General features: G+C 38.3%; 2 long non-coding RNA genes across 3 annotated transcripts in view; both read left to right on the forward strand.

Annotated features, from left to right (window-relative positions):
- The first annotated feature begins 26,417 nt into the window (after positions 1-26,417).
- LOC131506460 (uncharacterized) lies at positions 26,418-104,414 on the forward strand. Of its 2 annotated transcripts, XR_009258952.1 has the most exons (3): positions 26,418-26,510; positions 29,896-30,080; positions 104,266-104,414. It is a non-coding gene; the product is annotated as an uncharacterized LOC131506460 (long non-coding RNA). The 2 variants fall into 2 exon arrangements; XR_009258953.1 differs by lacking the exons at positions 26,418-26,510; positions 29,896-30,080 and adding an exon at positions 87,823-88,169.
- Positions 104,415-126,630: 22,216 nt separating this feature from the next.
- LOC131506060 (uncharacterized) overlaps positions 126,631-144,179 on the forward strand; it is an 18,339-nt gene continuing 790 nt past the window's right edge. Inside the window, exons 1-2 of the long non-coding RNA XR_009258708.1 lie at positions 126,631-126,738; positions 143,413-143,497. This is a non-coding gene — a long non-coding RNA (uncharacterized LOC131506060). The remainder of the gene's footprint in view (positions 126,739-143,412; positions 143,498-144,179) is intronic.

A 144,179-nucleotide genomic window follows, 5' to 3' on the forward strand; every position in this document is an offset into this window, starting at 1 on the left:
GTTGTACATCCTCATAAATGCTTGATAAGAATAGTCTTTTTAGTTTTAGAAATGCTAGTGATGTAGAAGTATCTCATATAGTTTTAATTTGCATATAGTATGCACTTTTATTTAATTGAATTCCCTACAGACTAATAATGTTAAACATATTTTCATGAGCTTATTTGCTATCTGTATATCTTTTTTGTAGAGCATCAGTTCAGATATTTTGCTTACATCTATTGGGTTATTTATCTTATTATTATTGATTTGTAAAAGTTCTTTATATATTCTAGGTATAAATCCTTTAAAAATTTTTTAATGTTTATTTATTTTTGAGAGAGAGAGAGAGAGAGAGAGAGAGAGACAGAGGCAGACTGTGAGCAGAAGAGGGGCAGAGAGAGAGGGAGACACAGAATCTGAAGCAGGCTCCAGGCTCTGAGCCATCAGCACAGAGCCCGACGCGGGGCTTGCACTCATGACTGCGAGATCATGACCTGAGCTAAAATCAGATGCTCAACTGACTGAGCCATCCAGGTGCCCTGGTATAAATCCTTTTTAAATGCGTATTTTGCAAATATTTTCTCCCATTCTATGGTTTATTTTTTCTTTGATTAACAGGGTCTTTTGACGTACAAAACTTTTAAATTTTAATGGAGTCCAATTTATGAACTTTGTTTATGCTATTTCTTCTGTATCTAAGAAATCTTTGCCAAATCCAAAGCTACTAAGAGTTACTCCTATGCTTATAATTTTAACTTACCTGTTTGCATCTCTGATCCATTTTGAGGTTACTCTTACCTGTGAAAGTTTTAGAATTTTAAAATATATATGAGATAACTTTTCTATACATATCAGCTAAAGATATTTGAGAATTTATTAACATGCCATTTCAATTATCAGAGAGCTACAAGTACAAGCCGAAGAGAAGTTAAAAATACATACTTATAAGTGTATACTTATAGATTCATAAGAATGTCTTGAAATACTAATATACTTTGGAGCCTCCTATGGCTCACTCTGTCCTGAGACTCATTTAGAAAACATAACCCAGGTTGGTTTCTCCGGACTCTGAGATGAAGCTTAGAGAATAAATGTCTCCAGGGCAGTGCCCATGGGATTAATAATTGTGGAAGAAGAGCAAGCCAATGGCATTGGGCAGAAGTTGAGCAGTGATGCAGAAGTGATGTTGGATTTGGCCACCCTGTGCTTTGGAGCCACAATGTTCCTAACTCACTGGGACAAGTGGGCTCAAAGTTTTTCCTCAAGCTCGAGTCATTTGCTGATTGGGGGCCACTGCAGGAAGTGGGGATCTCTAAGCTGAGGCAATTCATAAAGGGCCTGACAGCACCTAGGCAATCGGGGCAATAAATGCTTCTTTGTAGAGACACGTGGACAATGAATCTCCATGTCTGTACAGTCTACCCGTTGTTGCTCAGATCCACATTTTCATGAATGTGCTATGACCGGTGTATCCCTTTGTCACGTGCTCACTCTCATTCCTACTCTGCTGTATGTGGGGTCCCGTGCAGGCAGAGCAAACCCTTGGATAGTGCTTCTGGCCGAGACACTGTGGACAGAAAAGGCAGTCTGCACCCAGAAGGTCTATTCCTATCTGACTCGATCAAAGGCCTTTTCAAGATAGAAGGGGTCAAGTACAGATAATTTGCCATCAAATGAAAGATGGTCTCCTTGAGGAATGGTGCCATAACACAAGCTCGGGATTGGTCTTTGTTGCTGGCAGGTACTGGACATCTAGAGGCAGCTGTAGCTAGATTCATTATGGGAAGTAGGAGCCCATGCTGCTGGGTTGGTGCCTAACTTCTATCTATGTCACCATTGCCACTTTTTAATATGTCCATTGTTCCAGCATTGGGCTGGCCGGTAACAACTGTCTGCCATCAACTGGTTGCGTCACTCTATCTACGTCGTTGTTTAGTGCTTCTTCCATGGAGGGAGCTCTTAGATTGGTGTTAACTCTGAATACAAAGATCATCACGCTTTATACCCATTCTCATTTATTCATATACATTCCTTTCCGCCAGACCTCTTTGTCTCTGATCTTCCAATCTTTGTTCTTCTAGGATTTTCACCAGCTAGCCAGACTATGTGTGAATCCTTACATGTCCTAATTTCAGGTCACTTCTTTTATCACACAAAGTAGATGATCAGATTTACTATCTCAAACACTGCCAACCGGGAGGATTTTCCATGGGTTAGCTTCTGCAGTGGCTGGCATCCACATACTGAGCTGATTCATCTACAAACCAGGCTTAGGCATTTCCATCTTCCACCAGATAGTCCTTAGAGATGCCACCTCTAGTGAATGGAAGTGAACAGGTGCTGGTACAACTGTGGTGGATGATAAGAGTCTGGCTATCTGAGTTGGTGGGTCAGGCAGGGTGTAGTTCATAATGGGAAATTCTAGCCATACAGTCACTTAGCATCCCATATTCAGGCTTTCAATTTGTACCTTAGTTTAGTATCATGCCGAGAGTTGCGTTTTAAAAGATATATGTTCTCTGTTGCAAATTGTGTGACCCAGGACCTGTGTTGTGGTTTTCTCTTTGGCTTTCCCATACATTTCACAAAGTATCTTTGCCCACACAAAGGCACAAAGGGGTCTGTTGGCTCAAGTGCCAGGGTACAGCTTGAACTTGGCCATAGACAGTCCTGAAATCTCTTGCTTGCTTATGAGCATCTTTGATTAAATTTTATTTTTAACTCTATTACTTCTTAGCACTCTTTGCAAGGGCTGTGAACAAGGATCTGACCAAAATGCCTGTACAGTGCAGGAGCTCTAGCTGAACTGTCAGGGGAGATATCTAAAATGGATTCTAGGAAGGGTCGTTTTTATTCTGTGGTTCCTGAGGCTGCTGTGTATTGCCCTTGACAGATTAGAAATGGTTATATCCATAATGGACATCCTGCTGTGTGTGTGTGTGTGTGTGTGTGTGTTCAATAGAATTGGGGCAGAGAGGGGAATATAGAAGGAGAGAGTGGAGAGGTGGCAGAAAATCCTACAAGTAGCTGTTTGTTCAAGCTAGGTAGTGTTAATGAATTACTCTTTTGTATTTCCACTTCTCAGAGAGGCAACACTGAGCCCCAGTCTTCTAGTATACGAGTTCAATGTAGTATACATTATTAAATATGAAGTAAGCATATAGACATGGTAAAACACAGATACTAGTACCTTTCTTCGTGAGAAGAAAATAAGCACTATGTATTTAGTCTAAGAGCTAAAGAACTAGAAATCTTAGGGCTTGAAGATATTTTAACTATTATCTAGCTCAATCTCTCCATTTTACAAATGAGGAAAATCTTTTATCTTATTGACTCTGTTCAGTAAAATCATGAAACCTTTTGTTGTTTACAAGTTAGTAAATGTATCTTTACACTTTTATAAGTTTCTTTTATGATTTTGGCCAGCAAAGATAAAATTAGTATGTTTTGATCTTTGAGCAAGTTGCTTAGAAGGAACTTAAAAGAAGTATTTAGGAAAATCCAAGTGCTGAAACATTTAAGAAATGCTTTGTGGTCTCAAATTTGTGTGATTGTCAGCCAGGAAGTTTTCTGATTAAGATGGCTTGCCAGTTCCCTGCCAAATGCATTATTTATTACACAAATGGGGATTTCCTATTTGAGATGTTAAAGACAAAATGTTACTAATATTATTTCCTTTAAATCAATTAGTACATTCTAATGAATTAACATCAAGAATAGAACAGAGATCCATAAAGACATATAGGTATTTTATTGGCATAGATTTATTGAAATAAGTTGAACTTCACCGGATTAGACATTTCTCATTCATTACTGATAGTGAAACTTGAAGCTGGATGTTACTGAATTTATATTTCCTTTTTTGGATTTAATGTTTTGTAAGAATGAAATAACTTTTAGCAAGAACTAAATTTTGTTGAGTTAAAGTGGCAGTTAAAATCCCATAGTTATGTGCCCAAATTTTAGAATTTAATAATCTCCTCAAAGTTGTAAAGAAACTTCTGCATACTTATGTGTGTGTATGTGTGTGTGTTTGTGTGTATGTTTTCTTATAGTAGTAAGAAAAGAGAGATATGTCCCAAGCATATAATAAAGACTATATACATGTAGGTAAATAAATACTCTAAATTATACCTAATTTTAACCAAAGAAGAAAGTGTGAAACAAATTTTAATAATTTCACCTTTTTAATTTGTTTGTAAAATTAAAATAAAATTTAAAAGTACAGATAGTGCTAAGTACTATGGAAGAAAAGGACAAGGTGCTATAAGAAAGGCATTATGATGAGACAATCATAAATAGGTGTTATGGAGGGAAAATAATTAGGCAGACAAAGAATTTCTGCAGTTTGTGTATGGAAGGCAGGATGTGTATGGATGGCAATCCAGATGATCCAGGGAACAGGATGAAAAAAGCTTTGCAGTTGGGAAAGAGTGTAACATGTTCAAGAAACTAGGAAGGAAGGCCAAGATGGCCACAGTACATTTTGTGAGGGCAAGCACAGCACAAGATGAGAATGAGGAGGCTAGCATACATTTGCCACAGCATGTAGGGCCTCAGAGAGCATACTGAGTTGTTGGAGTCCTATTTTTGTGAAACGAAAGGATTTCAAGTAGGAGAGTGACACCACTTCATCTTTATCTTTAAAGGAACACACTGGGGGCGCCTGGGTGGCTTGGTCGGTTAAGCGTCTGACTTCGGCTCAGGTCATGATCTCACGGTCCGTGAGTTCGAGCCCCGCGTCGGGCTCTGTGCTGACAGCTCAGAGCCTGGAGCCTGCTTCCGATTCTGTGTCTCCCTCTCTCTCTGACCCTCCCCCATTCATGCTCTGTCTCTCTCTGTCTCAAAAATAAATAAACGTTAAAGGAACACACTGGCTGCCATATGGACATCGGGTTGAATTGGGGTAAGAGTGGAAGAAGATGGACTTTTTTTAGGAGACAATGGCATTAGTCAAGGTGAGAGTTGAACTAGCTTGGACTGTGATGTTGCTGGTGAAAATGGAGACTAATGGATGGATTCAGAGTATTTTGAGGATATGTTCAGTGAGTCTTAGTAATATATTGAATGTGGGAGTTAAGGAGAGCTATGTCAAGATGTGCCCAGATTTTTCACTTGAGCAAATGGGTGGGTAAGGGTGTGTGTGATAGTATCATTATTGAAATAATGTAAGTCTGGAGGAAAAACCCTCTTGGTAGAAAATCAAAACCTCGGTTGTGGAAATGTTAATTTTGTAACGCCAGTAAGATGATAAAGTGAATAGGTCAGCAAGCCATGGAACATATAGGTCTGGAAGTATATGCTAGAGATATAATTTAGGAGTTATTGGCATACAGTTGTAGGGAGAGAAAAATGAAATTTCTGAGTCACAGGCCATGTAGAAGAAGAGGGTTGTCTAAGGACGGAGAGGGAGATGCTAGATAAGACAATCATGAAAATTTTGCATCACATAGAGCCAGTAAAGAGCCTTTCTCGAAGGAGGGAGCAATCGACTAACTGTGTTGTATGCTCCTGAGAGGTCAAACAAGATGAGAACTAAACAAATGTTGATTAAGTTGGGGAATATTGGAGTCAATGGCCATTTCAGGAGGTGATTTTCAGAATGAGAGGGACACGTGTCAGATTAGAGTGGATTGAAGACTGAGAGGGAGATGAGGAAGTGGAGAAAAGTTGTGGAGATAACTGTGATAGACACCACTGATTGGTTACCCAACAGCTGTTTCCCCAATGCTAATAGAATCCCAGGGCTTTCAGTGGTATCTCAGCAGTCAAGTCCCTTAAGGCAGTGAATTAATATTGTTCAAATCAGTCATGGTGGTCTCATTCAGCTTGCCTTATAGTTGGGTCTGCCATGAGCATTTTCCACTTTCTGGACAACCTCTACCTTCCAATCTTAACTTAGTGTAACACTAACATTTTATTTAAAAAAATTTTTTTACCTTTATTTATTTTTGAGAGACAGAGAGACAGAGTGTGAGCAGGGCAGAGAGAGAGGGAGACATGGAATTCGAAGCAGGCCCCAGGCTCTGAGCTGCGAGCACAGAGCCCAACATGGGGCTCGAACCCACGAGCCGTGAGATCATGACCTGAGCCGAAGTCAGACACTTAACCGACTGAGCCACCCAACAATAATATTTTAAATAAAATATCACAGTTAACAGCATAACTTTGAGTCAGAAGTGTTATTTTGATACTCTCATAGTAATTATGAGCAATTGCTCTATTTAGCCTAAAAATCTTTTACTATTTAACGTAACAAGAATTATAATTATTACAGTTTATTGCTCACTTGCTATATGCCAGATGTCGTGCAATGTGGTTTTGTATAATAGTTTATTTAAATTCCCAACAACATTGTGAGGCATATTTACTCTTGTTTTTCAGACAAGTTATTCAAGACTTAGAGAAATTGAATAAAATGTCCAAGGTCACAATCAGATAAGTGAGAAAAGCCATCAGTGACTTATTCAATCTATTGAAATTGTTCATTGCCTACAGAACAGAGTGCACTTCTACTGCATCTGTGGAAAGGGTTTCCTACCCTTGTACTCGTCTACACTTGCCAGTTTTCTTCCTTGCTCAGACCTGCCCTTTTGATTCCATTGGCTTTTAGCCAACTATTACACATAAAGATTAAAGATGTTGATTTTACTAGGCCAACCATAGTGGAAAGATAAGCTTTCCTTAAATATATTGGGGAATGGAGACACAGTATTTAAGGGATGACCATAACAGAAAATTAATTAAAGATTGTATTACCATACAACTCTACATTAGACTGAAGGACAGGAATTCACTGTACATTTATAACACGGAATCAAAGAAATATTACATAAAAGTATATAGCACTGACAGAGAGCCTGATCTTGGTAGATGTTTAAATTTTCATTTTCAAAATACGCAAATATGTAGTGTTTTTGAAGAGAGGAGGAGTTAATGATGGCATAGGGTAACTGGCTAGGAATCAGATAAAAACACTTTTAAAGGCTGGTACTCTGTGACCCTAGCAGGGCTCATACCTTGTAAAAATCTGTTTCTTCATCGATAAAGTAGACATAAAGCTGCCTTGTTTTCGAGATTGAAATTCAAATGAAATAAAACCAAGTTTTCCGATCATAGCAGAGCATTTATACAACACACAGTAATTTTGTGGCTGCTGTGTTTAGGGACTGTGGTCACCTATAGTTACCATAGGTAGTGGAACAAGTGGTTAACTACGTCGATATACTGTAAATAGATGATAAACGCTGCACTAAAAACATGTGCAAAACCCTACAGGGGTATTGAAAGGTGGATGCAATGAGAAATGAGGTTGAAATAGAAAGTTAGGTAGAGAGCAGAAGGGCTGGAATCCAAAGATGTACTAAATGGTTCGATTGTTACAGCAATGTGCTTACTGAGAGTTTCTAAGTATAGGAAAAACATGATAATATGTCAATGTAATAAAGATGATGGTCTTGGATAAATTGTAAGAAGAAATACAGGAGTTAGGGAGATGGGTTCAAATGCTGCTTCCAAAATCCAGTGAAGACTTCAGGTAGGGCCATCAGCACAGAGAGAAAGGCACGGTGTTTCAGTGAACTCTTGTCTCCTAACAGGTTGCCTTAAGCTGAGTGGCTGCAGCAAAGGATGATTTCTTTCTCACTGGTATATGGATTAGCTAGGTGATTCCACTGTTGGTTTTGCTGGAGCACGCTCTTGTGGTTGCAATCATATTACTGCTGGAAATCCCGCACGGTTCAATATGATGGACTCACTAATACGGGTATCAGCGCTAACAGTGGGCTCAGCCATCTCTCCATTCTTCCATGTGGCCTCTTATCCTTGAAACAAGGCCATTATTTAAAAATTTTACAGTTGATTCATTTTTGAGAGACAGAGAGAGACAGAGCGTGAGTGGAGGAGGAGCAGAGAGAGAAGGAGACACAGAATCTGAAGCAGGCTCCAGACTCTCGAGTGTCAGCACAGAGCCCCACAGGGGACTCAAACTCATGGACCGCGAGATCATGACCCGAGCTGAAGTCAGACGCTTAACTGACTGAGCCACCCAGGTGCTCCTGGTCATTATTAATCTATCACAAATGTTTTGAAGGATTTTGGAGGCAAAGTTGATGGTATTTGGAGGAAAATGAGATGTGGGAAATAGGAAGAGGAAAGATCAAGGATAACTTAAGTGAGGAGTAGGTAAGGATGCATTAATTGAAGAAATGAATGCAACAAGATTTGTTGGAAGGTGGCCATGGCGATTGGATTCGAGTATTCTGGGGAGAGGTTGAAACGGGTGTCTATGGGATAAGTACAGCAGGAATGTGGAAATAAATATCGGAACAGAGAAGAACTTTCTAGGAAAGGGAGAGAAATTTGGGAATCATTAGCTTATAAGTCTGTAATAACATAAAAAAGGATTAAATTTCCTAGTGATAAAAGACAAAATAAAAAAGAAAAGTGGACCAAAGTTGGAATTCAGAGAAATACTAATATTTAAGAGGTTAGGGGCAGAAACAGCTAGCAAAAGAAATTGAAGAAAAAAGGTCAGAGAATAAGAAAGATATTCAGTGAAAGAGAATCATGATGAGAAATAAATCTGTAGAAATATAAGGTAATTATATATAAAAAAAAAGCCCAGTGTATGCTATGCAATACATTATACTTACCTATGAAGAGATTTACAGTTGCGGCTAAATCTGGTCCTCACGTTTTCCTTTGTGTAAAGGATTTGTATTAACTTGAAGACTTTCTTTCTTTCTTTCTTTCTTTCTTTCTTTCTTTCTTTCTTTCTTTCTTTCTTTCTTTCTTACTAAAAGAAGAAATCTAAAGTGATGGATACATTTTCAGGTAGAAATTTATAACTGCGCATTTCATACAGACATGGAAAGTTAAAAGCGGCTGAGACACCAGGAAAGGTCACTTGGAAACTAACGGTGACCTGCCCGAGAAGGTGAGTGTGTGAGTCACTCTCTGAACTGTATTCAGCCACAATATAGAACTGCTCCTGAATCTGACTGAACAGTGTTGGTAGAAAATTCAAGAGTGGATGTCACTACGTAGTTGTCGAGTGGAGGATGGAAAACTGCTTAAATTAAAAAAAAAAAAGTGCATTGTTTAGAAATGTCTGTCATTTCAATCTTTAACCTTTAAAATGTATCCTTTGAAAAGTATGAATCGTAGTAACGTGAATGAGATGATGCTACCCACCATATACTTCCAAGGGTACACTGTGGACTGAAACATGGGGACCCCCTCAGCACACAGGACTCAGGAAGCTGAGTTAAACCTCGCTTAAGACAACTCAGTTCTTAAGTCATATTATGTTGACTGCGTGAGGGAGGGATTATGGGGTCTGGGGGTTGTTTTAAGTCTCCAATTATTATTGTTGAATGATCTATTTCTCCCTTCAATTCTGCCCATTTTGTGGCTTTGCTATAGGTTAATGTTTACATGTTTATAATTATTATGTCTTCCTGATGGGTTGATCCTTTTGTCAATATGAAATGTCCTTCTCTGTCTCAAATGATAGTTATTGTCTTAAAATCTATTATGTCTGATATTAATATAGCTACTACAGCTCTCTTAGTTACTTTTTGAAAGGTAAGCCTTCTTCCATCTTTTTACTTTCAACCTGTTTGTGTCTTTAAATCTAAGATGTGTCTATTGTAGACAGCTTGTAGTTGGGTCAATTTAAAAAATCCACTCTGCCAACATATGCGTTTTTATCGAAGTGTTTTATCCATTTAACTCCAATGAAATTACTCATAATATTCATTCTTGCTATTTTGCTCATTTTGATGTCTGATGTCTTTTTTGTTCCTCTATGCCTTGATTACTGCTTTCTTCTGTTGTAAATCGATATTTTCTAGGGTACCATGCTGATTCCCTGTTTCTTCCTGTACTACATTTTCTGACTTATATATCATATTTTAAACTAGCATTTACAAAGTATGATACTTCATAAAGATCATTTAAACTGCTTGCTATGCATGAAAATTACTTGGCTTCGTACTAGATTTACTGCATCAAAATCAGGGACTTTTGCCTAGAAATTTGTCTTTTTCACAAAGTCCCCATGATGCGTATGCACCTTAATTTGAGAAATTTAGGGGAAACTCTTCTCTCATCTTCAATATTAGAAAAGAAAGAGGAAACTAAGGCTAATTAAAGTTTCAAGTTTGAATTCTGGTACTAATCCACATGAGAAAAATGAGAGGCAGCCTAAGCCTTAAAATTCAACCATGCTCTATAAGAATTAAAATACTTGTGGTTTCACTTCTATTTCTTTTAGTTATTTAGAAGTGATCTTTCATAGTCTCTCTCTCTATTTTTATTGATAATTTAATCTAACAAATATGTGAGTGCCTTTTCAATGGTACATGGTAACATTTGTGAGTGCTTACTACATGCCAAGCATTAGATTAGGTTAACTGCATGCACTTTTAGATATTTAATAATAATACTACCAAGGAGGCAGCCCATCTTACAAATGAGAAAACAGCGACACAGAAATATTAAGCAATATAACCATGGCTGTCTTCAGCGCTTCTGTTCTCAGGCACTAAGCTCTCTGTGCTTTGTTTCTACTCTAACCATCTCATGCTAAACAGTCTTTGATAACAATAGCCTTTGAAACCTTTGCATGTTTCCTACTTTCTTTAAATGGGAACTCAAAACAGTCTCTAAAAATCTAGGCCTACTGTCTTCTCAAGGTCTCCAAACTAAGAAATCTGTGATTAAAATGGAGTTTTATTATTTTTTACAGTTTTTATTGATTTATTTATTTTGAGAGAGAGATTTATTTATTCTGAGAGAGATAAAAATTGTGTTTTATTTGTTTGTTTGTTTGTTTGTTTATTTATTTATTTATTTTTTTTTTACAGTTTTTATTATTTTGAAAAATAGAGAGAGAACTTGACACAGGGCTCAATCCCATGAACTGTGAGATCATGATCTGAACTGAAATCAAGAGTCAGACACTTAACTGACTGAGCCACCCAGGTACCCCTAAAATTGAGTTTTAAAGGTACATTTCCCATGAAGTTAATAATACACTTTCTGTACCTCCCCAAACCAGACACTGGGTAAGGTGTTCTGTAATCTGTGTGCTCCTATGAATTATAGGAAGGAGGATATAAGAAAGGGTATAGATTTGGGGGTGAGAAAATGTGAGTCTAAGTACTGATTCTTCCAGTTTTTAGCTGTATGATCTTTAGCAAATAAACTTAGCCTTATTTTTCTCATTGTAGAAGGGAGTTAGGAACAATCTCCCTCCCTTTTTTTTTAAAGACTTGATATGAGGATAAGGGGTGCCTGAATGGCTCAGTCGGTTAAGCCTCCGACTTCCGCTCAGGTCATGATCTCCCTGTTCGTGAGCTCGAGCCCCACGTCGGGCTCTGTGCTGACAGCCAAGAGCCTGGAGCCTGTTTCAGATTCTGTGTCTCCCTCTCTCTCTGCTCCTCCCCGGCTTGCACTCTGTCTCTCTCAAAAATAAATAAACCTTAGAAAATAAAAAAAAAAGGACTTGATATCAGGATCAAATGTAATAATAAACATGTGAAATTCTTTTCCATCTATGAATTGAGTGCTGTCTATCACTTTTTAGGTATTTGAGCTTTATTCTTAGAATCACCTTTAACATAGGATTAATTATAATGGACTCTTCTGAAAGCGTAAAAGTCTGGAATTAATGACACTTAAAATTCATATAACTTACATACCTGCAAATAGTAATTTCAATCTTGGTATTGACATCATTTGTTACCAATAGCTGTGATGCATTTTCTGAATATTATAAAAATGTTACGCCATGCTTTAGTTTGCTCATTTTCAAAATGGGTATAAATCTGCTTTGTTAATTTATTGTGAATATTAAGTTAATAAAGCTTGAGAATGTATTTATGAACTGGAAAAACTATACAAGTGCTATTAGCTATATTACTCATGATTTGGAAAAATGCATTTTGATAAGCAATGAAATAAACAGTATTTTAACCTTTTGTATCATCTTCCTTTTTATTTCATAATTTTTTTTTAAACATCTGTTTTAGGTTCACAGCAAAATTGAGTGGAAGGCACACAGATTTACCATATATCCTGTGCCTCCACATATGTATAACCTCTCCCACTGTTGACATCCTACACCACAGTGGTTCATTTGTTACAGCCAATGAACCTATATTGAATAACATTATCATCCAAAGTCCGCAATTTACACGAGGGTCCGCTCTTGGTGGTGTATATTCTATGGAATTGTACAAGGCAACTGTGTGATGACATATGCCCAACATTGCAGTTTTATCCAGAATGATTTCATTGTCCTAAAAATCCTCTGCGTTCTGCCTGTTCTTCCTTTCTCTCCTCTGCCAACACTGTTTTCATAATTTTTCTTTTCCAGAATGTCAGGTAGTAGGAATCTAGAGTAAATAGCCTTTTGGAATTGACTTCCTTCGGTTCGTAATAGGCATTTAAGTTTTCTCCATGTCTTTTCATGCCTTGATAGCTCGTTTCTTTTTAGTGCTGAATAATATTCCATTGTCTGAATGTGCTAAGGTCCATCCATCCACCTTTTGAAGGACATGTTAGTTGCTTCCAAGTTTCGGCAATTAGGAATACCGCTGCTATAAACAACCACATGCAGATTTTTGCGTGTGTATGTTTTCAACTCCTTAGGGTAAATACCAAGGACCTGATTGTTGGCTCGAATGGTAAGAGTAAATTAGTTTGTAAGAAACTGCTCAACTGTCTTCCAAAGTGGCTGTACTCGTTTGCATTCCTACCAACAATGAATGAGAGTTCTTTTGCTCCGCATTACTGCTAGCATTTGGTGTCAATGTATCGGATTGTCGCCATTCTAATAGGTGGGTATGGCATGTCATTGTTTTGTTATTCCTTAATGACCTGAGATTTGGAGCATCTGTTCATATGCTTATTTGCCGTCTGTATATCTTTAATGAGGGATTGTAGGAGTGTCAAGGATTGATGCCACCGGCACAAGCTAGAAAGAGGCTGGGAAGGATGATCTCTTTCAGGTTTCAAAGGGAATGTGGCTCTACTGACATCCTGATTTGGGACTTCTGGTCTCCAGATCTGTAAGACAATAAAGTTCTGTTGTCTATTTTTTTTATTGTTTATTTATTTATTTTGGGAGACACAGAGACAGCGTGAGCGGGGAGGGGTAGAGAGAGAGAGAATCCCAAGCGGACTCCACACTGTCAGTGCAGAGCCTGATATGGGGTACAAACTCACAACCGTGATTTTATGACCTGAGCTGAAACCAAGAGTTGGACACTTAACGGATGGAGTCACCCAGGCGCCTTGAATTTCTGTTGTTTAAAGCCAACTGCTTTGTGGTGTTTTGTTTTGGCAGCCCTAAGAAACAGGTACATCACTTTGTGGCTTGTTTTGTTTTGAGGTTGTTTTATTTTGTCTGTAAATTTTCCAGACATAATCTGAATCTGGTGCCTGGTAAGCCTTAAACATGGCAGTTTTAGTAATTTTAACTTGTCATCGCACTGAATCATGATCATCTTTATACTTGTTTGTCTACTATGAAAGAGACTTCAGTTTGTCTATCATACTATTAATAAGATCCTAGATTTTATCAGACATATTACTCGTATTCTAGATGACCAACATTGATACAGTTAACCAATCGATATAGTCTCCTTATCCTTCATTTTATTTTACTTTGTTACTCACGTTTCCCTTAAGGAGTATGATTACTATCATCGTTTAAATGTTAAGTCACAAAAGAAAAGAAAAAGTCAAAGCTTCTTCAATAAAAGAAATCTTGGAAGAGCTGGTAGACTGCTTTTTAGCTGTATTTTTAAGCATGTATCTACATTGGTTTTACCAATATACATGCTATTCCATTCTCATGGGCACGTCAGTGATGCTCTTTAGGCATTCTGGTTCTCAAATCTAAAATTAATTTGGGCTGACATAAAAAAATTTCAGTGTTTCAAATCACAAAAGTTTTTGAAGATTCACTTTATATGTAAAAATCCAACTTCTTCTTGTATCTTTCATCAGAAACCCAGGAAACAAAGGAATTCATTCTGAGAAAACTTGAAGCTTAAAACAACAACACTTTATATGCATACTGATAGACCTCATGAGCTATTTTGCTATGTTAGATGTCCGTGTGAAGAAGAAATTCACCTGAGTATTGCTTTCACAAAATGTCTTTGGCTGGTAATGCAATCAGGTGATTACAGGTTGAATTATTGCCTTGTCAATTAGGAAACCATCAAAGCACAGAAATGTATCAACTGTTATCCTTCCATCACAACTTTCTCGTGGAGAAATCTGACTAGCAACTTGTTGGGTAGACCACCTTCGCTTTTTTCAAACACACACCTCTCACAAAGAAAACTTCTTGCAGGGAAGCTGAGGGGGTTCAGAGGGAAAACAAAATTGAAAGATGAGGACTTGAAACGAGGGTAGGGAAGGTAATCAAAAGGGGAGGAGTGTTCACCCTCTAAAGAAACTCTGTTGTTCTAACCCCAGAAAATCATAAATTCAGAGACTCAGCCTGTCACAAACCCAAAGGGTCAAGGAAATCCAAGTCTTTCTTGGGATACGAGATCCTGTGGGGCGACCTAAAATTACCAAGTAATGCAGAAGTAACCGAAAAATTTGACCAGCCACCCTTCAACACTAATAGGAGACTTACCATCTCCTGTTGCAACAAGGCAATTGAAAATGATGGTTCACTGCCTGGAAGTAACGTGAAGATGGTGAGGAGGAGTCAACTGGGCACCAACAACATTTTCCTCAAAGGAACATTCTCGTTCTCATGTGTGCTCCAAATGATTCATGGCCTGGTCAGTCTTTAACAAATTATTCGTATTCATGGGATTGTTAACTTTCAAAAAGTCTTTGAAGCTTTTTTTATGTATCAATCATAAGAAATTATTTGTTGATTATTGTATGTTATATATTGCACATATAATATATATTGTATATATTAGTTGCCTTGTGCTATTAACCAGGTGATAAATAAAAATCCCTGATAACCAGGGATAAATAAAAATCCCTGAGACCTCTAAAAAAAGGACTAATGTACAAAACAATAAGAATAGAGGAGCAAACATTTTCCTTTCTATGTATATATCTCAACACTGAGGCTGGAGATCACCAGTAGAGAGAACATGTACATCAAATAACAGGCCTGAATATGGTTTAGATATGACTCAAGGTGGGGAAAACTTTATTAAACAGTAAGTAGGCCTTTAGTTAGTGAGGGGACACATTTGGCCTGTAGGAGATGCGACATCGACCATTACATACGTTTGCAAACATCATAGCATTCATTTGTGAGGAGGCTATTTAAAATTGTCACTAACGTGGGGCTCCTGCGTGGCTCAGTCAGTTAAGCATTCAGCTTGGGCTCAGGTCACAATCTCACAGTCTGTGAGTTCGAGCCCCACGTCGGGCTCTGTGCTGACAGCTCAGCGCTTGGAACCTGCTTCACATTCTGTGTCTCTCTCTCTCTCTGCCCCTCCCCCGCCCACACTCTGTCTCTTTCTCTCTCAAAAATAAATAAACGTTAAAAAAATTTTTTTTAAAACTGTCGCTAATGATAAAGGGTACGAATGCAAACAAATTGCGACTTCAGTGTTTCCTCTTTCAATATATAGACTCTTGCAACACAGGAGCAAGACACTCAGTGGTTATGATAGCTTTGCCTGACTACAAACATTAGCACATCCTCATGGTCATGGATATGGATGTTGTTCCATACTCTGGGAGGTTTTGTCGGTGACCCTGCAGGAGTAGGCCCCAGTGCTGTGTGGAACAGGTGGGAATGGCTGCGGTAGGTGAAGTTTGTGTTCCGTGGTCGAGCCCTCTTCACTCATCTGCACCCCACTCTTGTGCTGACACCGTAGCTTTTTGATTTTTGTGTTTGCAGGCTTAGAAAATGAGGCAACTGGAAGGACCAAGAGTTGGTGCTCTACGCAGGCGAAAACGCCACCAGAAAAATGACTTCTGACTCTAGCTAAATCTGAATCTTGTTGCCTTTGTCTCATTACAGGACCTTCCATCTCTTACATATAGCAGTTAATTCATTAGCCTTTTAACCTTCAATCTCCTGTTGGCAATCCATTCATTCTCCAGATCATTTCTAGAGTGACATTTGTAAGAACAAATTTATATATGGCACCCAGATGATGCAGACTTGTTGACAATTCAACAAATGCCAATAACTCTAAGGGGAGGGATGCCTTCCCTCTATTCTTCAATAAGGTCATGCTTTAGGACTTAATTCTAGCATGACACTTCCAGGAAACCATTACTGGAATCTTCCTTTCTGGGTTAGAGGGCTCTTTCTCTTTCCTTATGCAACAATTTGTGCTTATCTGTACTATAACCCTTATCATCCTGTACTCTAGTCATCTCTTTGCTTCTTTGCTTCTTTCACCAGATTGTAAATTCTTTTTCCTGGTTTCATCATTTAATAGCATGCATCATCTTGGCCATGGGAACTTTGTTTCTGAGCCTCACCCAGTTCTTTAATATGCAAATGGGAATGATGACATCTATGTCACAGGAGTGTGGGTCAGACAAAACGAAGTAATTCGGGTACAACATTGAGCATGACGATGGCACAAAGCAGCCATATTTGGCGGGCAAAGAGATAAGCACTTCACATGGATTAGCTCACTTATTCTGTACAACAACCCGTGAGGTGACTATTATATCACTCTCTTTTCCAGACCAGGGAAACTCCGTCTCAAGGAGAATAAGCCTCTCAACTAAGATCACATAAGTAGTGAATAATGTAAGTGGGGCTCAAACACAGGGAGTCTTAGTCACTCAGTTTTCTCACTAAGCTATACTGTCTACTGTAATAAACCCGGAATGGCCACTTTTACCATAATTTCTCTTTTAGCTCCAGCACCGTTCAGTCAGAGCCAGGTAAATGTTCATTGAATGCACATTTTCTTTTTCTTTTTCTTAAATTTATATTTTTAATTTTAATTCCAGTAGAGGTAACAGTGTTATATCAGTTTCAGATGCACAATATAGTGAGTCAACAATTCCATACATTACCTGGCGCTCATCGGGACAAGTGCACTCCTTAATCCCCATCACCTGTTTCACCCCTCTCCCTACCACCTTCCCCATCAGTTTGTTCTCAATAGTTAAGAGTCCCTCTCTCTCTCTGTTTTTTTCTTTGATCATTTATTTTGTTTCTTAAATTCCACATATGAAGGAAATCGCATAGTATTTATATGTCTTTCTCTAAGTGATTTATCTCACTTAGCATTATACTCTCTTACTCCAACCACATCATTGCAAATGGCAAAATTTCATTGTTTTTTATGGCTGAATAATATTCCATGTATATATATACCCCATCTTCTTTATCCATTCATCTATCGATGCACACTTGGCCTGCTTCCATAATTTGGCTATTGTAAATAAAGCTGCTATAAACATAGGGGTGCATGTATCCCTTTGAATTAGTGTTTCTGTATTTTTTGGGTAAATACCCAATAGCACAATTACTGGATTGTAGGCTAGTTCTATTTTTAACTTTGAGGAAACTCCCTACTGTTTTCCAGAGTGGCTGCACCAGTTTACATTCCCACCGACAGTGCAAAAGGATTCCTTTTTCTCCACAACTCAGCACCACCTGTGGTTTCTTGTGTTTTTGATTTTAGGCATTCTGACAGGGGTAAGGTGATATCTCCTGTGGTTTTGATTTGCGTTTCCCTGATGATCAGAGATGTTGAGTTTCTTTTCATATGGGTGTTGGCCTTCTGGATGTCTTCTTTGGAGAAATGTGTGTTCATTTTTTAATTGGATTATTTGTCTTGGGGGGGTGTTGATTTATATAAGTTATTTATATATTTTGAACATTAGCCCTTTATTTATGAATATGTCATTTGCAAACATGTTCTCCTTGAATATCTCCTACGAAAAAAAAAAATCCCCCTGCTTTCCCCACACCCAAGACTCAGACATATAAAAATTATCTTGGTCTCCTAGAAAATCATTTTCTTTTAAAAATTCTTAGTGTATTTTTTTTTAACCTCTGCATGAAAAATCTCACTTTCCTTCCTTGCCAAATAAACTCAATTGTCAATTCTCTGCTGTTCTGTCTGTGAAGCATTTCCCGGATCCTTGATCCATCAACATTTTATTGATGCCTTAACGTTAGCACATATCTTCCTGTTCTGAAACAAGCTGTGTGTTTGTTTACATCACTAAACAATTAGCTCCTTAGGAGCATGAGTCATATTTCGTTTCATCTTTGTTTCCCTGTGCCTGATGCAGTGGGTGCCCAGTGGGCAAAGAAAAATTGTCGAGTGGCTGGATAAGAGTTGTGAGATGCTGAAATGAATTTCCAAGAGGTGTTGTGAGTTTCTCAGTATATTTTTAAAAAGGTTGATGTGTTACTTTTTTTTGACACTATTAAGTTTCTTTGTAATCCCTTCCAGAAGTGTTGGAATGGTATAGATAATTTCTATTTTTAATTCTGTTACTCTATTATGCATAGACATGTATGTGAAAGGTGTAATGCTTGTATGTATATACAGACAGGCAAGAATTTATTGAAATGGAATAACAAAATTTATTGGTCCTTATAAATCACATGAAATAGTAACAGACTGAATTATATCTGGCAAAATAAATGAGGTTTTGGACTTGGAAACAACAGTTCTATCCATGGACAATACTCTATCCTTCCAAATTAGCTTAGAGTAGTGTTATATGTAAGACAAAACCACAGACGCACATATTTAAGCAGTTTCTAGGAAATGCTGATGCTCTGTTCCAAAAATAACTAGAAAAGAGGAAAAGTAAAATATGGCTTCTTCAACAAGGAAAACTTCAGAAAGAATTGGGGTGAAGAGGAACCATACATATCTCCAAGCTCCAGTTAGATCTATGTGCATGAAACTCAGGTTGCACCCAGATGAAAATGTCAGCAACCATGAATATGTTAGGTCTTTTTAAAAATTAGATTATTTTATTTTTTAAAGGTTTTTTTGCTTATTTATTTATGTAGAGAGAGCATGAGGGAGGGGCAGAGAGAGAGAGAGAACCCCAAGGAGGCTCCACACTATCAGGGCAGAGCCTGACTCGGGGCTCGATCCCACAAACTGTGAGCCAAAATCAAAAGCCAAATGCTTACCCAACTGAGCCACCCAGGCATCCCTGAAATAGCTAGAATAGTCTCTGCCACTTAGTAGGCGCTCAATGCATATGTTTTGAATGAATGAACATAAACGTAATTTTGTGTGATGTAAGATCTGTTTTCAAACATTATATTTGAGTTTAGATGGATACATTCAAGGTACAGTAGAGAGAGCTCATGTAAATACTTGATTTTAGCTCATTCCATTCTCTTTTACAACATCTAAGGGAGATCCTATCCTTCACCAAAATGTTAAAGACTTTGGTTTTGGAATGTTGTGCTGCCATCTAATGAGGCAAGTACAAATTACATAAATTTCCTTTTCTTCTATTTGTTGCTATACCTTTTTCTTCAACAGCAACATCCGTTAATCTTCACAGAGTTGCCAAGACTGGAGAATGTTAACTAGTGAATCCGGATCCTTGAACGCGAGCAAGTCGAAGCGTGCAAACCGCTCTCTTGAAGTCTGAAAGCTCCCGATGTACAAAGCTGAGGCAGAGTAAGAGATTATATCAATTACAAATGTATTATCTTTACTTCAAATAACGTTTGCACTGGAAAATGAAACAAATCACTTTATGGGTCATGCTTTTATTTACAAAGTACACCTCTGGTTTGACCTTGTACTGACCTAAAACATGGGGAATTTCTTTAGCATAAAATAGAGCTTAAAGGGAAACTTTGCAAGAGGTTTGGGAAAGTGGAGAACCGGATTTTTTCTCTACACCTGGGGCTCAAAAACAGCTCACCTGGGGCTGAAATTTTAGAGGCAGTGGACCACAGTAGAATGGTTTTTGCATGAAATATCTCACAGGAATATATACATAGTTAAGATTTGAGGGTCTTGTAACAAATGAAGATGCTCAGGCACAGAAGCCTATCTGATGGTCTTGATTGGTTAGGTAGTAACATTTTGGGACAACCAATTGAAGACCCACTCACAACTTAAAATATCACATACAAATTTTTTGCTGTGGCTCCATTATCTGTTATTTTATAGATGCTACACATATGTAAGTTTTTCCCAATGACTAGAAAATTTTCCACACTATATCGGTCATCTGATCGACAACCTGTCTTCAGTTCATGGATTTTTTTCCCCCTCTTCCAAGAAGTTGTTTCTCTACCCTGTTCTTTGTGATTGCTAAGAAAATATATTTGCTTAAATTTATTTTTATTTTTACTTATTTAAAAATTTTTTTTTAATCTTTATTTTTGAGAGAGAGAGAGACACAGAGTATGAGTGGGGAGGGGCACAGAGAAAGGGAGACACAGAATCCGAAGCAGGCTCCAGGCTCTGAGCTATCAGCACAGAGCCCGACACGGGGCTCGAACTGACGAACTGTGAGATCATGACCTGAGCTGAAGTCGGATGCCCAACCAACTGAGCCACCCAGGTGCCCCTGGTTAAATTGTGTATGTTTAGAACATACATAATCTTGCATTTTCCCCTTTTTAAGAATTGACATCTTAAAAGGCCCCCAGTATTTATTAGACTACAAGCCACGTCGTTTTTTTATTTTTATTTTTTATTAGTGATTGACAATCTGCTGAAAGGCATCAAACACAAAATGGAAACCCAACATACTGGCTCAAATTCTATGCAAAACTTGTACTGAAATGGCTACTTAAATGCATTTTGAGAAACCCATTCTCTTCTGAATATTTTTTTCAATTACCTACAAATGAATTTACTAAGAAAAAAATCCGAATATAATTTCAAATCATTTGAGCTTTTTATTTGGTAACTCTCATAGTATGACAAACCCTTAAGAGCCTCTGGGTCACTATGTCAACTACAGAGCCATGAGGGTAAATCTATGTTCCTTCTTACTCCATAATTCATTTTGTCATAGAAATGCTTGAAGCCTGATTCTATTCCTATCCTTATTGCTCTTTTCCTGTCTCATGATCGGAATCTGAACTCAAGAATTATAATGACCTGCAGTTATCAGGTGAGTGGGGGAAACAGTGCTTTAAGTGATTCAAAACTTTGGACCATGTTTGTAGAAATTGAATTGTGTCTTATGCTGTTAGTCCTGACTTTATTTATGTTTGTTTGTTTAAATTTTAGTTAGTTAACAGTGCAGTATTGGTTTCAGGAGTAGAATTCAGTGATTCATCACTTACATACAACACCCAGTGCTCATCACTAGTGCCCTCCTTAATACCCCTCACCCATCTAGTGGACCCCCCACCCACCTTCCTCCATCAACCTTCAGTTTGTTCTCTATTGTTAAGAGTCTTTTGTGTTTTGTTTCCTTTTCTCCTCTTTTGTCCCCATTCCCATACGTTCATCTGTTTTGTTTCTTGATTTCAGAAGTGAAATCATATGATATTTGTCTTTCTCTGACTGACTTATTTCACTCAGCATAATATGTTCTAGCTCCATCCATGTTGTTGCAAATGGCAAGACTTCATTCTTATTGATGGCTGAGTAATATTCCAACACACACACACACACACACACACACACACACACACACTTCTTTATCCATTCATTACTCAATGGACATTTGGGCTCTCTCCATAGTTTAGCTATTGTAAATAATGCTGCTATAAGGATAGGGGTGCATGTATCCCTTTGAATTAGTATTTTTGTATTTTTAGGTAGATACTGAGTAGTAAAATTACTGGATTGTATGGTAGTTCCATTTTTATTTTTTTGAGGAACCTCCATACTATTTTCCAGTGTGGCTGCACCTGTTTGCATTTCCACCAACAGTGCAAGAGGGTTTCCCCTTTCTCCGAATCCTCCCCAACACCTGTTGCTTCTTGTGTTGTTAGTTTTAGCCATTCTGGCAGGTGTGAGGTGGTATCTCATCATGGTTTTGATTTGTGTTTCCCTGATGATGAGTAATGTTGAGCATCTTTTCATGTGTCTGTTAAGCATCTGGATGTCTTCTTTGGAAAAGTGTTTATTCATGTCTTCACTGGATTATTTGTTTTTCGGGGGTTCAGTTTGATAAGTTCTTTATAAATTTTGGAAACTAACTCTTTATCCAATATGTCATTTGGAAGTATCTTCTCCCATTCCGTAGGTTGCCTTTTATTTTTGCTGATTGTTTCCTTCACTGTGCAGAAGCTTTTCAGTTTGATGAAGTCCCAAGAGTTCATTTTTGCTTTTGTTTTCCTTGCCTCTGGTGTGTTAGTCCTGACTTTGTATTTAGAGTGAAGTACTAATTTATTTAAACCATGTTATGTATATAAAAAAATCCAAACTGGGGTACCTGGGTCGCTAAGTCAGTTAAGCGACTGACTCTTGATTTTGGCTCAGGTCACAATCTCACAGGATCGAGCCCCATGTCAGGTGCTGTGCTGGGTGTGGAGCCTGGTTGAGCTTCTCTCTCTCTCTCCTTCTCTCTGTCTCCTCTGCTCCCTGCTGGCATGCACATGCACTCTCTCTGTCTCAAAAAAAAAAAAAAAACCACAAAAACAAAAAAACAAACCCACAACTCTCTATTTTTATCTTCTTAGAAGCAATAGCAATCTATTGATAGCTTTTGGAGTCACATGGGTTGCCCTTTATGGTTGAAGAACTGTGAATCATGTGCTGTATTGTTTCCTTACTGTAATTAACATGCATGCCCAAGTGAAAACTGTTAAGTTATAAATGATTATTATCTACATAACTTTTGCTTTTAGAAACTTGTGTTTTCTTCAAATTATGTGAAATTCACATTTATTTCTATTTTATGTTTCATCACCTGTATATTGCAGAGGTTGTGATGGCTCTAAACAGGTAGAAGATAACTAAAGAGGTTGCCAAGTGTCCCTTTACTGTTCAACCCTGCTGTTCATTTCTCCTCAGATTGTTCATTTGTTCAGTGTTCAATCTTCCAGATAGATGAAAACTATCTCCCGTCAAGGGTATGAGTAAGTGCGAGCTCCTGCCAGAAACTTGAAAGCAGTGGCAAGAATGTAGCTAGAACTTCCGCTCATTTCAACAAATAATTAAAGAGAGTTAAGTACGTGAACCATTTCTGATCCAGAGCAGGGAAGAGGAACGTGGACACTGAAGAATTTGCTCATCCTTGTGGATGACAGTTGGTCTAGCCTTGCTAAGATGTGGTTTAAAAGGCAACATAGGGGGACGCCTGGGTGGCTCAGTCGGTTGAGCGTCCGACTTCGGCTCAGGTCACGATCTCACGGTCTGTGAGTTCGAGCCCCGCGTCAGGCTCTGGGCTGATGGCTCAGAGCCTGGAGCCTGCTTCCGATTCTGTGTCTCCCTCTCTCTCTGCCCCTCCCCCGTTCATGCTCTGTCTCTCTCTGTCTCAAAAAAAAAAAATAAATAAATAAAACATTAAAAAAAAAAAAGGCAACATAGGGGCTGTCTAAGTGAATGAATAACCATATATTTAATAAGAAAGTAGAGCACTACTTAATTGGTCACCAATAATTAGAATTACCTTTGTGCAGCACATTAACCGATGTAGAATAAGGGCATTGGCCAATCACCAAGGGGTAGGGAAAGCTTTATCCAAAAACAAAACACAGTCTCCTGAGCACAGTTCTGTAAATGTTCACGTCTTGTAAGTAAATGCCTGTTTTCCTTTAGTGCTTGACATAAAGTGTAACTTCCTGCCCAAAGCTAATCCCTAACTTCGTGATTTTTTTCACAGCACTTAGCACAATATAGATCTTTATGTATATCATTTGTGTGTGTGTGTGTGTGTGTGTGTGTGTGTTTGTGTATCTGCCTATCACAGTGTGTAGCCCATAGTAGGTATTCAGTAAATAGTTGTTGAATAAATGAAATTGGCAATTTATATTGTATATTTGTTCCAGAAAATGCTGCAGTGTACCCAGACATGTCTGAATTCCAGCGAGGAGTACAGCTTTATGTTCAAACCTAATCTCTCCCATGTCTTATCCCAAGTCAAAAAAAAAATAATACAGATACGAAGGAAGAAATGCTTGAACACATTCAAGGTAAATTAATGGGGGAGCTTCTTTACTCATAGCAACTTAGAATAATAGGGAGAATTCTAAACACAAGAATATTCCTAATCTGCTAGTGGCAGTGAAACTAGCAAGGTGTCATGGAGGTGATCAGGAGTTAAAGATTAAAGTTCCATGTATCCCATTAAATGGATACAATGACCTAGAACAAGCAACTTAGCTTCAACTGGCTTCTCTTCCTTCACCTGAAGGAACAGGGGGCTGGACTACATGATGTATAGTTTCTTCCCGCTTACAGATTATTGTTGTGCCACGTACCCTTTAATAACCACGGACACAGGGGTTTGAGATTTCTTCAGCAAGAACGGAAGACAGCAAGAGAGGATGGCTGTCCTGGAGAACTTGACCCTCAATTAAAAAATTAAAGTTAGGAAACATGAGAATTTAGGAAACTTGTGAAACCAAGCATAGATAAAGTGGGCAATCTAGAATCTTACTGCCAGGATGAAGCCTGAAACCCATGTAAATATGTTAGCTCATAACACAGCCAGTTAGCTGCTGGACTTTATACTCTGCTCTCCATGCTGTGAATAAACTTTGACTAGCTCTGTTTTTTTTTCGTTTTTCTCCCCCCATCACTCCCTAAAGATGCAAAGTCTCAGGAGTAGCCCCTTAGCCAAGGTCAGCTCTCTTGCTCATGTCCTGGCTAACCTGGACCGTCTCTTTTTCTTTCCATAGCAGGAGCCGAGGCCTTGCTTCCTTTCCTGTGTGGTGATCCGTTTCCGGGAAGGCAAAAACAGCAGACCTTGGCTGGATCCGGCTTGGGACAAAATGACAATCTGGCGAATTCTTTGCTCTTGTCAGTCTGAGGCTGATGGGTGAAGCTCCACAGCGTGGACTGAGACTCAGGAACTACGTCTTGGGCGGAACCAGACGATGAGGGGTTTACGTGCCAACGTTTGCTGCTGGGCGACACAGTGCACCCGCTGCTCCGAAGGCTGAGGCTCCAAGTTTTCCAGAGGGTCTGAGGAGCCTGTGGTTATGACACTAGTACCGGCAGCCGGGAAACCACGGTCCTGGGGAGCTACATTCGTGCTCTGCTCCTGGGCTTGCTCCATCTCCTAGCGCCCTGCTCCCGGAATGAAGATGCAGGCCAGCCAATGGGCGCCATGCCTGCTCTCGCACTATCTGGGAGCCTCAAGGGGGTACTTGGTTAGAAAGACAGATTATATATATATATTATATATATATATATTATATATATATACAGATTATATATACATATATACATATATGCATATATATATGCATATATATACATTATATATATATACTATAATTATATATACATAATTATATAATTATAGTATAATTATAATTATATATATATAATATATATATAATCTATGGCTCTGTATAAAGGTTTCAAACTGACTTGATCTTACTTAAAGAAATAATATGACATAGGGTGCCTGGGTGGCTTAGTTGGTTAAGTGTCTGACTTCGGCTCAGGTCATGATCTCATGGGTGGTGAGTTTGAGCCCCACGTCGGGCTCTGGGCTGACAGGTCAGAGCCTGGAGCCTGCTTTGGATTCTGTGTCTCCCTCTCTCTCTGTCCTTCTCCCGCTCGCACCCTATCTCCCTCTCTCTCTCTCTCTCTCTCTCTCACTCAAAAATAAATAAACATTTAAAAAAGAGGAGATAATGTGACATAATGTCAAGCATCGTTTTGTGTATGACTAATCCCACTCTATTATGCCGACTTCTTTAGTTCTGATCCCCAATGTTTCAATGATATCTTCTAGTGTTTGTTTTAAGCTTTGAAATTCCATGGATGTCCTTATAAAGTTATTATGAATACTTTATAGATAGTATCCATATAGTCATTTACTTATTTAACAAATAAGTAAGCACATGCAGGATTCTACGTGCTGAGTATACAATTAATGAACAAGACTTCATTCCCATTCTCAAGTAGCATACAATCTTGTGAGGCAAGTATATATGTAAAAAATGTAGTACAGTTTATGAGGCATGGTATATACATCTACACAGGGTGTCCTGGGGGCAGAGTAGATGGGCATCCAACTCTTCAGTGGGCAAAGGGAGAAAGTGTTGTCATTGGAAGTTTTTCAGACAGGTTGACAGTTGACCTGAAAACAAGCAGGGCACCTGGGTGACTCAGTCAGTTAAGCATCTGACTTCAGCTCAAGTCATGATCTCATAGTTCATGAGTTCAAGTTCCATATCGGGTGAGTACGAGCCCCACTTCTCTCTCTCTCTGCCCCTTGTGGGATTCTCTCTCTCTCTCTCTCTCTGCTCTTTGCTCACTTGTGCCCTTTCTCTCTCTCTCTCTCCAAAAAAAAAAAAAGAGAGAGAGGAAAGGAAATATTTTTTTAAATAAGAGAAGCATGAAAATGGCAACTTAGTATTTGGAAAAAATATGTGCAGAAGAATAGAGACCCAAGGGAGCCTGGTATAACTGGTAAGTGGAAGGTAATTTGCTTATGACTAGTATACAGTTAGTTTTGACTTTATCATTGGTGATGTAGAAGTTGTGGTATGGAAGCAAAATGACCAGATTTGAGCGTTAGGCAGATCACTTCGGTGGCAGTCACTGTGGAAGATGATTGAGAGAAAGTGGCACTTACGTATATGTAGGTGCATAGATGTGTGTGCATGTGTATGTGTGTGCATGTGTATATGTGTGTATAAACGGAAATGTCTAGGAAAAAGCTATACCCAGAAGGGAATCTGAGTAAGACTGGCTAGCTGAGAAGAGGGAGTAAATCTGTAAATGGACAGCTATACGTGAGTTCTAATTTTGAATTAGGTAAAAGGCTCATGTGCTTATACAAATTCACATGGCATGTGCATTTCCTCACTTAGGGCTCTGTTTGCAAGCTTAAAGCCTCTAGCATTTCTAATATGTGTACACAGATGCCACCTGGATAGAATGTTTGTTGGTTCACACACAAAAATACAGTGCTGATCTCAGAGCCATCTGTCATATGCTTGGCTAGATGGTGTTACAAAATTTGCAGATCTTTGAGGCAGCTCACAAGTGAGATGCTGAAATAATATAGAATCATATTTCAAGCTTGGGGAGGACTTAGAACTATTTGATTCTTCCAGTTAATGGAATTATTTATTTTTAAACCTTACTTGTTGAGTCCATGATCAAAGATACAGTATAAGAAAAGTAGGGAACTAGTCCTTCTGGCTTCCTTTCCTGCTTCCCTATATCTTTTTGTTGTATGTTTCTACCAGGCTCCGTGCTACATGATGGTGATGTCAGGAAGGCTAAGACCCGGATCCCAACCTCATGGAACTCAATTTCTCTGAGATAAAGTAGATAGGACAAGAAGTAGATATAATGCAATTTAATAATATGATAACAGCATGACAAAAAGTAAGTAGAATGGAATATAATAAGTACTATGATAATAGTATGAGCCAAGATTTGGGAGAACAGAGAAATGAACATTTAATTATTGTTGCCCAGCAGAATTGTGGGAGTCTTTATAGAGGATATGACACCTGACCAGGTTGTTGAAGGAGGAACAAGATTTTGCTTTGTTAGATCAGCAGGGAATTGCAAACCTGAGACAGACCACATTCCCTTGCCTTTCAATAAGAGCCTACTGAGTCTGTGTTCAATGTCTCAAGAACTTGAGGACATATGTTAATGCTGAAATAACAGACTAATTAAATTCTAAAATTGGATTAAAAACTTGGACTCAAGTCTGGGTATGATGATGATATGGGGAAGGAAAAGAGAAATAGTATTTGTTGATTGCTACTATTCTAAGTGCTTAATATTGCTGATCTCAATCTAACAATCAGTGAAGTAGGTATTAATACTTATTCATTTTTAAAGATAAGAAAAATGATCAAGGCTACTCAGCAGTAATTGCCAATATTTGGACTTGGATCGTTCTGACTGAAAAAGTCAACAAAGTTTTCTCTGCACCCTGTTCCCTCTATGCACCTTCCTTGAATATGTGCATACATATATACACAAATACATAACATTATAAACAAACAAAAATACATACATACGTAAGTCCACATCCATGTATATATTCTTTATGTTCTTTACCATAGTATGAATCTATGTTGCTGGGATACTTTTTTCCACTAACTCAAATGATTTGGAAATAAAATATAAATACTTTATTAGGGAATAACTTAGGGGTTGTATGTGAATGGACATTACCAAGCCTAATTCTGGTTTGAACCGTGCTCTTTTGTCTGATTTTGGTACAAAATATTAGTAGGACAGTCTGTACTTGTGGCAAGACTCAGCCTATCACCAACTCCTTTTATTGAGAGGCTTTCAACACATAGCTGCCTTACTGTTTACTAACGCTTACAAGTGTTAAAATCTTTCATGTCAACAGTTTGGGGATCTGGCTGTTGAGTCAATGGGGGCATTTTGTTGACTTCATAGGGTTTTTACAAAGGAGATCAAAGGGATGCATTATGTTTCAATACATAACTTTATAGGACAGATGGAATCCACCTTGAAAGACCTATGACACTTAAAGCCAGATTACCAAAAGTTTCAGACACTAAAACCTATTAGCTTCCTCGAAACTTATCCTCACAGTCGGCACATTTCAGCTTCATTTATAGGTAGTGGGCAATCCAGTTTGAGTTTTAACTACCGCCAAAGTTCAAGCACGGGTTAGGAGGATGGCCACGGAGGGGTGGTTTGTTCTGGAGACGTTCTGGTCTCCTACGTGCACTTGCTCTTTTGAATGGTAATTATACGTAAATGACTAAGTCACTTCATTTCAATAGAAACATTACCCAGTCACAACTGTTGGGAAGAATTCCAGAGCTTGATATTTGGCTAGGTGGTAGCTTCACAAATCTGTTCTGTCTCTCTTAAGAAAAGAGCACGAAAGAAAGTTGTTTGTTTTTCATCTTCCAGAAACTCCAAAGAGATTCTGCTCCTGTCCGCATCTGTCATCAGAAACGCACACAAACTTTTAGCTTCCCCCTTCTAGCCTTGAAACAAATTGCAGTGTTAGAAATGACGGTGGTGTACCTGAATATCCCTATTTTTTTATCGATGAAAAAAAAAAGAATTCTGTGCATCCAAATCATTATTAAAGCTCCTCAAAAATCTTGTTTTGTGAAATCCTTTTAGATGCATAGGGTAATTTGAAATAATTATTTTATAAATTAAAATGCTTTAAAGACGTCTTATTGTTTGGTGACGTAGACATTTAACCCAGTGTTTGAAAAACATTTTTAGATGTAATTAAGTACCAATTGCTTTAACATATACAAAGTCCTAATACTTTATTATCTTTTACACATACTGCTATTTTAAGTGGTATTACAAGTGAAGTCTTTCAGATTTTCTATAATGTGATACTTTCAGTTACACAATTATTAGAATTTTTATTTTTCTCTTACTTTAAGCAGCTTGGTTAAACATTTCCCAAACAGGTTCTGTACCTGTTCATTTCTTAGTGACTCATCCATTTATCACCTCAAGGTTTCAAAAGAGTAGATTAAAACAATTGTATACTATTTTTAAAATGATACGAATACACGCGACATTAAATTAAGTATGCAAATAAGTGTTTAAAGACTATAAACTACATACGTGTCTGGTATTCATAAGATAACTGTTTTTCAAAATTCTTTTTCCAGAAATATACATAGGCTGTATTTATGCTTGATACATTTTCTAGTAATAACGTAAAAATTAGCTACCATAACTGCTACTGAATGTCGTACATTTAGATTCCTTTAAATAATAATTTATCTTCCTTTGGTGTTTTTAGAAATTTGCCTTCCCCTCCCCCCATTTTTGTTTAGGAGCAAACTAAATTTTTTTTTTTTTCTATTAGTGTATAGTTTCCTTCCAAACATGTTGCCAGATAAACCCTATGACTCGGCACATAAACCTCGGAATACGCAGAAGTTTTGTTCGCCTGTTCTGCGCATCACCCTTTGAAGAGTGTGTTTTTCCACTTCTGTCCTGCGGGGACCCATCACGAGCAGAAGAGGTGAAAGGCATCCGCCCATCCGACAGGTGTGTAGGCCAAAGTCTCCGTCTCCCTTTGTTGGCGGCTCTGAAATGCAGGTGTTGAACACCAGTATCATCATTCCGTTTGATAGTTCGGCTTTTGTGTGTGTCAGGTGGGGACATTTACACTAAATCTGAAGGGGAAAACCTCTCATGACTTTGTTGTCTAGTCTGAGAAGCATAAAACAGATTTTTTTTTTTTTGACTGGTTTTAAAGCTGAAAAGATTGGTGTGGCTTTACCTGTCAAGCTTCTAGGTAGAAGTCTTGTTTTAACTTGACCATAAAACAGATCCAATTTATTCCTTATATAAAAAAAAAATAAACATTAAACGGTTCTAAGTGGAACACTAGATATTTCCAGGATTTAACCAAGAGATCTCGGGTGAAGTGAATGCTTTGCCGTGATTGGAAAATACACCACCTTTTAAGACACTTGTATTTGTCTAGATCCTTTGGGTTTAAATTATAATTGTACTTTGTTTTTTATCACACTATCTGTCGCCTTAAATTAAGATGTATGTAGCACCAGGTCAGAGGGACTCAAGAAAGTCTCCCTTTAAAATGCCAAAATTATCTCTAGTATCTCTTGGGCTCCCTGGATCCTATCCAGCTGTCACTTCTGCTCCATGATTCATTCTTATAACGTTAACCAGCTGTTGATTTAAAAATCTATTGTTGCTGGAGTTCACGGCAGGAGTTTTGGTTCTTTCTGAAATAGGGTGAACAATATAATAATGATTTTACACTCTTTCTACAAAAATATGTTATTGTCATTCTGATTCTTCAATCCTGGTGGAAAAGGACGTCTATTATGCTTTGAATTATTTTCATGTCGGAGCATGTCTAAGATGGAAAAATGATTACTGTGTTTGCATCTCATGGAAAAGTACCAGGGCTCCAGAGTATCAACATGTGACAACATGTATTTCCCTAAATATCTTAGTATCACATGTTCCTTTCTTTTTTTATCTGTTAACATTTCTCTTTCACCCAAGAGGCCACATCACTCAACAAACGTCAATAATTTGGTAAACTAGACAGCTTTTGTTCTTCCAATTAACTAAATTCATTTATCTTTTAAATCACGGAAATTGGTAGTAAAGTGAAGCCATTTTATTCAAGGACTTACAAATATCCTTTAAATATTATTAATGTTAAGCCTCGCTTATGATACAAGTTAAATATTTGAGTACTGTAATAAAAAATTTAATGTAAAGATTGAATAACTACGTAGATTATAATATTGATAAGAGCTATGATTTATTTTGGGTCCCACTCTGTGTCAAATGACCCCTTTAATCTTTCTACCAAGAATTATTCCAAGTAAGAAAGAGCTGAGAATAGGAAAATTTAAGTAACTTTTAGTCACTCAGCTAATTCAAACCCAGCCCCATCTGATTCTCAGCTTCTCTTATCAGGTGGTAGGTATTGCTTCTCGGTGAAGTAGGAAAATAACACTGTGAAAAAGAAGGAAATAGGGACACCTGGGTGGCTCAGTCGGTTCAGCGTCCAATTCTTGATTTCATCTCAGGTCATGATCTCACGGTTCATGAAACGTGACAGAATGGAGTCTGCTTGGGATTCTCTCTCTCCCTCTGCCCCTCCCCCACTCATTCTGTCTCTCTCTTACTCTCTCGGCTCCCTTCCCACTCACTTGTCTGTCTCTCTCTCAAAATAAATAAACATTAAAAAATAAATAAAAAGAAAGAATTATGTAATAGGGTGTTAGAACGAATTGCATTTGCAGGTTAGAGTACATTCATTAACAAAATCTGCATTAGATTGCCTTACCAAAAGATTTCTAATACACACACGCGCGCACGCACACACACACACACACACACACACACACACACACACACACACACTTGCTTTAAGAGTTTATATAGGAAAACTGAATTGGTGATAGTGTAGTGCCCACTTCCAATGTGCTTGACATGGATGGTTTCTTTCGATTGTCATAACAACCCTAAGAGGTAAATTATGATTCCCATGTTACACAGATGAATACAATGAAGGCTACTAATTTAACAAGCAAGTGGGAAAGCCGGGTTTTGAACTTAAGCCTCTTTTAACTCTACGAGCTAGAGCTAGGCTGTACTGCAAGCTAGTCTCACTCTGTAGATCAGCGTTTACTACACAAATGTGAATGTGAAAGATTCACAGCGTTTGAGCTTAAATTAGAAAAAAAAATTTAATGTTTATTTATTTTTGAGAGAGAGAATGCGAGTGGGGAAAGGGCAGAGAGAGAGGGAGACAGAATCTGAAGCAGTCTTCAGACTCCAAGCTGTCAGCACAGGGCCTGACATGGGTTCAAACTCAAGAACTGCGAGATCACGACCTGAGCCGAAGTCGGACGCTTAACCGACTGAGCCACCCAGGTGCCCCTGAGGTTATACTGAGTCCAAGGTATATTTACAAACGTTTTATGCATTTGTTTAATTAAATCTAGTATGAATGTGTGTGCGTATGGTTGTGTGATTTGACACTGTCCCCCCAAATTAATAGGGGAAAAATCCCAGCAGTTAATGAGGGATTCTAGTCCAGTTTTTGAAGTTTTACTGTATCTTGAACTTACCGCTGAAAGAAGAGAATACTGGGAAAAGAAGAGCCAGGAAGCCCGGCCCTTCCTTCTTAGACGCCCCTGCCGCCTGATCGTGCCCCTCGGCTTTGGTGAGAGTGCTTGCACAGATCTGCTCACAATTTGGACGACACACTGTTGTTCTTCATGTTCTCTGTGGTAATGTTGCTGCCTGCGGTGCTTACGAATTTTGTGGTTATTTTGTTTCTACTGTTCTTCTAAGCATTTTTCCTCGGCCTTTGTAGTGTATCAGAAGAATGCAGAGAAATGAAACCGATTTCCTGTGTTCAAATGAGTGAACAACCACAAACTGACGAGCCCCTCTGTGCTTACACACCGGAGGCTCAGCAGGTGTGTGGTTGCCACTTTTAATTCAATATTGCACTTCCTCCTCATCAGAACTTACTTTATATCCTGAATGATTTTTCCATTTGGTTTTTGTATTCTTCCCAGTATGATTAGCAGCTGTGTGATTAACATAAACGATACAGGGACTAGATTCACTCCAGGCAAGATGAAGGGTAACTTCTAAATCCAGGTCTGTTAAGCACTTCTTTCTAACCTTAAAAATTTTCTTTTGCAGACCCAGCTTATTATATGTAGCTAGGTTTCAATCTTTCTTATTATAGAGTTCATATTCAACCTCATATTAATGAATTTAATATGATTAAAATATAGTAGTAAGGCTCCAGTACATGCTGCTTGAATAATGGCTTAATTAAGCCTAATGTGCTTGTGTTTATAAACCCATAAACATGTTGCCCCACCTGAATCTGTAATATTTTTATATAATTAAAAACATATAATTTGTAGGCACCTGGGAGGCTTAGTCAGTTAAGTGGTAGACCTTTTTTTAATGCTCATTTATTTTTTTTTTTTATTTTTTTTTTTTATTTTTTTTTTTTATTTTTGGGACAGAGAGAGACAGAGCATGAACGGGGGAGGGGCAGAGAGAGAGAGAGAGACACAGAATCGGAAACAGGCTCCAGGCTCCGAGCCATCAGCCCAGAGCCTGACGCGGGGCTCGAACTCACGGACCGCGAGATCGTGACCTGGCTGAAGTCGGAGGCTTAACCGACTGCGCCACCCATGCGCCCCAAATGCTCATTTATTTTTGAGAGACAGAGAGAGAAAGAGAGAGAGAGAGAGAGAGATAGGCAGAGAGAGAGGGAGACATAAAATCCAAAGCCAGCTCCGGGCTCTGTGCTGACAGAGCCCGATGTGGGGCTCGAACTCACAGACCACAAGATCGTGACCTGAGCCAAAATTGGCTGCTCAACTGACTGAACTACCCAGGTAAAGTGGTTGATTTCTGGGTTTGGCTCAGGTCATGATTTCCTGGCTGGTGAGTTCGAGCCCTGCATCCAGCTCTGCACTCACAGCATGGAGCCTGCTTGGGATTCTGTCTCTTCTTCTCCTCTCTCTGTCCCTCCCATACTGGTGCTGTCTCTCTTTTTCTCAAAATAAGTAAAAATAAACTTAAAAAAAAATAATTTGTTTTTTTCACATGCAAGTAAACCTTAAGAAAATTATATACTGATAAGTTTCTGGAAATTAGTTCAATTTTTAAGATAATTTTCTTTTCTCTCTTATTCTTTTGGAAATACCATCGTTTGTTGTTTTCTCAGTTGTTCCAGGATACTTTGAAGTAAAGGCAACCTGTCAAACCAAAGTATGGTGTTTTATATTAAATAAGTTATTGTATAAGATTATATATAAAACAGAAATGCCTTTGGGTACTGTGTAACTGTTGTGAAAGAGTTGGGTAGATGTACCCAACAGATCATATTTTTAATATTTATAATTGCTTTATGTGACTCAAGATCCAGAAAGTTTATAATTTTTTTAATGTTTATTTATTTTTGAGAGAGAGAGAGAGAGAGAGAGAGAGAGAGAGAGAGAGAGAACGAGCAGGGGAGGGGCAGAGAGAGAGAGAGAGAGAGAGAGAGAATATCCCAAGCAGGCTCCATGCTGTTCACACAGAACCTGACGTGGGTCTCAAACTCATTAACTATGAGATCATGACCTGAGCCAAAATCAAGAGTTGGACGTGTAACTGACTGAGCCACTCACAAGCCCCAAGATCCAAATAAGTTTAAAACATTGTGATTAATAAAAGCTCTTGAGGATCTCCTAATCTCAGATTCCTCTTCCATTCTTTGCAATTTATTTTCTCTAGTTTTATTGAGATATTATTGACATAATACATTCCGTAAGATGCACAGTATGTTTTGATACACTTACATGTTGCAGAATGCTTGCTCTCGTAGCTTTGGCTGACACTTCCATCACCACACATTATTATCACGTCTCTTTTGTGGTGAGAACATTTGAGAGCTCTCGTAGCAACGACTAACTATTATCACCATGGTGTGCACATCACACCCCCAGAATTCACTGATCCTGTAACTGGAAGTTAGTGCTTTTTGGCCAATGGCTCCCCATTTCCAGGTCATATTAACTATCATATTTAACTAGGTAACCATCTTCTTTACTTCCACTGAGAAGTGAGGTCTAATTTTTCTTGAAATAAGCTGTTTTCATCCATCTATTATCTTTTCACTTTTGAAAGGGAAATTTGGATATGAGATATTTTATGTTTTGTTCTCCTTAATCTGTGACATAAAGCAAATAGCACAAGTCCCATGACGAAAGTCAGCTGACTTAATTTCACGGTAAGGAACGCCGAGGAACATGTGACTTCGTACTAGAGTATGACCTTGGCCATGCAGCTTCAGCTGATTGTTGCTATCCAGGCATATCCCCAACTCTTTTAATAAAAGCCAGAAATTTACATTTTTTAATGTGAAAACTTCTAATTTTAGAAGATTGACAATGAGTGAAAAAACACCATGTTTGCTAAAATGACTCGAACAAAGCTCACTGCCAACAGGCCTCCAGTTTGTGGAAACTAGTTTTCTCTTCATACAGCTCGCTCAGAGAAATGGTAGATTGCCAATCAACCCAAGATACGGTATTTCTTCCTCTCCAAATGTTCCCCTTTCTTAGCTTTACTAATGACATTTTTGTTGTTCTTTTAATATAAATATTAGTACCCAAGCATTCAGGTTAGCTATCGTGGAGGTCTGTGGTGGGCCAAAAACTTTAGAACTGATGTAGTCCACTTCCCTCATTTCACAAGTGAGAAAATGGGACAGGAGGGTTTTGTCTTTTTATCTCCTTTATTTTATGATTTGGCCAGTAACATTCTTTGCCGGGGATTTTCCCCACAAAGTCGATTTCAGTTTAGTTCACTGGACTTACACTGTGGTATTCTCAGAATATAGTTTCTGAAAAAAAAATAAATCTAGTTTACTTTCCAAGAGTTCCTGTTGCATTGTCCACTTTGTCCTTTAGTATCCCATTTGTGAGAAACCTCAGTAGAGAAACTTCGACTGAATCTCAGTGTAAGGATAAACATTGCTTCTTGGAGGCAATCAGGATGTCCAGTCTTATGATCGGTTTGGATACTGGAGTCTGTGTTTCCTCTGTATTTTGACCTCTGTTGACCCTTAGGGAAGTCAGGGCCGAATTAGCAATTGACGTTTAGTAACTGACTTTAGGACTTTAAGGCCTGCTTTTATGTGCTTACAATTTTTCACGGTCTTTTTACTGGGAGAGTCTCTTTCTCTCTGATTATATATATTTTATTATTTTGTATTATATATATTTTTATAAGTCCTATAAAATATTTTGTAGAAATGCTTGGAATATAAATAAATATGTAAACTTACATTTATAAATGCAGGCATATGCATATACACATTTGTACGAAGTCAAATATTCAGAGCAGGTGGTATGCTATTATGTTCTTTATGGACAGTCATCCACTAGCTTTAGTAATTATCACTTTTCAAAATTAATAACCCACAATAAGCACCCAATCTATTTTTTAATGAATTGATTTCTCTAACATGTGTATCATGCAAAGAGTGAATGATTAACCAAACAATTTCTCATTATTAAGGGCAGGATGCTATTTTTCAGGACGGCATAGGAAAGTGCCTCTAGAATGGCTATCCCCTTTGTATTTAGGTTTTTTAAATTCATCAGCTTTGCCAACCTTGGATTACAGGGTTTCTAGGGTAGGGACAATGTTGCTTTAGTATACATGATACATTGTGTAACACTGTTTCTTACAGATGCTTTCTAAAAGCCTTCAGTGACGGGAGCAGCTGGATAATTTTCTTTTTCTTTTTCACATTTATTTATTTTTGAGAGACAGCGAGACAGAGTGCAAGTGGGGGAGGGGCAGAGAGAAGGGATACAGAATCCGAAGCAGGCTCCAGGCTCTGGGATGTCAGCGCACAGCCCGACGCGGGGCTCAAACTCATGGACCGTGAGGTCATGACCTAAGCTGAAGTCTGACGCTTAACCGACTGAGCCACCCAGGCACCCCAGGATAATTATCATTTTTATGGGAGAGTGTTGTAGCTCTTATTTTCAAAAGGAATGGAAATAACTCAAAACATGATTCAAAACCTGCCTTGTTCCAGGTACTTGGTGTATTTTCTCACTGCATTTATCAATATTCTCACAAAATAGGTTATTACCCTCCTTCTGATTGGCTAGAAAACTAAATCTCTGACCTGCCTTAGGTCACGTAATAAGCAGCGACTTCCCAGCTGGCCATCAAATTCCATCCATCCACCTTTGTATGGCACTGGTTTTTGGGAAGAGTAATTTAGGGGATTTGTCTGACTCAGTTTTATGCTCACCTCTCAACTGCCCACCTGCGCAATGTGTCTTTAATGTTCAGATAAAGAAAAGATTTGGTAGGGATGGAAGTCAATGTTCACATAGGTCCAACGATAGTGTGATTAGAGGTGCTTATACATCTGTCTCAGCCGAACCCGTGTAACAAAAATATTTAATTTAGAATAAGCATGATTCAGAATAATTCTATCTTCCTTATAAGTGTTTAATTCAACTCCCAAGTGCCCCTGGTTTGATTAATAATCTTGAGTATGAAACATTTAAATTTCTAATTAGTTAAATATAAAAGTCAGAGGAGTTATCTTTGCCTTAATCATGCCCCAGGCTAGGCTCCCACCCTTTCTCCTAGGACTTGTGACTTACTAATAGTAAAAAGTCTTTACTATCTATTCTATATTTTTATCTCTTTATATACTTATAGCAGATAATTCTATTGGAATGATTAGGACTTAGCTTGGAGCTAAACATTCTTATCTAATTAGTTTAATATCTTAAATAATGCTAATGTAATTTTAGACCAATTGGATTGATTTTCTAATAGACTCCTGAGTGACAAATGGCTGACCCAGAGACATGGGCACATAGTTGTGCGTTATAAATTCCTGAAAGATGGGGACTTTGCTGGCTATCCATTTTTTTTCTATTGTGATTAATGCCATGATAAATAATTTCAGTTTCAACTAAATAATTTCATTAGCTAAAACAATATCAGAGGAAAAAATAATTTCAGTTCCCTTTTATTTCTTCTTCCTTTTTTTCTTTTTTCTTTTTTTGGATTGTGAAAATTTTCAATAGGCATGTGTTACTTAATCTATCAAGAAAAAACCGTGGAACTATTATCATTTTAAATAAGTAAAAAGGAAGCAGTGATACTGTAGGCTATGTGTTTGTGGATCAAGCAGTAGATTGAAATAATGCCTCAGGGAAAAAAAGCATTTTGTTGTTGTTGTTGTTGTTGTTGTTGTTGTTGTTGTTGTATAGATTAGAATGCATTTACAAAAAAGCAGCCTGAATACAGAATAAACAACATTTGGCACACTAAGAGTTGAGCTCGTACTAAGATTCGAGTTTTCATATTTTGCCTTTATAGGAGAACTATAGACTCAAATTCTAGTGACAATATTATTTATATTGTGTAGGGTGAAAAGATTTTGTGAGTTTTGGTTATCACCATTTGAAATTCTCTAAGTTAGTTGAGACAGAAAGTGCAAGAATAACTTTGGCTGTGGAATAAAAGCTGGACTCAATCCTAACAGGGGTGTTTTTGGTGTTTTCAACCTCAGGATTCAATACAAAGTGATTATATGATACGAATTTGAAATGAAGAAAATTTGGGCTCGTAACCTTTGGGCTTTATCTAAAAAACAAGCTAATAAAAAGCCCAACCCTGTCCCTTACCATCAATAGTTTTCAAAAACATATTTTGATATTTATTAGTTCACCTTCAAAATAGATACAGATGAATCTGGAGAAGAGAAACCCCATTCAAACAAGTAAGGACACACAGGGATTTAAGGTGATATCTCTAATGAAATACAGAGCTTCAGTACTGTGAGAAAATTAAGACTTGGGCCAAGAATCAAAGAGGAGCTGAAGAGTGTTCAGAAGGCGTTTTTATAGTCTGGGATCAAGGGGGTTTCATCTGCTGAAGTGTCGACGACCAGTAATGGTCTGTTAATCCATGAGGAGCTTTTATATTGTTTTCTTTGCAGTTGCTGAGACTGTTAAAGCTTAAGAGTAAGAGGTTGCAGGCTGGAAGTCAGATGAGCTCCAGAGGGAAGATGTCCCACCTTAATTCAGTGCCATTCGATGCAGGAGGGCACGGAATGCTTTTAGGGTTCCCTTCAAGGTTAAAGAGGTCATCTACTCTCAGTTGCTTCATTGACATTTGAGGGACAAAAAAAAATTAGAGAAAGAAAGAAAGAAAGAAAAAGATACAGAAGCATAGTGAGCTATTCAGGTTTCTGAATCAAGAGTAATGGTTGCATTTAATTTTTTTTTTTTTTTTTTTTTTGGATACATGGCATTTGATTCTTCCATGCTGAAGTGACCTACAGTGGCCAGTATAAATTTGGTATACGTTTGCATATCATTTACTTTGAATGTTTATGAAGAAACCTTAGGGTCTTCATAGTAAATATTGATGTTTTAATACTGGAATTTAGTCTTAATTAAAAAAAGAAAGTGATTAAAAGCTGCTTGTTTTTATTTTGAATACAGCAGTACCACATCTTACCGGGGGGCTAACTTCTCAAGTTAGAGCATGCAAAAATCACATGGAATCAAAATTATGCTTGAAAACTCCTTACCTCTTCCACAAAGTACAGCATATCTGGTTTTCTGTAAACAGCCTGTACAATAATTATGTACATACTAAAATATATAACAAAGAGCATATAAAGTATAATTTCACATTATATAAGATTTCTCCATTGCATCTTTATTGTTGTTATTATTTTTGCCAAACGCATTGTTTCTGCAAGCTAAGTATGCATCTGAAGAAACACCAATTACATATCTGGTTAAGTGAAAGGAAAAAGCTCTTTGGTTTTCAAATGTCGGTGTAGTAAGAATAACCAAAAGATAAATGTTGCCTTGGCATATTTAATCAATAGCGAGATTCTGTTTATCTATTAAATCATCACCATTGGTCTCAGTATGGGAGAAGGGAAATGCTGAGTTCTCTAAAACCCCATCCCAAATGGCTTTGAAAGATGATTTCAGCAATTAGATCTATGAAGTAATTTAATGAAACATCCTCAATTTTATCCTCTCCTTTCTGTTAAAAATTTAGAAAACACCAAGTAAATCTCCCAATAAATGAACTACTGAGAGTACTTAAAATTCTAGTTAAAGGCAAAGATACAAAATCTCTATACTTTTCCTACTTTTTTCCACCATTGACTTATCTGCAAACCTCTCCTACTTTAAAATGATCACCACTACCATAGGGGACATGATTTTTATTAGCTCAAAAAAAAAGTCCCCCACCCCATTTTATCTTTAGAGTACCTCATGGTAGGAAGACAGGCTAAATTAAACAGAAGTACTTAATACTTTAAGAAAAATATTTTCATATTTTAGCTATTCCATACTGAGTGTTATATGCTACCATGGCAACATCTTCCCCTCCATGGCTATTGTTTAGAAATCTAAATGATCGTGGCTGTTAGTTAAGAAAGTGGTGCTCAGATTTGACCAAGGTGAAAGGTGAAATCAGGCCAAGGTGAAGGCAGTGGTGGCCTTGGGTCTGAGTCTGGCCTCCACACACGACGTACAATGTGCATCTCTGGAACGTGGTTATAAGGGTTAAAAAAAAGTAATCTTTGGAAGTTCTTTATACACCTGAAAGCATTGAAATTCTATGATTTGAAGGCAGTATTGTATAGTGTAGAATAAGAGTGTTATTGCTGCAAAGTAAACCTTAAAACCCCAGCTCTTTAACAAATGGTGTTAGCTCTCCTGGCTTAGCTAATTTCATTAAACCCTAGATTGATAATCAGTAACAAGAACACACTAACAGTATCTACCGGGCAAAGATGTGAAGATTAAATAAAATAATGCACATAAAACTTACGGCTCCGTGCTTACCACATGGTATGTAGTCAATGCCTGTTTTTAAAATTATAATTTGTTAAAATTCTCAGGTTCTAAGGAAGTTTCATAGCACATGTAAACAAAAACATATTTTCTTAGTCTACAGAGTATCATAGTCTTTGAATAGTTTTACAAATAAAATGTAACACAATTTGAGAAACAATAATCGGGGCACCTGGGTGGCTCAGTTGGTTAAGCATCCAATTTCAGTTCAGGTCACGATTTCACGGTTTGTGAGGTCAAGCCCCACGTTGGGCTCTATGCTGACAGCGTGGAGCTGGCTTAGGATTCTCTTTCTCCCTGTTTCTCTGCCCCTACCAGGCTCGTGTGTGCACTCTCTCTCTCTCAAAATAAATAAATAAGATAAACTTAAAAAAAAAAAAACAACAATAATCAAATGGCATATCGTTCATTAATTGTACTCTGTCCTCTTGAATTTTCTACCATCATCAGGTTCATCAGTTTCCAAAGACTCAGCAGCTGGCTGAAGGGATCTTTTAGAGTTATCTGCTTTCAGCCTAAATCCTTTTCTATGAGGGGATCCTTTCTGAGAGGAATGGGGCAGGGGTTGACTTCTTTACTTTGTTAACGTGTGTGTGTGTGTGTGTGTGTAGTAGACAGACATCGAAGATAACCCACCTTAATGTGAGATGAGTTGTAATAGCTCATATCTTAGTGAAGCCATCTGCCAGAAAGTAATGGTAGCAGACTTTGGTACATGAAGCAGTCTCCTACAATTAATCAGCAAATTCACTAATTGCCTCTCATTTGCATATCTTGAAAAATAATAATTTCAAAATCTGAGTTCCTATTAAGATATGAAATCAGTATGAAATCGAAGCATATTAATGCAATTTAAATATAGTGTCATTTGTTAATTAGCCCAATAGTTTAACATGGATTAAGCAGTACAGATCAAATAAACCAATACTTAGATCTTTCTCTTTACACCTTTATTTTCCATCTCTCTAATCTCCTCATGAGTTTTACCAGTTAATCTTTGCTTAATATGTACATACTATACATTTCAGAATTCAAGGAAGTTTTGTTAGATACTGTAATAAATTTACCTATAAACATGTATGACTTCCAAGGCTTCTCCATGCTACTCAATTTTTATCTGGGTTTGTCCTTGGGTTTCTAGAATATATGTACTTGGCATTACCTAAGATTATGTAAGATTACAGACCTGTTTATTGCATCATAGGACCTAAAGGGAAACTTTCTCATGAGAAAGACTGAAGTGGATTATATTGACTACTCAAATATGTGGTCAGTTTTACTGTGATTATTATTGTTTCTTAAATGGTAGCTGGAAGAAAATAGGGGTGAGCCTATTGAGTTTCAACCCTTTGAGTTCTTTATTTTGTGTTTTTTTTCACTTTTACAATTGGATCAAGGAGTGAAATTGATATATTTAGTAATTAGTATTGATATAAATTAATATGTAGATCACAATTTTAAAATACATGACCTTTTTCTCCAAATACTAATATAAAATGTAATACTGCTTACCAAGTGATTGAAGGTGAAGTGCAACACATCAAATTATTCAATAATTTTCAGAACACTTGAATCCAATTACTTGAAATGGTTGACTCATCTTGGAAACTGTTGACGAAATCTCTTCGTGTTATTTGACCGTTCCTAGCTAAATGATGCCCCTGAATCATGATCTGTCATGGAAACTGTCATGCAACAAGACAAAATGGCTAAGTGGCCACACACTACCTCGCCTCAAGACTGGACTGTCTCCCAACAAGCTAGTTCCTTTCCTGGGAGGAGGGTCTACAAGTTAACTATTATTTGTCAGTAATCACATCCGTCTTCCATTTCTTCCCAGTTAAATTGGTATTCAGTTGACTTCCAGCTTCTGTAAGTAGAGAATTTCTTTAACATCAGTGATATGTTAATGATGCCAATTTTTTTCTCAGCTTCTGCTGAATTTGGGGGAATTGTTAAAATTATTTCTTTTTTGTTTTGTTTGTTTCAAGGTTTTAAAAATTTATTCATTTATTTTTGGGAGAGAGAGAGAGCGAACGCACACACAAGTGGGAGAGGGACAGAGTGAGAGGGAGAGAGAATCCTAAGCAGGCTCTGTCAGCATGGAGCCTAACTCGGGGCACGAACCCATGAGCTGTGAGATCATTAACTGAACCGAATCCAAGAGTCAGAGGCTTAACTGAATGAGCCACCTGGGTGCCCCTTGTTTTAAGTTTTTATTTAAATTCTAGTTAGTTAATGTACAGTGTAATAATAATTTCAGGAGTAGAACAAGTGATTCATCACTTACATATAACACCCAGTGCTCATCACAACAAGTGTCCTCCTTAGTACCCGTCACCTGTTGAACCCATCCTCCCCTCCAGCAACCCTCGGTTTGTTCTCTATAGTTAAGAGTCCGTTTCTTGGTTTGCCTCTTTCTCTTTTTTTCCTTTTGCTCATTTATTTTGTTTCTTAAATTCCACCTATGAGTGATATCATGTGGTGTTTGTTTCTCTCCGACTTATTTTGCTTAGCGTAATGCACTCTAGCTCCATCCACATCGTTTCAAACGGCAAGATTTCGTTTTTTATGGCTGAGTAATATTCCATTGTGTATATGTGTGATTGATATATATATTTCTATCTCACAGGTTCTTTATTCACTCACCAGTTGAGAATTTGGGCTCTTTCCATTAAAATGATTTCTAATCATTTTAATTCTTTCTACAACAGACAAATATTAACTATCTATCATATACTAACTAACATAAATTATATATTGGAAGTCATATTTGCTTAAGTGAAACAATCCTTCAGCTTAGAAGAGAGGTATTGTAAATGGTATCATTGAACATGGTCATTTGCAGGCTTCCTGAGATTTTTTTTTACCACAAAACCTCTGCCTCTATTTCCTCACCTGTAAAATACAAATGATGATATTAATCACAATCATCAAATGGGTTAATATATATTTAGAATGGTATTTTATAAAGATAGTTTTATTTTTACTAATCAAATCAAAGCTGTTATGCACACAAGGGATGGGCATTTAGTGAGTTTTTTTGTTTTGTTTTGTTTGTGTGTGTGTGTGGGTGGGTTTTTTTTTTTTTTGCTGGTGAAATGTTTAAATTTTATTCTGGTTGCAGTGGGAAGTCATCAGAGGTTTTTTTTTTTTTTTTTTTTTTTTTTAACTGATTGTACTTTTCAGAGCAGTTTTAGTTTAATAGCAAAATTGAGCAGAAGGCACAGAAATTTCTTCTATACCCCCTGTCCCATAAATATATAGCCCCCCTGTTATCAACATCCTCCATCAGAATCACATATTTGTTATAATTAATCAACTGAGAGTGGTACATCGTTATCACCCAGAGTGAGTTTATGTTAGGGTTCACTTTTGGTGTTCATTCTGTGGATTTGGAGAAATATGTAATGACATATACTCACTATTATACTATCGTACAGAGTAATTTCACTAAAAATCCTCTTCCTTGTTCCACCTATTCAACCCCCTTTTCCACCAGTCTTGGCAGCCAGTGATCTTTTAGTGTTTCCATAGTTCTGCCTTTCCCAGAATGTCATATAGTTGGAATCACACAGCATGAAGCCATCTCAGATTACCTTCTCACAACTTTGTAATATGCATGCACTTTGTAATATGCATTTAAGATTCCTCTGTGTCTTTCTATGGGCTGGTAGCTCATTTCTTTGTATCACTGTATAATATTCCATCGTATGGATGCATCACAATTTATTGTCATCCAAGAACATCTTGGTTGCCTCCAGATTTTGGCAATTATGACTAAAACTGCTATAAACATCTATGTGCAGGTTTTTGTGTGGACATGTTTTCACTTCCTTTCGGTAAATATGAAGGAGTGTGATTGCTGGATCATATGGTAAGAGTATGTTTAGTTTGATACAAAATGTCCACTTGTCTTCCAAAGTAGTTCTATCCTCTTGTACCTACCAGCAACGAGTGAGGTTTCCTGTTTTTGCACCCTTATCAGGATATGATGTCATTAGTATTGTGGATTTTGGCCTTTCTACTAGGTGTGCAGTCGTATCTCATTTTAATTTCCATTTTCCTGACGATATATGATATTGAACATTTTTTTTTTTTTTTATTAAAAAATTTTTTTTTTCAACGTTTTTTATTTATTTTTGGACAGAGAGAGACAGAGCATGAACGGGGGAGGGGCAGAGAGAGAGGGAGACACAGAATCGGAAACAGGCTCCAGGCTCGGAGCCATCAGCCCAGAGCCTGACGCGGGGCTCGAACTCACGGACCGCGAGATCGTGACCTGGCTGAAGTCGGACGCTTAACCGACTGCGCCACCCAGGCGCCCCGATATTGAACATTTTTAAAAAATGTTTATTTGCCACCCCTAACTCTTTGGTGAGGGGTCTGTTAAGGTGTCTTTTGTCCATTTTAAAATCAGGTTGTTTGTTTTCTTGTCTTTGGGTTTTAAGAATTCTTTGTATAATTTGGATGACAGTGCTTAGCTGTCTCTTTTGCAAATATTTTCTCCCGGTCTATGACTTGCCTTTCCATTCTCGTAACTGTGTCTTTCACAGAGCAGAATTTTTTAATTTTAATGAAGTCCAGTTTACCAACTATTTCTTGTATGGATTGTGCCTTGGTGTTGTATCTAAAAGTCATTGACATACCCAAGGTCATCTGGGTTTTCATCTATGTTGTCTTCAGTGTGTTTTATAGTTTTGTGTTTCACATTTAAGTCTGTGATAAACTTTGAGTTAATTTTTGCAAAGAGTGTGGGGTCTTTGTTTAGATTTACTATTTTTGTACATGGATGTCCTGCTGTTCCTGCATCATTTATTAAAGTGACTATCTTTGCTCTATTGCATTGCATATGCTCCTTTGTCAAAGATCAGTTGATTAATATTCATGTACTTCCCTCTCTCTGAGTTTTACTTTGTTTCTCGACATTCTAATATATGAACACAAGTAGCAAGCTCACTTCTACTGCCTCAGTTTGTGTTATCTGGTACCTGGCCTACTGCAATAACCTTTTCTTTTCCCTGATGATAGTAGAGTTTCCTTTTAGTTCTTCTATACCAGTGGCTTGCAAACTTTAAAAAAATGCAGCCAAATCTTCTAAAATCAAGCTAACTCTGAGGTGCATCCAAAAAAAAAAAAAAAACCCCATTATACCACACAGATAAAAGGAGAAGCCTCTGATGTCTTTGCAGTCAGAGGATTGGGCCTGGCCTCTCTTGTCTCCCTTGTCCATTTTCCTTACCTGCAACTGAGGTCCACTTGACACTTGGTAGAACTCTGTGAAAAGTAGCACTATTTGGTAGGGCTTCTTAGAGACCTGAAAACTACTTTGGTTTAAGTTCCATTTCTGAAGCCCAAATCTGATCATCCCATTCCTCTGCTTAAAAGTCTTTGTATATCCCAATAATTTCATATCTAAATATCTTAAACTATGTTTAACACCCTCTAAGATCTGCCCTCACCATCTCACTCTAGACTGTACCCAGGTCTTGATGGTTTCATTTCTACCTTTCCATGCCAACTTCCTAACTGCTGAAACTAAACCTTATAACTTCCCTGTCTCAGAAAGTACCAGTGATATTTTGCTACCTGAGCGTTTGCACATGGTGATATCTTTGGAATCCTCTTTCCCCTCTTGCCTATAACGAATTCCCGGTAATACCTCTTTCAAAGCTTAGGTCAAGCGCTCTCCGTAGAGACTCTCTAGAGTAGAGTCTTCGTAGAGACTTCTATGCTGCTGAACAGAGAGAGGGTCTCTTCTCCCTTAGTTAAGTACCTGTTTTCCCTAGTGGTCTGTGAACTCCTCAAGGACTAGGAACATGTCTGCACACCATATCTTCCCTTCTGTTCTATCAACCACAAACATTATGCTGTCTGACGCAAAGAAGGAGTCCATTACATATTTGCTGGATGAAGAAATGAATCAAATATTCTCATATAACAGAAAATACATGAAATAGATAAATAGACTTGCTTGGCTAAAAAGAGTTTGGAGCCAGATCTCCAGGTTCCTTAAAATGGTAAAAAAAAGAAAAAAAAAGAATTTTAAGAAATATCCTTGAGTATCTGTGAGCCTATTCTTCCTGACAAGATTAGACCCTTTAGAATAATACTCCTTAAAGTTAAAATTTTTGTGTAATGTTACTTACCATCAGAAATTTTCCTGTTTACCAAAGTAATGCACTTTTCTATTCCTGAGCATCCACCTAAGGTAGGAGAATGATCTTAGCCCAGCAAAGGATGAGCTTATTGAAAGATGTTGCTGCACATTCGCGTCGAAAAGAAATAGTGCTTCTTTAAGGGAGCTCCAATTCTGAATTTCTTTCCAGTCCTTAAAACTCAAGGAAAATTCTCCCTTAATCTTAGATTTTAGTACCATTTTTGAGTTTTAAATTCTGCTGCAATCTCTTGTCTGGAGTAATAATGTCTACCACTTGAAGGCACACTTAGCGTTATTATTATTTGACTCAAGAGGTTAATCCCTAACTGTAGGTTTGTGGTTGAGGGCTGTCTTAGAAAAGCTGAATTTTGGCAGGAACTTTAACCACAAATATTTAGGGGGTTTCTTTTCAGTTCAATTTTTATGTTACTAAAAGCTGGTGCCGCCTAAAATGCCTTTCATTTCCTCTTTGAGCCTGTAAGTATAAAGAACATGCTGACCAACTATTAATACTACACTTATTCTTTAAACACAATAAACAACTATGGACTACAGGAGCTTAATAAATCTTTGGTGATTGAGGGACTCGCTCTCATGGTAGTGAACAGTTGTTGCCACTTGTGTGATCTGTGAATAAATATCATCTCTTAATATACATCTTCCTCTTCTGGTATTTCTCTTGACTTTAGACACATGTATATTTTCATAGGTCATAGAAAAACACGATGGCAGAAAAGAAAGAAGATAGGATTAGGTCTTGCATTATAGCTCTGGAAAGGATTCTATAAAATGAGTCCAACATGTGAAATTTATAGATGAAAATAGTGATAGTCTAAGACACCACGGGATATGCTCCAGGTCACAGTTAGCTAATTGCAAAAATATTACTGGAAAACCTAGTCCATTCACCAGGCTCCCAGGTTCTCTTTTTATTGTTCCAACCTTTTGAATATTTTTAAGTTGGGTCAAGTCATGACCCACTGGCATTCTTATTTCAGCATTGGATATAGCAAAGTTATCCAGGATCTAGCTTAGCCTCTTCAGGGTGGCTGCCTTAAGTTATGTAGGCAATCCTTGCATGAAGTGTTAGATGACCTGAATCACTTTCAGTGTCAGTGTCTTTGACATAATCTTAATTTGGGCCAGCTCACAGCCTATGGGACCTCTGTGTAGGGCATTTATCTCAGACCCTCTTTGGTTTTTTGTTTTTTTTTTTTTTTTTTTTTTTTTTTTTTACAACTTTAGTGAGCTATCATAGAAATATAAATATTTAAAGTGTGCATTTTTGATAAATCTTAACACACGTATACACCTACAAAACCGCCACCATAATCAAGATAATGAGCATATCCATCACAACCAAAAGCTTCTGCATGCCTCTTTGTAATCTCTCCTTCCCCTTAACCTCTCTCCCACCCCTTTCCCAGGCAACCACTATTCTTACCTTTTGTTCCATTGATTAGTTTTATTTTATAGAACTTTAAATAAATAGAATCATACAATAGGTACTCATTTTTATGTGGCTTATTTTACTTAGCACAATTATTTTGAAGTTCGCCCATGTTGTATTGAGTGTTGATGGTTTATTCCCTTTTATTTGTAAGTACTATTCCATTGGCAAATACAATGAATTGAGTTTTAAATTCCGCTGCAATCTCTTGTCTGGAGTAATAATGTCTACCACTTGAAGGCACACTTAGCGTTATTATTATTTGACTCAAGAGGTTAATCCCTATACTTTATTTATTCATCTGTTGATGGTCATTGGGTTATTTCCAGTTTTGGACTATTACTAATAAAGCCACTGTGAACACTCATGTATAAATGTTTTTATAGACATAAGCTTTCATTACTTTTGGGTAGATACCTAGGAGTGAAATGAATGGATCACAGGGTAGGTGTAAGTTTACCTTTTTATGATCTTGCCAAACTATTTTTTTCATAGTTCTTATCTCCTATTCCCACCAGTGGCGCATGGGTATTCCAGTTGTTCCGCATCCTTGTCTACACTTGCTATGCTCAGCCTTTTACATTTTAACCATTCTAATAGGTGTGTATCACATTGAGGGCTTAATTTGCATTTACCTAATGACTAATGATGTTGAACACGCTTAAGTTTATTTGCCACCAGTTGAACAGATGAAGTTATCTTTTCAGAACTTTTTGTCCTTTAAAACATTGTATTATTCATTTTCTCACTATTGTGCTTTGAGGGTGGTTTTTGTATTTTGGATACAAGTCCTTTATCAGATACATGACTCCAAAATAGTTTCTTTTAGTGTAGCTTGTGTTTTAATTTTTTTAACAGTGTCTTTTGAAGAACAACGGCTTTTATTCTGAAGAAGCTCAGTTTGTAATTTTTAAAAAAATTGATTTAGTTAAAGGGGTCTAAGTAATCTTTGCCTAACTAGGGTCACAAAGATTTTTTTCTTACATATTTTGAAAAGTTTTACAGTTTTAGGTTTTACATTGACATCCATAATCTATTTGGAGTGGATTTTTTATACTTTTGTGTGTTTTTTTTTCATATGGTTATCCAGTGGTTGAACATTATTTATTTTAAAGATTATTATTTTACCACTGATTTGCTTTTGAAGCTTTGTTGATTATCAATTCTTCATATATGCGTGGGTCTATTTCTGGACTTTCTATTTTGTTTCCCTGATGTATTTGTCTATCTTTATGCCAATACCACACTCTCTTGATTGTTGTAGCTTTATAATAAGCCTTGGGACCAGGTAATGTTAGCACTCTAATTTTGTCCTTCTTTTTGAAAGAGGTTTTTGGATTTTGTTTGTTTGTTTTGGCTATACTAGGTCCTATACATTTCCATACGAATGTTAGAATTGGTTTGATAATTTTTACATAAAAATCTGCTGGGGCTTTATTGGAATTATGTTTAATCTTGAGTTTTGGTTTGAGGAAAAGTAACACCATAACAATATTGAGCTTTTCAGCCATAAATGTGGCATATCTTTCCATTTATTTACTTTAAAAAACGTCTCAGAAATGTTTTATAATGCCCAACATGCAGGTCTTCGGTATCTTTTGTCATATTTCCCCCTATTTTATATTTTGATGCTGTTGTAATTTAAAAAATCAGCTTCTGATTATTTAAAGTTTTAAAATTTCAGTTAACATACAGTGTAGTTTTATTTTCAGATGTACAATATAGTGATTCAGCACTTCCACACAATACCCGGCTACTCATCACAACAGGTGCCCTCCTTCATCCCTATCACTGATTTAACCTTCGTCCCCACCCACCTCCCCTTTGGTAACCATCAGATTGTTCTCTATAGTTAAGAGACTGTTTCTGGGTTTGCCAATCTCTTTTTTTCCCCTTTGCTCACTTGTTTTCTTTATTAAATTCTACATATGAGTGAAATCATATCGTACTTGTCTTTCTCTGACTGACTTGTTTACTGCTAGTACATAGAAGCATCTTTAACTTTTGTTTGTTGGTTTTGTATACTGTGATTTGTTAAATTCATTTATTCTAGAAGCATTTTTTGTAGATTTTATTGGGTTTTCTACATAAGCAATGTCTGTGAACAAAATTGTACTTCTTTCTCAAACTGGATGTATTTCATTTATTATTATTATTATTATTATTATTAGCCTTATTGCACTGGGTAGAACCTCCAATACAACGTTAAACAGAGGTAGTAAGACTGAACTTGCTTGCCTAATTCCTGATCTTAGGGGAAAACATTTATCTTCCACTCTTAGGTATGTTTGGTTAACAATTTTTTCTGTAACTATTGAGATGATAATATTATTTTCTTTTAACTTTGTGATCATGGTGAATTATATAGATTTTCAATGTTAAACTTTGTGTTCCTTGGATAACCCCTTCCTTTGTCATGATGTGTTACTCTTTTTATGTAATTCTGGATTCTATCTGCTAAAATTTGTTAGGAGTTTTTCCTTTGTGAGGCACATGGGTGGCTCTCTTGGTTAAGCATCTGAATCTTCATTTTGGCTCAGGTCATGATCCCATGGTGGTGGGATGGAGCCCTGTGTTGGGGTCCATGCTGAGTGTGGAGCCTGCTTAAGATTCTCTCTCCCCCTCTTCCTCTGCCCCCTCCCTGCTTGCACACGGGATCTCTCTCTATAAAAAAAAAAAAGGCGTCTTGCCTTCTAAGTTGGTGAGGAAGATTGATCTCTAGTTTTCTTGTAATGCCTTGTCTGATTTTGGCCTACAGGTAATATTGTCTTTATCAAATAAGTTGAAAAGTGTTTCCTCCACTACAGTTTTTGGGAAGATTTTATGTAGTATATATATGTTTGTAGCATATTACCATTATTACTATATTTATAGGTATATATGTTATAAATATACATAAATCCATAAATATGTATGTTTTATTATTATATATATTTTATGCAACCATATTACAGTTATTTCTTCCTTAAATGCTTTGTAGGATTCACCATTGAATCTATCTGGGAATGAAAATTTTCTGTGTGAAAAAATTTTAATTTGTTGTAATAGCCATAGATTTATTCTGGTTGTCTATATCTTTTGGAGTGACCTTTGATGGTTTGTCTTTCAAAAAATTTTTCCCCATTTTGTCTAAGTTGTTTAATGTATTGGAATAGAATTGTCTATAGTACTGTTTCATCATCCTGTCCTTTAAATATCTACAAATTCTATTCACTTTCACAGGTACTTTACCACACGCCCCATAAGTAATGAATTTTTTCTAGTTTGGCTTGAGAAGAGGCAGCATGGTCAACCCTGTGGGATTGCCTGATGGTCTTTCCTCTAATTCTTTCTGGGTATTTATTCCTCGCCTTGGTAGTTTCCTTGAATGCATATTTTTATAACTACCTAGGACACATATCCAATGTTCTCTCCCTGTGCTGCACTTTTCTTTCCAGAACAATGTCTTTGAACACCAGCTGCTTTGGTTGCCTGGAACTCTGTGTTGGATCTTCTCAGCTCAGGTGGTCCCTTGGGTTCTGCCTGGCTCCCCTTCCTTTCATGTGGCCTGGAAACTCTTCGATGCAGTAAGTTGGGGTAGATGCAGGGCTCAGTCCCTTTTCCTGTCTCTCAGCAACCACCATTATTTGTTGTCTCATGTTCAGTCCCTTGAAGATCATTATTTTATATATTTTCTCTGGTTTTTGGTTAACTTGGGCAGGTAAATCTAAATCTCTGTTACTGCATTTTGACTGAATGGAAGTCCCTTTTTCAGTTTTAAGTTACTGGAAGGAAGTTTTTGATTGATCTGAACTCCAGAATTTATTGAATGAAGGTGGGAAGACTTCTAACAATTCAGATAAATTCAAAATTACTTTGAGGTATAGATGAGATATCACAGTAACAGGTGAGGAAACTATAACCGATGATCTACAGGACAGCAAGAGAGCACATAGAAAGGTGTGAACAAGGGGATCCAAGGACACTTTTTCATAAGAAGTGCCATAAATCTGGGACCTGCTTGGTATTAACTAAGTTAAAGTAGAAGAGGGAGAGTGTTCTGCACACAGAGAGTGGCTTTCATTCATTTATTCATACCCTGAGAATACATTTGAAAGCCATTTTTAGGCATCTCTATGTGTCAGGCTGCATTGTAATGAACAAGATAGGCATAGATCCTACCCACATGGAACTTACACTGAAGGAAGGAGACAGAGTAAAAATAAGGAAGAAAGATCTACAAAATAATTATGCATTGTTATAATGATTAGGAGGTAATCTATCGACAGGATAACTGGGATCATGTACAATCTTCTAAGGATGGGTAATAAGGACATGCTTCTTTGAGAAGATGACACTTTAAGATAAATCTTAAAGACTGAAAAGGGCCTCGCCCTGCAACTTTAGGAGGAAAAGAGTGTATCAGGCTGATGGAATCACGTATTGGTGAATGCAAGTTTCGTACAGTAAAGAGAAAGGTGTGCAGAACGCCTAGAGTAGAGAGTGTACAATGGGTAGTGGCTCAATGAATAGTTGAATAGGGGGCATCAGAACTATACTGTAGAGGGCCTTATAAGGAAATCTGAAAATCCAGGCTGCTTTAGGATCTGAGAAGTTGCCATGGACATGTAGAGATCCTGTGAAGGGGCGCCTGGGTGGCGCAGTCGGTTAAGCGTCCGACTTCAGCCAGGTCACGATCTCGCGGTCCGTGAGTTCAAGCCCCGCGTCGGGCTCTGGGCTGATGGCTCGGAGCCTGGAGCCTGTTTCCAATTCTGTGTCTCCCTCTCTCTCTGCCCCTCCCCCGTTCATGCTCTGTCTCTCTCTGTCCCAAAAATAAATAAAAAAAAAAAAAAAAAAAAAAAAAAAAAAAAGAGATCCTGTGAAAAGGAGAAGGTAATATAAAGGTGAGTTAAAGCTGACGACGTCAGCTGGCCATCCTTAAGAGAGAAATGTCCTTTGAGGGATTCGATGAACTTTTTGAGGAAATTGTTCTAAATTCTTTGTAGGAGGGAAATGTACCTCTTAGAGTGTAAGCTCTCTGAATGTGTCTGTGTTGCTTATAGCCTTATCCCTAGTGCTTAGCATAGTGTCTGGCAAACTGGAGATATATGAACAAATACTTGCTGATAGATGGGGGCCAAAAGAGATGAAATTTCAAAAGATCTTTCACCAACTTAGCAAGGGCTTCTAAGAATGACAGCAGAGAGGTAACAGGGTAGTGTTTGATGAAGGATAGTTCCAACAGGGACAAAAACATGAACTTGAGCCATGAGAAGGGAGATAGACTTGGAAGAAGTGTTGGAATTATTATGATTTTTTAAAGATTTTACTTTTAAGTGATCTCTACATCCAACGTTGGCCTTGAACTTACAAACTTGAGATCAAGAGTCTCATGCTCTACTGACTGAGCCAGCCAGGTACCCCCAAAGTATTGCCATTTAAATAACTCTCCCACCAATGGCAACAAAGGTAAAATTGTTGCCTGCGAAGAAAACACAGTGCCAGGAAATGTGGGAATTGGCAGTCACTTGAAGAGGGTTGAGATCTTAGCACGCACTTTGTGGAGTTCTGAGTCTTGCCCAGACAATTACAACAGGGTCCTGTCTGATTTCCTGCTTCCACCCTTGTTCCCCACCAACAAACTTTCCTTATAGCAACAAAGTAATCTTAATATATCCATTGGACACATTCCTCTCATGCTTTAAAGTTCTTCCAAAGCTTCCCTCTGTCCTCAGAATAAAATCCAAGCTCCCTTTTGGTCTGTAAGGCTCTGCAAGAGGAGCCCCATTTCTCCAACATTCCCCACTGCTTCCTACTTTCCAGGTGTGCTCGGCTTTGCCTTCCTTGCCTCAAGGACCTTACTCCTGGGGTTTCCTTGTCCTGGATTACCTTCACTCTTAATCTGCTAGCGCCTTCTTATGTTTTAGGTCATAGCTAAAATGGCCATAGGGAAGTCTTCCTTAGCGACCCTAATAAATTTGTTTTTAATTTTTTAATTTTAGCCCGTTGTTATTTTGTAATACTACTTATCACAGTTTGCTATTATCTTTTTGTCTTTATCTTTGTCTGCCTTCCCATAAAAATGTAAGCATCATGTATGCAGGACCCATGTCTTTATTCATCAATATTGATCCCTAGGACCTCGCACAGGACTTGGCACATCATAAATTGTGGTTGAATGAATGAAGAAATAAGGAAGGAAAGGAAGAAAGAGAGAGGGAGAGGGAGAAAGAGAGAGAGGAAGGAAGGAAGGAAGGAAGGGAGGAAGGAAGGAAGGAAGGAAGGAAGGGTGGAAGGAGAGATGGAAGAAAGGAAAAAAGAAAGAAAGAAAAAGAAATTCTTCTGTTTTCCCTGATATGACCTAAGGGAGGTGATCACAAATTATATGTTTTCTTCATTATGGAAAATTTGGAAAACAAAAAAAATGAGAAGAAAAAGTATGGTTATAGTCCTACCTAAAGATAACCATTAATATTTCTGCCTAGATCCTTATAGTCTTTTTCTTTTGCATTTTAAAATACGATTACCATCATATACCATATATACAATTTTAGTTACTGATTTTTAAAATTAGCTAATTTTTATGGTATAATCATAGTGTAGAAAAAATTAACTATATAAAGGATTAATAAAATGGCACAGTGTCTTGACATATGGAAAGTTACTGTTATTAATATTTGGATGGATTCTAGTATTTCTGAACCTTATTTTCATTCTCTCTCCCTTAAGAATCCTTCTTAGACATTTTCCAGTTGCCTTCCCCATCATTCCATAAAATTTTAATACCACAGATATACTGTATATCTATTTATCTGTTTATGTTTACCTGTGCTTTGTACATATAAACTCCAAGGTTTTTTTTTTCCCCTCTGTAATAACCAATTGTGTACTTTTGGGAGTGGTATTGCCTCAGTTGGGAATCACAGTCTATTGTATTTTTTTAAAAATTTTTTACGTGACCTTTTAAAAAATGCTTATTTATTTTTGAGAGCGAGCGAGCAAGCATGCATGGGATCTCGCGTGTGTACACACATACACACACACACACACACACATGTGGGGGAAGGGTAGAGAGCGAGGGAGACGCAGAATCCAAAGTCAGGCTCCAGGCTCTGACCTGTCAGCACAGAGCCCCATGCGGGGCTTGAACCACAAACTGTGAGATCATGACCTGAGCCCAAGTTGGACACTTAACCAACTGAGCCACCCAGGCACCTGCATGGTATATTGTATTAAGCACTTTTTTCCCCCTCCTATGAACCTGTATTTTATGTTGTTGACCAATAAGTGCATATATAGATTTTATAGCACTCTTAGTGCAGAGCCATCCATAAATCCGAAGGAGAATATGATATGAAGAAGAACGTTGTCACAGATGATAATAAGCCACTGTATAGTTTATTAGTCTTCTTTTAAATTAATAAAAACTGGCTCACTATGGATATGCATTTTCCAAAATTAAGCAAAATGTTTAATAGTGCTGAAACACGCATAACATAAAATTTCCCATTTTAACCTTTTTTAAGTGCATAGTTCAGTAGGGTTAAGTATACTCACGTTACTGAGCATATAATCTCCAGAGCTTTTTCACCTTGCAAAACTGAGATTGCATTCTTATTAAACAATAACTTCCCATTCCCCACCCTCCCCAGGCCCTGGCAACTTCCATTGTGTTTCTGTGAGGTTGATTATTCTTGATAGCCCCATGTTTGTCTTTTTGGGGGCTGGCCGTTTTCATTCAGCATAGCTGCTCACTTCCATCCATATTGTAGCATGTGTTCGTGTTTTTTGTTTGTTTGTACTTAAGGCTGAATACCATTCCATTGTATGTATAGATCACATTTGGTTTCTCCATCCATCAGTGGACATTTGTGTTGCTGTACCCTTTGGCTATGGTGAATGATGGTGCTGTGAACATGGATATACAGATGTCTCTTTGAGATCTTGCTTTCAAATTTTTGGATATATAAGGATATGAATTGTAAAGATGCAATAACCACACACATTTCCCAAGACAAGAGTAATAGGAGAAAAATAATTACCAGTTAAGTCAAACATTTAAAGTCAAATTTCTTTCCTACTCTGTGGAATTCTCCTGATAGAACATAATCTATCTCGGAGTTTGAGGTTCAAGCCGGTTAAGAACACATGTTACAGTCTTTATGACATTTCTTCCAATTTTGTAGTTACCATTTGGTATTTGCCTGTGCTTAGTTGGAATGTATGTTCCAATAACGTAAATTTTTTTTAACATTTATTCATTTTTGAGAGACAGAGAGAGATGGAGTGTGAGTGGGGGAGGGGCAGAGAGAGAGGGAGACACAGAATCTGAAGCAGGCTCCAGGCTCTGAGCTGTCAGCATAGAGCCCGACACGGGGCTCAAAATCACCAACTGTGATGTAACGACCTGAGCTTTAGTTGGACACTTAACCGACTCAGCACCCCCAGGTGCCCCTCAAAATAACTTTAAAGGTATAAAAGGACTAATATGTTTTCTGAGCTTCTGTGGAATAAGCACAGCTTTCTATTTCCTTCACACATGTAGATTATGTTACAGGATAGAAAATTCTTTATTTTATTTTATTTTATTTTAATTTACATTCAAATTAGTTAGCATATAGTACAACAATGATTTCAGGAGTAGATTCCTTAGTGCCTCTTACCTATTTAGTCCATCCCCCCTCTCACAACCCCTCCAGTAACCCTCTGTTTGTTCTCCATATTTATGAGTCTCTTATGTTTTGTCCCCCTCCCTGTTTTTATATTATTTTTGTTTCCCTTCTCTTATGATCATCTGTTTTGTCTCATAAAGTCCTCATATGAGTGAAGTCACGTGATATTTTTCTTTCTCTGACTAATTTCGCTTAGCATAATACCTTCCTGTTCCATGCACGTAGTTGCAAATGGCAAGATTTCATTCTTTTTAATTGCCAAGTAATACTCCATTGTATATATATACCACTTCTTCTTTATCCATTCATCTGTCAATGGACATTTGGGCTCTTTCCATACTTTGGCTATTGTTGATAGTGCTGCTATAAACATTGGGGTGCATGTGTCCCTTTGAAACAGCACACCTGTATCCCTTGGATAAATACCTAGTCGTGCAATTGCTGGGTCATAGGCTAGTTCTATTTTTAATTTTTTGAGGAACCCCCATGCTGTTTTCCAGAGTGGCTGCACCAGCTTGCATTCCCACCAGCAATGCAAAAGAGATTCTCTTTTTCCACATCCTCACCAACATCTGTTGTTGCCTGAGTTGTTAATGTTAGCCATTCTGACAGGTTTGAGGTTGTATCTCATTGTGGTTTTGATTTGCATTTCCCTGATGATGAGTGATATGGAGCATTTTTTCATGTATCGGTTGGCCATCTGGATGTCTTCCTTGGAGAAGTGTCTATTCATGTCTTTTGCCCATTTTTTCCATGGATTATTTGTTTTTTGGGTGTTGAGTTTGACAAATTCTTTATAGATTTTGGATACTAACCCTTTATCTGATATGTTGTTTGCAAATATCTTCTCCCATTCCGTCGATTGCCTTTTAGTTTCACTGAGTGTTTGCTTCACTGTGCAGAAGCTTTTTGTTTTGATGAGGTCCCATATTTCATTTTTGCTTTTGTTTCCCTTGCCTCTGGAGACGTGTTGAGTAAGAAGCTGCTGTGGGCAAGATCAAAGAGGTTTTTGTCTTGTTTTTCCTCGAGGATTTTGATGGCTTCCTGTCTTACATTTAGGTCTTTCATCTATTTTGAGTTTATTTTTGTGTATGGTGTAAGAAAGTGGTCCGGGTCGATTCTTCTGCATATTGCTGTCCAGTTTTCCTGGCACCACTTGCTGAAGAGACTGTCTTTACCCTATTGGATATTCTTTCCTGCTTTGTCAAAGATTAGTTGGCCATACGTTTGTGGGTCCATTTCTGGGTTCTCTGTTATGTTCCATTGATCTGAGTATCTGTTTTTGTGCCAGTACCATACTGTCTTCATGATTGTAGCTTTGTAGTATAGCTTGAAGTCCAGAACTGTGATGCCTCCTGCTTTGGTTTTCTTTTTCAAGATTGCCTTGGCTATTCGGGGTCTTTTCTGGTTCCATACAAATTTTAGGATTATTTGTTCTAGCTCTGTGAAAAATGCTGGTGTTATTTTGATAGGGATTGCATTGAATATGTAGATTGCTTTGGGTAGTATTGACATTTTAACAATATTTGTTCTTCCTATCCAGAAGCATGGAATCTTTTTCCACTTTTTTGTGTGTCTTCTTCAGTTTCTTTCATAAGCTTTCTATCGTTTTAAGTGTATAGATTTTTCACCTATTTGGTTGGATTTATTCCTAGGTATTTTATGGTTTTTGGTGCAATTGTAAATGGGATTGATTCCTTAATTTCTCTTTCTGTTGCTTCATTGTTGGTAAATAGGAATGCAACTGATTTCTGTGCATTGATTTCATATCCTGCCACTTTGCTGAATTCATGAATCAGTTCTAGCAGTTTTTTGGTGGCATCTTTAGGGTTTTCCATATAGAGTATTTTGTCATCTGCGAAGAGTGAAAGTTTGACCTCCTCCTGGCCGATTTGGATGCCTTTTATTTCTTTGTGTTGTCTGATTGCAAAGGCTAAGACTTCCAAAACCCTGTTGAATAACAGTGGTGAGAGTGGACGTCCCTATCTTGTTCCTGACTTTAGGGGGAAAGCTCTCAGTTTTTCCCCATTGAGGATGATATTAGCGTTGGGTCGTTCATATATGGCTTTTATGATCTCGAGGTATGATCCTCTATCCCTACTTTCTTAAGGGTTTTTATCAAGAAAGGATGCTGTATTTTGTCAAATGTTTTCTCTGCATCTATTGAGAGGATCGTATGGTTCTTGTCCTTTCTTTTATTGATGTGATGAATCACGTTAATTGTTTTGTGAATATTGAACCAGCCCTGAATCCCAGGTATAAATCCAACTTGGTCGTGGTGAATAATTTTTTTTTATGTATTATTGGATCCGGTTGGCTAGTATCTTGTTGAGGATGTTTGTATTCATGTTCATCAGGGAAATTTGTCTATAGTTCTCCTTTTTAGTGGGGTCTCTGTCTGGTTTTGGAATCAAGGTAATGCTGGCCTCATAGAAACAGTTTGGAAGTTTTTCTTCCATTTCTATTTTTTGGAACAGCTTCAAGAGAATAGGTGTTAACTCCGCCTTAAATGTTTGGTAGAATTCCCCTGGAAAGCCAACTGGCCCTGGAGATAGTTTGGGAAATTTTTGATTACTAATTCGATTTCTTTACTGGTTATGGGTCTGTTCAAATTTTCTATTTCTTCCTGTTTCAGTTTTGATAGTGTATATGTTTCTAGGAATTTGTCCATTTCTTCCAGATTGACCATTTTATTCGCATATAATTGCTCATAATATTCTCTTATTGTTGTTTTTATTTCTGCTGTGTTGGTTGTGATCTCTCTTTCATTCTTGATTTGATTTATTTGGGTCCTTTTTCCTTTCGATCAAACTGGCTAGTGGTTTGTCGAATTTGTTAATTCTTTGAAAGAACCAGCTTCTAGTTTCATTGATCTTTTCTACTGTTTTTTGGGTTTTCCTAGCATTAACTTCTGCTCTAATCTTTATTATTTCCTGTCTTCTGCTGGTTTGGTGTTTTATTTGCTGCTCTTTTTCCAGCTCTTTAAGGTGTAAGGTTAGGTTGTGTATCTGAGATCTTTCTTCCCTCTTTAGGAAGGCCTGGATTGCTATATACTTTACTCTTATGACTGCCTTTGCTGAGTCCCAGAGGTTTTGGGTTGTGTTGTTATCATTTTCATTGGCTTCTATATACGTTTAAATTTCCTCTTTAACTTCTTGATTGGCCCATTCATTTGTTAGTAGGATGTTCTTTAGTCTCCAAGTATTTTTTACCTTTCCAAATTTATTCTTGTGGTTGATTTCAAGTTTCATAGCATTGTGGTCTGAAAATATTCACAATATGATTTCAATCTTTTTGTATTTGCTGAAGGCTGATTTGTGGCCCAGTATGTGGTCTATTCTGGAGAAAGTTCCATGTGCACTGGAGAAGAATGTATCTTCCACTGCTTTAGGATGAAATGTTCTGAATATATCTGTTAAGTCCATATGGTCCAGTGTGTCATTCAAAGCCATTGTTTCCTTGTTGATTTTTTGATTAGATGATCTGTTCATTGCTGTGAGTGGGGTATTGAAGTCTCCTACTATTATGGTATTACTATTGATGAGTTTCTTTATCTTTGTGATTCATTGATTTATATATTTGGGTGCTACCACATTTGGCACATAAATGTTTACAATTGTTAGGTCTTCTTGGTAGATATACCCCTTGATTATGATATAATGCCCTTCTTCATCTCTTGATACAGTCTTTATTTTAAAGTCTGGATTGTCTGATATAGGTATGGCTACTCTGGCTTTCTTTTGTTGACCACTAGCATGATAGATGGTTCTCCATCCCCTTGTTTTCAATCTGAAGGTGTCTTTAGGTCTAAAGTGGGTCACTTGTAAACAGCATATAGATGGATTTTGTTTTCTTATCCATTCTGTTACCCTATGCCTTTTGATTGGAGCATTGAGTCTGTTGATGTTTAGAGTGAGTACTGAAAGATAGGAATTTATTGCCATTATGTTGCTTGTAGAGTTGGAGTTTCTGGTGGTATTCTCTGGTCCTTTCTTTTTTTTTCTTTTTCAAAATATGAAATTTATTGTCAAATTGGTTTCCATACAACACCCAGTGCTTATCCCAAAAGGTGCCCTCCTCAATACCCATCACCCACCCTCCCCTCCCTCCCACCCCCATCAACCCTCAGTTTGTTCTCAGTTTTTAAGAGTCTCTTATGATTTGGCTCCCTCCCACTCTAACCTCCTTTTTTTTCCTTCCCCTCCCCCATGGGTTTCTGTTAAGTTTCTGAGGATCCACCTAAGAGTGAAAACATATGGTATCTGTCTTTCTCTGTATGGCTTATTTCACTTAGCATCACACTCTCCAGTTCCACCCACATTGCTACAAAAGGCCATATTTCATTCTTTCTCATTGCCATGTAGTACTCCATTGTGTATATAAAGCACAATTTCTTTATCCATTCATCAGTTGATGGACATTTAGGCTCTTTCCATAATTTGGCTATTGTTGAGAGTGCTGCTATAAACATTGGGGTACAAGTGCCCCTATGCATCAGTACTCCTGTATCCCTTGGGTAAATTCCTAGAAGTGCTATTGCTGGGTCATAGGGTAGGTCTATTTTTAATTTTCTGAGGAACCTCCACACAGTGTTTTCCAGAGTGGCTGCACCAATTTGTATTCCCACCAACAGTGCAGGAGGGTTCCCATTTCTCCATATCCTCTCCAGCATCTATAGTCTCATGATTTGTTCATTTTGGCCACTCTGACTGGCGTGAGGTGATATCTGAGTGTGGTTTTGATTTGTATTTCTTCTCTGGTCCTTTCTAATCTTTGTTGCTTTTGGTCTTTATCTATCTATCTATCTATCTATCTATCTATCTATCTATATTTTCTCCACTCAGAGAGTCCCCCTTAAATTTCTTGCAGGGATGGTTTAGTGGTCACAAACTCCTTTAATTTTTGTTTGTCTGGGAAACTTTTTATCTCTCCTTTTATTTTGAATGACAGCCTTGCTGGATAAAAAATTCTTGGCTGCATATTTTTCTGATTCAGCACACTGAATATATCCTGCCACTCCTTTCTGGCCTGTCAAGTTTCTGTGGATAGGTCTGCTGCAAACCTTATCTGTCTTCCCTTGTAGGTTAAGGACTTTTTTTCCTTTGCTGCTTTCATGATTGTCTCCTTGCCTGAGTATTTTGTGAATTTGACTATAATATGCCTTGTTGATGGTCAGTTTTTGTTGAATCTAATGGGAGTCCTCTGTGCTTCCTGGATTTTGGTGTCTGAGTCTTTCCCCAGGTTAGGAAAGTTTTCCGCTATCATTTGCTCACTGAACCCTTCTACCCATATTTCTCTCTCTTCCTCTTCTGGGACCCCTATGATTCTGATGTTGTTCCTTTTTAATGAGTCACTGGTTTCTCTAATTCTTAAATCATACTCTTTGCCTTCATCTCCCTCTTTTTTTCTGCTTCATTATTCTCCATAAGTTTGTCCTCCATATCGCTGATTCTCTGTTCTGCCTCATCCATCCTTACTGCTATGGCATCCATTCAGGATTGCAGCTCAGTTATAGCATTTTTTATTTCATTCTGACTAGCTTTTACCTCTTTTATCTCTGCAGAAAGGGATTCTAATCTATATTCGACTCCAGCTAGTATTATTATTATCGTGATTGTATTCTGGTTCAGACATCTTGCTTGTATCTGTGTTTGTTAAGTCTCTGGCTGTTGTTTCTTCTTGCTCTTTTTTGGGGGATGAATTCCTTCGTTTTGTCATTTTGAAGGGAGAAAAGGAATTAATGAGGTAGAAAAAATTAAAATTAAAAAAATAAAATTAAAAACATATTAAAATTAAAAAATTAAAAACAAACACACACACACAAAATCAAATAAATGATGCTAGATCCTAGGTATGTTTTCATCTGGGTGTTGAAAGTGGCTTGATAGATTATAGAAAATAAGGGGAAAAAAAGAAAAAAAAAGGAAATCATTTGAAAATTTGAAAAAATGAATGCACTGAAGTAGACTAAAATGAAATGATGGAAGTAAAATAGAATTTGAAAAAATTTACACAAAAGTAAAAAAAATATAGTAGAAAAAATAAAAGAAAAATATTTTTAGTAGAAGTTGACAATAAAAATGAATATTTTCTCTTTCTGTTTCAAGAAAAAGAAAAGAAATGAAAAAGGGAAAATAATGAAAGAAAGAAAGAAAGAAAGAAAGAAAGCAAGAAAGATAGATTTTGAATAGTTGGACCGGCTAACAGATTGAAATCCGACTGAAATTACTTCATTTTCCACTAGAAGTAAAACTGTGAAGCACTTTATAGTCCATAAACTAAGCAGGCGGTGAGACTTGTATTCTTGAAGAGCAAGGTTGGCCCAGTTGGGCGGGGCTTAGTGTTAACGGCTCGGTTCTCCATTAGATGGCGCTGCGATCCTACTGGGGTGGATTGTTGTGGCGTTTGTAGATGTGTATGCGTGTGCGCGGGAGTGGTGAAAATGGTGTTATCCAGCTACCTGTCTCTAGTATTGGAACTCTGTTCTCCCTGATCAGCAATCGCACACCCGTCCTTCATCTTTAGCTTCTGTCCACTCACCGCTTCCACACTGTCTGTAACCAAGCCCCAGGTAAAACCTCCCTCCCAAGTTTTGTCTCAGATGCGGCTGCCTGCACTGGCCCCCCTCTTCTGAGGGACTGCGGCTTTGACCCACTCTACCCCTCTGCAGACTGTCTCACCAAGCAATGGCTGGGTGCCAGCTGCACCCAGGAACATTTGTGGGACTGTGCTGCTGCTGGTGCCCCAAAACTGCAACCAGGTGCCAGCCCGTCCCAGAAAGAGTTTACGAGACAGTGTAGCAGCAGTGCCATAGGGATTATGGAAAATCACAACACACACTTCACCCCCAATGACCTTGTTCCAGCACCAGCGAATGTGGCCATTTTCTGGGGGCTGCTGGGACCAGGTGGCCTCAAGAGTCTCTACCAAATGTCCTTTCAGCAGTGGAACCGCTCTTTCCTGTGTGGCCTGAGAACCTTCCAGACCCCACTGTGCTCCTGGGGATTAGCTCTTCCCACCAGAGCACTGCCAGGTATTGAGCTACAGAGTTGCAGACTCTGTGCTCCCCCTGTTCACAGTCTTAATGGAATTTAAACCCTCTCCTTTCTCCCTTTTTAGTTAAGTCCCTGTGGCTGTTTCCAATGTTCCACTTTCTCTCCAGTTGCTTTTGGAGAGAGGTGCTTTTCCCATATTCCCTCCCACCTTGCCCCGTCTCCATCCTCTCTCTGCACGCAAAAGTGGCTCCCTGCCCTCCGCGACTTCTGTCTCCCCAAGTTCACCTCTCCATGCCACATACCTGCTGAATTCTGTGGTTCAAGTTGTGCAGATTGTTGTGTTAATCCTCAGATCAATTTTCTAGGTGTGCAGGGTGGTTTAGTGTTGGTCTGGCTGTATTTCATGGGCACGAGACACAAAAAACCTCCATGCTGTTCTGCCATCTTGGCTGCTCTTCCCAGGATAGAAAATTCTTGAATAATAATCTTCTCTCCTGCAGTGACTATAGACCTTGTACATTGTTTTTAAGATATTTAAGGTAGAAAAATAGAAATTTGTGGCTGACCTGGTTTTTATTTTTGTATGTCCAGCTGAATACTTATGGAGTTCTTATTTTATTCTGGTAATTGAAATATTTTTCTAGGGTACACCTGTATGTAGAGCACACTTCTTAAAGGCAGTCACTTTTGACTAACTAGAAACATTACTGTTTTTACTTTTAAGCAGGAAAAATTTCAGTTGTGAGTCTGGTTATTGTTTTCATCTTAATTTGTTTGGTTTTCTCACTTGTATTCTGATTGGGTCTCCATTCCTTATTCTTCACTTCTGTTACTATTTTCCTCATTATTTCCAGTTAGTCAGTTTGCCCCTCTTCCTTTCTTTCTTTCTATTTCTATTCCTCCTTTCCTTCTCCCTTCCTCCCTGCTTCCTCCCTCCCTCCCTCCCTCCTTCCTTCCTTCCTTCTTTCCTTCCTTCCTTCCTTCCTTCCTTCCTTCCTTCCTTCCTTCCTTCCTTTTCTCCCTCCCTCCCTCCCCTCCCTTCCCATTCCCCTTCACTCCCACCTCCCTCCCTCCTTTCTCTTTCTTCCTTCCTTCCTTCCCTCTTTCTTTACATTATTTATTTTTTTTGCATTCTAAGAGTTTTTCAAGATTGTCTTATACTTCATTGATTTGGTTTCTCATGTCACCAAGTTCTTCCATTCACTGCTTCCTCTGTACATGTTAATTCTCCTACTGTATTTTATACTTTCTAAAAATCCTCCCTTATTTCACCTTTGTCTTTTAAAATTTCATCACGATTTATTTTCACCCTGTTCTTATTTGGCTTCAAAACGTTATTTTTTCCAAAATCCTCCTAAGAAAAATCTGTTTTTTCTTTTTTCCATTTTAAGCTATTTTTAGAGACTGTTTCTCTGAATCTTGAGTATGACACTTTTTCTTAGGAATATTTGTCCTCACAGTCTCAATGCTAATGTTTCTGCATCAATTTATTTTAAAACTTTTGCCGATAGATAGGGTAAGTGAATTTCCCTTCAAGTCTCCTTATGCCTTCTTTACAACTACAGCTTTATGATATGTTCCCATGAATGATTCGCAACCTAATCCTCCAGTGTTGACTGGTTTCTATTTTGTTCAGTTTTGTTGGATTGAGAAGGAATCTTCTCTTTCTCACACCTTCAACATTGTGTTTGAAAAACTGCTCTTGTAAGTATGCACTTGACCATGACCAAGCTTTTTCTAGCCTTTTCCTCCTCCTGGAGATTTAATTGTGGATCTATTCCTGTGAGGATGCATGGTGCCTTCCCCACCCAACACCCTTGCTCTGACTTAGCTACCCAGCAGCCTTGTTGATACAGAGATTTGGTATTGTTTGATTCGCTGGGTATTTGGTTGTGGTGGGAGACTATTGGCTCTTTCCCAATTCCTGAGTTTCTGTCTTTCTCATGGTATAATGTGTACAGCTTTTGGTTGGAACTTTTGTCCAGTTTCATCAGTCTGAAATTAGCGGAAATCTTCTAGCTTCTTGTAATAACTTGACTTTCATTTCTTGTTTTCATTGTTGTTCCCAAGTTGTGTTTTCTCTGTTTCTTCAGGGGTGCTTTATTAAGAAGTAGGAAAGGCTGTATGACAGGTTGCTACTCTAAAACTATTTTCAAAAAGAAGCATTTATAATTTATTATTTTATAATCAGAAAACTTTATTTAAATTACTTGTTATTTAATATTATATTTATGTCAAACATAATCTATAAGCATTGTCTATGAAGCATGGACACAGAAAGTATGCGTGAACAGAAAAGTCTCATAAGGTACTTACTATGTTGGTTTAAAAACAGTGTAACCTATGGGGAGCCTGGGTTGCTTAGTTGGTGAAGTGTCCAACTTTGGCTCAGGTCATGATCTCATCATTCATGAGTTCCAGCCCCGCGTCAGGCTCTGTGCTGACAGCTCAGAGTTGGAGCCTGCTTCGGATTCTGTGTCTCCCTCTCTCTCTGCCCCTCCCCTGCTCATGCTCATGCTCTGTCTCTCAAAAATAAAAATAAACATTGAAAAAAAACCAATGTAAACCAATATATGATGAACTGTATAGAATGATAAAATGAATAAAATGAGAAATATATCAGAGCTGGCAGAATTTCAGACACAAATGCTCCAAATAGGAATTAAAATATGTGAGATATTCGTATGCATTTCTTTATGATTAAGAGTTGGAAATAGATTACCGCAAAATGTGAAAAATCACACAGCACATTGTGCCTGATGCATAGGAGTAATCTGTAAATGTTTTCTTGCCCTGGTTTTCCCTCTTCCCATTGTCCTCTCTCCCTTTCTTTATCCCTGCTTTCTATTTCATTTTGGACTGAGATCGAAGACACAGGCATAGAACCGAACAGTGTATAACATATAATGGTGTCTTTATTAATGGGAGACAGCCATGGTATCAGTCCACTTAAATGTTGAGTATCACAGATGAATTGTGCTTAATTTGTGTATATACATACACATGCATATATATGTACACATACACACAAACCTACATATATACACATACCTACATACATACATACAGATATAGAGAAGTACATCTATCATATATATATGTTGGACACAATGTCAGTGATTACAAAAAAGGAGAAGAATATAAATTGTATACCATGCTTCGTTATTAATACAAGAGTGATAGACTAGAGAAGTATCTTGCTGCTCCTTTTCCATGTTTATAATTTTTCTCTGTACCTTAACTTTAAAATAAATTCATTAAATCTAGTTTCGATATTTGAAAAAAATACTTAGAAAGTAGATACTTAAAGCTCTGTAGTTTGCTGCTCTTTATACACCCTGGGTGGCAAACTTTAAACACCTCAGGTGACTTGAAGAATGATCAGTGGACCATTAAGCAGCTATATCATGCCATAAAGCTATATTCCTGGCAGCAGGCGACCCATGTCATCAAGTTCTTCCTTGCCCGTCTTCTAAAATAACAGTCCGACAGCTTTATGTCCCCATGTGTAGACTGGTAATGCGATCCCAGGCAGGGTGCAGGGTGCAGGGATCATGTTCAGCTCAGATATGTTGACCTGTGGTCAAACAATGGATAATATGTCAGTCGCAGGACTCTCTTCCAATACAAAAACTTTGTTCTAAACTGTAACACACTCTGGAATATGTCACTTTTGTATAAGTGCTCAGCTGAAATCAGAATTTTGAGGAAAAGATACGGGTAAATGTATTTTTGAGCACTTTCTGTTTTTCTTTTCTTAATGTGTGTACCCCAATCAACTGCCAGTCAAATTCATGGAATTCACCTCATGCGTATCTTTGTGAATGCTTTATGATCATGAGAGTCCATTGAAAAAGGTGGCAAAAAGCAAAGGAGATGACAACCAATGACAGGGTGGTAGGTGAATGCAGGGGTACACAATTCGTTGCTTTGAAAGACGGGTAGGATACAAAGAGGTCAAATGGAAATGTTAGGTTATGCTGGGCAGAAGAGCTTAGGCTTGGTGTGGAAAGCAAGATTCTTGAGAAGAGTAGAAGCCTGACAAAAAGCAGTATCTTAAGTTAATAGCAGTGGGCCACCGGAGAGTCTAAAGCAGATGTTTAGAGACGAGAGAACATAACAGTATTTTTTTTTAATACTTTTTAAAATATTTATTTATTTACTTATTTTTGAGAGAGAGAGAGACAGCGTGAACAGGGAGGGGACAGAGAGAGGGAGACACAGAATCCGGAGCAGGCTCCAGGCTCTGAGCTGTCAGCACAGAGCCTGATGCGGGCCTCGAACCCACAAACCACGAGATCATGACCTGAGCCAAAGTCGGCCCCTTAACTGACTGAGTCACCAAAGTAACCCCATAACGGTATTTATGTACAGGCAATGACACGAGACCCATAGAGGGCAAAAGGAAGGTGTTGCCTAGAAAGACAGAAAAAGGCAAATTTGAGAAGAATTGTGTCAAGAATCATTAGAATATGGATTTGGCATGTAAGTGCTCAGTGCATAGATGGTAGGAGAAATCAACAGATTAGATGTACCAGAATGCACATCCCTAAATATTTCTCCTTAAGTCATACTTTGATATAATAGGAAATATTCTCAACTCAGATATTTTCAAATCTAAGGCACTCACATCTAGAACGTTACTGAAAATAGGTTAACAATTGAGTGGAAGAAGAGGCCAATGAGGTTGGACATGTTGAAAAGAGATACTGACTGGAGAGCGGAGGTAGATCTCCCCTCCGTTAAATAGCCTTGAGATATGTAAATAAAGTGCCAAGGACACCGAGGCTTTGACAACCTATGCTTGCATCCGTGGGTGTGAGGAGAACACCGCCTGCAGTTTCCACTCGGTTCTTACCTGGCTTTGAGTTTTCATGGCTCCAGAAACGCCACGCCGAGGCCTAATTATCATTGCACACACTTCTTGTTTCCTGTCCCCGGCACCTTTCTAAGGCTTTTGTATGTTTTCATTTGGTCACCACAATACTGTCAGCACAGTATTCTTCTTTCCCCCCATTTTGCAGGTGAGGAAACTGAGACCCAGTGAAGTTCAGTAATATGACTTGTGTCGTGAGATGAATCTTAGTAACCCGATGAATGTTAGACTAGAATTCAAATTGTGGCAACCCGGCTTCCAGGTCTCTAGACTGTTAACCACTGTGTTAAACTGCCTGTCTAAAATGCATGGAGATGTCTTTAAATGAGAAAGTTGAGTAAGAAGAGCTTTGTCTACAACTTGTATCAAAGAAATACCGAATTGTTGTCTCCCCTCCATTAAAATCAGAATATGAGCATGAAATACCGTTGTTTGAATTGACACTTGTATTGGATAATATTGGCATTTGCCCTTAGGTTTGTTCCTCCGGTCTGTTTAACTTACTTCCTCTGGCTCACCTGCTTCTATCTGCAGGCTGTGGGCTCTCCATACCCTGGGACTGACTGCTGTGTTGGAAAGAAGCAGATGTACAAACCATCCTGGTTGAGGCAGAAGGCATCGTTAGCATGCTGTGACTGGAGTTCTTGCAGCCTCTAGACCCCCTTCCTGACTTTCTGATATTCCTGCTTCTGTGTAGACTCAATTCCTGATACTCTAAGTGTGGTATATGGACTATCCACATGGGCATTCTCTGGGAACTTGCTAGAAATGCAGAATTTCAGATTCTGCCCCAGTATTATTGAATCGGAAGCTGTGTTTTAATAAGATTCCCAGATAATATGTATGCACATTCAAATTTGAGAAGCACTGATCTAAATGGTTTTTACCTCTCATTGCTGACGTCTCTGTGTGGTATCTAATTTCAAACATAATTTCTGATCTAGTGTGTAAATTTTGTTTCTGGCACTTGGAATCCACCGGTGTATAATTATCTACCTAGTCTCTCAAATACATCCCTGTCCAGACTTCTACAGTCTGTGTGTTTCTCAAATTTTCCATTCCTGGTTTCTTACTGCCTCTTCCATAATCTATCCCTATTCGTACCCTTAGAACTAAAGTAATGATAATAGTTGTACTACCTGGGGCGCCTGGGTGACTCAATCAGTTAAGCGTCCTGCTCTTGACTTCGACTTAGGTCATGATCTCATGATTCATGAGTTCAAGTCCCACATGAAGCCTGGACAGATGACATCATGGAGCCTGCTTGATTCTGTCTCCTGCTCTTTCTCTGCGCCTCCCCTGCTCATGCTCTCTCTCTCAAAATAAATAAATAAACTTAAAAAAATTATATTACTTAGCTATTTCCCTATCAACAAAAGAGCAAAATGAAAATACGTATATAACTAAAGGAGTAATTAACCCATGTACAATTTAATATCAATGATTTGGATCTGATATTTGGCTGTTTTATGTTTATTATGGTGACAGAGGAGGTCAACAGAACCCTCCACTCCTGTTCTTGCCTGACCTGCAGTGTGTGGTGTTATACATGAAGAGGAACTTGATAGCAGTTCTTATTTTCCCATTATGTTAAAGAAAAGACAAATTACCATTCATCACTGCTCTGTGAGTAATGATTAATGAATGTCTTTGTTGCCTTTCTACACAGAGGTGTAGAAGAGGTCAATTGGCTGTTTGCCTCTGTTGTTACTTCTAGGATTCCTATGTTGTGTGAGCTATTTACTCAATTTAAGTATTAGTCATCCATGGGGATTTCCTGTGTAATAACTTTTGAAAGTATAACGTCAAAGAAGAGCATAGAAGAATATTTACAGATAGCCACCCACACCCTTTTCCCTGCAGAGTGTGCTTTGCAAACACTGCCGTGAGCTCTCTTTGAAGATCCAGCAACAGGTAGGGACCAGAAAGAAAACTTTTTCTCTGGGTAGAGTTACAACAATGTTTTACCCACTCTTACCTACGGCAAACTGAGCAAGGTCAGGTATAGAGAAACGTGCATGGTAATTTTAAAATCATACATTAACAATTGGAAAGCTAAATGATAGAATCGTGACGGATAAGGAATCATTCATTTATGCCTTCATTATGACCTTTGTGTCATAATGTCGTTGCTGTGTTCCCTTCATTATTTTTCACAGGCATACGCTGGCCAAAGGACATCCTCTTGTGTCATTATTCTTACCCATGCTGCAAAGCTGAGGCATTTGGAGAGACTCTGCTCTCCCAGTGAGAGTCGGCAGCTGGGGAACAGTTGCACACAAAATAAAACTTCCAGGAATCTTTCAGGACACTTTGAAACATTTTGGAAGTGGCCTTTGTCCAAAGGCAAGTAATTACACCAGAGACACAGGCTCACTTTTCTAAGTGATTAAATTCAAGCTCTCTCTCTCTCTCTCTCTTTTTAAATGATATTCTCGAACTGTAAGACTGTGTCATCATAAAGGAACAAAGAGCTCTAGGATGTATATTCACGATTTCCTGACAGTTGTCTTCACATCTCTCATGATTCATAGAGCAAAGTTACTGTGTGGCAATAACATATGGAATTTTGCAAACTGATTGGCTCTTCACTGAGACAGAGACATAGCTAGATTGTGCTCTGTGGATCTGCCGCAGAGGCAAAAATCAATTTTAAGCCTTTTCTGGGGGATCACGTGAGGCTAGAGTAATTTTAAAAAGTGTAGTTAAAGAGATTTCATACTTTACAACCTCAGAATATTGAAATAGTCCGGGGAAAGGGTCGTTTCGAACAGTGAATAATTTTAAAAATCTCATAAAAAGCATGTTTAGAAAGAAAGCACTGTCAAGGTGTTTCATTGGGTAGTAACATGTATGGAGCAGGTATGGCATGATATGCTGCTTTCCTTGGCATAATTCCTTTCTCTTCCGGTTCAGGTCTTGCTTGATATATGCTGAGATCGTTTAAACACATAATGTTTGTATTGTTATATAACCGACCTATGTAAATTCGACTCCTTTTTCGAGGAATAGCCCTGTGTATTGTATTTCTCTGTGCTTATGCCCTTTTAGGAGAGCAATCCTGTCTGAGTCGGTCCCTGAGTAAGCCTGAGATTGTCCATTTTTTTGAGCTGGAAGTCACCACAAGGCCAACCTAATTTGAAGCACTCATTTTAGAGTTGGAAGAGCAGAAGCCCCAACATAATACATAATCCATGGCCCAGCTGGCACCAAGGTTTTTGTCTGCATCACTGTTAATGCTCTTTATACCTTTTAATGCTATGTTACTTCGTCTTCTGATAAATACTACTTTGCATTTGTCAATTTTAAGATATGCTTTTATCTTCTTTTCCGAACTAGAAGTTTCTTAAAGGTGTGAGTATGGTCTCCCTTGATTGTATGCACAAATATTGGGACACTGGTTACCATATAGTACAATTAATAATATCTTCAATAAGAGAAGTCTGGTATATTAGTTAGCAATTGCTACAGTAATGCTGTGTAACAAACTCTTCCAAAACTCAGTGGCTTATAACGACCATCATACATGGGCTACCTATATTTGGGTTGGATGCAAATGGGCTGGTTTAGATTTTGCTTGGCTGGTTCTGCAGCAAGCTGTGGGTCAAGTTGGGCGTGGTGTCTCCCTGTGGGTATGGTTCAGGTCTACTCCAGGTGTATTAATTGTATGGTCCAAGCTGAATAGGAACTACCCAAGCTCATCTTGTGTGATGGCTGAGATGCAAGAGGGCAAGTTCAATGGCCCTTATACCTTTCGAACCTCATTTTGCATCCCTTTTGCTAAGGTCCCACTGGACAAAGCAAGCCATATCTCTGTGGGCAAAGTAAAAAGGGTGAGAAGTTCTTTTGATCCTCCATGAGGCTAAAATGAGTCCCATGAATCAAGGGAAAAAACGAATAACTGAATAATAGTCTACCACGATAATGATCCTGTATTCTGAAGCCATTCTTGCCCTCGCTAAGACTCTCTACACTCTTGATAGATTTTTAAGAAAGAAAAGCAAGGGTTGACACATGACACTATTGTGGTTGTTAACATTTTTCCTTGGGTGAGTGTAGAGCACCCCTGTTGCCTAGACTTTGCTGCCCCCAGTATCTGGACCATTCTTCTTTCCTTGTTCATGTCAGCTTTCTGAAGCCTTAAAGTCAAAAAGTCTTTTGGTCACAAGTAATGAAAATCAAACCAGAACTAGCATAGCAACAAAAAGGGATGTATTAGTAGAGCGGCTGTATTAGTTTGCTAAGGCTGCCGTTAGAAAGTATCAACGACATAAATTTATTGTCTACAAGTCCGAGGTGTTGTCAAGGTTAGTTCCTTTTGAGGGATATGAGGAAGAAATTGTTCTACGTCTCTCTTCTTGTTTTATAGATGGGATCTTACTGTTGACATGGTGCTCTCCCTGTATGCCTGGCTGTCTCCAAATTTCACCTTTTTATAAGAACACTGGTCATATTGGTTTAGGGGCTAATGACCTCCCCTTAACTTTATGATCCCTGTGAAGACCGTATCTCCAAATAAGGTCACATTCTGAGATACTGGGTTAGAATTTTAACATATGAATTTGTTGGGGGGTGGGGTGAGGCAGGACACGGTTCAACCTATTACAGTGTTTGTATGTAGGATTGCTTGGGACGGTTCCATTTGATACTGGTTTCCCTGAAGTAATTACTAATTACACATCCCTCTTTCATTGTCAATAATGTACCAGTTTGAGTAATAAATTATATGACTCTTTAGTTAAGAGAATACAGGGGTAACTCATTAATTGCAGAGGGAGATTTTGACTGAAATTTGGAAACAATCTGGTAATATAATATTTATTCTCTGCTCTATAGTCATATTAATTATTATATAAAATTGCTGTTTTTAACCAGACTGCACACTTTTGTGAGAATCTGTGATTTTTATCCAAAGCAATAGATTCTTAAATTAAAAAAAAATGTGTATGTCATATCTATATAATACACATGCATAATATGTAGGGTGCATGTTACATATGTTATATATAATGTGTATATTATATATATAATATATAATAAACACATTCACGCGCATACATCTCTGAGTTTACATATGTTTCCCTTTTCCCTTTCGGGACTTAAGCTATTTTGTGTTCATCAATTCCTGTAACATTTCTCTAAGCAGTCACAGAAGGGAAACTGGAAAGCACTATTACACTTTTACAGAAGATGGAGAACGAGACAACATGGCAGCGTTCTTCCCATGATAGAGGCAGAACACGCAAATGCCTTCTGTTTTAACCAAATGTTCTTAGTTTTACAGCTTTTTGGGCACAGCTAAGTCAGCTCTTTGAGCAAACTGAGATCTTCTTTGTCTTCCTCTTGTCCAAAGGAAATTATGGGAGTTTCAACAAACAAAGAAATAAAAGCAGATAAGGGGATTTTGGTTAATTTAAAAAACAAATGAAGAAGAGATAAGAGGCTTTTAGGGCTGTCCCTGTCAGGTGAGGGGAGTGAAAGGGAGGGAACCTGGTCTTAATGCACAGAGGAAATACCTCCCTGAAAACAAGTTGTGGTGAAGCGAAAATGTAGACGGTCTCAGGAAGGAGTTGGCGAAGAAAGGCTTTAAGGTCAGGCTCTTTGCCGGCTCCTGTTCTGAGAGGCCAGAAATAAGGAGTTTGCATGAGCAGGAGAGTGAGGGGATCCGAGGCAAAATCCAAGACTCCCTGCTCCTGTCTCAGCCCTGGGCATCATATCAGGACTCCATCATAAAGACACATTTTTCACATTTCAACATAATGACTTCTTTTCTAACAAATTGGTAAGTACTTTTGAAAGCCTAGGATTTGCATTGAAGTGTGTGACTGTAACACCTCAAGTGAAATCCAGTTGTAATGAAGACCACTACCATAAAAATATATTGGTCTGAAAGAATTCTCCAGAACTCGGCCAGATCCCATTCCCCCTCCTCCAGCTCTCCCAGTGTCTACTCACATCTCTTTAGCTATGAAATATCTGTATTTGTCGTCTATCTATCTGTCTATCTAATCTGTCTCTGTGTCTGTATCTGTAGACCTCCAGGTGCCAAACCTACCTCTTGAACACGGATCCTTGTTTCGAGTCTCATGTTTTTGTTTCCAAATGTCTCTGGGTCAGTTTCATACGTTGTTCTCACTTCACATGCAGTTTGGTTAGAAGTGATCATCATTCTTTTCCTCATACCGGCCTCTTGTTTGAAATTGCAAATTCTCTCAATGTTACTACCGTTTTCCTGTATCTCGGCAGCATCCTTCCTACTTATCTTTTAATCGCCCCACTCGTGCTTGCTGATCAAATCTGTTGCTTTGTTTTGCTTTGTGACCCTGCTTAAGATCCTATCTCCCTTTCCTTCACTCTACTTGTAGCTTTGTTCAAACATGCGGTCACTGCTCCCCTGCACTATGGTGAGCACCTCCTTACTGGGCTCCCTGTCTAGGGATATTTTCCCTGGTCCAGTCTATTTCACGTCAGATTAATCTTTTAAAAATCTTTTTAAAATAAAAACCTTTCAAAAATATAAAATCTCTGCCACGTTTCCTCTGGGCAAACACCTTCAATATCTCTCTATTGCTAACGGAATAAAATCTAAGTTCTTGAACCGGCAACCAGAAACTTCCGTGGTTTTGGTTTCTTCTTTATCTCCTGTTCTTCTACTTCACATTTTTCAGATACAAGATATGAGTTGGTAATGATCTTTCCTTGAGCCCTTTACAAAAATGAGATATTTAATAATGATTTGCTGAATAATGATTTGCATCTTATGAAAGCATTTTGCTGAAATAAAATTTCATGAACATAATTTGTATTTCTTGATTTTTAATTTTACAATAATACATCTATGCCAGAGATTAAATTTTAAGCAATATTTTCCACTTATTAAATGTGAAAATTTACAGATTGATTTGAGTAGAGTCTATATACTTCACTGGCTTACCATTCTTGTATGATTTTAAGTAGATGAAGAGATGTTATGTGTTCTTTACTGCCTGGTCAAACACCGGCCTGCAAGATGACCCAGACCACATCCTCAGATGTCCCCTCTGAAGATGTGATAATGTAAGCCCTTCTCTAATAATTCTTAATTGAAATGAAAGCTTTCTGGAGTAGATGTGTCCTGAGCCACATCTGTGTCAGAGTTTCGTTTCGTTTCGTTTCGTTTCGTTTCGTTTCGTTTCATTTCATTTCATTTCATTTCATTTCATTTCATTTCATATCATTTCATGTTATTTTATTTTTAAATGTTTATTTTTGAGAGAGAGCGGGCGGGGCAGAGGCAGAGAGAAAGGGAGACAGAGGCTCTGAAGCAGGCTCTGCGCTGACAACAGAGAGAGCCGGATGCGGGGCTCGAACCCAGGAACTGTGAGATCATGACCTGAGCCGAAGTCTGACACTTAACCGATAGAGCCACCAAGGGGCCCCAGAGGCGTACCTTCGTTTACAAGGTACATCCACTGTACTGCACAGACTGTGTAATTTTATCTCTCTTATTCTGCAACCCACATTCTCTCTGTTGCAGGAGAGAATCACCATCCTCACTTGTGCAAGGAAGTAAGGAAAGGAAGGCCTTGCTGAGATTGATGAGCATGGAAATAAAAAAGGCGAGTCAGATATGAGAATTAATTTATAAGAAAAAATGGCAAAATTTATTACAGACTGACTATAGACGATGAAATAGCATGTTGTTTATGAGAATTATAGTACCACTGACCTGGAAATAGGAAGTGAGGTGTTAGAGCTTGACTTCAAAAGAAAGATGATGAACTTAGATTTATCTAGATTTACATTTAGTTGAAATGTGTGATCACAGAATGCCCAAGCAGGGGGAGCGAATTGAAGATTTGAGTGGTGAGGACCGTAACTGTCAATTAAAGGCCATAAGATTAGAGGCAATAGTTAAAATCATGAGAGTGTATAAGATCATTTAAGAAGAGACTATAAAGTAAAGAAAACAGAGGGCTGAGAACCAGTCGAAACAATTCTCTGTCCTCAATCTAGGTTCAGTATCTGTTCAAATATATTCCCTTATTATAACTTCATCTCTTTCTCGTTGCTATTTTAACTACCTGTCTTGCCCTCCTTTTTCAGTTCTTGCTAAAAATCCCAGTGAAGAGAATCATGGCTCTTATTCTGACGGCCAGAATCTGCATCTCCTTTATTTCCAGTAGCTTTCCTGGATTCTGACCACGCCATTGACTTGACCCTTTGCATTTCATTTCCTCCCCTGGTCTTAGTTTCTCATCTGCTGTTCGTGTTTGGTACGGTGACAGTCCTGAGGCAGGGGTAAGAAGAGAAGAAGAAACCAGTGAAAGATGAGGAGGAGTGGTTCTAAAAATATGAGTACCAGAATTATGAGGCATAATGGAAGTCAAGAGGGAAAGACAACAATTCAAAACCTTTTGAGGGCTTGTATTATCAAATACAATATCTTTGCCATAAGAATGCCAGCAAATTATAGGACTACCATAGAGACTGCTGTGGACTGAACTGCATCCCTCCAAAATTCATATGTTGAAGCTTTAACCTTAATGTGATGATATTTGGAGACGGGGCCTCTGGGAGATAATTAAATTTAGGTAAAGGCATGAAGATGAGGTCCTCGTGATAGAATTACTGCCCTCATAAGGAAAGACACCAGACAGCTTGCTTCCTTTCTCTCTCCCTGTCACACACACAGCAACATGGCAAGAAGGCAGCCATCTGTAGGCTGGGAAGAGCCCCACCGGTGAACCCAATTGGCCAGATCCTCGATCTAGGACTTCCCAGCCTCTAGAATCATGAGACATGTTATTTTAGTCACCCATTCTGTGGTAGTTGGATATGGCAGCACAGGGACTTTAATTATTTCACTTAGACTTCCCAAACCCATATCAAAAATCACACTCCAGCGTTGACATTTTCAATGTTCAGTAAAAACTCACCCTTATAGAAAGTAAAGCTCTCATGGCATTGCCATTTATCAAGCTGAGAACATTTTAATTTGATGAAATGTAAGATTATATTTTATGGGATTACAATTCTGATGGCATCTTTAGGGTCGCTTTTGGCTTCTAAGGTCAGAACTAGCGAAAGTCAATATTAGCTAGAAGAGCTCTCATTAATTTCTGTTATAGATGCTTTTCAACAACTTGCCATGTAACATCCACGGTTTCATGGTCAACAAAAAAGATCTGTTACATATGACTTGGAAAAATTACGAACGATGTTTTAAAAGAAGCCTGGCTCATGGAAAATGCAAAAATCTAGTGTGCCTCCGTGGTCAATATTCCATTGATTAAGGATTTAGTTATTTCTGGATAGTTCAAGGCAATGTGACTATAGATTTTGTGTCTGTTTTGTTTCTTTTTAAAACTATTGTGGACTGCTGATGGGGTGTGTTTCAGCACTATTATTTTAAGCTCATCCTCAGATGCCTTATTCTTTTGCTACTCCGTTTTGTGTGCTTCAAAACATAGTAAACTGCATTCCCTTTTGAGCTGTTCAAGTAATACCTATAATTTCAACTCGGCAGAGGTGACTTAATACCAGTAAAATCGGACCATCCTGTAATCCTGTGGCTTAATACTCACCTGCGAACTAGCTGGAACTGTCACCTGCTGATTGCGGTACTGACAGCTACCTTATGTCTGATTGCACAGATCTTGTAAATTACTAACACATTTCTCATACTCGTGAGTTGTGGGTCATTCATTTCTGATCAGAACATGTTTTGTACTGCACGATTTTGCTTGAGCCTTGTGCTCCCTTTTTGGATTTTGTTTTGATAATGATATGATTGTTAAAGAAATTTCCACACCGTACAGGAACCCCAGGGCTTAATGAGGAAATGAGTTGTATTATTACTTCATCCTATCTGTGGTTTCCTGATCATTTTCTTTTGTACTGTCATGACTGGTAGAGCAGTGGACACCTATGGATTTCAGGCATGAAGGAGTTTTTACCTAGGATATCAACACTAGCCTTTAGCTCACTTTCATTATGTATGCATAGGGATTAAAAGTGTCTTCTGACCCAAGGCCTATGGTCTCCTTTTAATCCCCAGTGGTTTTTTACATTTGGAAAAAAGAGCTTCTGAATTTTATCAAGTAGTATAGAAAGAACTATAGAGTGATTCATAATTTTGTGTGTGAACGAAAGCTTTTAGACATACACACCAGGGTGAAATCAATGCCCCTCTCCTCAATAATAAGCAAAACAACACAAAAAAACACCATCTGAATCACTGCAAAAATGACTTAGAAAAATAAATCGGTACTGGTACCAAGCCTTGTTTTAACATGCAGTGAGATGAGATGACTATAATTTTTCAAAGACAAAGGTAAGGCAACCTAATAACTTCGGGAGGACCTTGTCACAACCATTAGAAATGGCTGTCCCCAGGAGTGCCTGGGTGGCTCAGTCAGTTAAGCATCTGACTCTTGGTTTCAGTTCAGGTCATGATCTCATGGTTGGTGAGATCGAGCCCTGCGTGCAGGCTCTGCGCTGGCAGCATTAAGCATGCTTGGGTTCTCCTCCTCTCTCTCTGCCCCGACCCGACTCACATTGTCTGTCTCTGTCAAAAATAAACTTGAAAGAAAGAAAGAAAGAAAGAAAGAAAGAAAGAAAGAAAGAAAGAAAAAAAGAAAAAAAGAAATGGCTGTCCTCATTTGGAGAGTGAAGTTAATTCACCGAGGATCACAGGTGAACTGCACAAAGTAAATCTCAGCAATTATGCTGTTGAGATTAATAGCCAAATCTACCAACTTTTCTTTTTTTTATCTTTTTTTTTTTTATTGTCAAATTGGTTTCCATACAACACCCAGTGCTCATCCCAAAAGGTGCCCTCCTCAATACCCATCACCCACCCTCCCCTCCCTCCCACCCCCCATCAACCCTCAGTTTGTTCTCAGTTTTTAACAGTCTCTTATGCTTTGGCTCTCTCCCACTCTAATCTCTTTTTTTTTTTCCTTCCCCTCCCCCATGGGTTTCTGTTAAGTTTCTCAGGATCCACATAAGAGTGAAAACATATGGTAACGTGGATGGAACTGGAGAGTGTGATGCTAAGTGAAATAAGCCATACAGAGAAAGACACATACCAACTTTTCTTAAAGGCCTCTTCTTACTTTCCGTCCTGCTTTCCTTCCTTTAAGATTCCCACCCTCCCCCTTATAGGTCATTAGGTCTCTGTTTCCATGTTTCTTCTTTCTTTCTAGCCCTCTTGAAATAAGTGTTTTATGGTTGTTGGGCTTAGAGTCTTAAACTCTTTTACAGTTTAAAAAGTGAATGAAGCCTTAAATATTTCTTTAAAAAAAAAAAGCCTTGACCTTGAATTTAATTTTTTTTTTCAGTAGAAGGAACAAACAGAAGCAGAAACAATGTACGAAATATAAAGAGACAGGACAAAGTAGTAAAAAATAAAAACAGCACAGAGGAAAATGAAGGAGGATAGGTGGAAGGAGAGAAACGAAATGAGTGTGAAATGGAACAGGCAGAAGATGGGAGAGAAAGTTTAGTTGGTGTTGGGATGATACGCAAAATCGATTAAGAAGATTGGAGGAGGCTCAGGTTCAACTTTGGCATATTTGGTTTAACAACATAGACCCAACTCTTAATTCTTTCTCATTTACCACTTTTTACATTGTCTCTAATTACTTAAAATGCAGTGTTGGATAGAAAGAAGCACCTTTAGGTGAGGCTGTAAAGTATTCACACTGTCGATTGTTTAAACTGTTAATTCTGCAAAGTGTTAGGACAAAAAGTAAAATCTTTCTCCTGGTATAATTCATGCATGCTTAAGTCAGTGTGCAGATGACAGAACTCTTGAAGTCTGATAACCAAACAAAGCCTCTATGATACAAGTCTCATTTTTATTGTCTTTGTTACACCCCAAACCTCTACTTTTGATAAGAAGTGGCAACATTTTCTTTTCAACAGTATGCCTACTTTTTGCAAAATCTCTATTTTCAAACAACTTTAGTGAAGTGTAATTGACATGTAAAAACACACATATTTGAGGCGCACCATATAACATATTTTGATATGAAAATGTCCACACGTTTCTCACTCATATTCATTAATTAACATATCCGTCATTGCCAAAAGTTTCCTTCAGGTGTTTAGTAATTCCCCACAATTTTCCTTCTCTTCCATGCCCCTACTATCTCGGAGCAATGCTGGTCACTGTACATTAATTTGCCTTTCTCAGAATTTTGCATATACAGACAATATGTACTCCTTTTGATCAAATTTCTTTCCCCATTGTTCCGGGAGACATCCATGTTGTGCTGTGTATCAATAGTTCATCCTTTTTATGGCTGAGCAGTATTTCATTGTCTGAACATATTATACTTTGTTGATTTGCCTGTTGATGGACATTTGGGTGGTTTCTACTTTGGGCTATCGGAAATAGAACTTCTATGGACATTTGTGTCCAAGTTTTTGTGTGAACATATGTATTTATTTTTCTTGGGTAAACATCTAGGAATGGAATGACTAGATCATGTGGAAAATTTCTTTTTAAGGAAAGTCCCAACAGTTTTGCAAAGTAGTCAATCATCTAAATTCTCCCCAGCAGTGAATTAGAAGTTTGTCATTTGCTTTGATATTTTGATCTTCTGTTTCAAGCCATAACTAATTCTAGGACCTTTAAAAAATTTTTTTTGATGTGTATTCTTATTTTTGAGAGAGAGAGAGAGAGAGAGAGAGAGAGAGAGAGCGAGCGCGCACAGCAGGACAGGGGCAGAGAGAGAGGGAGACACAGAATCCGAAGCAGGCTCCAGGCTCTGAGCTGTCAGCACAGAGCCTGACGTGGAGCTCAAACTCAGGAACCGTGGGTTCTTGACCTGGGCTGAAGTTGGACACTTAACCGACTGAGCCACCCAGGTGCCCATATTCTAGGACCTTTTAATCCAGCAAAGCTTGAACCACTTTGCAACGTTCAGTCAGGTTTGTTGACTTTTGCTCGTTTTCTCAAGTCTTTATAATTTGAGAACCCTGGAAAAACTGATGCCAAATTTGAATGCTATAACAATTTCGGGAAGTAAATTATACACTTACACTAAAAATTTAAGGAATATTTGTTGAAAGAAAGACCAGAGAAATACTCATCAATATCTGATGAATAGGAAAGATGATGACTATTTAAGTTTGACACATACATTTTATCAGGTACTTCTAGGAAAGCACGGATTGTGCTGTTTTGGGAACCAAGATTAGCGTCCTCCTAATCACTTACATTTTGTGTCATTTGGTCTAAATTTATCAAGTTTTGTTTGGTCAGATAGCAATAATTAGGACTGGCTTCTTTCAAAGGAATCTTTCTTTTCCTTTGATTCTCACCATGTAAAATTATCATAATTAAACATACCATATTTCCCTAGTTCACCCAGGAGGTGCATATGAATCTGATAGGCTTGGCGATAACCTCAGATATATTTGGGAGAAGGCATTTATGATTCTGATTTAGATAAGATTAGGTTAGAAGTGGGTGTATAAAGGATATACCCGACATTATTAGCAGTAGGATCAGCAGTGGTTAATCACAAAACACCATTCATATTTGAGGATTTCCACATCAGATTTTAAGTATTTTGGTTTCCCTCTCTTTTCTCCTCTCCCATTCAGTTATCTGTATTCAGTCAAGGACCACATCAATTTCATCCCAAACCTATATTAATACTGTTTTACTGATGATTTTTAGACATTTCTTGAGTTTTTTTCTTCCTCAATAGTTGGGTTTTGAGGGACAATTCAGTTGGTTGAGCGTCCCACTCTTGATCTCTGCTCAGGTCATGATCTCGGGGTTCCTGAGGTTGAGCCCCATGTTGGGCTCTGCACTGACAGTGCCAGGCCTGCTTGGGATTCTCTCTCTCTCTCCCTCTCTCTGCCCCTGCCCTGCTTGCACGTGTGAGTTCTCTATCTAACTAATTAAGTAAAAACTTAAAAAAGTTAGATATTTAGGCAGAAAGTGCTTTCGAAGAAAAAAGACTTTCTAAGGGAAAGTCTCCTGGACCTTCTTATGTGAGACATTGAAGTGACTGACATGATAAAACAGTGTGTGTTTACAGCAATTATCAAAGAACAGTCTTATTTAGATAATGAACCATTTTGTAGATACAGTTATTCTTAAGAAAAGAAGTTTCTTGGGGTGCCTGGGTGGCTCAGTTGGTTAAACATCTGACTTCGGCCCAGGTTATGATCTCACGGTCTGTGGGTTCGAGCCCCACGTCGGGCTCTGTGCTGACAGCTCAGAGCCTGGAGCCTGCTTCGGATTCTGTGTCTCCCTCTCTCTCTGCTCCTCCCCTGCTCATGCCCTGTCTCTGTCTCTCTCTCTCTCAAAAATAAATTTAAAAAGAAAGTTTAAAGAAAAGGAGTTTCCTAATTCCACCTCGGTAGTTTTTCCTGGAGTACAGAAATACCTAAACTAAATAGGATAGAGCTTATGGAAGTATGAAGACTTGGTATTTATTAAATTAAAGATTAAAATTGTTCCTTAGTTTAATTTATTGCTTTTGAATCAGAGAAGGGAACGGGCCCTCAGGCAAGCTTTAGGGCTTGTAAACAGTACTTGTAGTAGACGTTCCCTTATCCATTGAAAACTTTGGCACCTGTATCACAGGCTTTTTTTTTTTTTTTTTTTTTTAATATCAGTCTCTGCCATCGTCCTGTCTGGCTTTAGTATACTCATGGAAGGAACGGCTAAGAGCGTGGCCTCTCACTGTGGGGCATTTCTCATCATCAGTTACCATCTCTTCTTCTGTACCTGAGCCACAAGCTCCCATGAACATACCACTGACCCCAGGAGCATAAACAGCCTCGCCTACAAGCTCATCACCTCAAATATGTATACTACTCTAGCATCGTAATCTCTTTTCTCCCCAGGGAACTGAGCACTCTGATCGCTCTTTGACTTCATGTGCATCTTCGGCCCGTGGATTGTCTATTTTCTTCCAATTCACCAGCCCTTGCCTTTCCTCTCTGTCTGCCATATTACATACATTAAATTCTCCTCCACATCGAACATTTGGTTTCACCTATCTGGAAGAACCCAATTGAAGGTGAACCTGGTACCCATGTTTTCTGCGTTTACCTCTGAACAGGAGAGCCCTCGGAGAATGTCACACAATCGGAATTGTGGTTTTGCAGTCCATTTTTGACAATGACTTCAAATGCACTCTCAACACTGCGTGCCATTTTCTCAGGTCAACATGCTCTTAACCTGAGAAGGGGGGAAGGATTCATCTTAAGTAGAAAGAGTAATAGTTTCTTTGTTATAACAGGAGGCAGTGTGCTAGGATGGGTGAGTCTATAGGTATGTTTGTAAGATAATGAAGATAAAATCAATATGGCTATTTATTTTTTTAGAAGGACAACCATCCCATAAATAAAGGATAAACATTATAAACCCTAGATTAGTTTAAAATATTTTTAAAAATTTTTCTTTATTTATTTTGAGAGAGAGAGAGGGAGAGGGAAAGTGGGGGACAGGCAGAGAAAGAGGGAGAGAGAGAATCCCAAGCAGGATCCATGCTGTCAACACAGAGTCCAACATGGGACTTGAACTCACAAACCATGAGATCATGACCTGAGCCGAAATCAAGAGTTGGACACTTAACTGACTGGGCTGCCCAGGTGCCCCTACCATGGATGATTTTATGTATCAGATTAGTCTTTCCTGCAAAGAAAGACTGTGACATTGTTTTCTGTCTGTTATAAATTTTTCTCCTTACTGGGTGAGTTGACAAATTTTTGCTCAAGTTTCTAGCATAAATATTTGTTGAAGCACATAGCTTCCAGTCTTCAAGCAGGATTTTGACAAATGAGGAACAGCAACCGCAGATAGAGTCTTCTGGAAAGTTGAAGTTTTGAGCTTTGGGCATTTTCCTTCCAATTCATCTTCCAACTGATAGGCTTAAAACATTTTGATCATATCACTTCCCTTCTATAAACATACCATGGGCCCACTGCCTGCTATATATCACGTTTCAAAACAACGAAACATGGTTCTTGAAGCCATCCATACTTGATTGCATTCAATGTATTCAACATTACAGTTTTCCATATGTAACCATATTCTGAATGCTTTGTTCCAGTCCATTACCCTTCTCCTAATTCTCTGCCACTGTGTCTCTCTCTATGAATCTATACTGGCCGGCTTGACCGGGGGACGAGCAGACAACCAACTGGTAGTAATAGGTAGAGAGGGAGTTTTCCCATTCAAGACCAGTTAATCCACAATGATGAGGTAGAATAAGCCCATGACCTTTAACATAACATCTGGGAAGATGAATGGGATGAGCTAATGAAGAGACCATGGTTATACTAAGAAGGAGCTTCCAGAGCTGAATTCCACGGAGGTCAGCAAGATTGGATGCATTAATAATTTAAACTATTAATCACCACATATTTTGCTCTGTGATCATTCCGTTTGGGCTGGAGGGAATGAATCTCAGGTCAGGCTGACTGAAAAAGAAACCAAATTCTCAACCTCTAAATTGAAAATGTCACGATCTGTTTCTCAGTTATAATGGAGAAACAGTGAGCTGCTAGTACATCCACAGCTCCTTACCCATTCTTCCGTCCCTTCACTGCTGCCCACAGACTTAGAAAACAAAACAAAATGAAACAACCAAAGCAAAAACAAACAAACACAAACAGACAGACGAAAAACAACCTTCAAGCTAAAGTGGAAAATAGGTTGGCAATGAGACAAGAAGGGTTAGAAGTGAACCTGGGGGTCATCACCCTTTATTCCACTCCCCTGGGAGGGCTCTTGGTAAGGAGTGACATGATGAAATTTTGGTTTGCAGATCGCATTCTTGTCTCCCACTAGCAGTCTGACAGAATTGGTGGGAAGAGGTGTTAGCTGCAGAGTGTCCCCTGACAACACCAGCTCTCCCAAGGACACCAGAAAGGTGTGGCAGAACCACTGAATTTATCTATTGCCTTCAAGAAGAACATGGAAGGACTGATAACCGGGCTGATGAACCCCAAGAGGTCCAGAATTGAGGGAGAGAAGACTGTGAAAGACCTGATTTTACTTGATGACTAGACACTGTGGTTAAAGTGTAGACATCTCTAAAGAGGCATGTCAGGGATGGGGACTGAGACGGTAGAGACTGGCTTATGACAAGGCAAATTATATTTAGAGTGGGGTGTCAGCATGGGATTGGGACTGAGCAACCATGAGAAGGATAAGAACGCTTCCCACAGCACTACAGCAGTTGTACAAATCCCTAGAAGACTAGAATGAACTCTAGCAAAGTGAGGGTAAGAAGAATATCAGTTATATCTTTGAAACCAACAAGTATCACCCTTCACTGACTGAAAAATCCTGAATGTGGACTGAATGTACCTGAAATTAACCACATTTAGTTTCTGACTTTCCAGTGGAAAGTGAGGATAAGGATACTTTTCAGTCACAAGATAGTTGAGACATTTTGCAATTTGGTACCTATCAGTTTTATAGGCTGTCATGTGTATGAAATGCATTCCAGGCTTCTGAACCAGAAGCCTCAACTTTCTTGCGACGTTAGGGAAAAATGGTGTGGGCTTAGCTGTAAAAATCCATAGCATCACAAATTTTGTTGAAATGCCTCTTCTTCAACTGGCTCTGGTTTTCTGACGCAGATCATACGTGCCATCGCTTTCACCCAAAAGGCAACACTGAGCCTTGTTTTGAAGCTCCCTCTCCTTTATTTTTCTAAATCTGACTCTTAGTATGTCTTTCCTTTGTCTTGTCCTTATGCCATAAGTCTTCCTTTGTCTTTTTCTCAACACGTCCTTAATGAGTTCGCTTTCTCTACACCTACTTCATTTTTAGTCTTCATGTATCTTCTCTAAACATATTAATAAATAGCAATGTGGAGTAGGAGCAGGGAAATACAAAAATGATACAGCAGGTTTAGATCCAGCCTCTCAAGGAAGGTCAATGAGTGGATATGAGCACCTTTAATAAAATGTAAGAAGTGATCTGTTAGCATTATTGTCCACATGTATAGACATATAGATCACATATATAAATTCTGTAGAGTTAAGTCATAGAAGGCTTTCACAGAAGGTTGTAGATGAAGGAGTAGCATTTCCTGGTGAATGAGAATGGAAAGGACATTTCAAACACTAATGAAAGTTGTAAAAGTTATTTTAAAAAGTATAAAAATTAGGCTATTACTAAATTTTAATGGTGCGGAAGGAATATGAATTATGATTTTGAAATATAAACCAACAAAACAACAAAATCACAAATAAAATAACCAACTATGGAAAAATATTTAGGGGCACAGTTTGAGTATTAGAGGTAGGATGACTGAATACTTGTCGACTAGAGTTACTTAGATAGAAAGAAGTGTTGGCTCACCTATGGCAGCAGCAACAGGAATGGCAGAGATACTTATAATTTCATTTCAGCAATTGACAAAAATTAAATTCAGCATATTTAAAAATAAATCCAGGATAGGGGCGCCTGGGTGGCGCAGTCGGTTAAGCGTCCGACTTCAGCCAGGTCATGATCTCGCGGTCTGTGAGTTTGAGCCCCGCGTCAGGCTCTGGGCTGATGGCTCAGAGCCTGGAGCCTGCTTCCGATTCTGTGTCTCCCTCTCTCTCTGCCCCTCCCCCGTTCATGCTCTGTCTCTCTCTGTCCCAAAAATAAATAAAAAACGTTGAAAAAAAATTAAAAAAAAAAAATAAAATAAATCCAGGATATACAGCATCTTTTCTTAATTGTGTCCTATGTGGAAGCCCTATTCCCCCCACAATGGTAGGCACCTAGAAACAGGGACTACATGTTATTTCTCTTATAGTGTTACATTGGTCAGCGGAGTATCTCTTGAGCAGACGCTTATTTATAATTTTTACTTGTCCGGCAACCAGAAATGTGTGAACTCATTTTGAACAATGGCTTCCAACCCCTGCTGAGATGAAAATGACAAAATCACAGTGATTGGACTGACCACTCATATATAAAGATTGCAGGTGTCACTTCTGTCATCACTATGAACATCAAAACTGCTCACCAGCGATTTAATGGACTTCTCCGAGACACTATCCTGAACATGCATATATCAAAGAATTCTGAGCATTTTATATTCCAAGGTAAATATACCTTGCTTTTATTTTTAAAATTAGATTTTAAAAATTCAAGGTTTTATTTTTTTAATTTTTTAAGTTTATTTATTTATTTTGCGAGAGAGAGAAAGAGAGAGAGAGATAGCAGGGAAGGAGCAGAGGGAGAGGGAGAGCGAGAACTCCAAGCAGGCTTCGCGCAGTCAGAGCACAAAGCCTGACGTGGGGCCTGATCTCACAAACTGTGAGATTACAACCTGAGCTGAAATCAACAGTCACTTAGTCAACCAAGTCACCCAGGTGCCCCCAAAATTCAAGCTTTTAAAGACTGTGCTTCATGGTTGATAACATTATTTGAACTTAATCATAATGTATAATAGTAACATTATTATTCTATTCTTTTCTATTACAGAGATGAAAGATATATTCTTAGTTTGTAAAACTGGTGTACCTATTTTTCATCTCTGTTAGTCTGACATATACAAAACTTATTTACATCTTCATCATCCTGTTTTAAATGAAATCCCAAAGCTTAACACTTATTAAACTCCTGCTTTGCTTCTCTTTTTCAAAGTTATCAATTTTTCTTTCTATTGCTATACTTTTATTTTTTTCCTACTTTGCTAACAGCCATTTCCATTGGTTAAATTGGTGTCACTAACTCAGAGTAGCAGTAAAACACACACACATTGACAACCATAACAATCATAACTGGATTACATTATTAAGATTGAGATGTGGGTCTCCTTATCTGGAAAAAAAATTAAGAATTGTGTCTTAGTTAGAACTTGAAATAATAAGAAACTGATCTTATAAAATCTTTCTCAACTTCTTTTGGTTCCTTGGCAGGTGGGATAAGATTAAAAAGAAACAGCCAAAAGAAAAAAACAAAAGGAAAGAAATAAGAGACAAGCAAAGAAACAGCCAATTTGTTGCATTACCACTGCAATACCATTGTTCATGCTGATGACTTTTTTTCCTTCTTAGACTGTATCTATTATTTTACCTACTACAAGGAAGGGAAGCCACAGAAGAAATGTAGAAAGAAACAGAATTTGAGCTTCTAAGGGCAAGGTCCTGACGATAATGATAAGACTAAAAGAATATTGTAATAGTCTGGATGTCAAACCCTGAGCTAAGCAGGATGAGGCAAAGAAGTCATAGAGGGAAAAGAGCTGAACCCTTGGTGGGTGGGGGGAGTGATATAACCCAGCTAGGCTGGGAAGTTCTAGGGTAAAGGAGACCTGGGTCTTGTTTCCCAAGCAGAAACCATGAAGTTGATAAGGTCCCAGTTATTTCCTACCCTGTTGCAGTGCAGTGACAATACAGTAGAAATGATAGACAGACTCGTTTGGATAGGTGGGTCTGACTAGGCAGCAAATTTCCTGTAGTCCCAGAGTAACATGGTGACTTTTCCCATGCTTTTGCAAAAGATGTGGGCATTAGATGGTAGAGAGAGTTGAGGAATTGAAAGGGGCTTATTATTTAAGATTATGGTAACAGAGGACTATGGCTTGAGGTAGAAGGGCTGAAGGACTGATACCACATGGGGAATGGGGGGGAGTCTCCATGGAGGTCAGTAGGGAAGAGTGAAAACTATCAGCAAGATACCAGCTGACTGATGGCCAAACATCTCCCCTAAGTTGGTGTTGAGTCCTTAACCAGTGACCATAAAGATATATCCCATACTAAGGGGAAGGATTAGGTAGGAGAAATCCTGAACTAACTCTGTTCCCCTAGAGACAACTGACTTTAGCCAGAACTGGTTAAGTCTTGGTTTTCTATTGTGTGGAAAACATGAGAACTTGAAAGAAAAATTGTTAGAGTAAAAAACAAACAAAAAAAACCCCCCCAAATAACCCTACTTCTGTATAGACGAACATGTGGCTTCAAAAGGTGAATGCAATATATATTGCCAAGAACAGGTAAAGATCAATGTAAAAATCACTGACCTTTGGGAATAGATCTAGGAGCATAATATTCATTGAACTCAGTCAAACCTAGGGTTTGATTCATGAAAACCACAGAGTTATTCAGAAGAGATCAAGGCATATCTACTGCGAAAGGCTGGTTAAGTGATAAAAATTCTTATGAAGCTTGAATAGCCCATTAGACCTTGAACAGATAGAGGAGACTTCTGTTGAATTTCAGTCTTCCTCCCACTGGTTGTAGGGCAGGAGTTGGACATGAGATGGATATGACAGAACCAAAAGAAACCTCAGCTAGGGCTACCTGGCTGGCTCAGTCAGGAAAGAATACAACTCTTGGGCTTGGGCTCATGAGTTTGAGCCCTACACTGAGTGTAGAGATTCCTTAGATGAAAGAAAGAAAGAAAGAAAGAAAGAAAGAAAGAAAGAAAGAAAGAAAGAAAGAAAGAGTGAAAGGAAAGAAAGAAAGAAAGAGTGAAAGGAAAGAAAAGGAAAGAAAGGAAAGAAAAAGAAGGGAGAAAAGGAAGGAAGGAACGAAGGAAGGAAGCAAGAAATTTTAACTACAGGTGAAAGGAAATCAGGGGGTTTGGGGTCAACTTCCGGTGCAGGATTCAAGTAACAGTCCCAGTTTCACCAGTAGCTCAGAGTTGCAGGAAAGTCTCTGTTTCCTCACCTATAAAAGTAAAAGAGTGTTTAGGAATTATAGATAGGAGGCAATGTGTATAGCAGCAGACATAGAAGTATAAGCTTTACTTTTCAATAATTAAAAATCATGAAAGGGACTGCTTTATTTTCATTCTCCCTTTGTGGCTCTAAATAAACAAAAATAGAAAAATTCAGACATTTGGCATGCCTATATCCATGACCTCTGGTCCAAGGAACATCTAAAATTTAGAATAATTAGAAAAAACCCTCAAATTGGAAACAACCCTTACTTTATTTCAGTGCCTACTCAATGTGATTTCTCCGAGATGATCAAACAGTTGGAGCGTAGCAGTGATTTTTGGTTTTCTGGTTTTAGGCAATCTGGAAGAAAGGAGAGTAGCACACAGTGTTCATTAAAAGTGTAATTCCTTCCTTATGCTGAAAATCTTTCCTCTCTTATCTGGATCCTCACTACTGTCTGCAGCTTTCTAACTTCCTCACTTAAGTGACACACTAATGGGCTTAGCTCTACACGGAATTTCTTTGACAATGTAGATGGTAAACTATACAGAGAGTAAACTCAGGGCCTATTGACTTTGATAACAAAGTTCGAAAAAGGAGACCCTTCTTGGTACTTTGCAGGCAACTATCTGTGTAAACACACACATTCAGGTGAATAGCACACCCATCAGACGCCAGATGGACTAAATACCCTCTTAATGGTGGAAAAGAGGAACAGATGAACTCGGAGGTGAACACAATCTTGGAAATTAAAGAATGAGAGCAACCGGGGTGATGTTATATAAAACAGTACTGCGGGGAGAATGTCACTTCTGTAGGTATAATGTTTTCTATTAACGTGTTTTGATTACCAGCGCAACCAGCGGGGGTTGAAGAACATACTGGAATTCATCCTCCTATTGTCATTTACAACATCGTTCATTGTTGTGATATATTATTAAAAAAAGATTATGTAGTGCCAAATATTGCAAGAGAATCTACTCTCTAAGAATACTGAATATGCTTTTCCCTCCTCTCCCAATTTCTCCCCTCCACCCCCCAGTTTAGGTTATCATACATATTTATAATAAGCAAATGCCACTGCTTAAAACTTCTGCAAATAACTCAACTGAGATTTAAACTGAATTATTTTAAAGGTCAATAGATAAAAATGGTTCACAGAACGATAAATCCTTGAGATAGGAAATTTGGGGCCATTTTCTTCTAAGAAATAGGAATAGTTTAAAATCAAGTGGAAACATAAGGTATCTGTCTTTCTCTGTGTGACTTATTTCACTTAGCATAACACTTTCCAGTTCCATCCACGTTGCTACCAAAGGCCAGATTTCATTCTTTCTCATTGCCACGCAGTATTCCATTGTGTATACAAACCATGATTTCTTTATCCATTCATCAGTTGATGGACATTTAGGCTCTTTCCATAATTTGGCTATTGTTGAAAGTGCTGCTATAAACATTGGGGTATACGTGCCCCAATGCATCAGCACTCCTGTATCCCTTGGGTAAATTCCTAGCAGTGCTATTGCTGGGTCATAGGGTAGATCTATTTTTAATTTTGGGGGGAACCTCCACACTGTTTTCCAGAGTGGCTGCAGCAGTTTGCATTCCCACCAACAGTGCAAGAGGGTTCCCGTGTCTCCACATCCTCTCCAGCATCTGTAGTCTCCTGATTTTTTCATTTTAGCCACTCTGACTGACGCGAGGTGGTATCTCAGTGTGGTTTTGATTTGTATTTCCCTGATGAGGAGTGACTGTTTTGTGGATCCTGAGAAACTTAACGGAAGACCATGGGGGAGGGGAAGGGAAAAAAAAAGAGAGGGAGAGGGCCAAACCATAAGAGACTCTTAAAAACTGAGAATAAACTGAGGGTTGATGGGGGGTGGGAGGGAGGGGAAAGTGGGTGAAGCGTATTGAGGAGGGCACCTGTTGGGATGAGCACTGGGTGTTGTATGGAAACCAATTTGACAATAAATTTCATATTTAAAAAAAAAGATAAAGAAAAAAAAATCAAGTGGAAGTAAGGAAAATCACAGGCTCTTGGCAAAGGTCAAAGGATGAGGTTCTTAAACCCTATTCTCATGCATCAAGAAACAGTGCACTGGAACTTTACATTGGTGCTGAGAAAGTCTCAGCTGGTTTGGAGAAGATTCACCGATGCAGACCTTTCAACTCTTCCCACACGAGGTCCCTCTGCTCACTCACAAGGGATTTGCTTTGCAGGATTTGTTTAGAGAGAATCTTCCCTTTGGAATTCTTGCCAAGTGCTTAGAAGCTCTTTACTTGAATGGCATGGTCTATCCCAGGAGAGGCTGTGTATCCAGGTTGCTCTCGTTCACCTCCACTCTGATCCAGATACCGTCTCATTTGCTTTTCACGGTGCTTCCCAGGGAACATTCACACCAGTTCCCCTACAGTGGCTCACGGTGATCTTGTTAGTTGCTCAGAAAAGCTGCTAGCGGTTTTGTGGCTTTTCTTGATGTGTCCTTATTGAACCGCCTGGCTCACCTTTTTCTGAGGGTAGAAGCATGATGAAATGCTATGCTTGTGTCATTGTTGTTTCATGGTTCCATCTCCTACATGCCGGTGTCAGTAAAAAAAAAAAAAGAGAATAGGCTCTTTCCATCTGGCATTGGAATGGAGATCAGCAACATCAATTTTTAGGCCTCATTTCCCTCCCCAAGTGTGAAAATTTCATATTGCAGCTCCGATGTAGGGTACGTTAGACATATTTTATGCGCTGACTGACAAGACCGTGGCCCACATTTTTGCTGTTGCCGCGGCAACCGGCACCACGCAGTGGTCACCTGAGGCCACCTTGTTTTAGCCGCTCTGCTTCTCTTTTGCTTTCTGCTTTCTGTTTGCTGCCTCATTCCAGCCCCGCAAACTTTCACCAATGGGGATAGAAGGTGTAGGCAGCAAATTCTCTTTTGTCTCACATCTTTGGGCAGATAATCGGAGGCACGGTATACACAGTTCCTCAGAGAGTTCCCAGTTCCGGGAACTCCAGATAAAACACGGGATTCCAGTTAAATTTGCATGTCAAAGAAACAACAGATACTGTTTTTAAGAGTAGACATATATCCCAAATATTGCATGAGACACACCGCTACTAAAGAAAAAAAATGTTGTTTATCTGACATTCAATTTCATCTGAGTGCTTTTAATTTTACAAGCAACCTTATTTCCAGTGGAATGGAGACCTCCTGGGCTCTAGTAGTACTCAGTACAGCACCACACCCTTGGGTTGGATTGGATTTACTTTTTCCCTGACTTCCTTCTTCCCCAATCCCGCGGCCTTCCATCCTCAAAGAAATTACCCACAGGCAAGCTTTTGTCTCAGGCTCTGTTGTTTCCAGAAGGCAAGCTAAAATATAAGGCTAAATATGAAAAACGTAGATTATAGCTCATTGGGTTGTAAACATGTAGACAACAGTCCATTGAGAATTACTGGGTTTATAATTACTTGTTTTTTCCGAGTAATCCACACGTCACTTAGAGTTCTTATCTTTTGAAATCTAGATAAGCCTGATTAGAACTGTCAGTGCTCTGTAAAAGTACAAAGCTGCCCACAGACACCTGTACTTTCTGAGATGCTTATATCCTGTTGTAAACTCCTGATTCTGTAAATTAGTTTGGTTTGTGGATCACCTCGCCAACCTGGACATCCTGATTTTGGTCTCCCCAGTGCCCCTCTCTACCCTCCCTCCCCAGGTCTTCTGGAAATGAATCCCCAGCCCTTAGCACAATGCCAGGCAAATGGTGAATGCTTGGCAGGTATTTGTTGACTCAACAAATGAATACAGTGCTTTTTTTATGCATCCCATTTTACACCATAAACTTGTGTTTCTTCTTTCCAAAACACACTTAATTCTGTTTTTTTTTTTTTGAAGTTTTCATTTTTGCTAACTGCCCTGCCCTCCTCAAATAATTAAGAATAATTAAGAATCACTGTAGGGTGAGAAGTTGGTAAAAAACAGAAGAAATCCACCACGGATCAACTGAATGTTTCTGACAGCGTGTGACATTCACTCAGTTCATTATCGCATTCAAAGACACTCATTAGAATAAGTTCTGTGGGTTGAGGTTAAGTGAGGTTTAGTAGAAAGCTAGTTATCGAAGAAAACAGCAATGATTAGGTATAAGTGCTGATAACTGGAAAAGCAAGAATCAAGAGATACATTTTACGGTGGTTGATTATTCAGGAAACTATTTATGAGATTCTATCATTTGAGAACCATTTGTAAGGCACAACTACATGGTCCATAGGAGTATTTCTTTAAGGAGAGAATTCTCTAAAAGTATATTATGTCATCCCTTCTAGTTTTTCTCTGCGCCTGATATTTTTAAACTTGATTTCATTTAACTTATTCTTTTTTCTTGGCCTTAATTCTTTTGTGCCTGACTCTACATTGACAGGCACATAATTTTTTCCAGCTTTATTGAGGCATAATTAACAAATAGAAATTCTATATATTTAAGGCATACGAACATGATAGTTTGATATATGTGTACATTTTGAGATGATGACCGTAATTAGGTTAATCAGCACATCCATCAACTCACATGGTTGCCATTTGGGGGGTTGTGGTGAGCAGTTCTCAGCAAATTCCGAGAATACATACAGTATTCTTATTAAGTATAGGCCCTGTGGTGTCCATTAGACCCCAGAATTTACCATGAGGCTTGCATAAAACATCTTAATACTTCTTAACGGTAAACCTATGTAAGTGATTTGGTTAGGCACACTGGAGGCAAAAGTATTGGAAACCACAGGCACTCTGATACAAGGGCAAATTATCTCTAAAATCATACCAATAGAAACTTATTTATTGCATCAAGGTGAACAACAAAGTCAATAATAATATCGTGGAACAATATTAAATGTTGCCATATATGTCAGGCATCCCGCTAAATGATTTTTACCTGCCTCCTGTCTCAACATTCTTGTGCAGAAGGTCCGGCCATTGCTTAAGTTTCATACATAAGGGAAGTATTTGATCTATGACTGTACGAGCAGTAAACAGAAGTCAGATCTAGGCACTGTTGAGTTCAACGTCCTAATGCCACATCATTTTGGGAAACTGAGCCATGACGGAATTAAATGGGAAGGGAGGGGAATGGGAATGGTCAGGGTTAGATCTCTTGGTAGTAGAACAAGGAATTGTGATTAGTTAGAAGTCAATATAAAATTTATTTCAGTTGCTCTTTTTTTCTCCTGCCTACATATTGGTGAAGTTCTTGTTTATAAATTTGGAGAATGTGGTCGTAAATCTTGCTTTGTCATCAATCATGTTCTGTCACTGCCACACACACATAAAGGAAAACTTGAATCTTCTAACACAATTGATGTCCTGACTCCAGTTTGAAGCTTAATTTCCTATTTCTCTTCACCCCTTGGGAATACCTGTGGTTCGTTTGGTGACTAAGCTGATGAACCACAGTTGCTGCTTTGATAACGATTCAATCTCAGTTTAGTAACATCAAAAAAAAAAAAAAAAAAAAAAAAGAAAGAAAGAAAAAAAAAATCCCCCTCCAAAACAAACCCCGCAGAACAAAGGCGAGTTAGGAGAAACGTTATACGTTAGAAAAAGTCTTTGCATGTTATTGCTGAGATAAAGATAAAATAGCTCTTTGGCATTGTTCTAATATAGGAGTCGTTTTCTTTAGGGTCTTTGAACTCCAACTTCTTAAATATCTTTAATGTTTGTAGGCAGGAGATAATGCTCGTAGGTAAGAGACACATGGCAACGTTCTATGTCTGACTTCCAGTATTGGTTTCTTTAAGCCCAAGAGAAAAACGTGCAGCCCTGTTCTAGAAGGACTCTGATACCGGTTCATGCCCTGTGGGGGTGACCAACTGGGTAGCCAACATATAACTAAATATTTTTCATTCTGCCACCATCTCTTGGGGGTGATGGTTGCCTCATGCAAAGGACACCTCCTAGGCACTTATTTCATTAGCATTAAACTTTCGTTTGCGTGAATTCAGTTTTTCGTAGTTTTGAAGAGACACGTCACCGTAGACGGTGCGTCAAACGTACCGTCTCAGCTTCCAATTACAAGTGTGTTTTGAGCGGAGCAGCTGGCACAGTTCCTGTCGTTCCTGTCTGGCCCTGGACGCAGGGATGCGTGGCTTGTTCTTTGTTCAGAGCACTTTCCAAGAGATTGGGCCGAACAGTTGCAACCAAGAATCACTTATACCACCAGGAGCTGAGAAACTTTGCGGCTGTCATGAATGAAGTTTGGAGTGACACAAATCTTGTTTGGAGAGCTCACTGTGTGGTGCTGGAGAATTAATCTGTGACTGTAAACCTTCTTCTCTTTCCTTAATCAGATAAACTGTCTGGCCTGAAACACAGGTCTTTTCTTTTCACAGACAGCTCTGTTTTCGCCCCCAAAGAGATTTTGTCCAACATAAGGACACAGTGCAGTCTAAGTGGAAAGCGTCTCAGATTTATATAATTTTATTCCTTTTCTAACAGTTGTGTGAAGCAGGGAGAATTGCTATAAAACGGGTTGTTTTTAAAATTCATTTTAGGAAAATTTGAGGTGAGAAAATAATTTGCATCTTCTTACTTTGGTTAAGAATAACTAGCCTTATTTATTTATTGATTGATTTATTGATTTATTTTTAAACTTTTAAAAAATGTTTATTTTTGCGAGAGGGAGAACATGAGTGTGAGTGGGGGTGGGGCAGAGAGAGAGGGGGACAGAGGATCCGAAGTAGGATCTGGGCTGACAGCAGAGAGCTTGATGCAGGCCTCGAACTCACAAACTATGAAATCATGACCTGAGCCGAAGTCAGATGCTAAACCGACTGAGCCATTCAGGCGCCCCTAATTTAGTTTTTAAAAAGGTATTTGTTTCACTAGTTTTTCAACAGGGAATACAAGCATAACCTAAAATGAAACAAAATATCCCTTTACCATATCTCTGATATATAAGTAAAGTTTAATTGTAACGGTACAGCATAGCTCTTATAACATGATAGTATATTTGTATTTAATGTTTTTTACTTGGCATTTAAAAATTTTTGGACATTTTCATTTCTATGTAGCTGTATATTTTCATTTAAAAACATATTTTAAATATTTTTATTTAAAAAGTTATTTTTGATGTTTATTCATTTTTGAGAGACAGAGACAGAGTATGAATGGGGGAGGGACAGAGAGAGAGGGAGACAAAGAATCCAAAGCAGGCTCCAGGCTCCAAGCTATCAGCCCAGAGCCAGACAGGGGGCTTGAACCCATGAACTGTGAAATCTGACCTGAGCTGAAGTCAGATCCTTAACCGACTGAGACACTCAGGTGCCCCTTAGAGAGATATTTTAATGTAATGACATAATTTTTACTTTTTTTCAGCAAATTTTTTGCCAAGTGTTCAACAATTAAATCACTTTTTTTTTCTCCCCCCTTCCCTGTCTCCCTCCTTTTCTTTCCTCTTTAGTGTTCTCTCTTTTTTTAATTTTTTTATTTTTGGAGAGAGAAAGCATGAGTGGGGGAGGGGCAGAGAGAGAGGGAGAGAGAGAATCCCAAGCAGGCTCCACACTGTCAGCGCAGTGCCTGACGTAGGGGTCGATCTCACAAACAGAGAGATTGTGACCTGAACTGAAATCAAGAGCCCCATCACCCACCCGACGAGCCACCCAGGTGCCTCCTCTTTAGTGCTTTTAATCCACGATGGATACTAACTATATGTAAATATTTTTGTTATCACATCATAGGACACAGTTTTATGACTTTCCTCATATCTTTCCTAATTGCTTTCTTAAAAGATTAGTCAATTTATTACACTTAGTTTTAAATAATTTTTAGTATGCAAAATAGTTGTAATAATATTTATAAAAATGGAGATATATAAAGAAAGAACATTAGGTATCCACTGATGTGGTAGATGGCTTCTGACATGAACTTCAATGATTCCTGGCTCTTGGTGGTCCTAGTTTTGTAAACTCCCTCCCCCTGAGTAACTTGCTTCTAACTAATAGAATGTAGTAGCATTGAAAGAATATAACTTTTGTGTTTAAGTAACAAAAGATTGGGACCTCTGTCTTGCTTAGCAGACACTCTCTGTTGCTGGTTTTAACGAAGTGAGTGGCCACATTGGAGGGGCCCACATAGCAAGGAACTGAGGGTGGCCTCTGACAGCAGCCAGCAAGGAACCCTCAGTCCAACACCCCTCAGAGAAATGAGTCCTGACAACAACAAACATGTAAGTGAGCTTGAATCTTCCCCAGCCAAGGCTCCAGAGGGGACCTCAAGGCTTGGTTGATAATGAAGTTATTATCACCTTGTGACAGGTTGAAGCAGAGATCCCAGCTAAGCTGAGCCTGGATTCCTGATTCATAGAAATGGAAAGATAATGCATGTGTGTTTTTTCAGCTGCTATGTGTTGGGGTGATTTGTGACTCAGCGATAGATGACTGATGGAATTGATAACATTTCACTGTTTTCTTATTTTTTTTTCAAGAAGGAAATATATATGCATATTAAAATTAGGATAATGTAAACTGAGTTTTGCTCCCGAGTTTTTCCCATACATTTCCATGATACTAAATAAACCAACAGAACCACATTTTTAATGGTGCTATATACAATATGAGTGTATAAATGCAACGTAATTAGACTTTTGGTTAGACTTTTAGTTTTGGTTTACTTTGGTTAGACATGGTTAGACTTTTAGTTTATTATTGATTTTATGATGCTAAATAATTCTTTGAAAAAAATTCTTCTACATAAATATATTGCTTCTCTATTATTTTTATTTAGCATGTGAATCTAAAAGTGAATAACTTGGATAAAAAACATTTTAAATGCTCATGAGCAATATTACTAAATTCCATTATTCCGGGAAGATTGACTCAGTTTTTTATCCCCACCAGAAACGTGTGACAGAGTCACCCCCTCGTTGCATATCAGTTACATATCATATGTATGTACACATGTACATACATACAATCCAACACTGGGATTATAGTCATTTTTCTTACTTATATTACTTATTTGATAAATTTTACTTATTTTAATTTGCATTTGGATTTCTAAAAAATTTGGTCAAATTTTCACAGTTTAGCCATTTAGGTATTTTGTTTTTACTAAAACTCTGGCTCATATTTTGGTGATTTTTATATTGTGGTATTTATCTCTTTGTTTACTGATTTTAAGAGTTATTCCATATTAATGATGTCAGTGTATTAGGTAGTATGCAAATAGCTTTTTCTCATTAATGCATTGTACTTTTAAAATCATTGTGTTTTAAAATAACATTTATTTTGGGGGGCCCTGGTGGCTCATTCGGTTGAGCATCCGACTTCGGCTCAGGTCACGATCTCATGGTTCATGGGTTTGAGCCCTGTGTCGGGCTCTCTGCTGACAGCTCAGAGCCCGGAGCCTGCTTTGGATTCTGTGTCTCCCTCCCTCTCTGCCCCTAACCCACTCGCATTCTTTCTCTGTCTCTCTCAAAAATGAATCAACATTAAAAAAATTAAAATAACATTTATTTTGACCTTGATTCTAGAGCAAAAGGGTACAAATATATTCACTTTTCTAGCGGCATTTGTCTCTCTCTCACCCACATGCATTCCACCTAATAAAAATACTGTCAACCAGTCTGTATCAAACCTGTGTCATATTTATTTGAGCACTGTAATATGTATTTTTCCATTTGGTTTTTCACAACAATCCTGTCTAGGTGGGTATAGAAGGTCTTATTATCTTAATTTTCATATGGTTTAAAATTTTTTTTAATGTTTACTTATTTTTGACAGAGAGAGACAGAGCATGAGTAGGGGAGGGGCAGAGAGAGAGGGAGACACAGAATCCGAAGCAGGCTCCAGGCTCCGAGCCGTCAGCACAGAGCCTGACCTGGGGCTCGAACTCGCTGACTGTGAGATCATGACCTGAGCCGAAGTCGGACCCTCAACCGACCGAGCCACCCAGGCACACTTATAATGGTTTAAACGTAGCTCAGAAAAGTGTCTTAACTGACCCAAAGTTGCAGAGTTTAGTAAATGGTAGAGTTGGACACAAACTGCTTTCTGACTTACATCCAGTACTCTTCCCTCCATGATTGTTCTTCATGCCCAGGGTTATTCTAGGCTGTATCCTGTATTCTAGGCTATATCCATGGCTGAAGGCAGAAGGGTAGGGAATTAATGTTTACAATGTGCTTGATATTTTTATGTACATTAACTCATTAAATACTTATCATAATACCATAAGTAATAATTTTCATATTTTTTATAAAGGAAGAATAGAAGTCTCAAAGATTTGCTTGCCCAACATTAGAAAAGTAGTGGAGGATATTATCCAGCCCTCAGGCGGATATTTAAGGCCTGTGGTCTGCCTTCCATAATTTGGAAATAGTGTATGGACCAACTGGAATTTATTATGGAGCTTTATTCTTTTAGTATTTCTCTTTTCCCACAGTCTTTGCAAGTTCCTTCTTAGAACTCTTATGTACGAATGAGGTTTCATTGGGACTGATTTTTTACCTGGTTAACATCTAGTCTTCGGCTAAGGCTTATGTCAGGCGTTGCCACCTCCAGGAAGCCTTTTGAGCCTGAATTTCTTTTGTCCTTACTCAGACGCTGTGCGTATCTCCGTCATGGTACTCAACTCATTGTAATCTATGTGTCTATTTGGGCATCTGCCTCACCATTTAAAAATGGGAATTTCTAAAGTTCTTGGAGGACTGCTTAGGATTCGTTTAGAATTCTCCTTGCCTAGCACAGTGCCTGGCTCATAGCGGGTGCTGAAATGTGAAATGAATGAGGAAAAGGATGGAATGGCTGGGATGCTCAGGACGGCAGGGGTGCAGCTGGCTCATTGATACTTCCGTAAAGACAGGAATTGTAGGTGCTTACAATATACACGGTTTCAACATCTGCTTGTGCGGGAGTTCCATCAGAAAAGGCCAGAAAAACATTTTGTTTTAGCCTCGCTTCCCTTCCACGGCAGGTGTCTATTTGAAGCTTTTAAAATAAAGTCAAGGGGCACCTGGTGGTTCAGTTGGTTAAGCATCTGGCTCTTGATTTTAGCTAGTTCATGATCTCATGGTTCATGAATTCGAGCCCAGCAAGGGTCTCTGCACTGCCAGAGTGGAGCCTGTTTGGGATTCTCTTTCCCTCTGTGCCCCTCCCCTGCTCGCATGGTATGTGTGCTTGCTCTCCCCTCCCTCCCCCCCAAAAAGTCTAGAAGATTAAGATAAAACAGCAACTTAAATGTGACATACTAGCTTAAGTGACACTTCTGGGAATTACAGAGTTCTAAACACATTGGTGGAGGGGTGCCTGCGTGGCTCAGTGGGTTAAACATCCCACTCTTGACTTTGGCTCGGGTCATGATTTCACGGTTTCTGAGTTCAAACCCCGCATCGGGCTCTGTGCTGACCACAGAGAGTCTGTCTCCCTCTCTCTCTGCCTTTCCCTAACTTGCTCTCTCTCAAAATACATGAAAATAAACTTAAAAAAAAAAAGATGGAAAATCTGCCCTACAAATGATACACATCTCAATTTTACTGTTTTTCTTTTTTTAATTTTTTTTAACGTTTATTTATTTTTTTGAGACAGAGAGAGACAGAGCATGAACAGGGGAGGGGCAGAGAGAGAGGGAGACACAGAATCCGAAACAGGCTCCAGGCTCTGAGCTGTCAGCACAGAGCCCAACGCGGGGCTCGAACCCACGGACCATGAGATCATGACCTGAGCCGAAGTCAGACGCTCAACCGACCAAGCCACCCAGGCGCCCCAATTTTACTGTTTTTCTTAAAGTTGAAGTAGTCACGTACACTGTGCATGAGCATATGTAGATACATACACTGTGCATGAGCTGTATGATATTTACCATACAGCTTAATTATAGGGTATAGTTGTTCAGATACTGAATATAAAAGGCAATTCTATCATTTTTGTCCAGTTTCTGAAAGTAGAAATTGGAGCATTAGTACGGATGAGATGAAATGAGAATAGAACAGAATAATCTTCTCTTTAGTGGGCTTGCTGATGAAAGTGGCTTATCTTGGCACTTCAAAATACCTGAAAAGACGTAAACAATTAAATTAATAACTAAAGCTGAATAGTGACACATTGCAAAAGTTAGCTATGAAGTTAGTACCTGGCTACCTGTGTGAAATGTAAAGGAGCTGAACTATGTATTTGCATTTGCCCCACTTGAAATCGAATAATTTGGAAAGAGGGAAACATTTCTTGACAAGTCAGCTGGGCCCCTGCCAGTTTTGATCAAAGAGAAGCTTCTGGCAGAATGCTGTAAATCCCAACGATACTTGGGATTTTTTTTAAAGCAGTTGTCTCTGCTAAAGAATTTTGCAAATACACGGAACACGCTGATACTGTTAGTTAATGAGCAAGGTTTAAAAAAGAAAAAAATTTCAAAATGATGACACCGCTGAATATGAATATTGATGGCCCCACGTTAAAGGTCAAAGAATGTATGTAATGAATATTCATGGACACCTTTTTTTCCAAGAGGCAAAATATCACTCTCGGAAGAGTCAGATTTTAAATAATTCTAATTATGATGTTCTGTTGAATTCCCAGCAGAGTCCTGTACCCTAAAAAATATGAAACATCTGTTTGACAAGTGATTTCCATGCAGTTACTATGCTTTGACAAATAGCCGCATGCATGCTATAGCACCCTCTAGCTAGATTCCAAGGTAACTGATTACAACTCAGTTCTGCTTCCAGTCCATAATTATTCCAACTTGCCTTTTCCTCTTTGAATTATACTGTATTACTTAGATGTTTTTGTTTCCCCTTCTCTTTAAAACATAGCCCCCAGGGATTTTTTTTAATCCCAATTTAAACAGTCTGACGTGATAAATGGAGTCCCATTCCCAGGAGGGGGTACTCATTGGTGATAAATTCCTGACACCTTACAAAAGCATTTGTTTCTGTCATAAACATGAGGCTCTGATTAGGCTTGCGTCTCGGGAAGGTTGTTTCATGAAGTTACTGAAATTCCAAGGTTAGCTGCCTCTACTCACCCTTGAATGATTGTTCTGATAGTCAAGACGAGGTGAAGTAAGACTCTGGCTTCAGGCAGTCCACCTTTCTCCAACAGGTCAACCTTGGCAGGCCTTGAATGCCAGGGTGAGGAGGTAGGGAGAGAATGGGGGGGGGGGACGTGTGGGGTACTGGTGACAAAGGCAGGACTGGAGAAGCAGAGGGTGGCTTTAAAGAGGAGAGTCGTAAACAAAACCAAGAAACTTGAAAAGGAGAGAGTAGAAAGGGGAGATAGGAGACATGAAATAGAGAAATCAAACCGAGGGACAGACAGGGGTCAGCCTGGGGTAAAGAAAGTGTAAGAATAAAGGAAGTCCAACAAAGAATAAAAAAAATAAAAGAAGAATAAAAGAAGAAAGTCGAGAATAGGGATTTGTTTTCACCGTCACAGTTAACATTCTTCTGATACTACCTATCTGGAAACTGGGGTCTGCAAACTGGAACCAAATCGACGTTGTTGATAGTTAACTAATCCTCTAACATTCACTTTCTTGATCTTGCGTTGATAGGTAGAAATTTACATGAGTTGACAATACATTTAGAAATGAGAAGCTACTGTTTCCTCCCATCTTCAGTGCCAGTTTACATCGACAAAAGAAAAAATTAAAGAAAATTGAGATTTCCTTTAATAAATACATATTACCAACTTTTTCTCATAGTCAGAGATGCTGAGATGTTCATGGGTGCCCAAAAGATGTTGAGGAACATTCAGAGCCTCCTCCGTGAGAATAGATTGCTATTACCCTATAAAATCATATTTCAAATGACTTTTCTTACAGTTGCCAACGACTCAACTCATGATGATAGATGCATATGCAAGGATTTTTGACAATTCCTCAATGTAAAAGAATATGAGCAGAGCAGGATCTTTACAGGTATACTTAAAAAGGAAATGTTATATTAGAAATGGTAAGCAAAGTTCTTAGTGTTTTTAGATTTGCATGATCATGTTTTTAAAAATTGAAGTATAATTAGCCTACAGTGTTCTGTTAGTTTCGGGTGTGCAATACAATGAGTCAACAATTCCATACATTTCTCAGTGCTCAGCAAGATAAATGTACTCTTCATCCTTTTACCTGTTTCACTGATCGGCTCCCACCTCCCCTCTAGCAAATACCAGTTTGTTCTCTGTATTTAAGACTCTGTCTTTTGCTTGTACTAATAATGGTTTTGTGAAGATTTCTTTACCAATTTTCATTTAGTGACTGTGTCACATGATTCTGCAGGACTTTCGCTTTAATTCTTAGCAGCCTCTTTTTTGCAGATTGACAGCACTTTAATCACCCTCTGCAGAATGTAGAGAAGACAGTTTGTCAGTGATACTTTGCTGTTTCTCAGTACCGCTTTGTGCCTTTACAATTCCCAGTTTCCCATTTGGCTTACCAACTCTTCAGCTTCTGTTCAGGAAAGACTCTATCACGAATGCCATTTGTACTTCCAGGTGGCTTGTTACTAATCTCTGCTTGGTTATGAATTGATCATTAAGACACGAGCACGTATTGGGTTAAGACTTAACCTCCTCGTAAACATTTTTCGGAAAGAGATTACTTATCTATCTATCTATCTATCTATCTATAATCTGTCTATCATCTATCTATCTACCTATCTATCTATCTGTCTATGCAACTAATCATCTATCTATGTTAAACAATAATATGTTTGTTTTTTTTTTTTCCATTCTACAAGAGACCCAGCAGTGGGTCAGGCTCTAGAGTACGTAATACAGTGGCTCCAAGATGTCATCAAGGGCTCAAGTTCTTTCTTTTTCTTTGATGTCTTCAAAGTCATTTTCACCCTTCAGCTGATTTTTGTCATGGTCAGCAGCCATCCAAGAAACTTCTTCTAATGCCTTGATAAAGATCAGGTCTCATGTTTATTCCTAATCATGGAAAGAGGGGATTACAATGATAAGCTTACAGTGTTTCTCAATCTTGGCTGAAATTGAAATTGAAACTGAAATTGAAATTTGGAAAAACTGATACCTAGATCCCACCCCCCAGAGATCCTGAGATGCAGCCTGGACCATTGAATGTTTATTTTTTTTTCTTTTATTTTTTAAATTTACATCCAAGTTAGTTAGCATATAGTGCAACAGTGATTTCAGGGGTAGATTCCTTAATGCCCCTTAACCATTTAGCCCATCCCCCTCTCATGACCCCTCCAGTAACCCTCTGTTTGTTCTCTATATTTAAGAGTCTCTTATGTTTTGTCCCCTTCCCTGTTTTTATATTATTTTTGTTTCCCTTCCCTTATATTAAGTTGTTCTGTGTCTTAAAGTCCTTATATGAGTGAAGTCATATGATATTTGTCTTTCTCTGACTAATTTCACTTAGCATAATACCCTCCAGTTCCATCCACATAGTTGCAAATGGCAAGATTTCATTCTTTTTGATTGCCGACTAACACTCCTATATATAGGTGTGTGTGTGTGTGTGTGTGTGTGTATATATATATATATATATATATATATATATATATATATATATACCACATCTTCTTTATCCATTCATCCATTGATGGACATTTGGGCTCTTTCCAAACTTTGGCTATTGTTGATATTGCTGCTCTAAACATTGGGGTGCATGTGCCCCTTCAAAACAGCACACCTGTATCCCTTGGATAAATACATAGTAGTGCAATTGCTGGGACGTAGGGTAGTTTTATCTTTAGTTTTTTAAGGAATTCTGGAGCGTTGAAAGTTTTAATGGAAAGATATTTTGAAAGGGATTCTTTAAAACAAAATTTTAAGTTTATTTATTTTAAGAGAGACTGAGAGAGAGAGGAGAGAGAATCCTAAGCAGGCTCCCCACTGTGAGCACCGAGCCAGATGTGGGTGCAAACTCAAGGACCATGAGATCATGCCCTGAGCCAAAACTAAGCGTCAGACACTCACTCAATAGCCTGAGCCACCCAGGAGCCCCTGAAAGGGATTCTTAAAGGAAAGAAACCTTCAAGAATTAGGAATAAAAAATGTACAATAGGTGGTAGAATACATATTTTTAGATGAAACTCCCCTAGTCACCACAGGGGTCTACTGTTAAGACAGTCCCTACTCAAATCGTTTGCAGAGTCTCAAGAAATTTTAGCTTCACCGCCTTCAAGCCTTTACAGAGATTTGTCATTAAGGCTTGTGTCATGTGGCTGGAGAGTTGCACGAACTTGAAATTATGGCCCCTTCAGTGCTCTGGACTGGTATTAACTCCTAGGCACCATCTGACTGCATCTGTGAAGCCACACAACGTCCTGAGGGTTTTTGTGCGGGCTTGACCGGTGAGTGCAGGCTGAGATCCAGCTTCTCTCTGCTGCTGGGTTCTTCACTCTGGCACCAGGCTGCATCCACCTGCCTGCCAGGTGACTCGTGGGACGGTGAGGCCTTCCTGGAGGGTGACAAATACAAACCTTTGAATCGCTTCTACCCTCTACCTACAATGATGAATTTGTGATTATTTATAACAACTGAAAGACAAAATCAAGGTCAAATTTAAAGTACGTTACAATCTGTATAGTCCTGTTTTATTTAGATTCTCTTCTTAGGATACCAGTATATGTAATGTTTGATGTGCTGTCCAAAACGTGGAAAATTCTCTAATTTTTTTTTTATTCCAAAGACTCATAGTAATGTAATAGAGAATATTTCAGTGTTTTCACATTATAAAAATACTAGCTCAGGGAGCGTTTCGACGGGACTCTTTCCAAAATCCTCAGCTGTCTAGTTGCGTGTTTTCACAATTCATTTACTGAAGCCTTAGTAAGGAGCCCTTGCTTTTAAAAACTGTGAGGTTCTGACTTGCTTTAATTGGACTTCTAAGGACAGATAGTCTCCTCAGACAAGTAGATATATAAGACCAGATGGCAGTTTGTTATAACTAATCCAGAGCTTCCTAACAGCCAATTATTTTTTAAACTTCAGGAAGGACAACCACTATAATTTTTTCTACTTCATTGGAACAAGTAGCACTATAAAGGGCGATGGCCAGATAGCTGGCCTGCTACAATATTGGTTCACTGAATATTTGATTTGTTTCTTGTTGAATATTGTTAAAGACTCAACTTTAACAATACATCTTGGGTCTCTGAAGGGATATAACTGTTGCCAGCTAATAATCATAGCAACAACAATAATGACAGTAAGTAGAGTTAAATGTGTGCTTATTATGAGCAAGGTGTTCTGCTAAGCACCTTACATAAAAACAGTGATAACAATAAAGAGAAAGATAGTACTAGCATTATGACTGCTAAGTAAACGCAAATAGTAATTAAAATGCTATGTCCCAGCTACTTTTCCAAGTACTTGACGTGGATTATCTCAAGCCTTCTGACAGCCATATGAAGTAGGTTCCATTGTTTCCTCTATTTTTTAGATGAGGAAATGGAGGTGCATGGAGGTCAAGTATGACTCCTCTCAGGATCATCCAGTTGAGAGGTAGCATAGCTGAAATTGGAACCCGGGCCATTTGATTCTAAAGTCATGTATTTTACTACCAGATGTGATGCAATCATTTAAATAAAATAATGTTTCTTTAAAATCAGCTCTGGTCTGTGGGCTCCTGGGCGTCTCGGTCGGTTGAATGTCTGACTTTGGCTTAGGTCATGATCTCACAGATTCATGAGTTTGAGCCCCGCATCAGGCTCTCTGTTGTCAGCATAGAGCCTGCTTCAGATCCTCTGTCCCCACCCCCTCCGCCCCTAACCTGCACGCACATAGTCTTTCTCTTTTGCTCTCAAAAATAAATAAACATTAAAAACATAATAAAGCCAGCTATGATCTCTTCCCCTCAACTGCATTTAAGAGTAGGCGTTCTTGTGGTGATTAGACTCTAGGTCAATATTATATAATATATATGTATAAGGTTAAAGAGCCAAACTGCCTGAATTAGATTCTCTTAAAAGTCTCTTCTAAATGGAATATATTATTTTCAATATTCTATGTCCTATGAACAGGTTCACATAAAGTAATTTGATAGATACTGCCTTTTGGCTTTCAGCAAATCCATTTACAGTTTTAATGAAATTTTGGAGTTTTGACAATAAACTTTTTAGAACAGACCAGAGAACCAGTCTTTCTTCAGAATAAATTAAAATCTGGGACGATACATTTTATTATAATGTGAGACTATAATCATAAAATTTTAAAATTTGAGTATTTCATTCAGGGGGTTTTAGCCTTTATGGACTTAGTAATGTGGAGTGTTTCTAGAGTGTGTGTTCCATGTTTTTCTCACAATTTGCTACCGCTGATGAAAATGTCTAAGACTGCAGTAGGTTTTATACCTACTAGTCTCCCACAGATGCGCAGGATGGGCCCAAAGGCAGCCTCTCTGGTTTTAGGAAAAGGCGACTCAGGTGGTTCTATTTTTTGGCAACGATAGAAGCCAACTGTTCAACATGGAACTGCTGTGTTCATTGTGTTAGGCTCTACTGGTGATGGAAAGATGGGGCTTAGCTCCTACTCCTGAGTGGTTCAATCAATCTAGTGGCCCAGTGAAACCTTTGTAAGCCACTCCAACATCAGGCAGGTAGTTATATATGCTGTCACCGGTCAAGCAAACCCAAGTGCTATGAGAATATATGGCCGAGAGATCTCACTTCCAATTGAGAGGGATTCTGGGAGATGTTTTAAGAGGTGGAACTGCATCTGGATTTAATGGATATGCGAGACCTTAAGATTGGTGTATGGGAAGGAAGATCGTTAGCAGGAGTACAAGCTTTAGGGCCATACAGGCCAGGCTGAGAATGGCTGGTCAAACTCTTTTCTCTGTTATTATTGGGTGTTTCACTTCACCTTTCCCTACCTCAGTTTTCTCACTTGCAAAAAGAGGATGATGACATTACTTCATAGAATTTTTGTGAGGATTATATAAGAACCTAAAACAAATGCCTAGCATATTACCTGGAATGTTATAAGTACTTGATACACTGTGCATGAACACACAAAACACACACACACACACACACACACACACACACACACACTCAAGAAATAATGTTCCTGTGTGACATTTTCAGTATTTTATTGGAGAATTGCTAATTGATGATCAAAATTAAGTGAGTTTTGTTCAGTTATTAGCTACTTCTCCTTGCCAACGGTAGCTCATTATGTGGTTTGCTAATCTTCCTTTGCTATTCCTAAGAGAAATCTTAGATGTTCCTGGGAATTAAAGTATCCCAGGAAATGAGGCAGTTCTGAGGCGAATATGACAGAAAGTTTAACATTAGGCACGGTGCATTTTACAAATGTGGGGGCCTATTTCCTATGTAATAAAAAGCAGAAAGCAGGGGCGCCTGGGTGGCTCAGTTGGTTAAGCGTCCTACTCTTGATTTTGGCTTACGGTTGGTGAGTTTGAGGCCTGCATCAGGATCTACACTGACAGTGTGGAGCCTGCTTCGATTCTCTCACTCCTTCTCTCTCTGCCCCTCCCCTGCTCGCCCCCTCTCTCCCAAATAAATACATAATTAAAAAAAACAGCAGAAAGAAAAATCCATTTCTTTTAAGAATGACTGACTCTTTTATGTGGGAGACAAATGTTGTTCTTCCTAAGAGAACGTAACAACCATTGACCTACGAATGATGGTGGTTACCTAATAGCACTCAGAGTGGGAGACGAGTCTACTGGATGGCAGCCCAGGGTAGAATGCATGATGAAATGGAATGAGAATGCTTTCTTCTCGGAGTCCTCATCCACAGATGGAAGGAACCTTGCCTTTTACATTAAATGAGGACATCACAGATGATGTCTGCCGGGAGATGAAGAGGTTTTGTTCTCTGAGTGGATCTAGTCGGAAGATGGCCAGAGAGCACTACCTCATCTATTTGAATGACTAGAAATGTGGCATGGTGCCCAGAAATTAGGTCAGAGCCTTTTGGATGCGGAGGAGAGGTTTTTCAAGACTTTTTTTTCTGGTGTGGTAGCCTGACTTATGGAAAACAAATTGATCCCATAGGAATGTGCCCCGGAACCTAGGTTTTTTAGCTGAGGAAGCAATTCAGAGAAAAAAATTGCATGTTTATTTTATCTTAATGAACAATTTACTATGACTAATATTGGATGACATGGAGATTACTCGTATTTCATTTAATTATCTCTGTTTAAAAACACTACTAATTTGTTAGTCTGAGTGAATCTTTAAAAAGTATGTAACTTGAGGACCTCTTCCAAAGGATTCTTTTGGACAAAATGGAAATTGGGAATAATTATATTAAACATAATATATCTTGAAAATGTTCCATTAAAAATTCCTCGATAAACATAATTATATTAATTAATACTCAAATAAACATTATAAACTAATACTAGTAATAGTTAATATTATTTAACTCTGATTTAATCATAATTATATTAATGATCCCTCTCATTGGAGAGTGATTATTTTCAGTGGCATATACTTACAGTATTTCACTTGTTGGAAATGTTCAGACACCAACTATAATGTTTAATGGAGAAGATTTCAAATATGCCATTTGTAAATCAGGAAGTATCTATTGTTTTAAAAGTAGTTATCTGAATGTGGAGTTTTCTTCAATAGTTGACATTGTGGGATTTTAAGTTTGTTATTATTGAGGACTTTACCTGAATGAAAAAAAGGATTTTTAAAATGTTAACCTGAAAAAAGAGGGACTAGTGGAAATTCTTACCAACAGTTTGCTTTTAGCTATGAATCTTGATTTTATGACATTATTGTGCCTCATTTTATCTAAAAAAAAAATAAAAGATAATATGGAATCTAAAAAGTGTTCTCAAAAAAGATTTTAAAATTTATTTAAAAGGAAAAATAAGGCATCTGTCATAAAATACTGTGATTCCACAGTCAGTGAAGACATTTTTATTGGTTACAGAATGACAGTTGAGTTTTTTAAATGATACTCTGAATGTTTATATATTGTTTTTTAGATGGATCTGTTGTTAAAATGTTTGCCAATCTCTCCAAGAAGTAAAGGCTATTGTTTATTTTCTCCTAATTCAAACATGGAAATTTTAGTGAGCTCTGATAGAGAAGTATTTAAAATATAAAATTGAACAATTCCTGGGACATGAATGAACATGCCAAATATACATGTCTTTTTAGAACAACAAAAAATGCTGCCTCCACATAGATATAACTGGGAAAAAAATGAACTGTTTTGCTAATGTTATAGAGAAGGTGTGTTGAATGATTCCACAAACATTCCATAATTTCATGTGAACATTTAAAAAAATTTTTTTATTGGGGTGCCTTGGTCGGTTGAGTGTCCAACTTTGGCTCAGGTCATGATCTCGCCGTCTGTGAGTTCAAGCCCTGCATTGGGCTCTGTGCTGACAGTTCAGAGCCTGGAGCCTGCTTCTGATTCTGTGTCTCCCTCTCTCTCTGCCCCTCCCCCGCTCATGCTCGCTCTCTCTCTCTCTCTCTCTCTCTCTCTCTGTCAAAAATAAATAAACATTAAAAAAATTAATTTTTTTAAAATTTTATCATTCCATTTTGGGAGACAGAGAGAGACAGTGTGAGAGCTGGGTTGGAGCAGAGAAGAGGGGGAGACCCAGGATCCGAACCAGGCTCCAGGCTCCGAGCTGTCAGCACAGAGCTCGACATGGGGCTGGAACTCACCAACAGTGAGATCATGACCTGAGCTGAAGTTGGATGCTTAACCAACTGAGCCACCCAGGCACCCGTCATGTGAACTTTTTTTTTTTTTTTTTCTTTTTGGCTGTCAAGTATATATTCTATAACTACATTCTGGAATATAGTCTATAGAACATAATAACTTAGTTGATTTGTACTTTTAAAAAATGTTTGTTTATTTATTTTGAGAGAGAGAATCCCAAGCAAGCCTCACACTATCAGAGTGGAGCCTGATGTGGGGCTCGATCTCAGGAACAGTCAGATGATGATCTGAGTCGAAATCAAGAGTCAGACACTTAACTGACTGAGCCACCCAGGTACCCCAGTAACTTTAGCTTATTTTTTAATGACCTTAAGAAAATATTTTTATTATAGAGACAATCAGAGGGAAAACCAAATTTCAAAATAGTATTTGATCCAATTTATAGATCCCTTATAATATTGTGAGGGCTATACTTAAGTATTTCTATTTAAACATTTCTATTTCTATTTATGTCTTTTATAAATATACCAGGAAATTTTTAAAAATTTCATCAACTCAAAACATATTGGAGGCCTTTGGAATCTACACTGTGAAGACAAGAGATTTTTTTTTTTTTTAACGCTTATTTATTTTTGAGACAGAGGGAGACAGAGCATGAACAGGGGAGGGGCAGAGAGAGAGGGAGACACAGAATCTGAAACAGGCTCCAGGCTCTGAGCTGTCAGCATAGAGCCCGACGCGGGGCTCGAACTCACAGACCGTGAGATCATGACCTGAGCCGAAGTCGGACGCTTAACCGACCAAGCCACCCAGGCGCCACAAGACAAGAGATTTTAAACATAATTGCTGCTCTTGTGGAACTTACATTTAAGTTAGGGGAAATGGATAATAAACAACATAGCAGACATTTAAAATATGCAGTTGGGGGAAAGGTGCTAAGATATGTCATAGCAGGGAAAACGAGGCAGAGTACAGTGATTGGGGGTAAGACATTCCAGGAAAACAATTAAAACCTTTTTTTTAATTAACCTTTTAATCAACCTTCGGTTGATTGCTTGTTTGATAAAATCAATAAGATACAATGACTCAAAATCTAGCGGTAGAAATGATGCTGGTGTATACAGCAAAACGTGATCTATGATGCAAAAGAGAAACAATCTTAATGTTCTTTTTATGATTCTGTTATTTCAACCTATTTATGAACATTAAAGCATTCCTTTGCTGGATACTTTCCATATTCTAGGCCCTATAAATGAACACAGTACATGGTTGTAGCCTCCTTCCAAAATTGGATATCATATATCATATTATTCCTTATGCCTGCTGTGCACATTTTAGAGGTAAATATGTGATAAATTTCATATACACATAAAGACTTAGATATAGCTATTCATTGTATCAGTGTTTGCAAAAGTGGAAACTGGAAACAGACCAAACGTCCATCAATGGAAGAATGGGTAGGCAATTTACGGCCATATTGGAAATTATGGAGTGGTTAAAATATTGAGCTAAGATTATATACATTATCATGGAAAACTCTTTAAGATACACTGTTAAGTTTTTTTTTTAATGTTTTTTTTTTTTTTTTTGAGTGAGCAAGCGAGAGAGAGAGAGAGAGAGAGAGATGGGCAGAGAGAGAGAGGGAGACACAGACAGAGCCTGATGCGAGGCTCAAACCCACAAACCCTGAGATCATGACCTGAGCTGAAGTCGGACACTTAACGGAATGAGCCACTCAGGTGCCCCTGAAAATGATGATAATTACAAACAAATTCAAACAAATGGAAACTATGTATCTTGGTCTGTAAGGTAGATCACTTTACTTTCTCCAACTCTTCCCTTCACCTTTGTAATAGAATTGTACATTAACATCCCTTTTTTTTTACATTTATTTATTTTTGATAGAGAGAGACAGAACACAAGTGGGGGAGGGTCAGAGAGAGAGGGAGACCCAGAATCCGAAGCAGGCTCTAGGCTCCGAACTGTCAGCACAGAGCCCAACTTGGGGCTCGAACTCACAAACCGGGAGATCATGACCTGAGCCAAAGTTGGACACTTAACCGACTGAGCCACCCAGGTGCCCCAACATCCTTTTTATATGAAATGCTGGTATTGTCACATACTAAATTGCTATAGTTATTTGTGTTTGTATATCCCTGCCCATTGCCTTCCTGGCTATATAATGCGGCTTGGTTAACGGAATGCCTGAGGGCAGGATGTGAACAGAAGCTTTAAGTGTACTTGTCTGGTTTTGCCTGTTCTCTTACATGCCTGCTTGCTGTCTGCCACGAGAACCTGAACTCATCTATAGCCTGACCAGAGTGGTGCTAGCTGCCCATAATCCCTTGGCCAATAAAAATAAATGTTCTAAGCCACTGATTTTTGAGGTTGGTTGTTATGCCGCGTTATTGCAGCAATAGCTGACTGACACAGTATGTTTGTGTGAGTGCTTAGAAAAAATCAGGAACAATAGCCACTAGACTATAATCTTTATCTCTAAGAATTAATATTGGATGTAAAGAGGGAATTAAAATTATTATTTTATACTGTTGAATTTATTTTAATTTTTTTAATTTAATTTTTTTGAGTAGGTGATATCCTTTTTCTGTTTCTCACATCAAAATCAAAATCAAATACTCTAAGAAGATCAGCTCTCACTCTTTTCTCCATCCAATCCATTTCTGCAACCTATAGATTATAAATTAGCATCTTATTAATCTTAATGACAATGAAACAAAAACAAATATTTCTTATTTTCCCCCTTTATTAACTATGTTTTGTTCTTGACATTGCTTTTTTCCCTTGCATTTCTATATAATAGAGATCTTGTCATTTTGGTACATATATACTTTACCCCTTCTCTTTCCTTCTCCTTCTCCTCTTCCTCCTCCTCCTCCTCCTTCTTTACAACTGAATAATGTTCCACAGTATGAAATTAACTTAGTTTATTCAACTTGTCCAATATTTGCTAAGCTCTTGGATTATTTCTAGACCTTTTCTGCTACAAACAGTGCCCACAATGGATAATCTTATACGTACCATTCTATGTGTAGAATCATCTGCAAACATAATTTTACCTTTTCCTTTCCAGCTTCTATGCATCAAATGTTTTGTCCTGTATAAATATGTAGCTGAATACATTTAATACAAGGTTAAATAGCTGTGTTAATAAAGGCCACCCTTTTCTTGTTCTTCCAATATTTGCTCATTAGAAAATCTGTTGGTGTTTGGTCTGGGATGACCTATAGTCATGTATTAGCTGGGATCTTTGCAATAAACAATTAAAGGAAGATTGTTTCTCTACTCATAACATTTCTGCCACCAAGTGTATGGGGGTTTCACTCTAAGCAATTCCCCAATTCTCTGCAGACACCAACTGAGTGTCCTACAATTTCGTTCAATTCTGGCACTAACTACCTGGAGTTGAGGCGGACCCCTCAGGTTAAGGTCTCAGTCCTATAAGACTGCCTCTAACTGCAAGTAATGAGTTCCTAGGTTACCTACACTTCTGCCCAACTTGACTGCAAAACAAGGGTTCCCATGATTTCCTCTTCAGTTTAATAATTTGCTATAACAGCTTACAGAACTCAGAGAAATACTTATTTTTACTGATTTATTATAAAGGATATAAAGGACACAAATGAACAAATGGAGACGTATACAAGGTGAGCCCTGAAAAATTAAAATGTATGAGCTTTTGTCCCTGTGGAATTTGGGGTGGGTCACCTTCTTGGCATGTAGAAGTGTTCACCAACTTGGGACCTCTAGGAACGCTCTTATTCAGGAGTTTTATGAAACCCTATTGGATTTCATAAAATGGATTGCTTGAATCCATTGGCCATTGGTGACTAATTCAATCCTCAGCACCCCCTCTCCTGCCTGGATGTTGGGGAATGGGGCTGAAACTTTCGACCTTCTAATCCCATGATCGGTTCCTCTGGTAATCAGCCCCCGTCTTCGAAGCATCATCTCATTTCTTTAATTGAAGTATGACTTTGAAAGGGGCTTATTCTTTCAGATAACAGAATAGCAAATACCAGAATAACAGAAGATGTTCCTTTAGCCCCTACCACTCAGGAAATCACAAGGGCTTTAGAAGCTCTTGTGCCAGGAACTGGGGATAAAGAATAAACAGATATGTCTTGTTATATCTCAATCACAACAGTGCAAGACAACTAAGTAATTAATGAGAGTTTAATGAAGAGAAGCCTTTTATAAGATGGTGGGCCATATTAAGGATACCAAAAGGGGTTGGTGAAATTTATGGAACTAACAATAGGGAGACAGCGTTTCTCTCCTTAGGACTGAAAAAGACATAGGAAATAGAGGTTCTGGGAACAGAGAGATTTGTAGGCAAGAGCCTCCTGATAAAAACTGCAGCCCTCAGGAAAAAATCACTTTAACCCTGCAGTCTTCTCGAATTGGCTTAACTCAAACAGAAACCACATTGTATGGTTACTGCAGACCACACAAGAGCCGGATGGAGAAGAGGCAAAGTGGATCTAGAGGGGTCAAGCAGGGATGAGCCAGCATACACATTAAGGAAGTGTCTACTAACTCCTTTTTTATTGAATGCTTTTAAATATAAGAATGGAATTGAATTTATTAAGTTATTTTCACTCTCCGTGGAGATGATCATAGGATTTCCTGTATAGATCATCAATGTTCTATTAAGATATATATATATATATATATATATATATATATATATTACACTTCTTAATATTCAGCCATCCTTTCATACCTAAATTCAACTTTATGCCTAATATTTTATTTCTTTTTAAACTTCATAAACATGGAATAGTAAAATGTGTACACTAATGTGTCGGCTTCTCGTTCTTAACGTGTTGAGATTCATCCAGGGGCGCCTGGGTGGCTCAGTCAGTTGAGCGTCTGACTTCATGGGTTCCAGTCCCGCGTCGGGCTTGGTGCTGACAGCTCAGAGCCTGGAGCCTGCTTCAGATTCTGTGTCTCCCTCTCTCTGTCCTTCCCCTGCTCGTACTCTGTCTCTCTCTCAAAAATAAATAAACATAAAAAAATATGTTGAGATTCATCCTTTTGTGTATAGATATGTTTAGATACGTATTTCATTTTGTGAATATTCTATCCACTCTACTGTTGAATATTTGGGTTAGTCTAGTTTGGGCTATTAAAAATACTGCTGCTGTACATGCTTATAAATGTACCTGTATAAACATTTCTATTTACCTAGGAATAAAATTGCTGGGTCGTTAGGAATGCTCATTTCGAGCTTTGCTAGATACTGCTAAGCAGTTTTCCAAAATAATTGTACCACCTTTACACTCCCATCAGTGATGTAGGAGATTCCCCGTTGCTCCCCATTCCTGCTAACTCCTTAAATTTGGCCATTCTAGTGCATGTTGAATGATATCTCGATGTGGTTTTATTTTAATATCCCTTCTGTCTAATGAGGACAGATATCTTCTCATATTTTTATTGGACATTTGGATATCCTCTTTTGTGAAGTGACTATTCAAGTTGCTCGCTAATTTTTCTATTGGATTTTTCTTCTAATTTATTTTGATACGTTCTTTATATATTCTGGGTGTGAGTCCTTTGTCATGTTTTTTTGATTATGTTCTCTTGTAACAGAGCTTGTCTCTTTGCATTATTAAGGATTTCTTTTGGCAAATAAGAAGTCTTAGTTTTTATGTGGGCTGGTTAGTCAATGTTTTTCCACATGGCTACTGCCTTTTCTCCTATTTATAGATTTTGCTCAACCAAAGTTGCTGAAGATAAGAATTAATCCATGTTTTCTTTTGAAACTTCCCTGTCCAATACTACAGTGACTATATACATATAGCTATTTAAATTTAAACATAAGTTACTTAAAGTTAGATTACATTACATCAAAAATTAGTCTCTCCACTGCTTTAATCACATTTCAAGCGCTCAGTGGCCACAGGTGGCCTGTTGGATACAGCAAATATAGAATATTTCCATTATCACAGGCATTTCTACTGGACTGTGCCATGTAGAAAAGTGGGAAGGTGAAGAATATAGCTGGACCATGTTCCTAGAGGAGCTAGAATTCCTTATTTGTGATTTTTTAACAATGAGAATTAATCATGTCATTTTTATAATTAAAATAAGGAAAGGAGAAGAAAACTGCTTTATTTTACAAGCTTTGTTTTATTTTTTTTCTTTTCTTTTAAAAATTTTTTAATGCTTATTTATTTTTGAGACAGAGAGAGACAGAGCATGAACAGGGGAGGGGCAGAGAGAGAGAGGGAGACACAGAATCTGAAACAGGCTCCAGGCTCTGAGCTGTCAGCATAGAGCCCGATGCGGGACTCGAACTCACGGACCGTGAGATCATGACCTGAGCCGAAGTCGGACACTCAACCGACCAAGCCACCCAGGCGCCCCTACAAGCTTTGTTTTAAAAGAAGCAGGCATAGTTATAGGTATATCATGATCTGGCACATAGCCAAATCTCTAAAAGAGTATTTGTACTGTAAACTGACTGGAACACAGGTTTCGTATTTGACTGACCATACTACAGACTGTCCCCGAAACAGACTCCTTTTACATATAGAGGTGTTTAACAAACTTCCTCCAACCATTCCGATTAGTTTGGAGACCATTCTGAATTGTTCTACTTACTAAATCTTAACTTAAAAAATGCTTTACTTCCCTCTTTAATCTATGTTTTGTTTTTTTTTTTTAGCACATTAGAGATTTTTGTTTGTGTGTTTTTCTAAAATGTAACTGATACATTTTCTTTCCTAGTAAAGTTCATGGTTGTCTGAAGGATTATGATATGGCTTGGAGGCAGACGTTTACAAATATTTCCCTTGGGTTCAATTTTAAGTTGATACAATTTATAAGCTGGGTTTTAAGTAATTTAGGTGATTTTTTAGTCTGGAACCCAGATAGAAATCCGATGATTAATCACTGCCTCCTACTTGATGAACTCCTTCAGAGATCAAAGGATAACTTATTAGCCACTTAGAAAATACAACAGGTTGGTTAAAGCCCATGGAGTCCTGAACTGTTCTGATTTCCAAAGTTACCTGTCAGACTTTGAACTAGAGAAAAGTGACAAGTTGAAAGGACTAAACAAAAGTTACCTTCCTGAAGGGGCTGCTGACAATGATAAAACAGTCATTCACAGGTAGCCTGTGTGTGGGTGTTTTACCCCAAAGATAACAATGCAGCTTTCGTGATGGTGTTGAAGCGTATTTCTATTTTGATACTTAATTTTTCTGAACACAAAGCAGCCTGCATGCTGTCAAATAAAAACACGAATGTTGAAATCTGACAAGTTCTTTATGGTACATACTTCCAGAGCATGTTGTATATTCTTCCAGCACTTTTCACAGTTTCAGTGATTTAATTATTTTGAAATTGTCGATTATCTGGCTTCTCAGCTATACCATCAGCTACAGAGGAAAGGGCTGTGTCTGTTTCGTCTAAAACTATCTCCACCTCTTAGGACAGAATCCAGCCCTCGGTGTATACTGATTGGCTAACAAACATCAAGCCGGATCAAAGTGCGGTGAGATCTTTCCAGCACTTGTGGGTTAGGCTCGTAATGGGAACTTTAGAGCTTCAACTGCAAACAAGCACTCCAGTGTTGGTGGCTTTACTTGGACTCCTGTTCTAAGGCTGCTCTTTCAAAAACTCGTTCAATAGGATTTCTACTAATTGGTATAATCAGTGGTACCTATATAAATCTACTTTCCCCCATAGTGCTCTGCTCTCTGTTACCCTTTTCTCTTCCACTCTTTCACTGACGTTACTTTGTCACTTCTAGACTTTAGGGCCAGGACTTGGTATTTCCAGTAGGGACTCCATTTTTGTCGATTGATTGACTGCTTGGTTGAATATGTAAAAAATTACCAATTCATCATTAACATAAATGTCCTCATTGAGTGAGCTGCTACCAAGAAAATAATTCTTAAGCAAAAGTCACATTTTGGCTTACATATATTTACCCCAGTCCTCTTGGTGGGGAGAAAGAAATTATGAAATATCTAATGTATTATAAAAATGTGTTATCTGTAAATAAAACTAGCCAGAACTCAATATTGGAACAGATGCTATCCCCATGGAAGCACTGCCATTAAAAATAAACTGTTCTTAGATATTTACAATTTTTTTTACAAGTTTACAAAGCCTACTTTCATGTTGCATCTCATGTAATCCTTAAAACTGGGAGTTTTTTGGCGTGTACTTTACAGAAAAGGAAACTGAACTATAGAGACATTCAATAGTTACTTAGGACCTACCAGTTTGTCAGTTTTCAGATTTTACAGTCCAGTGTCTTGAGGAAAGACTCAAGACTTCTCTTGAGTCTGCTTTTCATGTTTGGATGGGTTACCTTTCCCATCTAAACAACGTGGGTTGGGATGGTTTGGTTTCCTACATATTTGGACATAAAAACTAAGCACCATAGAGCAATGTCTCTGTGGTTCCAAGATGATGGAATCAAATGTAGTTAGAATGAAGAAACACAAGGTGATTGAAGCTGGTGACAAAATTCTCAAAGATACTTGAAAACTTAACTTCTTTATTTAGTAGTGTGAAGTTTTTTTAGCCTCTGAGTTATGGATTTTTTTAAAATGAGGCATATCATTGCAGGAGTGAAAAATAAACAATGCTTTTTGTAAAAGCTGGTTGAACTCTCTGTTCTTTCCCTTAGTCTCTCCTCATACACATGCATGTATCTTATTAAAATGTACAAGATAACTATTAAATTCTGCATTTGCTTTCTATTCTACCCTAAGATTTTCTGTTCTATTCCTAAGATTGAATGGAGAGCTAGCTGGGATGTTCGGAATGGAGAATTTTTATTTCAAAAGATGAACTTCAAATAAAATCTTTGATATCGATTTTGGATTTCACTCTTGTTCCAGCAGGATTTAACTTGCAGTGGGCTTACTTTTACCACGTACGTGACTTGAGAAAAAGATGTGAAAGAAATGGTTCATCCAGGGTCACTTAAGAGCTTCCAAATGACCATAGTGGGCAGCTTTTGGCCTTTGGATTACCAAAAGAAATAAACTTGTCTAAGAAAATCCCAACTTGTTGTTATCTGAATTTAAGACATTGACAAGCATTTGACCTCGATGCTCCTAGTAAAATGAGATAGTAAACATATGAACTACTGCTTTCCTTTTTTCCTTTCTTACTCTGTTGCCCAAACTTAAAGCAACATTGAGTAAGTTTGAGACTTTTTGATTTTGACATTCTCAATGCTGTCAAAAATGAACAAGGTCTGTATTCATTTCATAGGTTGACATACTAATATATTCATTATTTACAATCTTAAGAAATAGAAGTGGTGAACATTTTAGAATTCTAATTTCTTTAATTCTCTGGCTCTCTAGAAGGATGGATTCTAGAAGACAAATATAATACCAGCTGTGATGTGCCTAATTTACTGTAAAACTTGCAATCAGATGCAAAAGAAATGAGCAATATTTAATTTACCTTGGGTACAATTTAGAAGACAGTAATAAATAGAGTCAATACAAAAATATTCAGGATTTCACTAAGCAGAAGGTATGGAAGTTTCTTTGTCACTTCAAGATTTGTATTTACCATCTCATTGCCAATTCATTATTTAATTAATGAAGCAAACTGTGCACCACGATTACCAGTCCTTGTTCCAGGCTCTTGATATTTGTAGGCTAACAAAATAGACAAACAAAACAGATAACATAATCCTGCCCAACAATTACCTACATATACAGTGTACATTTTATGCACATTTATGCTGTGTTTAAAATGCATGTGCACTCTTAATTAATTTTGTAACACAGTAAACAATGTAAATGGTGCACCTAAAGGCTAAAGAACCGTTCGAATGCATCATATTAAGTCACATGTTAGAGACCCATTATTCATTATCCAAAAAATACTTGGCATACACAGCATGGAAATGCTATGTGAAAAACTTTGTTGATCTTAGTGATTGCAATTATCATGGAGTTGTCAATCCAAAAATGCAATAACTTGATATGGAAGGTGGATGAGAAAAGCTCAGATACTGACATCTAAACAGCGTTAACCCATGCGATTGTTTCCATAACCCTCAGTGATGCAGTGCAGTTTTTTTCTTGATGAAGTATACTTGTCAAGCCATAGATGATCAGTGTGGCTTATAGCTGCACATTCCATCTGGGTCACGCAAAATACGCTTGTTGGGACTTTTTCATCTATTTACAGGAGACTGGAAAAGGAGGTGATTCCCTCTCCCACTACTCCCCAATATGTTTTGCACTGTGGCTGGAGAATATCTCTGGAAAAATACCAACATTTTCTTGAAGTATAAGACATAATTTCATTAAATTATATACCTTTCACTGATTTTTTTAAGTTTATTTACTCATCTGAGAGAGACAGGGAAAGAGTGCATGCGTGCGTACAAACGGGGGGGGGGGGGGGAGGGGGATGAGGAGGGGCAGAGAAAGAGGGAGAGAGAGAATCCAAAGCAGGCTCTGCCCTGACAGGGTAGAGCCCAATGCGGGGATCACCCTCCCTGACTGTGAGATCATGACCTGAGCTGAAATCAAGAGCTGGATGCCTAACTGACTGAGCCACCCACGTGCCCCGGTCCTACACTGATTTTTAAATTATTTTTGGAGATTTTTATTTATTATAAATTATTTATGTATTTTATCCATATTTATTAAATGGCTTATTTATTTACATTATACTTTTTTATACTTAGAAATACGTTGAATAAAAGTAAAATGTTTTAGGTAAGTTTACGAACCTATAGAAGAGATTTAATAATCTTTCTACACCGAGAACTAAATAAAATCAATGATCATTTAAATGGCTGGCTGTTTTTAGACACATTGGGGCAATTTATCTGAGATAGAGTCATTCCAGCAAGCCCCTTCCAAAACCCAGCAATTCACCCAACTTAAGCATTTTAATAAAAAAGACCTTCTGTTCCCGTTGCTTTTGTCCCAGAAGCGGGGGGGGAGTGGGGGGGCTGCGGGGGGAGGAGCAAACTATAGAGTAAGCTTTTAAAAACAGACAAAATGATATTTTCCTTTAGAATGGGCAAGGCAAGTTTCACTGAAAGAAACACATCTCAGGTAAAGCTAGTTTTGCTTTTATTCTTCATCTTCTTAAAACTGACCGGAGAGAGGCCCATTGTGTGCCCTACACTTTTTGTTCTGGGCACCTGAGCAGCGCACAATGTATCACTTATCAGTGGAACAAAAGACTCCTTCATCAGGCAAGGGCTGGGGAGCATGACAGCTGCAGACTCAGAGCCTCTCTAGGCTGCTCCTTTGCTGAGACGGAACAGGAAATAGACTATTCATGTGGACTTTCATGTCTGACCCTATTTAATTTGACTCAAGTAAGATTAGCCTCTTTCAAAACATATCCATCCATGTTGAATGGTAATCCTAGATCTTTGCTTCTTACGAGAGACTTGGTTCAGAAAATGTAGAAAATAATTTGTATTAGGTGGATTTTACAGTAGAAACAATAACGATTTTTATGTAACCAAAGAGTACCGCTGTACATTTTGAACAGCTTACATCTTGGAATATTTTTTTTATTAAAAAATGCAATATAAAAATAATAGGTTTTTTTTTTCCCTGACTGCAAGACCAAAGAAAACCAGGAAGGTTTTGTGCTGTTGAGGATGTAAATAAATACTAAAACAATTCTCATTTCATTACATTGTAGTTTAATTCTAAATATTGATCTTGTTATTGAGCGTATTCCTTTCCCTTTATGTAAATATATTTTTCTTGTAGCCTTCTAAGATTATGCTTGTATTCCCATTGAACTAAGAAAAAAATTCTGTTTGGAAGGTTACTTAAATGTAGAACTCTAAATTCTTGAGCAATTATTGAAAGAAAAAACTTTCTTTAATAGCTCAAAGAGTTCTTGGCTGCTATGTAGGTCACCCCATGTTAGAATAATTTAATGCAGAATATTTCATGCATAGGAAGTCCACACTGATCACATTTTTTTGATTCCATTTTTTGTGTCTCTGACATAAATGTTTGAATAATCATAAATTCGAATAGAAATAATGATATTTATGGTACCGTATACTCTATGTCGAGACTGAAAACAGGATAATGTTGTATGTTTGCAATATGATTAATTGTAAAGCCTTACTGAGAACTCTGGGAGGAAGGAAAGTCTATATAAAAAACTTAATAAAGTAAAAACATTTTACAAAACACCTAAATTTATAGCCTGAATCTTAGTGACTTAGTAAAGACATGTCATAGAGAGGTTCTTGTTTCAATAAATAGTTAAGAATTGCTTCTATCAGTTTTTGCCAGTAGATGCTTCTATAAGCTTGAAGATAATTTTCTTCTTTCCCACAATTACCTCTGATCTCCTATAATATTTATGTCACTGGTTTAGATACTGAGAATAGCTATAAAACAAAATGACTTATTTTAAATAGTTTGATCATAAACAGTCACTTAAATCACTGAGTGATTACAATTTTTTATCACAGCATAATTACAAACAACATTTTGCACAGATCTAAGCTTTTATGCAGTATTTTCTCATCTGTGTCAGGTCAGAACATTGGTCCAACATTCAATAACTAGTACCTGAAATTTGTATCTGTATGTTGCTTTTGTTATAATTTGGCACCTGAATATATGTGCATCTCTCTCTCTCTCTCTCTCTCTCTCTCTCTCTCTCTCTCTCTCTCTCTCTCTGTCTCTGTCTCTCTCTGTCTCTATCTTTCTAATCTATTGATCTAGGTACATAGAGTATATATATATCTATATAACTACATAAAGATATATACATACCTATATCTTTAGATATAGGTATATATATGTACACCTGGGTCCATATAAAATGGGCCTGATAAAAATGATCTTATAGAACATCAGGAAGAAGAAAAACATACTTGTCTCTTTAAAAATATTCCCTTTTTCTTTACTTTTCATAAGATTTTTGTTAAATTGAAATAAAAATGTTGAAATAATCAAAAAGGAATTTGAATTGAAAATTGATTTCTGAAAATCTTTTTGAAAAAAAAATTTTTTTAGTTGAGAACTTAATAATTTACTGCTGCTTTTGATAATGTTATTTGGGCATTATTACATTATATTTCCTCCAACCTGGTTGTGTTTTCCACAACCTGGCTTTTGTCTTCATAACCTTCTGTTTTAAAATCAGCCAACTCATCTGTGTTCCAGAGCTATTGTTTCCCTCAACTTACACAGTGGGCTGTAGAATTTACCAGGCTTAATTTTTCAGAATAGCCCAAATTTTCTTATTCTCCTCCATTCTCAGAATGTCCAACCATATGTGCCCTGATCATGGTACAGTTAGAACCAATGTGTCTTTTTTCAGTTTACTTTTAAAAATTCATTGACCAACATCTGAGAAATTTTGGGCTTCAGTAGCATTTCTTATTCTCTTCACAAACCTCTTTCTTCATTTCATTGCCACTGCTGTAGCTGTTAGCAAAGCAGTTCATTCTTTATGATGAAATACAAGTGACTCATCTTAACAGTAAGAGCATGTATTTGTCCCTGGTATGTTTTTTTTTTTTTTTTTCAACGTTTTTTATTTATTTTTGGGACAGAGAGAGACAGAGCATGAATGGGGGAGGGGCAGAGAGAGAGGGAGACACAGAATCGGAAACAGGCTCCAGGCTCCGAGCCATCAGCCAGAGCCTGACGCGGGGCTCGAACTCACGGGCCGCGAGATCGTGACCTGGCTGAAGTCGGACGCTTAACCGACTGCGCCACCCAGGCGCCCCTGTCCCTGGTATGTTTGAATCATTCCGTATGTCCGTACAGATGTAAATGTTTGCTGAAATAGTCCTCAGAGGATGCCCCTGATCACTAGACAAATATTCTTTCCTTCCTTCCTTCCTTCCTTCCTTCCTTCCTTCCTTCCTTCCTTCCTTCCTTCCTTCCTTCCTTCCTTCCCTCCCTCCCTCCCTCCCTCCCTCCCTCCCTCCCTCCTTTCTTTCTTTCTTTCTTTCTTTCTTTCTTTCTTTCTTTCTTTCTTTCTTTCTTTCTTTCTTTCTTTCTCTTCTCCTCCTCCTCCTCCTCCTCCTCCTCCTCCTCCTCCTCCTCCTCCTTCTTCTTCTTGTTACCAGAGGCTCATTTCTTTTCAATATTGTTCTTCCAGGGAAAGCATTTTTTGTAGATTGTATAGCTGCTGGAAAAATGGAAATTATTAGTGTCCTAATAAAAATAAGCTAAAGAGAAAATTAGCTTCCTTTATTGCTTTCTTTTCCTCTGCTGGAGTCGTTGTTCTTCTATACGATTCTGCCTTGATATTCCTTGTTTTCTTATTTTTATCACAGGAATTTACCTCTTTTAACCTGTGCACTCTGCAATGCAGCGACATGATGTCTGTACGTCTCCTCGGCCCAGATCTTGGGAAACTTGACTGTTTTGGTGTGCATCAGGTATGTGAGTATGCTTGGACACATATATTAGTGATGAAAATCATGGCCTCTCTCCCCTCCCTACTATTCAGGCTGGTTGAAAGTCATGGTTTACATACTGTAAACTGTACAGTTTTTTGTGCTCCCGTGACTTCGCTCTCTTTATGCCAAAGGACCCCCAATCTATTACTTATACAGAGGTATTTATCTTTCATCTCTGATTTACATCGTATGTGCATATGCCTGTGTACATCCACGTGACCAGGCTTCTGAGACGAACCTTAGTGTCTTCTGTGTTCTCTTCTTCATGCCCCTTACCCGTTCAGTGCTTTGATTCCACTAAGTGTAGTTCTACCGTCATCATGCTCTCCTTGGTTCCGCTTTCTTGTCTGGACGATTCTATTTGCTCCCCGACTCTTCCAACAGGCATTTCTATCACTTCTCAGTTACCCTACTTCCTCATGATGCTATTAGAATTATTTTTTGATGACTGAACTTCTGTTTTTAAAAAGTCGGTAAGTTGTCAGCATCTAAACAGACCAACCGACAAACCTTAACGTGGCAGATGGAATCTGATACAAAGTGGCCCAGATCCTCCCCTCTCTTTGCCGTACCTTGTTACCACAGAAAAAGTTCTGCACGGAGCCTGGCACGTAGTAGGCACCCCATGAATGATTGTTGGTGAACAAGAAGACACTGTGTAGGCACCAATAGCAATTTAAAAACGAACTAAAAATAGGCAAATAGAAATGTGTGAATTCTGTAGCGATGCAAGCAATGGTCTCATTCACTGGCTCTTAGACTCTAGCATCACAATTACCCACTGGGCTTGTTAAAACCTAGATTGCTGGGGTTACACTCAAGTTTCAGATTCAGTAGGTCTGCGATGGGGCCCAAGACAAGGTCCCGTGATGGGGCCACACTTTAAGATCTACTGGTCTAGTTAATACCATGTAAATTGTTAACAAGGATGGAAGTCATTAGTTTTTTTGTTGTTCACTGGTGCATCTAACCAAAGGGCCTGCTCTTCTTCATGGCACTCATGTGCCATCTACATAATTTCTGTTGTATCTTCAAGTCTTCCAAATCTCCTGTGATGGTTAATTTTATATATCAACTTAGCTAGGCAATGGTACCCAGCTATTTGGTCAAACACCAGCCTGGATGTCCCTGTGAAGCTCTTTTAAAGATGATATTAACATTTAAGTCAGTAAACTTTGAGTAAAGAAGGACTACCCTCCCTAATGTGGGTGGGCCTCATACAATCAGTTGAAGACCCTAAAAGAAAAGACCCTGGTCCCTTGAGGAAGAGGAAATTTTGCCAGCAGTTGGCCTTTGGACTCCAGATGCAATGTCACCTCTTCCCAGAGTCTCCAGCTTGACCAACTATCCTGCAAATTTCAGACTTGCCAGCTCCCATAATAGAATGACTCGATTCCTTAAAATAAATCTCTTTCTACCTCCCATTCCTCCCTCCCATCTCTCTCTCTTTTCTCTCTCTCCATATATATTTCCTAATACTCCTGTTTCTCTGGGGAGCCCTGACTAACACACCCAGTGTGTCCAGGATTAAGAATCACTTGTCATCTGTACTCAGTCTTTTCCCTGGACTGTATAAAGTGGATTGATGCCTTAAAAACTATAATTCTTTTAGTATTTTGGATAGATATGATATAATCACTAAGATAAAAAAAAAGTACTATTCAAGTGTAATGTAAATTATATTATACATGTGGGCCTTAAAATTTCTAATCTTTGCTTATACTAACAAAGTCCTTCTGATTTTTTTAATGACTTAGCTACTTAGAGAAATATTAAGCTAAGAAATAGAATATAGAAGAAACAGTATGCCTTTTCTTTTTATTTCCATTCAAGAGTTAACAGTTTTTATTGGCAGGCCAGTTCAATTAGGAAGAGAGAAAAAATTAATGGTCATTACAATGGTTAATAAAATAGAGACAGCAATGCTGAATTTAGGATTATCACTCTAGTTTCTAATTTCTTTAAAGGAATGCAGTGGTGCCTTTGTTTAGTTGTATAAATGTACACTATTTTAAGGAGAAGTAAAGTGCTAGAGAAATAAAGTGGAAAAGTAATGAAAAAATGTCCCTATTTCAAGCTTCTTGGTTCATTGTAAGAAAAGTATTTTTCATTTTCTCTTAGTTGTAGGTCCTTCAGTGGCTTGATTACATTTCAGCAGAAAGAAGCATTGGGGACGGCATTTTGTCCACTTTCACACTAAGGAACATGATCATCATATATACATTTTTCTCTTCTCTAGCTTATACCAATAGGAATGTAAGGATTACACTAAATAATTGCATAAACGGTTACTTCCTGCCAATATAAAATGTCTTTGAGCACAATGGTAGGGTCTTTCTCCAAATCACTACTGACTTTTTGGTCTGACCTACGAAGGTAAATCACATAAGCTACTTAAAATTGGAATAATAGTCTTTGCAGATTAAAATGATGAAAGCTCTAAGGCTGGCGTGATGCCAAATTTTGATTTCCTGTTGTACCTTTGGGGCATCGTGTGGCGAATTTTGCAAAGTTGTTCTTCTGTTTGGTGTTCAGGTACTTTTCTGCAATTCACTCCACTTTAGCTACTGTCCTATTTTAATAGCTGGCGAATTTTTGCTCAGGTAATAAATTCTAAGAAACATGACACTCTGATATCATTTTCACATTTATTAGTAATAAGGCTGTGTGGACTAGAGGGTAGGGCACATATTTGGGGCAGAAAGAAGAGTGGGTCCAAATTCCAGATTTTCCTTCTATTCAGTGATCTCGGGCAAGTTAATTAACATCTGGGTAAAAATTATGAATAAAAGTGTTGTGAGAATCATCTCAAATAGAATGATGCATATAAGATGCCTAGTATGATACTGGTCACTGTTTTATCATTTGGGAGAGAAATGCATTTCCATTTCAGTGTCTTCTAGGAATCTCCAATTTAACAGCCCAATATTGGGACTCCCGATCTGCAGTCCCTGCAAATGTACTCATCTCAGTTGATGGCAAATCCATCATCCAGTTACTCAGCCTCACCTTTTCTCATTCCCCACATAAATCTTTGAGGAAAACTTTTAGATTTCATTTTCTACTTACCGCCATTTTGTTGCAAGCTATCATCATCTTCCCATTGGGTGACTGCAGTGGCCTCCTAACTTATCTCCCTGCGTTCAGCCTTGACCCATTAGAGTTGATTTTCAATAAAGCCAACATAGTGGTCTTTCAAAAATGTAGGACAGAACAGGTCACACCTACTCATGAACCTCCAGCGGTTCTGCATTTCCCTCAGAGTAAATGGCTCACATGGCTCTGTGTTTGGTCCCAAGCTGTATCTATTGCATCAGTGCTCTGTGACCTTATATCTGCCTTCTCTCCCCTAACACATTTCTCCAGGTGCCTTCCCTATTTCCCTTAACCTGTGCTCACGAGTCACCTTCTGAGGAAGGCCTGCCTTGACCATGGCACTCTGAAATCCTTTGACCTTGCTATACTTCTCCATACGATTTACTACCTTCTAATGCATCTGATAATGTATGATTTACCATGTTTGCTATTCATTTTGCTTGTCATGTTACCGTCTCTCTCTCCGCTAAAATATAAAGCCCACAATGGCAGGGATTTTTGTTTTTTTCATGGACATATATACCCAGTACCTAGAACAGCGTCTGACACATAGTAAGCTGATGCATTATTTTTATATACATATATAATCAATATCATGTTGGTTCACCATCAATTGAAAGATACACAGCACATTTTCATTTATATTATTTTCTTTGAATTATCACTTGTCTTCTCCCAAAGTACAGTGAGTATATTATGTAGTCAGGATTCAAATTCATGTTTTCTCGTGCTATTCCTATTTTTCTTCCTCTGTTTATTACGCTTCCCTTGGAAAGGTAATAGGAAAGCATATCTAAATTTGGATCAAAGGGTAATATGATTTAATCTGTGCCTTAGGATCAGTCATCCAGGGGAAGTTTGTAATGATATTGAAAGGAAAAGAGGCTTTACAATATCAAGGAGGACTGCATTAAGCTTCTGACATTGTTGATAGAAACAGATCGTGTGAAAGTATTTTTAGGGTAGAGTCATAAAACTTTCAAACTGGGCTTGAAGGGCTAGAAACAGAATTTAAAGATGGCTAAAAGTTTGACCTTGAATAATTAGACAATAGGGCTATCAAAAAAGTTATTCATTTTCAAGAGGCTCAAGGAAGACAGTTTAGTCAATAGGACTAAATTATTTCATTGCAGTTATTAGTTACTGAGATAGAAGAACGTGTCTGTTCAGTCTAGACTATATTAACCCATTTTCAAGTTTCCTAACATCGTAGCAGAATTCATGATTGAAACGCTCCTGTTAATTGAGATATACTGCAAAGTACTTGGGGAAAAGGAGATGATAATCCTTTTGGATAAGAAAATACTGTATTTGATATAGAAATGAAAATTGTGGTAGCTAAATACACTTTTTATTTTCTGATAAGTGATGTCATGTTGGATATCACTTTATCCAAATTTTTTCCATGTTGATTTACACTGAACCTTTATTGTTTCGTTTTTATTTTGCCTTATACCTGATAGCTCAAGCTATGAAATTTGGTTAATTAATATGGTATAATTTACCTTTAAAAACTTCTTATTATGGAAACTGAAGAAATAGTACAATGAAACCCATATACTCACAACTCGGCTTCAACAATGATCAACTCTTGACCAGTCTTATTTTATGTATTCTTCCTCTGCATCTTGTCTCTCCTCAACTGGGTAATTTTGAATTATATTCCCTCTATCATATATTTTGTCTATAAATATTCAACATATATTTATTAAAGATAAGATCTTGACTTTTTAAAGAATCCCAATGCCTTTCAATGTACTAATAGGGAATAATTTCCTTTATAATTTATTCTTAAAAAAAATTTTAATGTAGGGGCGCCTGGGTGGCTTGGTCGGTTGGGCGTCTGACTTTGGCTCAGGTCATGATCTCACAGTCTGTGAGTTCGAGCCCCGCGTCGGGCTCTGTGCTGACAGCTTAGAGCCTGGAGCCTGTTTCAGATTCTGTGTCTCCCTCTCTCTCTGCCCCTCCCCTGTTCATGCTCTGTCTCTCTCTGTCTCAAAAATAAATAAATGTTAAAAAAAAAAATTAATGTTTATTTTTGAGAGATAGAGACAGAATGTGAGTGGGGGTGGGGAACAGAGAGAGAAAGGGAGACATAGAACTGAGGCAGGCTCCGGGCTCTAGGCAGTCAGGGCAAAGCCTAACATGGGACTCGAACTCACAAACGTGAGATCGTGACATGAGCCGAAGTCAGACGCTTAATCAACTGAGCCACCCAGGTGCCCTGTGAATAATTTCTTAATATCAGTTAATATCCAGTTTTGTCATTATCCTAATATTATATATTCAATTATAATTGAGTGTCTCATTTAAGGATAACTTTTGGCCTCTTATCCCATGTTTTATTTTGGCAATATCTATAAGGTGATTTTCAAAATGAGTTGTTTTGCAAATAACCAATATGCTCCTCAAGTAATAAACGGTAAATGAAACGCAATAAAAGAAGGGATTCTTGTATAATTTGTTCACCAGTAATCACCAGCTTTTGGAACCTTCCTGGTATATAACAATTATTGACTGACTGAATGAATATTCTACCCATTATGTGTATATTTTGTCTTTTAAGCTCATAGTAATTTTTATATATACCAGGTTTTTCTACTGGGCCATAATGTTCTTCCATTGCTTTGATTTTTTTGACTTTATTGTTTTAGTTACAATTAGTTACATATGTTTTTAATGCTCTATCTTTTATTAACTTCCCTTTCTCTTCTCATAAAACACTTCAAAATTTTTCCAATATCTAAATTTACCAACATATATAAATTACATGTATATAAATCTGTCTTAAAAATTTTTTTTTAATGTTTATTCATTTTTGAGAGACAGAGCATGAGTGGGGGAGGGGCAGAGAGTGAGGGAGATACAGAATCCAAACAGGCTCCAGGCTCTGAGCTGTCAGCACAGAGCCCAACGCTGGGCTTGAATCCATGAACTGTGAGGTCATGACCTGAGCCAAAGTTGGACGCTTAGCCGACTGAGCCACCCAGGTGCCGCATAAATTTCCTTCCTTAAGGAAGAAAAGATAACTTTCTTTTTGGCAGTTGTTTGCGAGGTAACCAATAATATGTGTATATGTATATATTTTATTTATTTACTTATCAATGTATTTGTTGTAATCTTTTCACTTATTCGTTAAAATCATTTTCCTTCTCAATTATACTTTTCCTTTAGTTAGTATAATTATATTCTTCTTTAGATAAGATTAACCTTACAGGAAAATTTGCATCGTACACAACCTGTTTTAGCAAAGGAGATCCTCAGAATTAATTGTCCATAGATATTTTATTAATTATGTGTCAATGCATTCAGGTCCGGGTGCCTGGGCGGCTCCGTTGGTTAAGCGGCTGACTCTTGATTTTGGCTCAGATCATCATCTCATGGTCCGTGAATTCTAGTCGTGCATCGGGCCCTGCACTGGCAGTGTGAAGCCTGCTTGGGATTCTCTCTCTCTCTCTCTGCCCATCTCCCACTCTCTCTTTGTCTAAAAATAAATAAATACACATTAAAAAAAGAATGCATTCGGTTGCTTGTAACATAATACTCAAATCAGGTGAGTTAACACAGTAATGAAATTAATTGGCTCACAAAATAGGAGGTTCAGAATTAGGACAGCCTTTGCAGTAGGTTGATGCTTAAGTCATCAAAGACTCAGGTTTTTCCTGGTTACTTGAATTCCCTTCAGTGGTTTCTACTTCATACTAATGCTGGTCCCCCTTTAAGCTGTAGGATTACCAAAAGTAGCCAAGTAGGAGAGAGTGAGTATCTTTCTGTGGCTTTCTTAAAAGAAAGGGGAGTTTTCATAATTCCCCAGCAAATCTCTCTTTACATCATTCGTCTTCATTGGGTCATTTACTCATTCCTGAACCTGTCTCTGCTTTCAGAGAGATGTGCTGACGATTTAAGGTCAATATTCCTAAACCAACCTACAAGACAAATAAATCCAATGATTGGTTTCAGTGACTACAAGCCTTGCTCTGAAACTGTAATGTTGATACGTAAAATGTCCTGGGGAAAAGATGTAAGAGAGGTGTAGGGAGATTGAATTACAATAGGCAATACAACACCTTTAACACGTTTTAAAAATATTAATATGCATATATTTATCGTACACATATTTATTATATTTTTATAATATACAAATAGGCATTATACATAAAAACATATATATTCATATTCTGGCAGGCAATATGAAGACTCTGGATGAGAAAACAGATCATTTATTAGTTTATTTATTATCTCAGCACTGGTTTCCAGAGCACCCACCTCTGTGGGGCATCATGGTGAACGCCTGACGTTACCCTGTACTAAAGTAGGATTATATCCCAGGAGAGGAACTCTGAAATTCTGAGACTCCGAGCTCATGCAGAGAGACTGTCATCCCAACCCATCCTGGCCTCCGCAAGAAGGGAGAAGGAAATCTTTACTCTGCAGTGTATACAACTCTTCTCCAGGGAGGTGGAGGAAAAGGTCTCCAGACTCCCTGCAATATAAGCAAATGGCTCCGGGGGAGATAGCTCTAAATCTCTCTGCAGCAATATATTGTCTCTAGTTTCTGGCATTTTTGTTCTCAATCACCCTTTAACCAACGCCCTTTGCTCAGAAAGCTCAGATTGTCCAGAAATGTGAAAATACTCATGAAGAATTGTTTCCCAACATTTAATAGCTGACCCAGACTCTTAAATGGAGATTGGAGAATTTCATGAAAATTTTGGTCTGGTATGCTAAAAATGCTACTTCTTTGATTTTAATTTAAAGTCAAATTGAGACTTTGTGGTTTGGAGAATATTTTCGGATCAGCAGTTGATTGAAAACAGAGAGCAGCAACCACCCAACATCTCGTGCTTTCACTAATTCTCAAGTAAACACATCTGAATTCTATCCCTCCATCGCCCAGTCTACGCAATGTACCCATCCCAATCTGCCGCCACAGGATGGCCTCCATCTTGTACACCTTCCTTGAATTGCCAGGAGTAAGTTTGTGCCATCCTGCTACTCTCCATTAATAAACTTGCGACTGTAGTCCATTGCCATGCATATTTGTTTCATTTACCAGAATCTACTCTACAACTCTAGTTTGGGTTCTCACATGCATTTTGGGAAAGGTTGTAAGACGAATTTGTGGCTCTCTTGTTCCTTATCACCAGTGACCCCTCTGCAGGATCCTGTAACTGTGATGTTTGTATGTTGACATCCTTGTCTCCGTTGTGATCTTGAAGGGGTGGTGTGGTATTTTACTCACTTTTGTATCCCTGATGCTAAATCCCAAGTCTAGGGATTGATCCCTGGGCAAGTATTCTTAACAGTTATTTTAAATTAAGATATTCATTACCTACAATAATGATCACTCATTGTACATGTACAGTTTAATGAATGTTAGTAATTATATATAGTCGTGTAAGCAGACCACAACCTAGATCTAACCCAGGTCCCTCTCCCCCAAATCTTTCCTTCTGCCCCTTTGCTCTTGTTGTCCACCTCTGAAACCTGGCTAATATAGCCATTAATCTACTCTAGAAAAGAGCGGTTTTGTCTATTGTAAAATTTTGTGTAAAAAGAAAAAAAAAACACCTGGGATTCAGGCTTTTGTGTTATGTTAGACTGTCTGATATTATCTATCAGGTTCCTGGGGTACATTTTCTCTCTTTTTTAATTTTTTCACTCTATTCCTCATCTTGGGGGATTATCTGGTAGTGTTGTGGTCCTTCACACTTGGAACTTGAAGTCCTCTACAAGCATTAATAAATAAAATCTGAATTGAATTAGAAGTTAGAAGAAGGACATCCTTTGGGTAGGAAGAAACCAAGTTTTGTATTAGAATTTATGGACATACAGTCAGAAGGACGTGACCGGTGGAATGTGAGAGTTAGATAAGAGCAGAGAGGTTGAATGGAATTCTGAACTGTTTGACTTCAGCAGTGGTATAAAAGTCATGGAATTAAGTGAGCTATTACGCAAGAGCAAATCGAAGCAGGCTTTTAAAATGATGCAGTTTTAACCTATTTAACGAGCCTTTCTGAATTCTTGATCAAAAGTACTGTGATAAGAATTTCATGTTAAGAATATCTTACAGTCATAAGATAGTTCTGGAAGAGGCTTGGATTATTTCCATTTCCATTTCTGTATTTCATCAATACAGTAGTTAATATCAGAATAAGATCTTCTGAATCTAGCATTGATCACGTGTTGTCATTGCCGTTTCACCAGATGAATTTCCTCTTCGTGGTTTCATTCTGTACTTGCCGGATTAACAACTTCCCCTTCTTCCTTGAAAAGGTTTTCCTCCCTCTGCTCCCCTTAGAAATTTTGTCCATTTTTCTCCATCAGACCATGTCTACTTCTTGAAGCCTTCCCAGACAACTGGCATGGTGTGTTCATTCTACAGGCCCATCATTTCCGTTGTATTAATACCTGATTCCAGAGCGCCACGTAAGTGTCTCGGTGTGGTCTTGTGCTTCTGCTGTTCATGCCTTATTAGAAAAAATTTAACAAGCTAATATTTATCAAGTACCAGGGACAAAGCTTTTCACTCTTCTGGGGGGAGGCTAATTCTTTCTTTTACTTCTCACAATGGCATTAGAGGGCAGCACTCTAATTTTGCAATTGAAAACAGAGGCAGGAAGAGATTAGGTTCTTGAACACTGATCACCCAGTTGACACACGGCAGCGTTTGCATTTATCTAATAAGACAATGCACCTGGAGTTCTCGCTACGAGCTGTACATTTCCGTGCCTGCTGCTAGGGTTAGAAATATTTGTTCTTTCGTCTCGTCTGTTAGATATGAAATGACTTTAGGGTGGGGCTAATATCTTTTTTCGCCTTGCAATCTCCCGGTGTTCCCAGGGTTATCCCTACTTAGTTTTGAGTGACCAGATGGTTATCTTTGCCTGTAAAAGCAGTTGTTCCACGAGTCCACGCAGAGCAGTAGCCGACCTGACATTTGCTAGCAAAGGCCAGCAGCGGTGCAAGCCAAACCATATTGCTTATGGAGGTCCAGCAGAGCCCTGGTCACTGAGGCAGCGGCTGTTCTTTCAGCCAATCCCTTGCCACTCGCTGCCTCTGCTGGTAACTGTGGCCAGCTAGTCCCTGCTGTTCTGCAGCCTGCTCTTTAATATAGATCGTTTACCAGAAGCAAACCTATCTTACAACGGTCATCTTTCCAATGACTTTGAGAAAGACTCAGGGCGGCAATTATTCAACTTTATTGCCTCACCGACTAAAGAATTTTGCGCTTTAATGGGCTGCCAAGCTATATAGAGAGAAAGCGCTTGTGGCTTGCCCGGAAAGAGGAGTTAGAAAAGCTAACTCCTCTCCCTGGGGCTTGAGCTAAATAGCTGGCTTTTAGATTTCTGTGTTTCAAGGAACTCTCTGATATTGGCAGCTGTGATTATGTATTTGACCCCCTTTGTCACCTGTTCATGTTAACACAGAGAAGTTCACAGTGTTGTTTCTTGTCAAAAGAACTAGGCTAAGATAGGCGAGCCTAATTGCGTATTTTGTCATGCTGATATTAACGACCCGGAGGGAGACAGACCACCAAAACATATTGAGTAGAGAGAATATTTTACAAAGGTGCGAACCCATGTCACACAGTGCCCTGGAAAGATGCGATTTGGGCACAACCAGCCAGATCTCAAATTGATCTGTTACCTCATGCTTATGCTGTCTGTGGGGAACAGGTGCCTGAGGTATCATTTGAATGGGGACAATCACTACTTTTTTTTTTTTTTTTTTTATAATCCGGGGTTGCTCTTATCAACAGATACAAGTGTATTAAGTGCACCTTAAAAGGACACACCAAGTAGGTAAGATAATAGAAATTTGATCCTTAATGAAGACTTTTATCTTACTTTCTATTACTCTGACAGTGTATCATATTGCATTAGGCCGATTTGATTTACAATATTGTGGAATACAACAGCATTTAAAATCATTCCAGGAAATTTGGTCTGCCTTACGTGACTTTGTACTTAGCCATGGAGGGTATAGTGTGAGATTTAAGGCAGTTGACAACAAAGTACCCAGCAGGTGATTTCAAGGCTATGGGTTCTATTTCGGTTGAGGATGAAATGAAAGAAATATGTTCCTGTGAGATACCTGTGGGAGGTTTGGTGATAAGTATAACCTCAACACAAGAGGTGAGGAACTAGAATTAAGGAAGAGTTTTTTTTCACAACTGTTAGCAAGGGTGTGAAATGGCTTGACAAAAAGTAGTGATGCTCCAAAGGCTGATGTGGCTGAACCAACTTACCACCACCAGCAAAAGAGTATTATTTACCGTATAAAAATTTTACCGTATAAAGATGTTGAAAGCAGTGAGATTTCATACCAGGAAGTCTTTTTTAAAAGTCTGTATATTCTTTCCTTTCCTTGGATAATCTTAAAATGAAGTAATTATATGCATATATACATGCATAGTATAATGTAACATAATAATGATAATTACCCCCCAGAATTATTGTAAGGAGTTAACCTATGAATGTTATAATTTATTTCCTTATATCTTTTAAAACAACACACTTTTTTTAAGGTTTCTAACATCATGTTTGACTAAGAAATGAACTACTATTTGACTAAAAATAAACCAATACTTTAGAATATGATTTTTGTATAAGACATCCCTTGTATGATGGCTTCTGCAGTCCAATTTGAAGGTGTGGGCAAGAAATTCCCCCCTTCCCTCCTGCTGAGGGGAGGTCTAAAAGGAGTACAAATAACAAGAAATGACAAGTAGAAATGTTTGTAAACATTCTCCATTGAAAAACTTGTGAAGCTGTGCATAGGTTGGTTGGGGGAAGAGTCCAGTGATCAATTAGGGCTGACTTTCATGGGCCATGGAATAAGGGAGGGGGGATATTTGTCTTTTTTTCGCTGAGGTTGTAGGTGAAATAGTGTTTTGATTCTAATCCAAAATGTAGAGAAGGCAATTCCTCGGGCTGCCCTGGGTTGATGGAAATATTCTATAAGTGGCTGCACCATTTTATATTCTTACTGGTATAGAATGGCTAATGATGTTGAGCATCTCTTCATGTGCATATTGGCTATTCCTATATCTTCTTGGATGAAATACCTATTCAAATATTTTGGCTACTTTATTGGGTTGTGTATCTTCTCAATTATGAAGTTGTAAGAGTTCGTTCTATTTTCTAGATAGAATTCTCTATGGGATATGTGATGCCAAACGTGTTTTTAGTGTGTGGCTTGTCTTTGTACTTTCTTGCTGGTGTATTGTGAAGCACAAAAGTTGTGAATTTTGATGAAGTCCAAATTGTTAATGCTTCTTTTCCTCATGTGTTTGATGTATTCAAAAACATCATTACAGAGTCCTACGTGACCGACATTGACCTCTACATTTTCTTCTAAGGTTTTAAAGTTTTAGTACTTACGTTTATGTTTATGATAGTTACTTTTTGTGTGTGGAGTGAGGTAAGGGTTCAGATCCATCCTTCTGCATGAGGATATCCAAGTGTCTTAGCACCATTTGTTGAAAAGACTTTCTTCCTCCATTAGATTTTCTTCGTGCCTTTGCTCAGTCATAAATTTTTGTTGCGCGCAATTCTCGTTGAAAGTTAATGTGCATATATTTGGTTTCTGTATACCGTAGTCAATATCCTCACCATGCTTACAAAGCAACTTAGAGGTAAATGCTAAACTTATAAATTAATAATATAGAAGGCTTTGTGTGTTTAGCCTTTGCTACTCTAGAGGCATATCTAAATGCAAGAAAGTGGCTATAGCAAGACATTAGTCGCATAATGACATAATGTACATATAGTTATAAACTGTGGGAGTACTAACATGATTTTTTATTATTAAAAACAATAGTTCAGTAATAAAGCTACCATCAATTGCACTTTTCTTCTAGAAATGAAAAATTAATTTTTATATGGATTTTATCACTTTACATCTGGAAAATATTATCATGCTCATATTACCAACTTTTGTTGTGTGGATTGCAAAAAGAAGCTACATAACAAAAGTCATTTGCTGTCATCTGAATATTTATGGCTTCCCCAAATTCATACGTTGAAGCACATGCCATGTGAGGGCCCAAAAGAAATCTGCGACCCAGAAGAGGTCCTTACCCCACTGTACTGGCACCCTAATCTCAGATTTCCAGCCTCCGGTACTGTGAGAAAAAGATTTCTATTGTTTATAAGCTACTCAGCCTGTGGTATTTTGTCATAGCAGCTCACATGAACTAAGACATCCCCTAATAGTCGGGGAAGATGAATTTTTTCACCAGATTTTATCACGTGCTGAACTAAGCATTGAGCACCTCTTATATTCCTTTGTAAACGTTTGCATTTCATTTTCCTTTGAAAGTTAAAGCCAACACTTCATTCTCAGGACTCTGGGCGAGTCCCTTAAGTTTGTTTTGTCCTGGGTTTCTTTTCTCTTAAGAGGGGAGACTAATTATATCAATCTCAGCAGGATGTTGGTTGTTGTAAGGATTAAATGAGTTCATATATATATATATATATATATATATGAATAAAATACTAAATGAGTTCATATATATATATATATATATATATATATATATATATAAAATACTAAAAATAGGACTTCACTCACAGTAAGTGTGAACTGCTATTACTCACTTAAATGTGAGCTTTTTTGAGGACAAAGATTTTTGTTACTTTAATTCACTGATACATTCTAATTTCCTGGACACATATTTGGGGTTTAAAAATTCGTAAGATGGAGATTGAAATGCTGGCTTTCGGTAGGGAGAATTGTAAGAATTTGTCAGACTGATGGCTCGTGCCATTGAAAGCCTTTCCCATGACCTTCACCTGTTATAATTTCCAAGAGCCTATGATATGTCAAGAGGATACATCGTCATAGAATTACCTTCGTAAACCGCAGATTTAGAATAATGTCACATATTGGACATTATGGAAGTTTTACAGGGATGTGTGCACTAAACTGAGGTAAGTGTAGAGCAAGCCACACACACAAATTGGAAAAACAAAAACAAAAACAAAAAAACCCAAAACTATTCTCCCAGACTACCCACTTAAAGAATTTAAAAGATTTTAGGGGAAAACCTTGTCAGAACTACTAGAGGGTACCGGCTGTTGTGAAGAGAGCGTAGGGGAAAAAAGGAGAGTCAGAATGGTAGGTCTCCTCAGTTTCTGCCAGGCTCCCCATAAAATTACTGAGTTTCCAATAACATTTAGGACGGTTTGAGAGAAGAGTCAGTTTCTAGAAATAAATTTAAATGTGAATGCCACAGCCAACGACCCCTTGGAAACTCTCATTGCTTGCCACTCTGAGCTAAATATCCAGCCAAGTGTAGATTCTATCAAATGAAGATTCTTCCTTTAAAAGGAAAGAGAAATTTGATCACTGCTGGGAGTAGGTAAAGTCAATTGCTGAGGTGAATAGGAAAAGGACACAGTTTCAAAAAGAAAGTGAGAGTATCGAGGTTGGCTCTCTCGATATGCTTCTTGGTGTGCCATCTCTGAGCCTCTGTTCTCCAGGTAGTTGAGGAAGTGAGTCTCTGACAAAGAGGGCTCTCACGTGCCTCCCTGTGTAGAAGGCGGCTTCTCTAATTGCATTCGGTTCCTTTGAAAAGCCGTAGTTCTTATGGTTTGAGCTTTTGCCGTTTTCAGGAAAAAAGTTTGAGGAAGGCTAATAGATTTATTTCCAGAATCCAGAGAGACAGATGTCATTGAAATATGTCCAGTGTATCTTTTATTAAAACTGAAATATAATGCTAACTATCTCGGGAGCAAGTAGTTTACTAACCAGAGGTGTTTCATTGCAATCTAGGTGAGTATTAGTTTATCATAATCTTCCCTATTATCTCAGTGGGCTTGTTTCAATTTACATTTGTATATGTTGATTTAAGCCTTGGTTTGTTTTGGAAGAAGAGCTATTCTCTTTCGGATCAGTTCCGCTATATGTCTCATATCGCTGAGATTTTCCTTAGGAGTCCACTATTTGCCATGGTGGGTTCTGAATGAGAGGAGATGAGAACGCCCGATCTAGTTATCATAGAGCAAAACAAAACACAACAAAAAACAAAGAAGTAAGAGAAAACCGAAAAGTTGCCAAGCAAACGAAAGTTGGAATCACTCTTTCAGCTGGAGGAAAAACAGTTTGTAGATTCCACATAGTAACTAACGATAGAGATACTGTTATAGGTGCAAGAGTACTTTAAATTGTGTATTTTCACACATACTGTTACGTTGGATTCTTGCGGCACTGTTGTCACTGATCACAGGCCAGGGCGGGCTTTTGTAAATGGTGAAGCTGGGTGTATTCGTTGCCTAAGGCTGCCATCACAAATGGCCATAAACTCAGTGGGTTTACGATGACAAATGTATTCTCTCACAGTTCTGGAAGCTTGAAGGCTGAAATCAAGTAGTCAGCAGGGCTGTGTCCTTTCTGGAGACTCGAGGGGAGAATCCATTTCTTGTCTCTTCCAGCTTCTGTTGGCTGTCAGCATTCATTGGCTTGTGGCCACAGCCCTCCCACCTCTGCCTCTGTGGCCAGCTTGCCCCCTCCTCTTTTTTTCTGTGTCTCAAACCTCCCTCTATCTTTCTCCTGTAAGTGTGGACTTGCGGCCCACCGAGATAATCCAGGATATCTCTTTATCTCAAGATTCTTAACTAAGTTTGATCTGCAAAGACCTACTATACCCCAGTGCTTCCAAAGTAAGCTCCTTTGGAACTGTTTGGTTTCCGTGTGTGGTAAAGAAGAATGAAATGGTGTCATCAGAGATGGAACCAAAGGCTCAAGTGGTCTTGGAAATTTGAGACTCATAAAGTTAACCCGAAACTTAATTGCAGACCTTTCAAAGCTTTTAGCATTTCAGTTTCAGTGCATTTTGAGTTTTCAAGGCAAATGCCGCGGTTTCCGGGATGATTCGATGAAGGTAATTCTTTTTTTCTGAGCTTTAGGGAATAGTGGGCTTCAGAACATAGTCTGGGAAACAGTGCCTTTGCCACGTGGCAAAGAGAAATTTAGCTCAATTCCTATAAATAACCTGGGGGAATAGTAATAGGAATGCATATCATCTGTTGAGGGTTTACTATGAGTTAGGTACCATGTTAAGTGCTTTAGATGAGTTAGCTCATGTGAGCTTTCCAATGCACGTGCAAGAATGTTCTGTTCAGGGTCACTCAGGCCGGCTTTCTGAGCAAGGCAGTCTACCTGATCAAGCCTGCTGTGTTAATCCTCATGCCATTCTAATATTAAAATGTTCTAACAGCGGTCCCAGTGCACCCACGTAATTAAATATATATATGCAAATCAGGTCTCAGGAGTCTGCAAAGCAGCAGCTGGGTGACTGTGGTCTGTATCTGCATCAGGGGAGTGAGGCTTGCTGTCCAATCAGTCCGTCATCGTTTCCGTCATTTGGGGCTCTGAGATGAAACGGAGCTAGTGTTCTCAAGGAGGGCAAGAAATATGTTGCTCTGTTCCTAAGACTTATGTCAAAAATGTTTCAGTCCTCAGGTAATTTGCTAGGGCTGCTTCTATTCCTATTTACTTCAAAGCCTCAGCAAAAATGAAAGGGATGCAACATGGCATTTGGTTTTGCAGAGAGACATCTGGATTCTTCTCCTGGATCTGGCCTCGCTGACAGGAAATGTCCTCTGACGATCACATGGCCCTGCCGAGGTGGAAGGTATTTATTTTCTTTTCTCTTAAATAAAATTCCACATGGTTTTTTTTTTGTTTGTTTTTTGTTTTTGAATATTCCCCAGCAGATTTTCTATGGTGCATTTAAAGCTTTCCCCCACAGTTAACCACTACTGCCCTTGCTCCCCCATTTAGTTTAGGAGTGAACGCTGAAATATTTTACAATGAAGAGAAGGTTTTAGGTAGAATAAGACCATAGGCCATATTTCAAGGGGTGGCATCGAGCTTATAGGATCAAGTCAGGTATGGTTTGGAAGGTGCTTTGAACGAATGCCTGCCACAAATGACTGCTTGTCAACTAGCGAAATGAAAATACAACTCAGGGAGAGCTGGTCTTCTGTGGGGTTTCTGAGAAAATATGAGAGGAGTCAGCGGCCGAAGTTAAAGCAAGTGTTTGTAGGTGAGCTGAGAGCTCAATGCGTAATATGTAATGATTTCCAACTTTCTAAGCCTTGCCAGTTTGGCACAGTGACATGCTCCCCAACGGTGGCTGGCTTCTATTTAGATGGAAAAGGGGCTCTAAGGAGCCTCAGGAAATATAGAGAGATCTTACTGTCATTGTTTTTCAGATAAGGAAGTTGAGCCTCAAAGAGACCAGGTCAGGCTGACTGTGGAGTTAAAACCATCGCTCTTGGGCCCATAGCATCCGTCCTGTATCAAGGAGCTTC

This window comes from Neofelis nebulosa, chromosome 3 (genome assembly GCF_028018385.1).
Source record: "Neofelis nebulosa isolate mNeoNeb1 chromosome 3, mNeoNeb1.pri, whole genome shotgun sequence".
In the NCBI taxonomy this organism is placed as follows: domain Eukaryota; kingdom Metazoa; phylum Chordata; class Mammalia; order Carnivora; family Felidae; genus Neofelis; species Neofelis nebulosa.